The sequence below is a fragment of the Mesoplodon densirostris genome, chromosome 17 (genome assembly GCF_025265405.1).
Source record: "Mesoplodon densirostris isolate mMesDen1 chromosome 17, mMesDen1 primary haplotype, whole genome shotgun sequence".
Taxonomy (NCBI): domain Eukaryota; kingdom Metazoa; phylum Chordata; class Mammalia; order Artiodactyla; family Ziphiidae; genus Mesoplodon; species Mesoplodon densirostris.
Window position 1 is genome coordinate 6,610,727 of NC_082677.1, and position 144,179 is coordinate 6,754,905.

At 41.3% G+C, this 144,179-nt stretch overlaps 1 protein-coding gene across 1 annotated transcript; it reads right to left on the minus strand.

Moving 5' to 3' along the window:
* Positions 1-8,377: 8,377 nt before the first annotated feature.
* On the minus strand, positions 8,378-78,530 carry UBL3 (ubiquitin like 3). Its single transcript, XM_060080206.1, has 5 exons — positions 77,448-78,530; positions 21,499-21,607; positions 16,374-16,460; positions 11,984-12,061; positions 8,378-11,280 (listed from the first exon to the last, which is right to left on the minus strand). The coding sequence occupies exons 1-5, from the start codon at positions 77,472-77,474 to the stop codon at positions 11,228-11,230; spliced, it is 354 nt and encodes a 117-aa protein (XP_059936189.1). The 5' UTR covers positions 77,475-78,530; the 3' UTR covers positions 8,378-11,227.
* Positions 78,531-144,179: the final 65,649 nt, after the last annotated feature.

Below are 144,179 nucleotides of genomic sequence, written 5' to 3' on the forward strand. Positions count from 1 at the left end.
TTGGTTGTAAGGGATAGAAACTTTCCGTGAGTGAGCCCAGGTGGAAAAGGCGTGGATGGAGGGTGTGGGGCTTGTGAGCAGAGGGACGGGAGGGCGCCTAGGCAACGAAAGGAGCAGGTGTCCCCCACAGAGGCCCGAAGCAAGCGGTCCCTTCCCATCCCACCCTCAGCTGGACAATTATGAGGATGGTGGGGATGCAGCTGGAAGAAGAGGTTCTCCTGTTTGGAAAAGGTGTCTGGGCTGAGGGCTTGAGTGTGCTTAATGGGCAGAATGCTTGTCTTCTTGCCCCATGGTGCGGGGCCCCGTTCTGGACCCCCCTGCTTGGCAAAAAGGGAAAGCTTTCAGCAGAGCTGTCTACAAGAGCTGTATCCAGTTCCTCACCAATGGAGCTTCCAGCCACCCATCTCTGCCCTGGAACTGTGCATGGCTAGATTACCCACAGCCTCCATACTGCCAACTCCAGTGGACTTTCTGGTCCTCCTGTTGCTCTACCGGACACTATTCCCTGGGCATCTCTGATACGCCCTGTCCTTGCCGTCTTCTCCTGCACTGGCCTCTCTTGCATGCTCTTCTGCCAGCTTCTCCTCCTCCTCTTGTCCCCTAGTTGTGGGAGTTGCTCAAGACTTGGCCCTGGGCCCTCTTCTAGTCTCTGTGTTCTCCCGTTAAGCAGGTCCATCAATAACATTCCCGCTTAGGGGTGCCCCGGGCACCTCCGTCTTAACAAAACAGAGCCCTAGAAGGGCCTCCCTCAGTCCACGTCTGATCCTCTCCCACTCTTAGTAAGAGGCGCCATCACCGCTGCCCCATCCCTATCGCCCCCTGGTTACTGGGCTCCATCCTCAATTCCTTGCATTTCCACTTTCTGCTGTAGAACCCAATAACACGTTCATTTGGCTGAACTTCAAATATATCTGCCATAAGCTTGTCTCTCTTGGTCTCCACCACACTCATCTGGGTCAACGCCACCATCATATCTCACGTGGCTGACCAAGCAGCCTCCTAACCGGTCTCATCCAACCAGTTTTCCATAGAGTGTTCTTTGAAAGGCCGATTATGTCACCTCCCTACTTAAAATCCTTCAATGACGTCCCATTGCCCTAAAGATAAAGGCCAATATCTTCTCCATGTCACTGCTTGGAATTCACCGCTTCCAAACCAGAACGCACGGCCACTGTGCCATTTGTACCAGCAAAACGGATGCTTTGTGCCTGGCTCCTCTTCCCACATAACCCCAGCTGTGAATCAGAATCTCCCTGGGTTGCCTCCGAGAGGAGGAACTGAAGTGAAAACTGGACCTCTAGCTGCAAGAGAGTCAGAAAAATGGATCTTAGCTCTCACTTGTGGAGCTAATGCAAAAGGGTTTGGAATGAGTGTTGAACAAACCAGTCCCTGGGATTTGCTGCAGGTGGAGAGCCCGGAGCCTCAGGAAGGAGACCTGTGCCAGGGAGCTTGGATTTTTGTGGTCAGAAGTGAGGAGTCACTGATAAGTTCTCGGCCCCAGGAGCATCATGAAAAAAGTGACTTTGAAAAGATTTATCTAAAAACATTATTCCAACTAGATTTGTCACCCGGAAGTCTTAGGTAAAAAAGAAGATGTAGGAGACGGTTGCTGTGATCTGCTAATAATCTCAGAGATAATGAAGGCCTGGAGCAGGGACAGCAGGAGCAGAGAGGAAGAAAATAATAACTAACAGTAAATTGAGACTGTTCAGTGACTGATGAGACAGGTAACAAAATGAACCACAAACCCCGTGAGCAGAGACTGTCTCACTTGTCCTCGAACTCTTAGTGCCTCCCCCAGTGCGTGGCTTACAGTAGATGCCCAATGAATGAACCTCAGGTGAGCAAGAAAGACAAGTCAAGATGGTAAATGATCATCAAAAGGCAGGTGATTAAATAACTATTTAAAACAATGAGACTACAGATTTTGCTATTTTTCCCTCTTTGTGACCAGCAACTAGAAAGGCACTTTACAGAGAGTGGGCGGGGGGAGAGACGGAGGGGTGCAGGAATGGGAGGAAGTGAAAAATGGAGCTGATTCTCTGGCAGAAGTGACGGTCTAGGACGGTGCCTGAGTTGGGAGAATAATCCGACCCTGAGGGTCACCCCAGGTGGGAATGAACAGCACCCTCAGCCGGGCGGGGGGACACCAGCTCCAGACACTCAGTGACACAGCAGCAGAGAGAGCAGGGGAAGCTTCTCCAGCAGAGCCTGCACACCCCGCAGCTGAGTTTTCTTTCTTTTCCTTCCATCCCCTCCCCCCACCACCCATTTCCACAAACTCCAGAACATCATACTTAGAGAACTAAAGTATACATTTCTTAAAAAGCAAAGGACTGGACCCAGCTGAGAATCAAAGTGCTGACATTAGAAGAAAGATGGAGGTCATCTCAGTGACTGCACACGGAAAAGACACCAATGTTAAAGCAGAGAAGATAACAGATCCGGCCCGTGAATGGTGAGAATCCAATAGAAGCACAATCGGTGTCCCTGAAGCAGAGGATTGACAAGAGGACCAGAAGGTGTCCTGAGAGACACATAATGAAAAATGTCCCAGGCAGAACTGGTTCTGCAGGTTAAAAGCACACTCCACATTCTTGGAGATTTTGACACTGGAAGCTCTTTGCCAAGGCATAGCCTGGAGAAGCTGTTGAACTTGAGGCTTAAACAAAGAGATCTCCAGGCATCCAGAAAAACACAGATCAACTACAGGAGAGACAAATTAGACTGGCCTCAGAATTGTTCACAACAGTCAGAGCCTGAGAACACTGGAGTAACGTCTACCAAGTTCTGAAAGAACAAGCAGCCTAAGATCATTCCACCCCATCAAGGTGTCATTCAAACGTAAAGGTAACAGACAGACATCTTTTTTTTTTTTTTCTTGCGGTACGCGGGCCTCTCACTGCTGTGGCCTCTCCCGTTGCGGAGCACAGGCTCCGGACGCGCAGGCTCAGAGGCCGTGGCTCACGGGCCCAGCCGCTCCGCGGCATGTGGGATCCTCCCGGACCGGGGCACGAACCCGCGTCCCCTGCATCGGCAGGCGGACTCTCAACCACTGCGCCACCAGGGAAGCCCCAGACATCTTTTAGGCAGTGCTGTGAATCTTCTTAAAAAGATACTTTACAATAACAACTTACCCACTGATAGATGACTCATGATTTAAAAATCATCAGGACTAGGGAAGCTTTGATGAAAGACTGGTAAGTGAATATGGAATCCATTTAAATGTAGAGTTAAAACTGAATAATTATGCCACATAATTAGAGAGCAGTGTATGTGTTAGAAATATGGGAAGTATTAAAATAATCGTATAACTTACAAAATTCAGAGGGGGTCAGATGGAAGAAGTAATACCTCTTTCATCTTTTTCAGAGAAAGGAATCAATTAGTTTTGTCCAAAACTGAAACATAAAGTACTAAAGATAAAGAGTAACCCCTTCTTTTTTCTTCATAATCACTCTTTCTTTAATCCTAGAGGGATATTTAGGAAACAACCCTCTGGTGGTGAAGAAACTTTTATGTGACGGTGATTCTTTGAGTTTCATTTCCATGTCTTTTGTTGAATGCAACTAAAATTCAAAACAGCTTCTGTTATATGACCCCAAGTTTATAAAGCAGTTTTGCTTACGAACCGTCTCTGCTGTCAATATGAACAGAATATTCAGATCATGTTCTTACTTGTGTGTGATGGGCTTGGGGTAAAACTAAAGTGGAAACACTTTTCACCTCTTCATGTTTAAGACTCTGAATTCTTTATAATAAGCATTTTTTTAAATAGAGAAACAGTGTATTTTATTATATAATTTATTACAGTAGAAAGGCTGGAGGGAAATCGCCAAGTCCCTTCTGGGGTGTGTGAACGTGCATGACACTCAGTGGTGCAGCCCCACCTGCAGGAAAAGTCCAGATTTCGGAGTTACGGGCAGGGCTTCTGAGCTTCCTCGCGTCGTGGCCCCGGCTCGCTTTTCAAGCCTCAACTTCCTCATTCCCTCCCTGTCAAAGTCAAGTCCTCCGTGCTCCAGCCACACCGAGCTCCTCACAATTTCCTGGCCAGTTTGCCCGCTTTCATTTCTGGGCCTTTGCATTTCTGTTTGCTCTGCTTGCATCACCTTCTGCCCATCGTCTCTGAAGCTCTGCTAGGCTCCTTTTCCTGGGTAAGGCCTACTCATGTTTTTGAAAAAAAAAATTATTTTCTTTTTTACTGTGGTAAAATATATATAACATAGAATTTACCATTTTAACCATTCTGAAGCGTACAGGTCGGGGCATTAAGTACATTCATGATGTTGTGCAGCCATCCCCACCATCCACTCCAGAACTCTCCTCATCTTCCCAAACTGAAACTCTGTCCCCGTCTCCCCATCCTTGCCTTCCCCCAGCCTCTGGTCACTTCTCTTCTACTTTCCATCTCTATGAATTTGCCTATTCAAGGTACTTCGTATAAGTGGAATCACACAATATTTGTCCTCTTGTGGCCTCCTATTTCACTTAGAACAGTGTCTTCAAGGCTCATCCGTGTTGTAGCGTGTGTCAGAATTTCCATCCTTTTTAAAGTTGAGTAATATTCCATTGTCTGACGATACCACGTTTTGCTTTTCAATTCATCTGTTTGGGTGGTTGCCACCTTTTGGGTACTCTGAATACTGCTGCTATGAACACTGATGTGCAAATCCTTCTCATTTTTATGGATTCCACTTGGACATTATTTCTCCCCAAAGCCAGTTTTGATTCCCCTGTTTGGGGCTGGGTATCTGTCCGTTGTGTTCTCATGACATCTTGTGCGTACACATCAGGTTTGTTAGGTTGTATCACAGTTGCTGGCTTCTAAGTTCTGCTTGTCTTCTTCCTCCGCTAGACTTAATGGGCTTCTTGAGAGCAGGTGACTCAGCATCCCTAGTGGTTCACCTAGTGCTGAGAACACAGGTCGCCCTCAGCACTCTGTGGAAAGGGATTTATTGGCCAGGGCTGCACCATATTCTGGTAACACAGCTGGACTGCTGATATCAGAGAACGTAAGACATTATTATATTTGTTATGATGATCTGTGATCAGTGACCCTTGATGTTACTACTCTGACTCCCTGAAGGCTTGGATGATGGATAGCACTTTTAAGCAATAAAGTTTTTTAATTAAGGTATATACATTTTTTTAGACATAATTTTCTTGCACACTTAACAGACTATACTGTAGTGTAATCATAACTCTTATATGCACTGGGAAACCCCGAAATTCGTGTGGCTCACTTTACCATGATATTCACTTTATTGTGTTGGTCTGGAACCAAACCCACAGTATCTTTGAGGTCTGCCTGCAGTTGATTCTAGGTGATGGGATTAGTTTCTTTTTCCTCAACTTTCCTATAATTACGAGATGTTCTACAACGAGCAGAAGAAAAAGCAGAAGAAAAAACAACAAAGAATATTTTCAAGCATAGTGTCTGCCTGGGAAAATGGAAACGTCTATGTTCAAACAAGAAACTGTGCTTCTCTGGGCCTGTTCTATCACCTGTAAAACGGACCTCTGCCAAGACCATAGCACAGTGCTTGTCACCAAGTAAGCCTCAATAAATGACAGCTTTTGAAAACGTAAGGCTTCCAGCATTGCAGCGGGAGAGGGACCCTTGTGGGGGCGGCGGGTGGAGAGTTAGAGATCAGAGCAAGAAAATGAAAGGAACTTCCAGAAAAGAGGTTGAGGCGGTCTGGAAGGTTTCCGCTGGACCCTGAGCTCCAGAGGGCGCAGTGAAAGGGTTTCTTGGAGTCATTGGGGTGGGGGAGGGGCACACGGGGGTGGGTAGGAAATGGGAACAGAAAAATGGACATCCCAGGGCCACGTGGGTATCGCGGCTGGGACTCTGGGCGTCTGGCCTCGTGGCCTGGGAGCGGGTGGCGGTGGTGAGCATGAGTAAAGGCACGCAGGGAGGAGTGGGTCTAGGGCGATGCGGCGGGAGGGGTGCGGGGGCTGTACTACTCGGCGTGCGCAAGGTCTAGAATCCGGCCCAGCATGTCATCTGCCATCCGGCTCTGGTGACTTGAACCCAAAGCGCCCGGGACCCTTATTCCCCATCTCCATCCTCTCGCCCGGTTTCCATTTCTACTTTAACTCGACTTACTGCAGTCTTTCCACTGTATTGTGTTCTCGGTATTTAAGTGGTTCTGGTTTTGGTCATCGGCAAGAATTAAGGAGACCGTTCCGAGTCACGAGTGTTCCGATTTAGTTCAGCTGATGTGAGCAACCCAGGCGTCAATAGGAAAAAGTAAAAAAATAAGGAAAACTCCCCCGGTGGTTCCGGCATGCAGCCAGGGCTGGCTTCCAGCAGTGTATCCCTGCCATGTTCTTTTTGTGTTGAGCACAGCAATTGTGTACTTTCTATTTCCGTTCAACCCCCGTTCATTTCAGACCTTTCTAACACCATTCTCAGAGGTGTCTGACACTTACTAGATTTCTCTTTGATTTACAGAGCCAAACACCCAGTTCTGCTCGTGCTGTTTCAATTATGACGGGAGAGCTGACTTGTGGCCACAGTGATCTCTTCAATGTCTTTTTTCCTTCCTCATCAGGATAATTTGTGACTACATAGTGATGTACTTGTGAGAGATCTGCACTCAAAATCTTCCTATTTTTTCCCTCCTTTTCGTGAGCTTCTTCTTCATGATGTCTAAACACACACGGGTGCTGGGCCCTCCATTTCCGACGTAAGGCCCTCTGACAGCTCTGATGGGCGGTCAGATGAGTTCTTGGACCAGTCAGTGCTAAAAATGTTTATTTTAAGATAATTTCTACAACCCTACAAGATAGGTATTATCCTTACTCTATATATGAAAAAACGGAAGCCCAAAGATTAAGTAACTGGACATCGAAGCCAGACCTGATTCCAAAGCCCTGCTGTTCTCGGGCATGGTATCCTGCAGTCTGAGGACTGACTGGCAGTATCAGTCAAAATGGAGATGTGTTCATCAAATTTTTTAAAACGCTTAAGAAACACTGGTGGAAGGTCGCATGCTAATTAGTGGAACTCAGTTAAGCAAAGCCCCCGGAGAGAAAACCTCGTGATGTGGAAGGGGACCGTGAGAGGGGCCAGGCTCCAGAACGCCAGAAAAGCCATCTTATCCAGCAGACAACTGAGAACAGAATAAATCCCCCTCTTTTATTATCACATGGACCGTATGGACAGTCTAAAAAGCAGCACCGATTAAAACCTTGAGGTTCTAGTTCTGCTTGTGGTCAGGCACTATTCCCCTCTAGATCCTGTTCCCTCCTTATTTAAAAGGAGCAAAGTGTCTTCTACTACAACGTAGACTCCCCTTACACCAAAATAAGGCTTGAGAAATGTCTGTAGAAAATAAAAATCAGATACTGAACAATGTCTGAATGTGTCATAACTACACTCTAGAATCAGTTAAGAGTCTCTGCCTCAGACTCTTTTGTTTTTAAAACAAATCACTTCCAGAGCCACGTTAAGAAATATGTTAGTTTACCCAATCCCCCACCACCACCACCACGCGGCATGCAGTGGAAGTGCAGTCTTAACCACTGGATCACCAGGGAAGTCCCCCAATTCCTTTTTTTATTGGTTGAATCAGAGGAGAGCTTGACATCCCCTTTCCCCCAAGTATTGATTTACCATGCCTACTGTGTACTGCTTGAAAGTTGGCGTTTTGAAAAAGAGGCAGAATAAAAAAATATCGAAGGACATTTGATGTCACTGTCAAGAGCCACAAAATAACTTAATAAATGAAATATGTTTTCATATTCTAGTGCTGGCTTAAACTTTACCGAGACTTGGACGTTTATTTACTTTTGTCCACGAACTGTTTCAGAAGCCAGTCCCCACCCCCATCCCCTGGTCTGTGAAAAGGCTTCACACATGCTGTATTCTTCCGAAGAAAGCGCACCAAGCGCTCGGAGGGGCTCCGCTGAGGGCAGCCGCAGCCAACCACCCGCTGCCCACGTCCGAGAAGCCCACTCTGCTAGGCCAGGGAAACCGTGCCTAGGAGACGGCCAGCAGCCTGCAGTTTTGTTTCAACCACAAGTATAGGTTACACACCCTTCTTCAAGCCCTCCTCCCACCCCCAGTCACTCTGTTTGGCTAACCAGTGGCTATATTACAGAATAATAATGGGAAAAAAATAAAAGAGATGCCTGCAACAGTTACCAGTAACGATGGTGTGAAGGCGCACAAAATTTTGGTTGATCACTTCTCTTTGATTTCAGTAATAGAGAAGAAAAAACGGCTGACATAATGCTGATTTTACTGAAGAATGTAATAAAGTAAATGGAAGGAAAAAAGAGAAAAACAGTAGCAACAAAGAATATTTCTACACCAAAATTATGAAGTCATTTAAAAGAAGGGAAATATTCTACAACAGATGAAGAAAGTTTTAATTTCTTTTCACATTAAACATTGTTCACCACAGTCAGCTAACAGAAATTATTGTAACATTGGTCAAGATGACATAAAACTAAGGATAGATGTTTGTCATGAGAAAACCTCATGTAATGTGCATGATGATGTTAAATACTACATTTTTCATGATAAGATACAACTTATCTTGAAGAGGAACCAAATAAGTCAGATCAAGGAGACATGCTGAGGTTTTAATAAAGAAGAAAAGCTTTGCCTTGTCCAGAATACTTCAAGTCTAGGACAATTTAGGTAAAAGACATGAGTTAAATACCAAGTGCTGGGCAGGGTCACAGGCCCGTAGTTCTGGTTTTATTTACAGGACTGGACCTCTGCGGCTCTCGCCTTTCAGCAAGCAAGCTGTTTGTGGCAGAGGGACCTTCAATGGGATATGATCGATCGATTTTAACCGGCAGGCAGTCCAAGGAACTATTTTCAAAGGGATGGTTGAGTATTTTCACGTATACACTATTAAGGCATCTAAATTTTTGGTGTTTCCTGTATATAATTTTACTGCAATTTTCAAATTCTTCTTTTCATTTTGCACAACAATGATACTAGGTATTGAGAGACATAATTCTCTACTGATGAACCAGTCCATCCATTTTGCAAACTCTAAATTGAGGTCTTGTGAAGGGAAATTTATAATGTGGGAACACACAGAAAAATATACTGAAAACCAACAGAGAATATGGTTAACCATCATAAAATTTCAATCACAATTAAATGGAGTCTTTAACTTTGGAGAAACAGAAGAATAATTAGAATTAAAATAGGTATTAAAAATAATTACCAGTAGTTTGTATTAGGAAGGAATACAGCCATAAATGGCTTAATTGCCCAATTAAGTAACTACCAGATTCTTCTTTAGTCCACACTAACAGAATTCACATGTGAGCTAGTCAACAAAGCATATAAATATTCAACATCTCTTGAACAGAACATCTTAGTGATAACAGGGACTACATAATTCTACCCGTTGTCGTGACTGTGCACAAATTAACCAGGTTAAATACCAGAGATACATTGGGATTCGTCCCAAACCTAACAGTAGAATATTAAACAAATTCTTAAAAGATTCAGAAATAAAAACAACAATTTTAACATGGATGAGACAGTGCTTAGACAATTATCAACCTAATCAAGACCTTTAAAGTTACCACCAAAATGCACTACAATATTTTTTTTATTTAGTTTACAGAAAGAATCTCTAAGTACAGGTTGCAGAAGGAAAATGTTTAGTGCTATTTACATTCATTTTAAAACTCTGCTCTATACAAATTTAATTCTGATCAGTATGAACAATATTTTCTTAGATCTACTGCATATAAAGCCTTTTCGTCAAAGCATTAACAATGAATAAAATAACCTGATTACCTTTAAACAAAGCTGACCGTTTGAAACCATTTACACTTACCATTTGTAAGGGCCGTGGACACTCACTTCAGTACAGAACATGACGTCAGCCTGCAACTGCATTTTTATAAAGGCTAAAGTTATTTATATGGAACATTGTTCTATAGACTACACGCCAATCTATATTTAAGTTCTATAGTTAGGTATTTTATAAGTTTTTTATTAAATATATTCTACACATATTTGTAATTTCATCCAGGAAGAATTTCTTCCCAGTGAAAAAATATAAAATCTTTTATATTTTTTACAGGTTTAGATGAAACTAGCTCATGCTTTAGTGCTGTGCAAATTGTTTTTAGCATATCAATTTTTAAATTATTGGTACAAAACAAAAAACTGGCATCCCTAATCAAGTGTGCCTTGAAAATCAGCTTTTTGACTTTAATACAATTGCAAGCACTAATACCCAATGCAAACTACATAAAGAAACAAAATTAGTCCTATGGAGAATTTCTTAATTTTAAGAATTCATCTGAGGTCTCTAATGAGTAACTGTGACACTGGACACAGAGGTGAGCAATAATTATGGAAAAATTCAATTTGCTGCTATTCAAATACACAAAAGTGATGAATGAGTGAGGTTTTCTAATATTTCTGCGCAATCACGGAGGCCTGCGAGTGACTGGAATTTACCCCCGCGTTAAGGCCGGGACGCGAGCTCTCACCCGTCTTGTGCTATGTGAACAAGCCCTCAGTCACTGTCTGACTAGAGTACACACGTTAAAGGAGAAACAACGAGGTTCATCAGCGCTCTGCTGAGTGACTTCAACAAGATGCACGCTTTGTTGTTTCACGTGTCGCAGTGAGAACAGTCACACTCAGCGTAGGATTCTGTGCCGCTGCGGCCGCCATGGCTGACTTGGCTAGAATTCACCCAACAGTTTAGTTTCTTTTCCATGTTTTACTCTCAAGTTGGCCCAGTAATTAACTTCATTAATTGCTGAGTGTCTTCCAGTGTGGGTTGGTATATATGAGTATATTTCTAGGTACCATAAACCATGTTATAAATTCTGCTGATGAAGAAAACAACTGTCTTTTTGAGTGCATACTGTATTCGGAACACTTGATTTTGTTAGTTCTGGTGATGAAAATTTTTGTGGCAGCAAAATCGTTTCTGCTATGAAAGATAACTTGTTAGCTTTTCCCCTGGAGATTGACTTGCATTCAAAAATCAATACATTTTAAAACTGCTCAACATAAACAAAAATACTAGAAATCAAAAATCATAGTGAAAAATGTTCTTGGTTCTTTTTACTTTCGTGAGAAAAGATGACGGTGTCCATGTGATAGTTCAGGTCCACGTATTTACAGGCAGACTCATCCTAAAGGTTCTGAAGCGACGTTGGGTCTCCTCCGGCCCAGCAGCATGAAAGACAAAGACTGCATCACACCACACCTGGCAGACGGCGTTTACAGGATCACACAGCAGTTACTCTCTCCGGTCTTTTCGCGATTCCTCTGACCTAGGGAAAGTGAAGAGAAGCCTTGTTCATAAAAATGCATGCGGAAAGGGGCATAATAAGAAACAGCAAGCATAATAAGAAACAGGATTTTTCTGTTTAATGTTGTTTGCATTATTTTAAATTAAAAACCTATAGTAAATACCCTTTTAATTTTAGCCTGCTTCCAAACTCTCTGGTTATTTGCTTACTAACAAGCTCCATTCATAAACTATGAATAGAGTTTCTGGTGACTAGTTAGGTCTTAGCAATCATCCACAAAGTCACCTTCCCTCTCCACTGAGACCCAGCTCCAGGACGGATGGTAGCACCTCATCCTTCCCGGAAGCAGAAGGCTTCCACAGGGCAAGCAGTGTCTAGGCCAAATGGCTGGGCGTGGGGGTTCGGGTGATACCTGTCTTCACCCCCAAAACAGAGGCCCCCAGAGGTTTTTAACATAAAGGCCCACTTACCTACCCAGACACCCTAGAGACGCCACAGTCCTGCCCCTCCCCCTCCTCTCCCCCAAACCAAGATACACACACACACTCACACACGTAAACACAGAGGAAAATCAAGGGACACATTGATTTGGTTTGACTGCTAAGAACTAGTCACCATAAACTATGAAAACTTCTTTCCCTCAGAATTTCCAAGAAAGACTGAGCCATTTTTGAATGCCTGTCTCTGTGGCTCAAGTGAGAAACTTCTCTAGTGCGTGGCTTACCTTGAGAGTTTGGCTCTGGCAATGTCTCTCTGGCCACCAAATGCATCACTGTTGTTTTGCCAAAAGGAAGTTTTAATGCTATGTGAAAAGTAGAAGACAACTTGTTACATATACACCAACCTGTGGAAATCACTAACCAAAATTGAAACCATTTAAAAAATTGATTGCTTTTTGTATGACTTCCTCAACAGATGGCACTTCTTACCAGGCAGAGCATCTTTTACAAAATGAAATTAGGTTAATATTATCAGAAACAATTTTTATAATTCAGAAATTATTTAGCTATGGCTATCAGCTTGACACATATATACACATTGTTTAAGGAAGGGAACAAGAGAAAATGCATAACTGGTTAATACTGGATAATCTTTAAAGGAGAGAAGGAATTTCAAAAAGTTTTTAAAGAATACTTTTTCTAAATTAGGGGGAAGTTTAGATTAAGAGACATTTGTTTCTAAACCTAATTATGTTTAGTCACATAATAAAATTCCTGCACCAAACAGGCCACTATAGTGTAGAAACAGAAGAAATGACAAACATAATTTTAAACATAATATAATAATTTTATTATTTTTAACCTTATATGCTTCAATTAGAAAATAATTTTCTTAAAAAGGTTACTTTAAAAGAATCACTGTCTTGGCATTATTAGTAATCACTGTTTTCTAATCAAGTCTTTAAAAGGTTTTTCTCATTTATAAGTAATCATTTTTATTATGAAATATTTCAGACACAGACTAATATAACGCACCCATGTATCCACGAACCACTTACGCAAAAGTTTCATGGCAAATCCCTTTGTCATTCTGTGTATATAATTAGAAGCAGCCGCTAGATCTAACATCTGGAGTTGTTTCCATAGCTGTGATGTTTTCGTTCTGACATTTCAAACTAGTCTCTTCACTACAAACCTAAGGCAGGCTTAGATCATTACTTAGCAAGCACTGTCCTCCTGCTACTTGTTCTTTAAACCTGCTCTACAGGATGCTGGTTAAAAAGAGCCCTAATTATCTTCAATATTCCTAATATTTCATGTAATCAAGGTGAGTTTCCATCTTATTTAAAGCTAGCCAGCCACTACTTGGTCTGTTCTCTTAATTTCCAAAGTTAAAATGAAGCATCATGGCCCCAAAATACACACTAGGCTGAAAAAAAAGGAGGGCCTTTACTGGATAATCTCCTAGGCCTGACTTAACACTGAAATGCAAACAGGACTTTATATTATGAAACATTGCACTAAATGTATTGGGAAAGCCTGACTGAATTAAAATGCCCACGTACCAAGCTGTGTCCCACTCTCACTCCACCGCCTTGACTCCAGTAAGCCAGACCTGGGTTACAGCTGCCCCCCGCTACTTACTGACTGTAAGCTGAGTTCTGAGAGTTCTGTTGTCCCCTCCCTACGCCTCAGCTTCCTCCACCTAAACTGGAGATAGTAACTCTATCACCTGCCCCCTACCACTGCATTGATTAAAACAAACAATCCAAGGCAAGGGCTTACCTCAGGGCTTGGCCCAAAAAAGCATTCCATAAATATTACCATGATCATCATCTTTTTGAGCAGCCAGGAAAATAGATCTCAGAGAACAGGTAAGTGAACCGAGATGGAAATCTGGAGAAATGTTGGGCAGGCCTAGAAAGCTGCTGAGGGGCTTACTGTTTGAAGCCACAAATTTGATTGACGGGGACTTAGTTTTCTTCTCCATCTGAATTTTAACTAGAAATTGTAGATATTGATACTAAGAGAAGGTAAAGGAAGAGGGATACAAGATCCAAGATGCTTTCTCTCCTTCACTGTGGTGCTTCTGCTTTCTACTGTGACACTGCACAGTGTCCAGAAAAGAGGTTCTCACCCTTTACATAAAAGTTACCAGGGACTTCAAATCGGTAGTAGATTGGGAGACGGGGAGGGGGGAGAGTGGGCATGCAGAAATCTGCATTTAAAAATAAGTATCCGATGCCCACAGGGCTATACATACAGAGCAAGTCTCAAGCCGTGCAAAGCAAGCCTAAGCCTTCTCCACGCTAGCCATTCAACTGTATGACCCTGTGTGCCGTCTCCTCCTTATCCGCATTCAACAATAGAGGGAGACAGGGGCTTCCCTGGTGGCGCAGTGGTTGAGAGTCCGCCTGCCGATGCAGGGGACGCGGGTTCGTGCCCCGGTCCGGGAAGATCCCACGTGCCGCGGAGCGGCTGGGCCCGTGAGCCATGGCCGCTGAGCCTGTGCGGCCGGAGCCTGTGCTGCGCAACGGGAGAGGCCGCAGCAGTGAGAATCCCGCGTACCGCAAAAAAAAAAAACACACACACACAAAAATACAGGGAGACAAAGAAAAACAGCGACCAAAAAGCCACAAATAGTTCAATGTTATTACCCAGATTTACTGATCAACTTAAAAGGTCTAGGTTATATTCCTATGCTCTTTGTCTAAATCACTAAGACCAGAGACGGTTTGTTCTTGAAAAGATTGACAGCAACATAGAATGACAGTAATAACTAAGTCAATCTGTTAATCGGTCAAAAACAAATTCCAAAAAAAGTCAAAAGTTTGATTTTAACACAAATTCTATTATCTTTAATATGAAGTTGGAACTTTGGGGCCACAACAGAGGGGTAATTAAAGAATTATGTTGATAAGAAATTGCTCATGTAGATCAATACTCAAAGGGAAATGGAGTCTCAAGACTCATTCGTGGAGTCAATAGATTAATTCAATCAACATTGACCCATCAACACTACAAAAGCTTATGTGAGGCACAGACTCAAAAAAAGACTAAAATATGGTCCCGTCCTTAATGAATGTAAAATATAGCCATGGACAACACATTAAGAATAGGTCCATGTAACTACACAAAGAGCTATAAAGAAATAATAACAATAACTACAAACCAAAAAAGCTATATTTTATTTTATTTTATTTTATTTATTTATTTATTTTATTTTTTGCTGTTCGCGGGCCTCTCACTGCTGTGGCCTCTCCCGTTGCGGAGCACAGGCTCCGGACACACAGGCTCCGCGGCCATGGCTCGTGGGCCCAGCCGCTCCGCGGCATGTGGGATCCTCCGGGATCGGGGCACAAACCCGTGTCCCCTGCATCGGCAGGCGGACTCTCAACCACTGCGCCACCAGGGAAGCCCAAAAAAGCTATATTTTAAACGGCAGATACCTCTCAGTAGATAGCAGCACTTTTTAGACCAGTGTTATCACTGCCTTCAAAACGTGGCTGTGTGTAAAATTACATACTGAAACACTCCATCTACTTGGTATTGTCATAATAATCATTTGCATTCATCTACTCCAAGTCACACAGTATTTTAACAGTAAATTTTATGTGTTTCTACTATGTAATACCAGAGCACCTTGAAGGAAGAGATTCTTTTTCAACCCTGTATCTTTAATTGTTTAGCAGTGTTGGCACATAAGAAATAAATACATGCTGAATAAATGAATGAATGAACGAAAATGTTCTACCTTTAAGGAAGAACAGATTAAACATTTCGAGTATTAGGTTTAGAGGAAAAAAGTCATGACTATATGTAAACAAAGATATATGATAGTAGATCACTTCCTTTGCCTACAAATGTCTAATTCTCATAATACATTTGAAATACCTGTACTTAAATAAAAACAAATCCTGCTGATGGTAGACAATGTCCCACCCAGAAGGGGGCACTATTGAGCTACATTTCCCCATTCACATATAAAGAGCAGTAACAGCTAACAATTAAAGTGTTGACTATGTGCCAAGCACTGTTCTATGTGCTTTGAATATATAAACGAATTCAACCCTCCCCACCTATGAGGTAGGCACTATGGTTATCCTAATTTACTGATGAGGAGACTAGGACAGAAAGCAGTGAAGTAACTTGCTCAAGGTTACAGAGCCAGTAAGTAGTGGAGCTAAGATACAACTTAGACAATCTGGCTCTAAAATCTGCTCTTTCAGTCACTACACTACAGTTTCTCTAATGTTACTCACTTACCTTTATTCCTGCATGATTAGCAATTACATCAGTTAAACATACCTTCAGTATTCTATTTGAAAATCCATTACCATAAACTTTTCCCAGTTTGTGTGTCTTGCTTTAACTTAAAAATATTACATCTAAATTATATTATCCAGAAGTACACTTAAATTACATTTATAAAATATCGGTATGGACTCCCATCTATAATGGCTTAGAGTTTATGCCTCAAGGCAGTAAACACTTAATCATAGTGCTAAAATTAAATGGAATGCAAAATGTAAAGAAGTAGACATATCAAAAATTAGGCAAAATTCACAGTTTGAAATTATATATTTTTCGTAAAATCAGACATTAGCATTTAAACAAACGAATAACGCTGCCAATGAGACAGGCATTAAATCCCATTACAAAGGTAACTCTTACCTCCTAATGTGACATTTCCATGTAGAAATCGTCCTTGATAAATAAGGCGTAGAATATTTGGACTGCTGACCTGCTCTTCTTCCCAGTCTGAAAAAAACCAGGGAATTGTTAGGTGCACTTCAACATAAAATTAAGGTATTAGTGCATTGTTCTAAAATTCGGCTCCAAATCAGATAGAATACATCAGAGAAGACGCTTGGAGCTTCCTAATAATTGGAACAGTTGCTACCCACGCAATCCCTGTTCTTGTTATTCTCGTTAAATAGCAAGAGCTGCTTAAGGCTAGTTTTTGCTTCTTAAAGAACACTAAAATGTGCCAAAATATGGTCCTGAAGTTTAAAAACTAAAACAAATGAGTTGGGGAAAATCTAATCCTAGTTTTAAAAATGTCAGCTGAAAATTTTAATAACCAGTAATTAACAGAAAATATTATAATATGACCAATATTTGTACCTTTTAAAATATACATTTGAGGCTGGAAACAATAGGTTTAACAAAGATTTTTAAAAGAATTAATATATTGATATAGAGCATAACAAAAAATCATACCTCAATAACTGGAAAACAAACATTTAAAAAAGAACAAAAAAACTGTTTACTTTTGGGTAATGTTGATAACTTTATTGTTTTTTTGAAGCCAATGGATAAACATTACAGAAGACACAACTTTAGTTAACTTTACCCAAAATTCTCAGTATAAACTTGAAAAATAACAGATATTAGAAGGTGCTATATAAGTATGAAAGCTAGGATAATGTACAAAGAAAATCAAAAGAGAAACTGGTGGGTAGAATGAATAACAGAATATTTCATTTTAGTGTATAACTTACATTATAGTAAAATACGGAATATGATTCTGTTAAAATAATGGTTTGAGAACACTAGTATCATGACAAGGTATGGGGTTAGTAATTTTCACTAGCTTGTAGATAAAGAATTGGAAGCTCTGATTTTGAAAGGTTTGAGAATTTCATCATCATCATCTTCCTCAAGAATTCTAGTATCATGTGTTTGTTTCCTACAGAAGCTCCTGCTTTCAGGAGATGATAACTGTCAACACACAAACTAGTTTAAAATAGCCTGAAGAGCAAGGGACAAAAGAGAAAGGAGGTAAGTAGCGCGCTCTTCTTCTTGCCTTTTTTTGAGTGTTCAAAATGATGAATACGAATTTGATAAAACCAGTGCCTGTCAGTGACTCAGCACAACAGGAATGGGTAAGGAGAACTGAAACTCATTCATTCTCCTCCAGGCCCCCATCCCATCCCTCCCCCTGGGGTGTCTCTGTTGCCTTCTGACCCCAGGGCTCCCAGGTCCCTCTTCTCCAGAAGAAAGAATACGTTATCAGTTGCTAACACTTTCATATGGATTACTTTGAATTCATCACACCCAAAATTACTGTTTAATAGAATATTTCTTTTTTCTTTCCTTTAGTGTTCTTCATTTTATTCTGTCATGATAATTTCTAACTAATCTAATTTTACATGGGTCAAATTGTATTTTGTGTTAAATGTCCTCAATGTCAAAATGCCAGGGTTAAAATATTCTCCTATAATTTTTCTTTTTAAAATTATTTTCATTCAGTTTATTCAAACTAAAAAAAAAACATTTACCCATCTCTCCCTTCCCCACACCGTGTGCAACCACCAATCTGCTCTCTGTTATCTATGAGCTTGGCTTTTTTTTTTTTTTTTTAAGATTCTACATATAAGAGATATCATCCGGTATTCATCTTTCTCTCTCTGACTTATCTCACTTTGCATAATTGCCCTCCAGGTCCATCCATGTTGTTGCAAATGGCAAGATTTCACTCTTTTTAATGGCTGAGTAATATTCCATTGTGTATGTGTGTGTCTCTCACAATTTCACTATCCATTCATCCACTGATGGAAACTCAGGTTGTTTCCATATCTTGGTTATTGTAAATAAAGCTGCAATGGGCATAGGGGTGCATATATCATTTCAAATTAAGTGTTTTCATTTTCTTCAGATAAATACTCAGAAGCAGAAATGCTAGACCATATAGAGTTCTATTTTTCATTTTTTGAGGAATCGCCATACTGTTTTCCAAAGTGGCCGCACCAATTTACATTCCCACCACTGTGGCTGGGAATGTAAACTGGCCTCCTTTTCTCCACATCGTGACCAATGCTTGTTATTCCTTGTCTTTTTGATAACAGTCATTCTAACAGGTGTGAGGTAACATGACGTTATGGTTTTGATTTGCATTTCCCGGATGATTAATGATGTTGAGCATCTTTCCTTGTGCCTGTTGCCCATCTGTGTGTCTTCTTTGGAAAAATGTCTATTCAGGTCTCCTACCCATTTTAAAACTGGATTGTTTGTTTTTTTGCTGTTGAGTTGTAGGAGTTCCTTGTATATTTCAGATATTAGACCCTTATAAGATACATGAATATTTCTGGTCAAGATATAAACACAAATGACAGTAATTGTCTAATTTACACGGAAAAAAAATTCTAAAAATGTTTATAAAGTATTTTTTTGAGATGCAGAAACGTGACGCCACATATTTCTTTATCCTACAGAGAGTGTCATGATTCTCATGTGCTTCTGTGGTTTAATATGCTATCTTCCTTTCTTTCTCAGAGGATCTGAAATTTAAAGAGACCTGTAGAAGAACAGTGCTTACAGGAGGAATTTCAGCTACTAGCAACATATATTTAGTGGGTTATTTTTTGGAACTCTGACCCAATAACACTATGTGCCTGACTATTCCATCTATTAACAAAATTCCACTAAGCTGCACAAGAATATACCAAAGGAAACCAATTCCTTCCAAAAATATATTGCACAAAGTATTTCCTTCTACTGATTTAATATTCACTACACTTTTATTATTAGCACCAATAAATATTTACATTTGCTGACCTTTAGTGCATTATGTGATACAAAGCAGACCTAGATTTTTTAATGTTTTATATAAAATAAAAATTATTTATTTGTATTCCTTGCAGTGTCTAAAATTGCTGAGTAGAACTGGCAAACTGAGGAAAAGATTGGGTTCAAAAACTTTTTCTATGAAAATAAGTAACATAGAATTGATACAGTCAATTTCCAACACTGGTAGATGGTTTGGGAAACTATGCTACAGACCTGCACTTGAATCTCACCTTTGTTTACCATTAATCAGGATACTTTAAGGAATTGAAACTAATTTTAATGTCTAAATCAAACAATCACGAAGGTGAAAGTATTTCCTTTACCTCAAGTTATGGCGTAACCCTTGCAGCCAGGGTTGTAGTGCCCTTTTCTACAACACGCCCACAGATGTCAAAAGCCTATCTTCACCCTCCACCCCACAAAAGTCACAAAAGGCATCTTCACACTTAGTACAACATCACCACCACACAGGTATTTAAAAACGCTTTCCATACTCTTACTTATCCACCCTGCCTGGCTATGAAGAAAATCCAGTATTCTAAGAGCCCAAGTTTAACTTACTTCACCTCTTCTGAAATTCCTTCTTATCTATGACCTCTAGCTTCAGTTTCTTCCTGATTTAGGAGCTAGTGTTGACTTGTTCCTTGGTTATCAGTGAGAAGAAAGATCCAGTCATTTGAAAGTGTTTGTCTAAAGCAGTATTTCTTAAACTCAGGTCTATGAATCCACAAAGACAGGCTCTTAGGGTCTCAAAGTCCTCTTCAATAAGTTCTAGATTCTGTTTTCATTTTAATGATAATCTGCAAGAGATTATCTAGATAATTCAAATAATTACCTTACAACCAAGTATAGCCTTGGGATTTTAGTGCCCATGTATGCATTTAAGTTTATGATTGTACTGGTGCCAAGCAGTACTTCTTTGTCAAGAGGTTAACAAGAAAAGAACAGAGGTTGACTTAATACATAAACGATGCATTCTTGTTAAGTGAAGGCTGAATGACAATTTGGTACACTGTGTGAATGAAGGTTTTGTGGTGAATCTGCAGATAACTGGGTTCTCATACAGCAAGTAGTAGCAGAGGCATGCCACACTCAACAGTACCATATTCATGGTGCAAGCAGTGAGTTAGTTTTAGCAAAAATATATCATGTGGCACATTGAAGTTGTTAATTTGAACATTACTGGTTTTAGAGTTATATTTGCATTTTCTTTGTAGATCTGTTTTAGATTTATGGTTGTATACAAGTTAATGAGGATAAAGAGTTAATTGAGTTATATGTCTCTATCCTTAAAAATAAACATTATAACAAAAATAATTTAAGTCAGCACTAGGGAATCTACAAGAATTTTCTTCCTGTAAAGAGTTCCATATATATTTTTTAGGTTGAGAAACACTGATCTAATTGATTCATTTTGTATACACTGTGTTCTTTGTTAAAACAAGTCTTGTGATTTAAAAGTCCAAGCTGCTTTGGTAGTAAAATTAAGTGAAATCAGCTGAAACAGTCATATCACTATGGTACATGCCATTAAAAGGTCAAGATGACTTGGGTTAAGTTCAAAGGAAGAACATAAGCTAAAGACTCACTTGAGAATGGCAAGACAGTCTTATGACATAGAAAAGAACCAGAGACAGGAATGCCACATACATACACACCCCGCCCCCGCACCCAAATTTTGTTTGTCATGGATACTGGCTTGAAAATGCAATGTATAAATGGATTTTATACCTTCTTGACCTTGTAGTAGTTCAGAGAACATAGGATGTGACATGAATTAGAAATTAACTTTGTGTCAAGCTCAATTTTAAATAGGCTATGTATAGAACAGACCAAAGAGAATGTATTATAATTTGTTAAAGATAGTGTTTCTTTCCTTTTATTTGTGTTTTGGTATAAATAGAGTTACTGATATGAAAGTGTGTATGTGTGTGTGTTAGCTACCTTGTGTATTCTTTTAAAAAATAATTTTCTTTTATCAATACATTAAAACAGCTCTAAAGCCAACCAGGGACTTGATGCACTGGCTCCGTTATCGTTCTGCAGTGAAGGAGCTGAAAAGCAAAACCCAGGAAGGATGCAGCAACCCCCTTAACTTTAAGCCTTATACCCTCAATCATTTGTTTGTTCTCTTTTATTTACTTACAACTTTTTCAAAATGTTTGTGAAACAAGGTAGGGCATGAAGAATTAACATTATTCATTCCCAAGAGAAAAATACCACTCACCCATTGGCCAATTGTCATACACATGCTTTGCAATGTCAGAAGCGGAATCATTAGGAGAAAACAGGAACTCTTTTGTTTTCCCGCTTACCAAGATGAGGCGCAAGTTTATCTGAAAGAAGACAGTGATTCTTTTAATATAAACCTTGAAATTTTTAAAATAAAATAATGACTCATAGTCTTTTCATTTCAATAACATTCTCAGTTATTACTAATGCCATTTTCTGGTTTTTATTTACTTAAATTATAAAAAGATTCTTTTTAAAGAATGGGAATTTGAGGGCCTCCCTGGTGGCGCAGTGGTTAAGAGTCCGCCTGCCGATGCAGGGGATACGGGTTCGTGCCCCGGTCTGGGAGGATCCCATATGCCGCGGAGCGGCTGGGCCCGTGAGCCGTGGCCGCTGGGCCTGCGCATCCGGAGCCTGTGCTCCGCAACGGGGGAGGCCACAACAGTGAGAGGCCCGCATACCGCAAAAAGAAAAAAAAAAAAAAAAAAAAAAGAATGGGAATTTGAGACATGATTTTATTTCCATTATATAATATATATGTGTGTGTGTGGGGGGTAATTTACCATAATAAACGACCAAAGGAAAACCAAAATTCATTATACTTTTAAACTTAACTACTCCAGCAATGCTCAGAATTGGACTTTTACAGGTTATCACTATAACTATAAAATACACATTTTCCATTGAAAAGCTAATAGAAGTGGTTACCCTGCAGATCACATCACCAAACAGGAAAAATAGTTACTTGCTAATCTGCTTCTTAGGAAAAAGAGACAAGAATTATATACAACTTTTTATCCTATAAAAAATTTTCAAACCTAAACAAATTAACCAGAAACTATAATTTTAAAGAACTTTATTAGAGCTAATAGAGGCTTCAATAATTGTAATTACTTTAATCCCAATTACATGATCGTTCATTTCTGTGGGGAGGGGAGGAGGCGCCATGTGTGACACAGAACACAGATTCACCCTCACCGGAAAACCTAAAATGGACGAGAGAACTACTAATTTTGAGATCCACTGGGTTTACAATTCCAAGTCAATCTATATTTGCTTATACCAATCTTAATATATTTTCCAAAATGTTCACTTTTTCATTTTTGTCTTTATCCACAATTAATGATATTATTTAAAACCACGATATTCATTCATTTCCCCTGTAAGTTACAGAAATACAAGGGCGGTTTTCTATACCTCCAGGCCTCTGTTAAGAGAGCAAATAACACCTTCCTAAAACTTCCACTCCTGAGCTCAGCACTGGGATTAGCCTAGCTTCCTTATATAGAGAGAACAGAGAATGTCATTGTACCAGTTTGAATTGTGCCAGGTCCTAGGTTACCCAAGCTCTCCTCCTCAGTTACTAACATTTTTTTTTTCTTAGAAAAAAAACCCCAGAAAATCTTTAAGATGACAAAGCCTACAGTGAAAACACTGGTGCCTACTGCAGCAACACCAAGATACCAGGTCACTGATTGACTATCTGCCACAACAGTGGCCACGGCCACTCCCAGTGCCTCACCACTTTGAAAATGTACTGAAAGTTACAAAATATCTCCTCTAGAAAAATGCTATACACAAACAATTCTGCATTCCATGGAATGCAGCTGGATTCCATAGTAGATGGAGTAGAACTGGGTTCCATATTAGAAACTGTATGTACACTATATCTCAATTTTTAAAGTATTTTAAAAGATAAAAAGAAATCTACATTTCAGGTGAAAAGCCCTTTCGATATGTCCAATATGAATTTTTGCTGCGTTTCCTAATTAAAATGAAAGTAGACCAAAGAACTTAATACAGGAAGAGATCTGATGAAATCACACTGCTCTAAAGAAGTAATTTGATTCAGAAACTCTGAGTTCCATTAGAACAGAATTCAAGTAATAATTTGCAAGAATGATTATATTGTAAGAAAGCACCACCTTATTTATCTCCTATAACAAGTAAGTAAGGAGTGATTCCCAAAGCAAGAAACCTAACATCTACACAATACAATGTGAATTTTAGTTCTCACACATATATCACTGTTCAAGGCTGTCTCTTTACGTGTGAATATTGGTAAATATATATTTGCTCTGAACTTATATGGAACCTTTTAATAGCTTCAAACTACTGTGTAAACAGCCCTTCAGTTATTAATGCCCAAGAAATTATGCCCTTTATAATGGTTCAGCCACATGTGTCTGCTTAAACAGAAAGAAATATAATTAAATTCAGGCTTCCTGAGAGTTATGTAAGTGATATGAACCTATTTCCTGGAATCAACTTTTTAAGTTTAACGTTCATTTCTATTGAGCTCCTCTTCAAATTATATTTAAAAGTAGCAAAGAAAAGAGGGAAGGAGGACTGAATCCTTATCTTCTGTAAAGTTTACACTAATGCATACTGTAGATTTTCCCTAATATCCATCAATATGGAAATGGAAAAGTAAATGATAGCACATCCTTACTATGGAAATTTCCCACAGTCATTAAATGACATAAGATATAGATCTATATGATTTGACATGGAAAGACATCCACAATATATTAAACAAAAATGAAATAATCCACATACCTCCACCCCATAAATACATAACACTAAGTGCATTCATGCTGCAAAGTTCTTGGCATTTCCTATTTTAAAACTGATATAATCACTGTCACTAATAAACTGATATTTCACTTTCATATTTAAAAGTCAACGGTCTAACAGATTTATGTTTATCTAGATGTTCAGAATGTTGAAAACTTTTGGCCTGTAGATGTGTTTGACACAGGTTAAAAAATATTTTTTTAAATGTTTACAGGTGGGCATGAACTTTTCAGTTTGACACATACCCTACTAATCTCAATATACTCACACTGGTCTGCTTCATACACTTATACCTGGCTGGCCCCAGAAAACATTTAAGTTTATAATTCATGGTAAAGTTTGAAAGGGACTTTGGGCTACAAAATGAGAACAGAAAGCAGAGTAAGATTTTAAAACTTAGAGGGGAACTAATCACCCCTTTGGGTGGGGAAAGGGGAGAACATGACAACTGCAAGAATAAGTCTAAAAGTACATCAATCTAAGAATTTATCAAATCTTACCGTTAAACTATCTATAACTGACAGTAGCAGTTAAAGACTGCATTTGGAAAGAAGCTTAAGTCCAAAATTAAAACTAACAGCAATAAACCCACAAAATTAAGTGGCTGAGTAAAGTAACACATTGCCTGAAACACTTCCACTGCCTGGAACAGTGCCTGGCACATAATAGGTGTTCAACCAGTATTTGCTGACTCACAAATATTTCAGTTTCTTCAGTTTGAAGACTCAAGTAGAGATGCAGACTAGATAGGTCAGCACCAAGATCAAAATCCAGGCTTCCACATTCTGGGCATTTTATTAAATGACAAGTGTAGTAAGTAGAATGAGACTGGATAGTAATTTTGTGGTAGTGACATGGACATGTGGATATTTCAATGTGTAGAACCCTCAATGTTTAATTTGTCAGGGTCTGGATCTTTAGTGTCAGCAATATGCCACAATTTATATAAATGCTATTATTTAGTAAGGCGCTCTGAAAAGTGAAGTTAATCTTGAGCTACCATATTAACATGTATATTATGCCTAGTTTTCAAATGAAGATAAAGACTGGGTTTATTGATGCGTTAGATTAACAGATGAGTCTGGACTTGTTCCTATGCTTATATCTATGTGACAGCCTTGTCCCTAGACTAGAAGCATGAATCTATCTGCCTCAGTATGCAGTCAAGTATATCTTAGGACTGTAACACCAAGGGAGGAAAACACTGAATTCCCATCATTTCCTTCAGAAGAAATCCTGAAAGCAATCACCCAGACAAACATCCAGCCACACAGGTTGGTCAGTAGTTAATTGTTCTTATATTATAGTTAGAATCTCTCAGGCTTATTCAGATAAATAATGTCAATTATAGCTCCCCTCAGTAAATGTATAGCAATTCCTACAAATTTCTTTGTAGGAATTTTCTTTTAGAAGATTATGTATTAATTATTTAAATACTTATTAATGAAAGACCTTTTACTTCTTTGAAGCCAAATCAATCTATAAAATACCTTAAAAGAACCTCTGCTTAGGAGGTAGTGGGATTCTCAACACATCAACAACGGGTTACAAACAACACTCTTATTTACAGCTTAAAATGTGATATACTGATATACATACTTCTCTAAAAACAAAACTGTTGATTAGGACTCTGAATGACTTGGTATGAGATGGAGTTCCCATTATGTAATGAAGTTCCCAAGGGATGGCACTTAGGTCATCCAAATGAATTATATATTTTATAATGACTTTTGAGGCAAAACAAATCAAAACAAGACTATTAGTGTGGTAGAACTACCATGATCATTTCCCGTAAGACCAATGGAAACAACAGAAGCTCTGCCATGCATGTAATTTCAAGTTAAAAAAAAAAAAAGTTTTCGGTCAAATGGACTGCCATTCCTATTTGTTAGATTATATCAATTTGGAGAAATCTCATCTAGAGCTTAATTCACTCAACAATTTGTTTTCAACTGGTCAGGATGGAAACATTTAGAGGAAGGAAAGAGCGGGGGATGGAAGATGGGACTGACTGGAAGATAAACGGGCAACAGGAGGTGGACCACGCCCTTTAAAAGAAGTATGAAAATATGACTGCTTTCTACAAAAAGATCCACATGTTGATCAAAAAGGGACTCCTGACTTCCCTGAGAGTCTCTGAGGAGTAAACAGAGTCCTGGGGCGCTCTCCTCCACTTCCTAGGGAACCACCTTTGCCTTGGCAGGGCTCATTCCTGCCTTTTTTGCTAAAGGATGAATAAGGGGCCAGTGGGAAAGATGTTAGACTTTCTTTGAAAATCACTTTTTAAAAGCTCTCAATTTATCTCGAGGGGTTTATACCCAGTAAAAAAAAAAAGTCAATCCAAAAGGCTACCTACTGTATGATTCCACTGATCCAGTGTTCTTGAAATGACTAAGGTAGAGATGGAGAAGAGACGAGTGGTGGCCAGGTTTTAGGAAGAAGGGAAGGCAGTGGCTGTGTTTATAAAGGAAGCACAGGGATCCCGGGGGTGGAACTGCAATGTGTGCTGCTGTGTAAGTGGCACATGAATCCGCACATATGATACAACTGCACAGAACTAAGTACACACAGACACAAATGAGTGCATGCAAAACTGGGGAATCCGAATAAAGTCTGTGGATTTTATTAGCGTCAATTTCCTGTTGGGCTACTGTACTAGTTATAAGATACTACCATTAGGGAAAAGTAGGTGAAGGGTGTATGCGATTTTTCTGTACTATTTCTTACAGTTGCATGTGACTCCATAATTACCTTGAAATAAAAAGATGTAAAAACATGCGCTCAACTTGCTAAAAATTTACATGGTATTATGTTTGTCTTTACTTATTTTTCTTATTTTCATTTGACGATGAAAAGTACTTTTTAAAACACAATCTTGTATTAAAATAGCTACTTGATCTCGAGGAAAAAATATAAACCGACCATTGACTTAAGACAAGGTATGACGTTGAAAATAGATAAGCATTTCTTTTCTAGAGTTATGGATTTATAAATGGCATATTTTGAATTTTTGTTAACTGTATGTTAAAGAAAAATGGAATGGAGGAGGAATGTGTTCATGTTTCTACACAGGACTGATTTAAAACAAATTATTCAAGTAACTACAGTGCTTAAATATGATAATTATATATTTCACAAACTTCCTTTTAGTTGTTTATTCAAACATTTTCTGAAATAGACACTATGTTTGGTGCCTGGATTACAAAACATTTAATATGAAATCCCTGGAGGATTTCATACCCTTGAAGCTATGAGACATACAAACATAATTATGGAGGACAGGCGTGGCTACAAAATGCTCAACAAATATTTGCTGAATGAACATAAAAGAGAACAGAAAGGAGACCCTGTGAGTTGGAGATTCCAGGGTAGGGTAAAGAAGTAAAAATGCTACCAGCTTGCCACTTTTTGTGTGGCTTACTACACAGGCACCTAGTTAGCACTAGTCTAGCCGGGCTCTCACGCAGGTGTTCCTACCCACATTTCAGAGCTGTGGGAGTGAGTGTAGAGACCTTAGCAAGTGGGAAGCTGAGAGCTGAACCCAGTGCACTAACAACACAGAACCTGCTGTCTGCCATTCTGCTCAAGCAAACCAAGCGGTCCTGGCGAATTCCTCACCATGGTCTCCATGATTATTCTCTGTCATCTAGAACACACTTGCCCCCATTATGCCCCAATGACAGGTACCTTCTTTCAGTTCCTCAAAACTGCCAAGTTCTTCCCTGCCTCAAGGCCTTTACCCAGGTTGTTCCTTCCAGTCAGAACGCTCGGTGCCCCATGCTCCCCACCCCGATCCACACACGCTCTGGGCTTATATGTTTGAGAGGGGATGGTCCTGAGCCTAATCATCCTGGATGAAACGATAAAATTAAATTTTTGAAAAAAGAGCAGGAGAAGAATTTCAAAATAGAACTGAAGAAGCCAAGACAGCATTCCTACTTTTTACTGGAATGAAGGAGCAGTCAGTCCTATTTGTGAAGAAGTTAATATAAGGCATTCATGAAAACAGATTCTAACTTCTAAGAAAATACACCTGAATTCTTGTCTCGGAATTCACTTGTATTATGTAGTCATAAACTCAGGTACACTGAAACTTGCTAAATGGATTAAAACTATGGGATCTTTTTCTGTCTTCTTTTTAACACTTAAAATGATGTAGAGTCTAATATACATGAAATATTAAATCTTTAGAGGTAAAAACTCAGTGGCATTCCTTATTTTTAATTGTAGAAACACTTACCTGCCCTGAAAAATAGGTAAAGGGGAGGTCAGAGAGTTCTCTAGCTTAAGTTCCCAAGTAAAACTTTTACAACATCTCATGTTACGTGGAATGTTAATTTCCAGAACATTTGACTCATTTAAAAACGTAGAAGAACTACATCCCAAAGCAACACTTAATGCTTTTTGAATTACATGAACCCATCAACTATTTATATTCATTATTTTTTGACCACTGAACATGAATAAGAATCTGCTGGACAATAAAAATGAATTTATAATAATAGTGAATTAGCCTACTTGCTTTCTATATAGACTTTTTTTCATCAGGGAAGAGACAAAGAAAATGTTGAGTTCTTATAAGTACAATTTAAAATCAAACAATGTAGCTTAAAATTTATACAGCATTTAGTGCCTGGCACATAGTAAGTGCCTAATTAACTCTTACCACAAGTCACCTATTACCATCGTCATCATAACCATCATCAGTTTAGTAAGTCATTTAATACTAACCACATGGTGCTCTTTCTTTAGATACTTTATAATGTACATTTACTTTAAAAAAAGTTTGGGAAACTTGGATAAAATTAAAATTCCATGAGAAAACTGGATAATATATTTTCTTGAAAATTATTCTTAATATTATAATTTTCCCTTCAAGTTCTAAATCCTATAAACTTAGAAAACATGTTAGTAATGAAATTATGATTTTGCATCACTTTAAAACCTGACTATAGGATATCCCTTTAAAACTTGCCCCTAAATAGGATGCAAACTAGCTGCTTTAACAAGATTTCAATATGAAATAGTAGCAGTCTGATTTCTTATACATACTATCAACTAAATAGCAACTTCGAATGAAAGTAAAGCACTCTCTTTGGGACACTGGGTTTGTATACAGGGACACCCTTGTTTTGAGGATTTTTAGGTCTTATAACTCACTTTAATAAGAACAACAGTTCAGTACAATTGTTTCTGTCAACCAGGCACTCAATACAAACTAGCTGCTTTAACAAGATTTCAATATGAAATAGTAGCAGTCTGATTTCCTATACATACTATCAACTAAATAGCAACTTTGAATGAAAGTAAAGCACTCTCTTTGGGACACTGGGTTTGTATACAGGGAAACCCTTGTTTTGAGGATTTTTAGGTCTTATAACTCACTTTAATAAGAACAACAGTTCAGTACAATTGTTTCTGTCCACCAGGCACTCAATATATTAAATTACAGACAGGAGAAAGGGAAATGGCAAAAGCAAAGCAATAACGGACACTGCGGAAGGGAGAGAACTTTTTCTATATTCATAATATATGTTTTCATGTATTTCAGGAAGGTGACAATTTGTTTCTCTGCCCATCTCTCCTAAGTGGAAATACAATGGTGTTAAGTTTTTTGGCTAACAGCCTAAAATCATGAGAGAAGAAACTAATATTTATTGAATACCAGCTAAGTACTAGAACTTTTCCTTACATACATTGTATTTTGGCACCTACTATATAGCACTTTCTCTTCTCTCTAATCACCTGGCTACTCCGATAAATCCAGGTATGACACAGGATGAATCTTTCAGACATCTATGCTTCTTACACTTGTCTTGGCTTTGCCATTATTTGAGGTGCATGCCAGGTTACATTTGAGGTTCCTGTGGGTGTCAATTCCCAGATCCTCTTCCTCCTACTTCTTCTAAGCTATTATCAAATTCTCAGTACTATAAGTTCCATGCCTTTTACAGTATTCCTCAATCATTCAACTTTTAAGATTGGAGGGAGTCTCAGGATTCATCCAGCTCATAGACAGGGAACAGACAAGGCAAAAGAGGCCCTGAAAGACTAGCTAGTTAGTGGCAAAGCAGAACAGGAACCCAAGCCTCTCTCTCCTAGGTCAGGGTTTGCTCCAGCGTAACTTCAATGCCTCCCTAAACCACCCTCCCAGTCTCCTCTAGAGCTTTCAAAATATTGGACTTATGTCTTATTCAGATAGGCACTCCAGAAGGGCTTGCTTTTCTCTTAGGAGTCATGCAACCTTTGAGGCAAAAATACTCCTTATCTGCTACATACTAGCTGAAAACGAATCCTGCATTTCTCTGAATGATGGAACTTCTACAGAATATAATAAGTAAATGTCAAGAGGAAAAGAGTTTTCATTTACCGTAAAATAAGTTTGGAAGTGCCAGGTTAAAAAATTCAAACAAGGTATCTGCCAGGAGCTTGGGGAAGGAGGAATGTGGAGTTGCTGTTTAATGAGTAAAGAGTTTCAGTTTTTCAAGATGAAACGAGTTCTGGAGTTGGATGGTGGTGATGGTTGCAGAACACTATGAACGCCTTTAATACCACTGAACTGTACATTTAAAAATGGTTAAGATGGTAAATATTATATGTATTTTACTACAATCTAAACACACACTAAATATTTATAAAACAAAATTCAAAGTTTCTTCACTGAAAAACTTCTCAGAATCTTTCATGTGCCAAAATGAATTTGTGAATTTCCAAGGGGAACAGGGGTCTACATCAGAGTATTCAAGACTGTTCTACTTTCAGCTGATATTCCCAGAGACTGAACACACAAATGTCTGTTAAACAAGCAACTAGGCGAGATGCTGTAGAAGATACAAAGATGATCAGTAGCTCCCCAGTACTCTGCGTTGGCTCTCAAGCATTCACCCACCTCCACAGACAGTGGGGCTAACACAAGAAGGTCACTGAAATTCAAGTTTGTTTCCTTGAATGTCACACAGGAGTAGTTTATGTGACCACTCCAGCCTACACCACTCATTACGGATTTTCAAATTTGTCGGGCATGGTGTGTTGATGCAGAACCTGATTTGCATGTAACAGAAAATCAGCCATCAGTTCTATGGCATATTTTATCACAAAAAAATGCTGAAACAGTTTTAATTAAAATTATCTACACCTGCTGTTAGAGGATGTCAAAATGACTTTCCTCTTTACAGCATAACTGTGAATTAAATATTTGCATCACTGTCAAATGACAGTATATATCCAAAATGATCTTTAATATTAGAGTAAAATTCACATAAAATGGACCCCTTAAAAACACAAAATTGGTAAGTCGTATCTTTCCCATATACTTTTTTATTTAAATTTATTTATTTATTTATTTATTTTTGGCTGTATTGGGTCTTCGTTGCTGCACGCGGGCTTTCTCTAGTTGCAGCGAGCGGGGGCTACTCTTCGTTGTGGTGCGTGGGCTTCTCACTGCGGTGGCTTCTCTTGTCACACAGAACGGGCTCTAGGTGCACGGGGTTCAATAATTGTGGCTCGTGGGCTCAGCAGTTGTGGCTCGCGGGCTCTAGAGCGCAGGTTCAGTAGTTGTGGCGCACAGGCTTAGTTGCGCCGTGGTATGTGGAATCTTCCCGGACCAGGGCTCCAACCCGTGTCCCTGCATCAGCAGGTAGATTCTTAACCACTGCGCCACCAGGGAAGTCCCTCCCATATAGTTTTAAAAAAACATGAGGAAAATGGTTTAGACTTGATGGTCTGTCTGTGGCTAGAAAAGAAAATAATTTTAATGTGTGCCTTTGCCCTAAGAAAGAAAAACTTAATAGTTCTCTGAGGGATTGTCCCAGATGACTGTTAAAGTCCCTACCAGCTCTAATATAGGATTAACATTAAACAAAAAGGGCATGTTATTTAGAAATATAACCATTTTATTATGCATAATAAAAATGCATAGGATATATAAACATTCACTAATGACCAAGTTATTCCTATCCGTCACACTTCATATTTGAATTAACAGAGATGTAATGATGTAAACCCACTGCCTTCATTTCCTCGTCACATCACTAACTCTTATCTTTAACTCCCTATAAACCAGTGCCTATTGAAGTCACACTAGTGAACTGTACTCGTGAAGGTCACCGAGGGCCATCTAATAAAAAACATCAAGTATAGATAGCTTCCTCTCATTTCTCATGTTCCTTAGTCTTTCTGAAACATTTGGCACAGTTTAACTCCTTCCTTCTTGAAAATCTTTCCTTGTTAGGCTTCTATAATTCCCAAAATGTGTTTTCTGGAACACTAGCATCCATTAAGTATTCTGGGGGAGAAAAGGGTTCAGTGATCGGATAAATCTGCAAAACATTACTTCATATATTCCCCTCTTGGAGATTTGCCATGTATGCTAACATATTAAAAACCCAGAGAATTCTTGCAATGAACAAATTCATTTAACTTTCACACAGTTGTAGTTTTTAACCACAGAACCAATTTTCTTTCCCATATTACCTGTTACCATCCCACAGATCTAGTGTTCAGTAAAACATACTTTGGAGAATATTTTCCTGCTCCTTTGAGCCTCTTTTTAGTTGTTCTCTTTCCTCTTGTACTTACTCCGAATATGGGCTTTCCAAGGTTCCCTCATCAATCTTTTCTTTCCAACACCCTATCCAGGAGACATCCTCATCCACACCCGAGGCCTCAGCTGCCCCTATTTGGGACACCCCCATTCTCCATGGAGGACCACTTTCACTTCTCCAGCTGCCGGCGACCATTTCTAATTAGAGAGCCTGCTGTTCCCTCAAAATCATATGTTTAAATTTGAACGTACCCCTTCCTAAACAACAGGTATCCCTCCCAACTTGTTTATTTCTGCTCAGCTCTCCCGGCCTCCCAGTCACTCAGGCTTGAAAGCTCAGAGTCATCATTTACTCTGCCCTGTTTTCTCCTCTCGCCTCTCTGTTACTAAATGCTTTCAGGTTCCCTCTGCTGCCTTTCTCAACCCCAACCCCCCCTGCACATTTCCAAACACTTCTGACCATTAAAATCGTCCGCGTGCTACAGGTAGCCAACATTTACTTATCACGTGAATGTGCTGCACAGTACTCTGCGTGGACGTATGCAGTTCACGGCCGTACAACCCTGTGAGACAGCTACTACTGTCGCCGTCGTATAGATGGTAAATGGGGACACGGAGGTGAAGTAACTTCTCAAGGTCACATAGTCACGGGCGAAACTTCTCAGTCCAATCCAACCACAGCTGTCCCTCAGTATCCACCGGATTGGGGTTCCAGGACCGTGGCGGATACCCATCTCCCTTACACAAAATGGTACAGTGCAGTAAGTAGGCTTAGGGTCTGTGTACCCACGGATGCAGAACCCACAGATATGGAGGGCTGACGGTAATACTATTTCCCTATGCAAATTTCTACTCCAGCCAAATTGATATATTCATTATAAATCCTATGCTGGCAAGAATCACAAGGATGACTTCCTGATTCCTCTCTTTCAGTTCTAGTGCCTCCTTTGAAGCCTATGTGACAACTCCAGCCTACACTGCTCATTCCTACCTCAGAGTTTCTACCCAATCATGGGTGTATACTGGGGTGACCCTATGTGTCCACGTTTGCCTGGAACAGTTGTGATCATTGTTGTATAATTGTTTTCTCACTATTATGATGCACAGTGCCCCCTTTACTCTCAGAATATCTCAATCTAGACAATAAATAATAAGGTCATCCTACATATATCATATCATTTATTGTAGGAAGATACAGTTTATGTCATGTGTCTTAACTCTCCAATTATATCATGGTCCTTGAGGGTGGAAAAATCAATCTTAAAACTTCATAGTTCTCTTCTTTCATAAGTTGCTAACTTAACATACACAAGCACAGTTGCTTATGTCTGTGCGACAAAACAGTTTTGGAGATGAGCCTTTGGCTGTGTTTTGTTTCCCAATTAAATCCTACTTTTAGCTCTAGAGACGAAAATTGCATTTTAAATTAATTCATATAGTTAACCTCAGTCACTGTGCCTGAAAAATACTAGGTATTTAATATACTGGAAGATGAAAGAATAATGTACCAGAATATGCCAGACTATAGCCAACATTCCTAAAATATTTCAATAATGTAATGTAACAGGATACTTTAAGTATAACCAGGACGTGGATCTACCAACAACTACCAAGAAAAATATGTATTCTCATGTTTTTACTATTATACACAGATAGGTGATGACAGACTCACTGTTTTCCACACACAACTATCATGGACTACATGCCCTGAAACAGCCCATAGTGATAATAAAAAACAGTTGCCCTGAAGAGGGAAAAAAGAAAAAGACATTTTAAAAAATCATCCTATTCTTTACAGTATGTTTGTAGTCAACTCATTATTCAAAAGCGATAGCAAACTCTCCTGTTTAAGAAGAATACATTCTGTCTGGCTATGAAGACGACGATTGTTCCAGGCTGCCTGTGCTTCACAGGCCTATTCAGCTCACACAGACAATTTGCATCAACCTGTGCCTAGTGACACTGTCACTCAGTGGTGCCCCAGATAGCCACAACCTCATGTGCTCTTAACATTGAGGTTCTCATTTATAAATTAATGTCTCTGGAATACTCATGAATTCTTACTTGAATATAATTGTTTTATTCATTATTATTTATTAAATTTTAAAACCATAATAAATTATTTTACTTAGGCTTAGTGTGACAAAATTATTTAGCAGCAGAACTCTACAAAACAAGCAGGAAATGAAAAAGGCAGACATGTAAATGCATCAACATCAGCATATAATATTAAGTACAATTATCAGGAAAATAGAGCACAAAATTCTGCATCTATGCCGGGTATACCATCTAAGCTAAGAATGTTATTAATTAACATAATCACTAAGTGTTCATCATTGGGGGTGAATGCATCATGCTATTCATTTAAATAAACACAAGAACTGTATGTTCATAAAAGTTGTTACTGAATATAAATATAAATCCAGCAGCATCAAAACATTTAGCATTACAATACAGAAAGCAAATGCAATGGCAGCAGATGGTTTCAAAGAGGGGAAATAAAGAAGAAAACTACACAGTAGTAAAGTACAAATTAAAACTAAAAGGAAAAATTTTACAAAGAAATAGTTAAGGAAAAGGGCAGATGAACTCCTGGGAAAAAGTAAATGACTAACAGAGAGCAAAAGAAGGAATATTTATAAAGAGGAAAGACTGTTATGAGCAGATTAGACAACTGCCTAGAGACATGGACATGAAAAGAGTAGAATGCATCTTTGCCAGAGAAACAATTCAAGAACTAAAGAACCCCTGGCACTGAGCTAGAAAATATCACTTATGCTTTCTGCAAATTTAGAAACTCAGGTTCAGAGTTAAAGAAAAATTGTCTAAGGTTACAAAAAAAAACAGAAGATAGTTAGAAATCCAGATAAATTGGTGCAGGTCAGTTAAGTATGACTATCTTCTGACTTGGACTATATGTTATACACTGAGCAATGCTCTATTTTTTAAATCAATAAAATAGCCTACGCTCATGTCTATTAAACAAAATCCACAAGAATAAGTGAGGAATTTCAGAAGTCTCTAACATATATCAACAATAGCTCAGAGTAACGAACACCATAAAATAGATACAAAAGTCTGGGAAAGATATTTAATGAGTCTCTCGATCTGTCATTGTAAGAACTTAATAAGTGTTCCTATCACTTTGATTTCTTACATTAGAGCTTATTTTCAGAATATTCCTGACGTTAATGTTTGAACAATTACCAACCTCTAACATACTGTCCTTACTCTATCTGCCGTTTTAGAAAGTACTAATAGGGCATAAAAATTGTTGTCTTAGGGAATAGAAAAAAATTATTTTTCCAGTTTTCTTCAAAAGTAATTCCACAATGCTATGCATTCGATTATGTTTTCTTGCAGCAGTTGTGGGGAAGAACTAAATGCATCAGGACTACAAATAACAAAGGCAGAATTCTACCCAAAGTTACTGTTATGATTATTACCTACTGGAGCCAAAATAGTCTTTTCTTGGCACTCCTAAATTATCAGACTGCAAACATTCATTTCACATTCAAGTATTCAGGCTATTCACTCATGAATGGAATTAGTGGTTTTGATCACATATACATAAATTTTTATGTGCATAGGACCTAATGCCTTCGAGGAACAACTCTACTGGTAGTGACTTTAACCTAGCAAATACTAAGTAATCTGGATCCTAACCAACTCTAATTTATAAGCTTTGATGTCCCAAGGCTTCATGTGTAAATCCACTGTTTGAAACCTGGATTACATTTCTATAGAAGAAAGGCTATTTACGGCAGTTAGTTTCCCAGCGAATTCCTAAGTCTATTTAATCTATTGTAATAATATGACTAAAATACACCTAATATGCAGTGAAAAGCAGTATCATTATTAGTAATCGCAAACACCCATAACTCTTACTGTGTGCCAGGTCATCCATCCTTTAGGTGTTTTTCATATATTGACTCATTTGATCCTCACAACAACCCTATGGGAAAGTTACTATACTATGCCCGTGTTTACAGAGGAGGAGACTAAGCAGAGACTAAATAACCTACCCAAACCTGGCTAAGAAGTACCAGAGCTGGGTTTCAATCCAACCCTGGTTCCAGGGCCTGCACTTTTAGCCACTAGGCTAAATTGCCTCTAATTATTAACAAGTTTTAGTTCAGCCTGCAGAGCATCCAAAGTTTTAAAAGTACATCATGGTTTTTTACTTCAAATGACTCATCTGATACTTTAAAAGATTCTTCTGAGGTTGGTTTCATTACTTCACTCAGTCACTATTATTTAATGAATTATTCACATATGTGCACGTAGAATTTACTTCAGGATCAGTATATATGGTCAGAGCCCCTGGCCCCTGGCTGAAGCACCTGGACTACTCCATTTGTCTCCAAAATGTATGCTTCCTAAATAAACAAATGAGTTGTTCTGCTTTTTAAAAATAAAAAAACAAATAAATAATCTCTATCAGGAAGTTAAATGGAATAACAATTACCATGACTTCTGCTAATCACTCCAGAAATATACTGAATTAACTTTGATTCCTGTTCTTTTTTTTTTTTTTTTTTTTGCGGTACGCGGGCCTCTCACCGTTGTGGCCTCTCCCGTTGCAGAGCACAGGCTCCGGACGCACAGGCTCAGCGGCCATGGCTCACGGGCCCAGCCGCTCCGTGGCACGTGGGATCTTCCCGGACCGGGGCACGAACCCACGTCCCCTGCATCGGCAGGCAGACTCTCAACCACTGCGCCACCAGGGAAGCCCATGATTCCTGTTCTTAATGTTGTCTTCTATGTTGTATTTACTGGGGGCTTGATAGCGTCACCTGTTCATTTTCTGTCAACTTCCCCCTCCACTGCTCTTGGCAACACCAATCTTGGAGCACCATCTCCTCACCCCAAGACACAAAGATTCAAAGGAACTACTAACAGAGGTTCAAATCCAAAAGATTCACTGGTGTGCATACAGGACTAGTTTTGGACTAGCTGTTCTGTGAAGACAAGAAGGCAGGGGTGAAGGGCTGGAGGATGGAGAGAGAGCTCAGCGATGACTCAAACTAGAGAGAAAGAAATGAAGAGACAGGGTCTCCAAGTTAGTTCTAGCTTCTACAATTAGCTTTAATTTTTATTCAATTTACAAATCTGTCAAAATATTATCACTTGACTTTTGATTAACTTCTTAAATTTTAAACTGCAATTATAAATTCAATAGATTTTTTTCCTTTTTACATATTTCAACTACCTGATGGCAAATCTTCCCAATTACTTAATAATTCCTATAAAACTAAACTTATAAAAACATGAACCTTAGGGCCTCCCTGGTGGCGCAAGTGGTTGAGAGTCCGCCTGCCGATGCAGGGGATGCGGGTTCGTGCCCCGGTCTGGGAGGATCCCATGTGCCGCGGAGCGGCTGGGCCCGTGAGCCATGGCCGCTGAGCCTGCGCGTCCGGAGCCTTCGCGTCCGGAGCCTGTGCTCCGCAACGGGGGAGGCCACAACAGTGAGAGGCCCGCATACCGCAAAAAAAAAAAAAAAAAAACATGAACCTTAAATTCTTGTCAATGTCACAGTAATGTAAATAAACTTATAAGTGTTTATCCTAGAAATCACAAGCAAAAAAAAACCCAACTCAATTACATATTTTACATTGGAAGTACATTGACCTCAGCATCATTTAGTCAGCCATCAGAGAAATCAAAATCAAAACCACAATAAGATATCATTTCAAACCCACTAGGATGGTTATAACCAAAACAATAGACAATAAGTGTTGGCAAAGGTGTGGTGAAACTGAAATCCTCAAGTATTGCTGAGGGGAATGTAAAATGGTACAGCCGCTCTGGAAAACAGTTTGGCAGGTCCTCAAAACGTTAAACACAGAGCTGTCCTATGATCCAGCAATTCCAGTCCTAGGTATGGTTGATTCTCATTATACGGAGTAGTTCTGTTCTACACAGTTTCATGAACACGAAGAGGATACTGAGCCACTACTATTAGGGTTAGGTTGTGAGCCTCTGGTAACAATTTCATCAACCAATGAATACATAACCTGATGTTATATGTGTTTCTATTTAAAGATACCTGAAAAAGATGTTTACACAACTCTGTGAACATTCCAAAAAATCCACTGAACTGTACACTTTTTAAAGGGGTGAATATTATGGTATGTGAATTATTTCTCAATTTTTAAGAATTGGAATTACATTGAACCTGAATCTAATTGAGTCTCTAGACTTCAATACCAGTTTACAGGAAAACTGAGGAATAGAGGAAGAAATAAAATAACACTATGAAAAAGCAAAACTTAAACCAAATCCAAAATGCAGTACATTGTACAAGACATATGTCCAGCTCTTCCAACAAGTCGATGGCATAGGAAGAGAGAGAGAAAGGGGGTTAAAGAGGGAGGGAACTAAGAGAATAAAAGATACTCAAATGACATAGTCATATGCAATGTGCAAACCCTTTTAGATCTCGATTTGAACAAACCAACTCTTAAGTAAAATAAGGGAGATCTCAATATGGACTGCAGAGTAAATGTTATTAAGGAATTACTGTGATAATGAAGTCACGATTATATAGATTCTTATCTGTTAGAGATTCATACCTAAGAATTTATGGAAAAGTGACCAGAAACCTGGGATTTGTTTTAAAATACTCTATTAAAAACAACTTGTTGGGCGAGGAGGGTGGTGAATAGGTATAATAAGAATGGTATACATGTTTTTAATTGTTGAAGCATGGTAATAGGTACATAGGAGTCCTTTAGACTATATTTTCCACTTCTATGAACGTTTGAAACTTTCTATGATGAAAAGTTTTTTTTAATTATAAGGCAGTCCTCATTATTCAAATAAGTCTAATTCTCTTAACTATGAAAACTGCATAAACTGCCAAATATGGAGAGATTGCTTATTTGTGTATTCTTTTTAAACTTAATTCAATATCTTCCAGGAAGTAAAAGACATTTGTCTAATAAAACAATTATACCATCACAAACAATTTTGGGATAACTTTCCTATGAAACTTTTAGGGCTACCATCTCAGCTGTTAAGATTTCTTCAAGGTCAGACAGGCCCAGGGACAGACTCTTGCCTGCAACCACAACTGCCAGCTGAACCTGCATGATAGCTGTTGCATCAATGACGCCAGAACTTAGAGAAGGAGACGGGTCCCTCAGCAGCCTGCCTCCGAGCTAAAGGATGTCTTACAACCTAAAGGATGTCTCCGAACGAGACACTGACCGTTACCTGCCAGAAAGTTGTCCAACATATACATACAAATCATCTGTCTTTGCAGTCAACAATTATAATAAAAAATGAAAAAAACTTTCAAAATAATCAACGATCCGTTCAATATGAATGGTGCCTCTACCTTGGGTGGGACAACTCAGACCCTTAGATTCAAGTTTACTATTAATGTATATATGCTTAATTTTTCTGTTTACTCAAAGAAATCTATAACTCTACTTGGGTGGCTACAATACTGATTAGATGTGGCATTTATCTGAATTTTAAGATATGTGAATGTCTTCCCATGTAAATATATAAGAACCCTGAACTTGGTTTGTATGTATTCCATATATTTTCTACCTTTTGGAGCCACAGTTCTTTTAGGTGATAAACTAATAAGGATATAATCTTGGATCTTTTTCATGACTTGGTCTGAATTCTGATCACAACTGGTAAGGCCATTCTACTGAAAGGTATTATTTGCAGATTCTTTCAGCTTTTTAATTAGGTACTGTTCTAAATTCAGCTGCTATTCCCCAAGGGTTTCCTGTTCTAGGTTTAAGGAAATGACAGGAAAATTTTAGGAAAAAACTTGAGGGCAGGGAGTCCCTGCCACGTAAAGAGAACATGTCAGTGTCTCTTTTCTTTAACAACTGACATTTCAATTACAGTGTCATGGAATAAGCAGTTCATGTACTTACACATTAATCATTTACATATTTATTAGTAGAAATACCTTACGAAAACACAACCTAATCAAATAGGCTCTAAAGGAAAAAAAATCTTAATGTATTTTTCTTATTCCCCATATTCTGTGTTCTGTGCATCTGTGTTCTGTTGGTTTGTGTTTGTTTTTGTCTCCCCATCAAAACTGTACATTTCTTCAGGTCACAAAAGAGGAAAGGAAAGAGGAAAAGTATATGCTAGATGCTTTGTTATTTTGTGAATGAGATGTCATACAGTCAACACAAGCTTAGTTGGTGAGTAAAATATCTTTGAGGAGTACAAACAGAATCTTAGAATTAAAGGAGGGTAATGTCTCCACAGGACGTTTTCATCAACATATGGTTCTCTGGTGAATACCCCTCATCTTCTTTAAGGTCTCCTAACACATTTACATTAGGCCAGGATAGTGCTAGAGACTATTACTCTCCTAATTCCCCCCTGACATTCCCCAATATGTTTTCAAATCTGTTATTTAATTCACATTACATACATTACCTACATGCATTTGGGAGGCACTTTAATGACTGTTACTTTACCTCTAAAGTAAAGCACCTTTGGCTACTGCAAAGACAGACATTTAAAATAAGTATGAACATTTACTCTAAATTCTAAGACCTTAAAGTGCTCTCATATTTATATATAAGGAATAATGTGCTTCAATCAAATAAAATGGCTATCCTTGATTTGTCCTTTTCCTAACCTTGCTCAATTATGTCCTGCCTTATATATGAGGTCTGCCATACATTTAGGCCTATTAATCCTTTGAGTATCAATTAAACATGTAACTCCTATCTCCTCAATTAGACTATAAACTCCTCAAGGACAGGAAACACAAGAACTTCCATTCCTTTGCGTCTGTACTTCCTTCTACTTCCTCTCACCACTGGCCAGTTTTTTACAGAGTGGGTATTTGTGGCAGCATTATTAAATAGCCTTAATGAAGGCACGGTACAAGTACTGAACCAGCTAATCATTCTCCCTAACGTGCGTCAATAAAATCATTAGGGGGCCATTCGAGAGGAAGAGAAAAATACCATGATGACCAGGGTGCTGTCCCCAACAAGCCATAGCAACCACTGAAGAGGTAACCCTAAAATGAAGCAGCTACATTCCACCTGCTTACTAACAATCTTTATTCCAAAGACTCAAGGTCCTCTGAATGCCTGCAATCACTCTACAAATGTTTCAGTCTTTAAGCCATTTTATTTTGATAATTTAAATCTGAGTAAGGTAGCCTGAAGCATGTACAATTAGAAAATACGTGGAAAACAAACCACTTCTAAGTGGTCTTACTATGCTGCAGTACAGCTATTATACAACGTATATGTGAATTACTTCTCAGATGAGGGAATTCAGCAAAGAATTAAAAAACCTGTAAGACTCATCAAACTACCATTCTAGTAATTTTTGACATGCTTGATATTATTGGTGGTGGTGATAACAATAGGATTTACTGACTACTTACCGTGTGTCAGAAAGTGTGCTAACTATAATTATATAAAGCAGATATTATCTTTATCTTCCAGATGAGCGAACTGAGGCTTAACTGAGGTTAAATATCTTGCCAAAGTTAAGTGGAAGGTTTTTCCAGTTTACTGTACAGCCTGGGTTTGTTATCAGACCTAGCACTTAATAGCTGTGACATCCCAGACATAATACTTGACTGTTCTGGGAGCTAGGTTTCTTAGTTGTAACATCACTACTATCAACATCTGTTTCATACTGCAGAGTCTGCAAAATGTTTTGATATATATTAAGTTACTGGATATTCACACCACCCTCATTTTCTCATTCTGCAGATGACTTGCCCAAGGTCACATGCCTGGTGGCTAGATCAGGGCTTACATACAGAGAATACCCTAACTACTCACAATCTATTCTGAAGCTCAAATGAGACAGTATGTGAATGTATTTTGTAAACTCTACATCTTTCTGTAAAAATGTAAACTAGCATATTATTATCCATGTTCCCTGATTAGGGAGGTACTGATTGTATTCAATGATCTCGAAAGTTATATCTAGATGTAAAACTGCAAGTTGGAAGAGTTTTTTTCTTTTGCTATTATAAGTTAATTTAAAAAAATAGATTCCCACCATCTAAAGACTATTAACATTTTTTTTTACACAGTATGATCACGCTCAATAGAATATAAATTTTTCCTTTTCCTCAAGATAATGTTAAGAATCTCTCCATGGTATTCATCATGCATTCAGCCAAAAAAAAAAAAAAATAGCACCTATCATGGACACACTGGGTATGTAAACAAGCAAACAAACAAAAGATAACCTGTAAGAAAGTGCTATAAAGGAAACAAGGCTCTAGAATAGGGAGCTTTAGGAAGGTTTCATTGAAGGGCTCTCTGAGGAGGTGATACTTACACTGAGACCTAAAATAGGAGCCAGAAACACAAAGAATAGGCAGTAGGACACTCCAGGCAGTGGGAACAGCATTTATGAAGACTTCAAGGGAGAAAAGGAAAAACCTTGCCCATTTCAGGAAAGAGAACACAAATACTAAGGGCAGGCTGGCAGCCGAGGAAGACTGGCACAAATGTGGTTGAAGGGCACACGGGCCAGATCCCACACAAGCCGGGAGGAGTCTGAGTAGTGCTCAGAACGTCGTACTGTAAAACCATTTAAAAGTTTTAAACTGGGAGGCACATGATCCAAATTCCACTGAAGATCACCTTGACTGCTGTATGGATAAAGTAGCTAATGAGATAAGAAGAGAGCCCAGCCTGAGCCCTGAAGAAGGCTAACATTCAGAAAGCAGACGGAGAGCTGGCAAAGGAAACTGAGAGGGAGGGGCTGATAAGGGAGCAAGACAGCCCTGTGTGTGGGGTCGTGGAAACCAAAAGAAAGTGTTTAAAGGAAGACCAGAGGCTATACTATTTTAAGTTCTGCTGAGAGGTCAAGTAAGATGAAGACAGAGAAGCATCGTCTGGATTTGTAACCGAGATCACTAACGACCTGGAACAGTTTCCGTGGCGTGCAGTCTATTCTGTGCACAACCTTTGTAAATATTTAATGACTTCTTAATATCCCACTGAGTGAAAATACAGCCATTTTTCCTATAAAAGGGAGTTTTCTACATAGGAATTAGATATTTTAAATTCAATTAAAGAACATGATTTACCTTATTTGGACCAATATTGTTTATAGTACAAACTATGATGAAGAACTAGCCCTCTATGCAGGAAAAAGCAGCTGCACACAGGACACAGAGGGGCGCAAAGCTACTCTGTCTGAAAGGCTGGCTACCATGCTGGTGGTGTGTTTCTTTGCTCACCGTTAACAGTTATGAATTTCCAGCCTCTACAATAAAGGCCTGAAAGAGATACTCAAATCTCCAGCACCCATGTATGCATGGGCCCTTGACAACTTCAGGTTAATGGGGTACAGGTTAAAGTACCTGGGGAGGAAGGGCTCTTTCTCAAATAAAGTGCTGCTCAGGAAAAGCCTTTTGTCCTCCCCGCTTTTCACCACCTGGAACACAATGGGACGTTTGGAATTATAGTAATCTTTCGACTACGGGAAGGAAATCCACAGGCCAAGGAGGGTAGAGCGGAGGGACAGGAGGAGGCTGGTTCCTTGAGGGCAGGCTCAGGCCACTGTATTAGCCCTAAAAAGCCACCTTCCAGATTTCTTGCTGGAGGAAGCATGCAAACCCCTCACTTGTTTTAAGCCATAACAGCTAAACACAATGCTAGCAGATACAGGATATGTTCATTTCATTCCTTCCTCAGTAAGAGTATTTTTAAAAGAAGCAATGTTTAATACACGAAGACATCAGAGCTACAGCAAATTCCACTGCAACAAGGGGTGGCATGTGATCGAGCTGTGAACAGTGAGGTACAAGGAAGACTGGTGGGGGCTCCTAGGAAAGGTAGCCCTTTGCTGACAAGAAGAAAAATGGTAGCCGGGCTGCCCCTGCCACGCCCTCCACGCCACCTCTGGCCCTCTGCCCTTCTGGCCTGTTGAACTGGCTGTGATATCTGGAGCCACGTGCGATCCTGAAGCCACAGGACAGCAAGCACAAGGATGAAAAGCCCATCTCCAATAACGGAAAAACCCTGGCTGCTTGACGGCACCACCAACTGCTAAACCAGACTGCCTTTCTCCGGATTTAAGAGAGTTAAAGTGTCTTTATTGATAAAGTCATTTATTATTTACTATTTTTTTAAGTTTTTTTTCTTTTTTTCCCCCAGCAAAAAGCATTCCTACTTTCTCTCAAATATCCAAGTGTAGCATTTCCTCCTTTACTCTGGCTTTGCATCTCCTTTCCAAGTTTCTTCTCCAACATAGGGTGAAATTGTACTAATGTGCCTGTCCTTGCAATGTTCTCCCTTCTAAATCTTGTCACTCCTTAAAGGGCCTATAACCTAATTCCTGTGCTCCTCAAGAACTGTTCCAAAGGAGCCACAGGGATCATGTCCCGATGCCCACAATGCTCTCCAGTCATTTACTGACAGGCACTCACCATTCTCCACCCCCTTTACTTTATTCCCCATGTAAACCCTCCCGTTCAAATCAGCACAGCAATTAGCCAATACAGAATTCAATCTAAGAATTTTCAGGCTGGGAATGCAGAATACCTGCACTGTGGCTCTTTTGCTTCTCTTAACTGAAAGCCTAGTTGTAAACTCATGTTTACATTACTGTAAGTATATGCAACGTATTTTCTCTTCTGCATCAGTTATTCTTAAGTATAAATCTGAATGTATCTGGGAAACTTTTCCAAAATACATACACCAAGAACCATCCCAAACCTACTGACGCATTTCCAAGGGCACATGCTGAAGGTCCCAGGTGACACTGATGTGTACCCCTGGGTAAGATTTTTCTGCTGTAGGTATTCTACAGCTGCACTGTTCAATAAGGTAGCTGCTGGCCATATGTGCCTATTGAAGACTTGAAATTAATTTAAATTTAAAATCTGATGTGAGATTCAGTTATAGGAAAACTTTATGTCTGGAATGTGGGTGTGTGGATTTACTTTTGAAATGTAGATTTTATGAAATCTAAATACAGACGGTATTTCCGATGAAAATTTAACATCTGAATTGAAATGTGCTATAAGTAGATTTCAAAGACTTGGTACAAAAAAATGTAAAATACTATTAATAATTTTACACTAGTTACATGTTAAGATGATAATATTTTGGATATACTAAGTGAAAATATATTTAAATAATTTATTTCCCCCATTTCTTTTACTATTTTAATATGGCCACTAGAAAACTTTAAACTATCTGTATTGCTGCATTCTATTTCTGTTGGACAGTACTGTTCTTTAAAGAATCATTTTTACCCAATTGTGACTAAGAGTTATGCTATTTAAAACTCTCTATTACATTTACTTGGAGAGAGCTACTCACTGTGCTACCCAATGTCTCCTTTAGAAAGGCCTGTGTAAGTCTGAAATTTCTCTCAGACTTCAGTGTCAGGAAAAAATTCCTTTTCCTAAGCAACTGGTATAGTTTTATTTTAGGAACAATGCAAATCTTATTACAAATGAGGCACCTCTTCTTGCTCTGCCCATAGGAAGCTCAGAGCCAAATAAAAGCCAAAACTTTATTAACTGTATAGACGCTTCAGGGACACTTCTCTACCTAGTGCCCAGATTTTATTTTCCTTTTTGAAAGTCACAAATTTTTTTTTTTGGCAGTGAGGTAGGAAATAACCTTCAATAAGCATCAAAGCCTAGATAAACACTGAAAACAAAACTTAAATTAAATATAAAAAATTGTATTCAATTCCTTAAACTGTTATTTCTCATTTTCTAATTTACTCTGCATAATTCATTCTCTTCAATGAAAATAAAGCAACCTTTAAACAACACACCACAATACAGCTGATCCTAGAACAACATGGGAGGATAGGGGTCTGGACCCTCTGAGCAGCTGAAAATCCGAGTGTAACTTATAGTCGGCCCTCCATACATACAGTACCTCCGTATCCATGGTTCTGTACCCATAGATTCAACCAACTGCAGATTGTGCAGTACTGTGGTTTTTACTATTTTTTTAAAATCCATGTGCAAGTGGACCCGTGCAGTCCAAACCCATGTTGTTCAAGGCACTCTCATATACTTTGGAGAAGGAGAAAGAGAGTCACTTTTGAAATAAGATGAAAATTGTTAGAGGACAAATATGTCATTAGTGAATATTGGTGACACCGTTCTGCTTTATCTAATGAAATAATGTTTAGAGTCACAAAAGAAGGAATCCAAATCAGGCTCCTTGAATTCATTCATGGGAATTCACTCCTATTAAGCCTAACCAAAGAGGAAACAGCAGTTTCAGGTCTAACTTAGAAGGTTTAAAAAAAAAAAAATTATGTAATGTTATTTGACTAAAGATTTTGTGAAATTCTCTCATTTATTTACAGCCAATATGATAAGTATAGATTTTTTAATTACCTTATATATCGTAAGCGCAACAAGATCTTCCGGCAGTTACCTATTTTACTCATAAGTCCTTAACTAAAACTGAACATACCAACTAGCTTACAGATGTTATCAAGAAGAACAAATCTATATTCCACCAAACAGAAAACTTAATCTAGAAATGAAACTCATGGTAACAATCTGAAAGTCTGCTAAAAGCTTCTATTCTTCACATGAATAGATCATTTCATATAGAGATATACCAACTATGTAATGAGAAACAGTAATAAAGATTTTAATTCTGACTTTCCAAGCCAAATTTTCCACATGGGTAAAGGGGAGAAAAACTAATACTTTTTCAACAATCCATCAAAGAGTAACTGAACACCTACTGTTTTTCAAGCACCGTAACAGGCCCAAGATACAAGGCTGAATAAGATGCACAGGTCTCATGCTCTCACTGGGGAAACCAGAGTGTGATTAAGCAGGGCCGAGGTGGGCTGCTGTCTAGGAATTCAGGTCTATAAGGGACACTAAAGCACCACTGGACTATACTGTCCAGTACGGCTAAAGTCAGCTCAAGCTCCAAAACTGAACAGTATAGAGATTTTTATGAGGAATAATAAATGTTATTATCTAAAATTTAAATGCCCTTTAAGAAGCTCTCTGCTTTAGAAAATTCATGAATTAAAACTACCAAAACTTGGGAAATGTTTTGTCTAATTCTTTTTTCGAAAATTGACCTTGCTGTAGCCAGCAGAAATAAAGTCGTAAGGTATTTGTTTCTATGTGGAAATGTTATGAAAATAAAATTAGTTTATCCTTATTCCATTCAATACATGTTGAGCAAACATTTTTAAAATATTATTATTAGTTCCTAACCCACATGAACTGACCCAACCCCAGGCAAAACAAAGTAGCAAGTGAAATGTCAATCCAGTGTAACTCAGCACTACAAAAGAAATCCTGTGTCATTCACAGGCACAGAGCCAACAAGCACCAACATAGACTTAAAAGGCCTAGAACAGCATCCCAGAGAAAGGGGTTCCTACACCGAGATCTCAAATAGGAGTTAGTCAAGTGGAAAGTAGATGGGGGAAATACCTCTTATAATACATTGCCTTCAAACCTCTGAGATCCTCTAGTCTGGAGGCTATAGAATTGTAAATACACATACTTTGAGAATTACCAATGAATCTGCCATGGAAAAAGGAATCAAAGAGATTAATATTAAAATTACTTTACCAAGTTAGAAGTTTCCTGAATAAATTTGGGAGGGCCAGAAGTCAAGGAATATATTTAACCCACTGCAAAGCTAAAAACATCCTTGTTTTATTCTCAGTCTTCTGAACACTATTTAATCCCCAAATATGTACTATCTTCTCAATTCAGAACCACAAAACAAAAATTCAGGCAACATTACTGGCATTTTGTGGAAATTCTCAGGAAGCTGTGCTTCCTGTACTGCATAGAGATCTAACTCTAAGTTACTAGATGAGTTCCACACCTGGGCAAACAATTGGTTTTATCAGTCACAGGTTGGTTACATGGATTCCAGTCCAAACAGGAAAAGCACGCAGTGGAAGATGTCTGGAAAACTCTCTTAATGCAATAAAGGAAACCCGTACAGTCCTTTCTTAACTTTACCTTCTGGGACCAACTAATCTATACATTTCTAATGGAGATAAGCTTTCAATAGTTATCAAACAACCAGTCCCTGCACGGAGCCATTATAAATTTCATTTATCACACAATGATGCCTTTAGGACCTATTAGGTAGGTGCTCAGGGATATTTTCCCCTAAACTTTCAGAATGCTTGCTAGGAATTCTCTTTTTAGGACTTCTTTTTTCAGTCAACAGACTCTGAATCAGAAGAAATAATCTATTAAATAAGACAATATGAATGAAAGCATTTTGTTAACTCTATGAAAAGCACTCTATAAATATACTGCAATTTTATCAGTATTATTTAATTATGTTAATGTTACTATTATTATGTTACTTTGCATAGAGTCCCTTCTTCTCCTCAGTTAAAGCACTGAAGGCATTGAACTGACTAGATTATGAAATATAATCACAGAATTTAGGGAATTTACTTTTAGAACCAACTAATAGTAAAGAGTTTTTTGTAATAGAAGCTGCCTGTTGTGGCTACCCAGAGAGCTTCTCTCTTGCTATGGGCTAAGATAATCAGTTTTAAACTGTGTCTAAAATAAGAGCAACTATGCCATCAATGTTGACCTCTGGAAATCTTGTAACCAAAATCAATTTGGTTATAAGAACTGATTATAAAAATTGCTGTTTAGAGGCCTTCATTGTTATCTTCTTGGTCTTGGCTAAACTCTACACAGCAGAGATTGCTATATAGCTACTAGGTAAATTAGGGGTTATCTATCCTACGTTGTATTATATCTTGATTCAAGACATGGAACACGAATTACCTTGGCTGCATGTAACAATCCTCAAGCGCAAGACAAAACTGTGGCAATGCTGCTATGCTGTGTCCTCTTTATCCCTGGACATTTTGTGCTGAGGACTGTTCAATTCCAAGCTACAGTGCTAAATGCTAAACCACTTCGATTTTTAAAATCACACGTAGAAGGTGAATACATGAATTTAATTTCTTGTCTGCTTTATTTTATTCATTCTGGAATAAAGGAACGGAAGCATTTTCTAGTTTAGACTTTGAATGTCAACACGGGGAAAGGCTACTACTACATAGCTCAGTAAGCTATAATGTTTAAAATAAAAATATAAATTTCAATAAATAAATTTCAGTTCCTCTGTTTACTTTGCCTCCTGTTTGACAGATCTGCAGAAGCAGCAGAAACCTTGAATTTTTAAAAACATGATTTCAGTTGTCCAGGCTTGCTCTTGTGATTTAATCACTGCCTTAGTCCCCTCCCCACTCTTGGGGGTTGGGGGTGTGTGATGAGGAGGATAGTTGCAGTGATTGTAATGAGAGAATGGGTCAGGGGAGGAACAGGGAAAGGGCCATAAACAAAAGAGCTTAAATGTGTTAGAAAAAAACAGGGTTTCTAGAGGCTTGTGATGTTTTGAATGTCAACCTGTAATCCAACTCTAAAAGCAGAAAGTAATCATAGGAGAAAAAACAATCGCCAGCCAAAAGAAGGTCATCAAGTTTGTTGAAAGGGATATTCAAGTGCAAATTCACAGGTACACATGTACTTGGACGGATAAACTTGCACATGTGGCCAGTCCCTACTCGGATCCAGAACTGGGTCAGGGTTTTGAGAGATGGGAGAGCAGAGAGCTGGGTGAATGGCAACCAGACATAAAGAAACGCCTTCTCTGTAAGCCAAGGATTCCAAATGAAACTTGATCCAGAGAATTTTTTTAAACTTTTGCTTTTATTCAGTTCAAGGCTTATAGAAAAATAACCTCTAGCTTGAACTGTTTGCAAATGTTTATTTTTAGCTCTCCATTCGCCCTTAACTGCATAAAGGAGTGAAGAAAAGGAAGCAGCAAAATAAAGCTAAAAAATAAGAAAATAGCCATACTTTACCTCTAGTTCAGATACACTCACAAGCTTTCTAATTCATGATCAAGAAGTCTAAATTTGGACTAAGGAAAAAAGACAGTATCACACACATCTTCTTCAGTCAGGAAGAGAAACTTAATAGTATCTGCAAAGCCTTCAAACCACAGGAATGCAGAGACACTTAACATCAATTATTTAAATGACTACTAACCTATTGCAGAGCAAAGGAAAACGAGAACAAACTGTTTAGGTCACTGACCAGACATATAAACACTATTTTCTTCCTTTTCCTTCCGATAAAAAAGGAAGATAGCAACCTAATGATTTCCCAGATTAAAGCCAATCAATCACCTGAAAGATATCGCTCTGTCCAAGAACTATTTTTAAATCTTTAGGCAATTTTTTTAGCTTTCAAAAATGTTTCTTACTTATTGAAAAAATTCTTACTTCACATAATATGTATGTCACAAGCGCGCTTGTGCTCAACATTAGTGGCCAATGTTTTTTATATGCTGACGGCAAAGTCAGAATACATTTTACTTCTTTTAGAGGTAAGAGAGAAAAACTGAGAACTCTAAGAATATTGCCTAAAGTAGGATTAGAAAAGAACTTTGCTATACTATGCCTTCAACATTTCTCAATGTTCGTAAGACAAAAATCACTTTAATGCTAAACAGATTTTGAAATGTTAAATTTTTCAGCACCTTCAGTTCAAAATTACTAAAAGGTAGCATAAAAACTTGTCTTTATATGCTTTTATATCTGTATGATTGACATTAGGTAATTACTGCTAACTGAAGCTGTGATGATTACTGTGGTTGTTTTAAAAGTCATTATCATATATTTCATACATAAATATCACATGTAACATGATAATTGGGATTTGTTTCAAAATCATTCAAGAAAAGCAAGTAAACGTGACTGACTATGAGCTGATAATTGTTGAAGCTGGAATATGGATACATGGGGGTTTCATTATACTCATCTCTCCACTTCTGTAAATATCTGAAATTTTTCATAAAACTTAAAATAAGTGTTTACAAAATCCCACCTAAGGGACTCTTAATGTTGTCATCTAAAGGAGTTGAGTCAAACTGTAAAGCTGGTCATTTAGCTTTGGGACAGAAAATGAGAAATATTCATAGTGTAATACGGAAGAGAAAGGCCAAGTAAGGTGTTTTGTTGCAGTATGCATCCATACCAGAAGTCCGGGAATAAAGAAACATGATGATAGAGTTAATTTAAAAGAAATACAGCCACCAGTGAATAAAAGATTCCACCAAGTCCATGAACTAAGGTGGGTGTTATAATGGTACTTTTACAAATCCGGAAGAAATTAACCTACCTATTAACAGAATTAGAAGACTTAATACAATAAAACAGTTATATATTTTCTGTAATCCATCCTGGATAATTACTGTTTATTTACAATAACGAATTAAACTGCTAGGACACTGCAAATTATACAGATTTATTTTTTATGAGCAGTTTTCCAAAATAAAATAAAATGTACTCCTCTTTCCACCAGAAAGGACATCATTTAAAAAAAAAAAAAAAAAAAGGAAAGTTAGAAGAAAATCATATTAAGTAATTTAGAGAGGAACAATTTAGAAAGAATTCAAGGACCCCCCACCCCCACCAAAGAATTAATGAGCAACATTCATTAATGTTAAAGGCTGATTAAAAGGCCTCCATCACAAGGAATAACTCAAGGGTAATAATCCCTTTTCCCCACTCCCTACCCCCCAAGTTTTTCTATAGACAACTGCAAGGATAAAATGTCAACCACTTCAGAAATGTGAAAGATTCTACAAATAAGCTTAATAGAATGATTCACGGTATTTGGATAAGCCTAACAATGTCTCCTAAACTTATAGTATTCCCCTTACATGGTATTTTCTTTGTTTTCTGGAAAGAAGCTTCTCTAATGAAGACAGTGGTACGTTAGTGACCCTGCAAAAAAAGATGTACCAGATGTACCAGATGATAAGCAGGATCTCACTGAGAGGTCCTTAGACTTTTTATAGTAACATAGAATGAATTCTGGATTTAGACTACTCCCAGAATCCTTGCAGTCTTAGAGTTTATTTTACATTCATGGTTCCTATATTTGAAATAGTATTAGACATTTAAAAATATTAAATTCAAGGTTGTTTTTTTTCCCTTGAGTTATCTTCCCCTCCTTTGTTCTTTCAATCTAAAGAATCAGATATGGACACTGTTCAAATCAACATGCTAGGCTACAACCATGATATAAACAAGAAACTCAACTGTATAATAAAGATATTAAAGGAGACCCTTTACCTGATTTGCTATTATTTGTTAAATAAATGCTCCCTTTTTGCTCTACAATCTTACTACATGTATACATAAAAGAAACTGGCTCATTTCTAATGTACATAGTAGTACTGAATAATACAGTACACCTTCCCAGAATTCCAGAGATGTTATACTCACATAACAGGCTCTGGAAACAGAATACCTGGATTTGAATCCTGGTTCCATCAGTCACCAACAAATTGCTTAATTTCTCCATGTTTCAGTTTCCATATTTGTAAAATGGGGATAATAATAATTCCTAGCTCATAGCATTGTGGGGAAGTTTTATTGAATGAATGTGTGTGAAACACTTGGAATACTGCCCACCTGGGCACTCAATACTAACTAAGCTAAACTGTATTTACATATTGAAAACAACAGAAACTAGACAAGAAGGCTTATTGACTTAGGTTCCAAAAGGACCTTGTTATAAAAGACTGAAATCTGAGCAATGTTTCAGTATATCTGATACTACTTGTGGTTTTTTTTTTTAAACCTGTTGTTTGTAGTACCTGATTTATTACACTAAATTCATCAGAGGAAAGTGAAATACCTCCCTTGTGACATAACAAAGCTGTAACACATATCAGGACTGAAACTGTGTTTATTATTTATAACTGTACTAAGTCATCTCATAGTAGTCATGGTTCTTGGTAACTAATCAAATTGCTCAGGAAGCTATTCTGCCAAAGTTTCTTGGTAGGTCTAACTTTAAAACCTTTAAAATGAAGTAAGAGATGGTGCTACTACTGCTTACAGATATTAAATTTCACCTGGGGCTTGAAGACTCAGTCCTTTCCAAAAGAACACGCTAAGTTCTTTGGTTGAATTCTCTACCATTTTCTATTGTATATCCTTTATTCATTGAACATGTATTCCACGGATAGCAAAGTTTAGTATTCCAATAAAACTCTTTCAGAAAAATTAATATTTCTCTAATACAAGGCCATAATATAAACTTTGACTTTCTTTAAACCTTTCAGTTTATAGTATTGTGTACTGACTTTGTAAAGAAACACATATTCTGAATTTTCTGATTGCACGAAAAATCCCCAAAATAGAATCATCAACAGTGGCCCTCAAGGAATTCAGATGAAATTAAGAGTGTTTTATAAATAGTTGCCAGGTGATTGCAACTGGTCTTCTAAAGTCCTTTGTTAAATTACTTAAATTAGAAGATCTAGAAATCTAATCTCATTCAGGACTGTTGAGAAATAGTGTTGATGTTCTTAATTTTTATATAATTAACAATAACATCACTGTAATATGCTGCATTGGTTGAATATATCTGGCAGACAAAGTAGCTTATGAACTGGCAGAGACCGAACTCAGTAAGTCAATGACCTTTACACAAATGTGATTTCTAAAGAGTAAACAGAACGTATAAATTTTGTAAATCATACACTCAGAGACTTGTTTTTATTTTATTTACTTTTGACAGGTGGACTGGAGAGTAAATAAACTATAAATAGAATGTAAAGTATACTATTCTTTTAAAAAATCTCACGTACCATAAACATGTATATAGACGTTATCTTTATATCATATATGTATTTCCAAACCTAGAAACAGGATAAAGCAAAGTACTAATTGGAGAAGGGAAAAACTTAAAAAAAAAAAAGGTTGAGTCCTTTTGTAAGATCAGAAAGCCTTTAAGCATTCTTGCAAAACTCAAATATAAATAAACTCAAACTCCTCCTTCTTTGATTCTACTGAGATAAAGTACTCTGATTTAGGTGAGTTTTTTTTTTTGCTTTGACTTTAGGGGAGCTACCAAATAAAATCAGCAAAATATTTCTAGTCACTGGCACTCCATATTAGACTCCACAGAATCCCCAGAAAGAAGACTGCATTTTAAAAAGCAAAAATGGGGACTTCCCTGGTAGCACAGTGGTTAAGAATCCGCCTGCCAATGCAGGGGACACGGGTTTGAGCCCTGGTCGGGGAAGATCCCACATGCTGCGGAGCAACTAAACCCATGCGCCACAACTACTGAGCCTGCGCTCTAGAGCCCGCGCGGCACAACTACTGAAGCCTGCGCACCTAGAGCCTGTGCTCCGCAACAAGAGAGGCCACAGCAGTGAGAAGCCCACACACCGCAACAAAGAGTAGACCCCGCTCGCCGCAACTAGAGAAAGCCCAGCGTGCAGCAACGAAGACCCAACGCAGCCAAAAATAAATAAACAAATTTAAAAAAATAAAAATAAAAAGCAAAAATGTACACCCCTATGTTCGTTTACAATAGCCAAGACGTGGAAACAACCTAAATGTCCATCGACAGATGAATGGATAAAGATGTGGTGTAATGTATGTGTGTATGTATGTACACACACACACACACACACACACACACACACACACTACTCAGCCATAGAAAAGAATGAAATGATACCATCTGCAGCAACATGGATGAACCTAGAGATTATCATACTACGTGAAGTAAGTCAGAAAGAGAAAGACAAATACCATATGGTATCCCTTATATGTGGAATCTAAAATACGACGCAAATGAACTTATCTATGAAACAGAAACAGACTCACAGACATAGAGAACAGACCTGTGGTTGCCGGTGTGGGGGTGAGGAGGGGACTGGGGGAGGGATGGAGTGGGAGGTTGGGATCAGCAGATGCAAACTATTATATAGAGAATGGATAAACAACAAGGTCCTACTGTATAGCGCAGGGAACTATATTCAATATCCTGTGATAAACCATCATGGAAAAGAATATGAAAAAGAATACATATATTTTGTACAACTGAATCACTGTGTTGTACACCAGAAACCAACACAGCATGGTAAATCAACTATACTTCAATAAAATAATTTTTTAAAATATAACTATAAAGCAAAAGTGGTACCCATTAAAATATAAAGCTATTTTATTCTTTGGAAAAACCAAAGACTTAAAGGAAACTTAAGAGTAAACGTAACCTTATGAGTGAATGTGTAAGACTACACATAGCTAAATTTGATCTTTAAGACCTCCCCAAATCAGAACATTTCAAAGTGAATCATCAACTGTATACATACACACATTTACATATACCACACACAGAAAAAGTCTAGAGGGTAGAGAGCAAAAACATTAACAGCATTTATATTAAGTAAAAGAATTTTATAAACGGTATTGTTTTCTTTAAAATGTTTTACAAGTTTTTCAATAATCCGATTGCTTTCTAATCAGTTACAGAATTAGAATAAAACAATAACAAACAAAACAATGAAGTTTACATTTTTAAAACTAAATACATAAAATAAATAGATTATGGCCAAGAAAGGGCAAATAAGACAAGCTAGATAAACACCTGCTTTTAGAAAACACTGGTCAAGTACATGGAGACATCACAGAAAGGATAAATGTCATTCATCTTACTGCTGAAGATAAGTTATATTTCATTGATTGCTAAGTGGAAATCACACTAACCTACTTGATAATGCACAATTATGATTACCTTTCTAAGTAGTTTATCTTAAAAAAAAGTTACACCTTAGCTAAAATTAATACCATATGACCACATAGGTACCGACTATGTTTTCAAACAGATAAGAGTAGAAGTGGGTATTACTGTTCCTGCCTTTGTACTACCTGATGTACCTATTCTAGGACATCTCCCCTTCTGTACTTTTGATTATCTTTGGTGTTATGTCTCAGGTAACTATAACTTACTAAGTTATTCAAGTCACCTGGGAAACAAGAAAGGGTTTTACAGTTTCAGGGTAGACTGCCCTCCCTTTTGTCCAACTGAGATGGCCACTTGAACTAGTCCAGGAAGACTGCAGCTATACAGCTAGTGGTTCTACTTGAGAAATGAGATTTCAGATATGACTCGTGTGTTGGCATAATTTGAAAATAAAAATACAATAATAAGCTTACATCTGCACTCTGCACTATAAACAACCTAAGAGTGAATCCATCTCTACTTCAGAATAATGATATTTATGGAAAATGTTTTCCCAGTTTCTTATTTTTCTTGGCTGCCTGTCCTAAGTCCCAAAGGAATAAGGCAGACAGCACTCTGGGAAATGAATGAGCTGTTTGCTTGCTTCCTATGCCAGCTGGGAGTCTGACAGTACCTCTGAGAGGCGAGATGTCTCAATTTTTTAGTAAACCTCTCTTTCTCTGGGTATGAAGAATTAAACAAGAAACATCAAAGCATGAACTGAATGGTTGCTACTGAACCAACAACCCTACTACTAGGTAATAAAGAATATCCCTGTGCAGGATTAAAGAGGATCAATTTCAGAGCAAAAAGCAAGTATTATTAATGCTTGTCCAGATTATATATAATAGCAAAGCGAAATACTTTGAAAAACAGAAAGGGTTGAGAAAAGGTAGATATGGACACAAAAACTGAGAAACAGTAATGACTTCAAAAAAAAAGTGGACATGTTGAATTCTTCTATGTCTAGCACTTCAATATGGAAGAAAACTCTGTGAATTATAACAAAAGCACTGTTTTGTCCACATTAAAATATTTGACAATGAGTTAAGATCCACACAACCTTCACCAAATTACACAAAATGGACTTTAGTTGGCCCTCACCCAATCCTCCTGCGATTTCTGCTGTTGTCCACCCCTACTCCTCCTTGGGTTTTCTCCTTGCATAGCTTTCATGAGCGTCAAACTTTTTTAAAAGTTTATTTTCCCAATAACTCTGTTCCTTTTCCCATTTTAAAAATTCTCCTACCTCTAAATAGAGGCATTGTATGTTTGGGCTGTTCCCCATCTCTTAGTGAATTCACGTAACCTCATATCAGTATTTTTCTTCAATTTAATGCACACTAATTTCTATTTTTAGCCCTCTCTTCTTTTGTGATGGCTATTCCAGTAAGAATGTGGAGTAGCCCTCACGAAAGAAGGCTCACATCCTTAAGTAAGAGGGCTATTCCTCTTACTTAAGGAGAGGTCAAAGATGACTCCCAGGTACCTATACTATTTGCTCTTTCTAAAAGAATTCCATTAGCTTGATTGTATGTCTTTCTATGTCATGTAGACTAAAACCCAGAAAGTTAAAAGAAAGGCTGATGACAGTATACACAATGACAGTAGCAAAAAATGAATGCTGAAACTGAGAGAACAAAAATCACAAAAAGTAAAAGCAAAAGCTTAGCAATTTGGGACCATTTGAAATACAAGCCAAAGAAAAAACTGTCAGAGATCTCTTTAGTCCAGTGAGAGAAATAATTATGTAAACTATATAACTGCACTGTCCAATACAGTAACCATTAGCCACATGGAACTACATTTAAATTAACTAAATAAAATTTAAAATTCCATTCCTCAGTCACACACCACTTTGCAAGTGCTCAACAGCCACATGTAGCTAATGGCTACCTTACTGGACAGCACAGATAAAGAATACTTCGATCACTGCAGAAAGGTCTATTGGACAAAGCTGCAGTGCTCATTCAACATTCACTGAGTATTCCCTGTACAACAGGCACAGTGCTAGGAACAGAAGTATAGAAAGGTGAGTAAGATAAGGCCTCTCTCTGCCCTCAAGGAGCACATAGTCTGCCTAGTGGATGAAACAAATAAAAACTATTTACAAGTGCTAGAAGAGAGGTAATAACATTTACGAGAGAGTAACTGATTAAGAGGCTCAGCTCTGGGGCTTCCCTGGTGGCGCAGTGGTTGAGAGTCCGCCTGCCGATGCAGGGGACACGGGTTCGTGCCCCGGTCCGGGAAGATCCCATATGCCGCGGAGCGGCTGGGCCCGTGAGCCATGGCCGCTGGGCCTGTGCGTCCGGAGCCTGTGCTCCGCAACGGGAGAGGCCCGCGTACCGCAAAAAAAAAAAAAAAAAAAAAAAGAGGCTCAGCTCTGAACTCCAGACCAATTAGCTGGAATTCCAATCCTTTTATCTAGGTTCTCTGTGGACGGGGCCTTATTCACCTGATGTTACGATGGTACAGCAAATAATGCTGAGACTCATCACTACCTAGCAATCCTGGGCTCATCGGAACCAAGATGCTGAAACCTAAACAGGATTTACGTTAGCTTTGTCCTCCTGGACTTGGTGCTTCACACGGCTGGCAACTCTTGAAGGAAAAAACCGTCCTGCTACTCTGGCTTTTTTTCACTTGGTCCCTCCCAGGAAACAGCTTTGCCTCAACTGTCCCTTTGGTTTGGAGCTCCTAGCATGTGCTATACTTATAATGATGAAGTCCCTGACCAAGTAATTAAGGCGTTACCAAGGAATTAACACTGCAATCGAGAACAAGCCTTCAGTGGAAATGAAGCAAGAAGGGAGGGGAGAGGTGCTCCTGAGCAGAAAGGGCAGGCTAAGCAAGGATGAGAGAGAGAAGCATAAATGTTAACTGAAAGATCTGTGGGCAAGCAGAGGATTGATTCATTACAACCCAAACACAGGGCGCACACAGGGGCGACAGCAGGAGATGAGGCTGGATCGAAACCCAACTGCTAAGAGCCTTAATGCCACCACCCAAGGAGCCTGGCCTGCAAGTGATAACCAAGCGTTATTAAGTAGAACAGTTAAATGATGAGATCTGTGTTTTCAAAAGACAAACCTGGGAAAAGGGTGAAAGGCGGATAAATAGCAGTAGATAAAGAGGAACGATATCTGGATGAAGACCTGGTTGAAGGTAGTGGAGATAAAGAATAGGAAATTCATCCGAGAGACATTAGAGAAAACTGGTTAGCTCTGACTACTGACAGGATGGATCTGGTACACTGGCATCCGATAAATGTTTGTTGCACAAGTTAGTGAGAAAGATACTGATCACTCAGATGACAGAGAAGGGCAGAAAACAAAAACCATGAGAAACACAAAAATTTAAGGGAAGGACTGGCAGTGAGAGAAACCGAAAAGGAACAAAGAAATCAAAGGAGGCCATATTCCTTCTGCCTGGAATGTGATTCCCCAAGATACCTGGATGGCTGTAGCTCCTTCAGACCCTCGTGCAGATGTCGACATCTTAGTGAGCTCTCCCCTGATGGCATGATTGAAAACTGAACAGCACAGGAGTTCTCTCTCAGCACTCTCCAACCCCCTCTCCTGCTTTATTTTTCTCTGGAGAAAAATACCAACATCTATTATACTATATATTTTACTTATTTATTGTGTTTAATGTCTGTCTCCCTACTACTTAAATGTAAGCTCCACTAGGGGAGGAAATTTGTCTGCTTCATTCACCACTGTACACCAGAGCCTAAAACAGTGCCTGGCATATAGCACCTGCTCAACAAATACTTGCTGATTGACTGAATGATGCGAAGAAATAAAAATAGCAGGATTACTACACGTATACTGATAAGTATGGAAGTAAACTGATATCTAACTTGGAAATTATATTGATTATATTGAGTGCTAAAAGTAAAAATCTATATAACAGTCCTTTAAGTACAAAAGGCTCAAACATGTTCTCTTCAAATATGTGTTTCATATATACTATATTCAAATATATGCAATTAATTGTAACACAGGCTTTCTGTTTCCTCACAAAGTAATGAGAGAGATTTTATAGCTTGAAAAATCACTCACAATACTTGACAGCCACACTGCAAATCCACCACTTCAAGTATTTAAATCCTATTAATACCTTTTCAACTTCCAGTACAAATTTCTAATTTCCTTTCTGAAATTTTGGCTATTTTGGAACATTAAGCAAATGCAAGAAGCTAAAGTTGAAATACCAAAATGTCAGTATAAGCACAGTCATTAGCTTTAAGATATAATGAAAAGGATATGACATTAAAAAGATAAAGAATGGTCAAAAGTTAGAAATGCAAAAATATCCAAGAATACAAAAAGGCCCACCTAGCTGGCTGGCTTCGGGAAAAAGACCAAATATCATTAAGTCTCACTTTCCTCATCAATAAAATGCAGCTAATACTAGCACCTACCTACCTGATAAGCTTGTTCTGAGAGTTTTTGTTGGATTAAATCTGTTTCAAGTAATTAACTTGGCACAGTGTCTATAATGTAATTTACTCCTTTAACTCACAAATATTTATGAAGAATACAGAAGGCATCATACTTACTGGCTACAGTGGCCAATGAAAGAGATATACCTATCCTCATAGAATCTAGGACAACTAAAATAAATCTAAAGACAAACAAATGAATTACCAAGTGTGACAAGTGCCAGAGAGGAAGCCTATGGGGTCCTGAGTCAGAAACCAAGGGAGTGAGAGAATTCAACCTTAGATGTGGGCAGGAAAAGTATCTCTGAGGACAGGCAAGCTAAGAAGTCATTACCCAGACACGTAGGGCACAAAAGTACACCGATAAGGATTTCAGGCAAAGGGACTGATACATGCAAAGACGCAGCCCAAGTGTGGGAAAGAGCTTGTGGCCTCTGAGGAACTGAGAGGACGCAGTGTAACTGAAGCACAGGAAGCCAAAGGAGGTAAGATCATAGAGACAGGCAAGAGCCAGATGCTGCAGGACTCTGAAGGGCCACTGTAAGAATCTGGGACTTTATTCTTCAGTGGAAAGCTGCTGAAGTTTTCTGGTTTTTTTTCAGAGGGAAAGATGATCCAATTTACATCTCATAAAAATCACTAGAGCTATTTTTGGAAAGTGTATTACAGGGGAATGTGCAAGAGGTAGAATAATTAGTTCCAAGACTAATGCCATAGTCCAGAAGACAGCGATGGCACCTGCAATATGGTGGTAGCAAGGAGATGAAGAGGACTTGATGGATTCCAGATACAGGGTGAAATGGACTGAATCTGGGGGATGAGGGAAAGGGAGGAATCAAAGATGACTCCTAGATGTCTGACTTAAGCAAATGCTTGGCTGATGGTGCCATGGTAAGTAACACAGTTAAGAACTTAAGTAATTTTAGCTATTCATAGCTACTATTAGGATGGAAAAGAGAGAGGGAAAAACACGGTGACCCTATAGCCAAAATAGAGGGAGGGAGGGGACACTAAAGCACAAACAGAAAGGACAATTAGGTCAAGCTGTGAGGGAAGAGCAATATCAGACCAAATTTCCCACTGAAAACAACTATGAAAGTGACATAAAATACCAAACAAACAAACTGAGCTATCTAAAGGCACAGAGAGAACAACCAAGAGAGCCGGGACGTCAGGAGCCTTGAGAAGGGAGACACATACAAGGTCCCTGTTTTCCCCTTGAGGAATTTGCCAATTACCACTAACGGGGTATACAGGCCAAGCAGAAAGCAGCATTTCGGAGCTTATATCAGTCCCACTGGGCTGGGAAGACAAAAATCGGAATTCTGTACTACACCAAGGCAGCCAGGAATTGAGGATCCCAGATAAAAAGGAACCGCAAAGAATGAGCCCAGCATTCTGCTCAGTTTTTACCCTCCAGGAATGTGCTGAACATGGAAATGCAGGAAAACTCCTCAAAAAGATGTTGCAAAGAGGCTAAAAGCTAAGCAGAACTTTCATCAGCCTCACAATACTTAAAATTCAGGGCTTGCCAAGGAAGAGGCATCTTGGTAAATACTTCAAACTTTTAAATGAGACCTCAAAAGAGCTATGTGCTAAAAGGCTATTTGAATTTCCTGATTATCCTGAATTCAGGCTTATGTCTTCAATCATTGATGAATCAAAGTGATCAATGTTGTCCTAACTGCCTGCCAGAGAATATTAATAACATTTCTCTGGGACTTCCCTGGCGGTCCAGTGGTTAAGACTCCACCCTTCCACTTCAGGGGGCACAAGTTCGATCCCTGGACGGGGAACTAAGATCCTGCGTGCCACACAGTGCAGCCAAAAAAATAAATTTAAAAATTTTTAAAGAAATAATATTTTTCTTTCTGAAGAAAGATAACATCATTCAGATCCTCCATAATTTTTCATCACAACGTTAATAAAACATTACCAGGCATACTGGAAAAAAGGATCAAATGATCAAAAGGCAGACAACAGAAAAAAGCTCATGGGTGATGCAGGTATTAGAGTTATCAGACAGAAACATTACAACAATGTTTATATACTCAAGAAAATAGGTAAAACACTGTGAGAACTTGAATCTGTATAAGGTTTTGGACTGAAAATACAAAACCTGAAATTAAGAACTCAATAACTGGGTATAACTGGATATTGGACAGAGAAGATATGATAGGTAAACTTGAAGATAGTTCAGCAAAAATATCCAGATACACAGAGCGGGGAAAAAGAGTATGAAAACTGTGAAATGACCTAACATACATGAATTCATACTCCAAGAAAGAAAGGAAAGAATTAGGGCTTCCCTGGTGGCGCAGTGGTTGAGAATCCACCTGCCAATGCAGGGGACACGGGTTCGATCCCTGCTCCGGGAAGATCCCACATGGCTCAGAGGAACTAAGCCCATGCGCCACAACTACTAAGCCTGTGCTCTAGAGCCCACGAGCCACAACTACTGAGCCCACGTGTCAGTTGGTAGTGATACAGTCAACTTGAACATTATTAATAAACTTGACTTACATGATATTAATCACACCACACTTAATTTTCTAAAACTGACCAGAAAGCAAGTGTCAACAAATTACCAACAACTGAAATCAGAGAAAGAATGATCCTAGACCACAGCAGTATTAAACTAGATATCAACAATAAGAATATAGCTAGAAAATCCCCAAATGCTTAGACATTATGCAATATACTTCTAAATAGCCCATGGATCAAAGAAACCACAATGGAAAATTTAAAACAATTCTAATTGAGTAATAAAAATATGATATATCAGACTTGTGAGATCCAGTTAAAGTTGAATTTATAGGGAAATTTCATAGACTTAAACACATACATTAAAAAAAGAAGACTGATCACTACTAATTTGAGTATCCATCTCAAGAAACTTTAAAAAGAACAGCAAATTAAATTTTTTAAGAAATAGAAGGAAAGAAATAAAGTAAAAGCAGAACCTAATAGAAAATAAAGAACTTTTTAAATCTGAAAATTGGCTCTTTGAAAATCAATGGTGATCAAGAAGAAGCACAAATTACCAACAATCAGATTTTAAAAGCACATATCAGGGGCTTCCCTGGTGGCGCAGTGGTTGAGAGTCCGCCTGCCGATGCAGGGGACACGGGTTCGTGCCCCGGTCTGGGAAGATCCCACATGCCGCGGAGCGGCTGGGCCCGTGCGCCATGGCCGCTGAGCCTGCGCGTCCGGAGCCTGTGCTCCGCAATGGGAGAGGCCACAACAGTGAGAGGCCCGCGTACCGCAAAAAAAATAGCACATATCATTACAGATACTACAAACATTAAAAAGATAATGAAAGTATATTGTAAAAAAAAATGCAAGCTACATTGGAAAATTTAGATAAAATAGACAAATGCCTTAAAAGCAAAACTTGTCAAAATTGACAAAGAAGTAATAGAATACGTGAATAGTCCTACATGAATTGAAGAAACAGAATCAATAATTCCCAGAAGAAAACTCCAAATGGCTTCACCAGTGAATTCTTCCAAACATTTATGGATGCAATAAAATCAATTTTCACAAACTCAGAGAATAAAAAACATTTCCCAGGTCACTCTATGAAGTCAGCATAACCTTGATACCTAAAAGTGTCAAAGACTTTACAAGAAATTAAAAATTACTCATCAATCCTTTTCATGAACAAAAATGCAATGTAAATGAAATATATTCTAGCATATTAAGATAATGCATAGTGAAAAAGTTAGGTTTATCTAGATATTCAAGGATGCTTTAAAATTAGTAAATGTGTATCCCTCCCCCATCCCCCCAATTTTAAACACATATCTAAACACACAGCAACTACATTCAAGAATTTTATGCTAAGAAAATAATCAGACAAGGCACAGAGATATACTCTAAGATATGTATTATGACACTGTTTGTAATAGCTTTTAAATGCTATATGAATATGGAATAGCTAAACAATTTATGTACATTTATCAGAATCAGTTCAAAATTATAATATGGTTCTATAACTTATTTGTATGGATAACTGTTAATGATATATGACTAAATGAAAAAAGCAGGATACAAAAGCAGGAGTATTTCTAAGGCAAAACCACTAATTTTATATGAAAGTGAAGAAAATTAAACATATGAGAGAACATTTTGTCTAGACATAATGAATTGCCATCTTAATTTATGTTCATAAACAAAAGATATAATGCCTAACTTAAGACAATTTTCTTCAGCAGAAAGAACATTTTCTTCTCAAAATCTAGTCAAAGAAAATTGCCCAAGTATATATTTTATTTAGACCATAAAAAATGCTACTAGATTGGAATCTATCAACAGAGATCTGCATCATACATAAGCAGTTATACTAGTATGAAGACAAAAACAAAATACCCTGAAAACACTAAATCAATCTATGTGGTGTGTGTGTGTGTGTGTGTGTGTGTGTATATATATATATATATATAAAGCAATAATAGTCTGCATTCAAAGTGATAAGTTTATAGGAAAAAGTTCTATTGTATAATATAAATACAAGAGGACTCAAAGTTCCAACAAGTTTAAAGAAAACTCCCTTTAATTTTAGCAACTAATAAGAAAATCCACCTGCATTAAAATCATTCCAACCCAGAGGTTACATAGTATTTTGCAAAGATACCTAGAACAAGGTTTTGGGAGGGAATCTTAGGTATTTTGCTTAGGAAGGAGTGCCAAAGGGATTTAGCACTGTCTGCTCAGGTATAGTAGGGGGAAAGGGCTTAGTGTGTTTATCACTATTGCCATGAGACCCAAATTCCTACCCTAGCTCTGCATTTTCCTAGCTACTCCTGATTCCAAAGAAGTTCCTTACCCTCTCTGAACCTAGGTTGTGAGAAAGTAAAAACAGCTCTGCTGACAATCGCACTGTGATGCCTCTAAAAGACAGAGACAGACAAAGCCAACAGAAGACCAACAGGTAATAAACTCTCCCAGGGCCACTCTACAGCTCCAAAATGACTAACACTGCCCAGCCCCCTTCCTTTCTCCTGACTCCTAAACAAAGACAGCTGAAAGGTCTGATTACCAACCACTTCCACTTTGTGTACGCAGCATTCAATCCAGAGCTAGGCTCCACTTCCCCTGCTCTCTCATCAGAATCATTAGGTACAGAACAAACGCCAGCAAGAACCTCTCCCGATACCCTCTTAGGAGACTGCGTGGCTGCTCAGGCGCAAGTTCCTGCTCCCTGCAGCAAGTCAATAAACCTGACTCATTCCACTACAGATGTATTCCTGGTGGTCTTCGCCTGGTGGGCAATAGCTGCTTCTTTTTCTATATACCAACCTATTTATCCAGGTTCACTGAGAGGATTAAACTAAATGTTATCCTGTAAAATGCCAAGCATCTGCCTGGGAAACTGCTAGTACACAACAAATGTTAGCATCTCTCCCCTATGAGCTCAAAATAAAGCTATACATGTAATTTTATTTTTTTAATCATCTACCTAGTTCATCCCTGCAAGAATCTGCATCTCTGCAAAACACAGCTAATAGCCAAAAAAGATAAGCCCTGAAGTAAACAGAACTCTAAGCAACCAAAACAGACATGATCAAGTCCATGAAATAAAGATTATGCACTTTACCGTAAGAACTCCTAAAAATCTCACTTGGACACCATTTGCTCATTTTTAACACACTTTATTCTAATAAACTTTGAAAATCTGGTTTCCACACCCACAGCAAATTAGAATCAGCAACTGTAAAAAGTTAGAGAGGAATAGGTACTTACCACAGAAAAATGTAATTGTTTAACAAGGCAGGAGACCGGAAAACTATAAATATCAAACAGAACTTAAAATACTTAGAAATCTTAAGTCATCTTACACACAACTTCTAAAATTTTTTGACTGAACATCCCAACTATAAAATACTTCAGCATATACTGCCAATATATATATTCATTTATAAACCATATATTTTATGTCTATTATAAAACATATACTAAAACAGAATTAAAATATTGTTTTAATTATTAACTATTTTAAACTTTATCTGTTTTAATATTGCAATCACTAAAAATACTATTACTGTTACCATACTAAGTAAGAGCACTGTTACTGAATATGCCTCTTTATTTTTTAAAATCTTGCTTTCCCCTTTTGTAAAGTTCAATGTACTCTGAAACTTGGTTTTAAAAGAAGTCAAGTTGTAACTGAAAAACCTAGCTCACAAATGCATACATCCAATTAGAAGACTATGTCACTTACTGGTTCACAAAATCATCACTTTTCTACTGTATCACTAAATATGCACAAGTTTTTGTTAAAAGTCAGTTACTTGATGTCAATGTTATCACAATTTTATTTTACCTGATGTCAGTCAGATATTTTTGCAAACTAAGGAAAATGTGTTGCTTTTTACGTTTCTAATAAATGGGTCTAAAGCCCACTGAAATTCTCTATGAGGAAGATTTTTCAACAGACTGGAAAAATCTAAACAAATTTTCAAATGTTCTCTCCATAACAGTTCTTCTGAAAAACAGGTATTTTTTTCACTTACTGGTTAAAATGTCAATTTTGCCTTAAAGAGACAACTAATTGTTTTCTAAAAATTATCTGCTGAGCTTCCCTGGTGGCGCAGAGGTTGAGAGTCCGCCTGCCGATGCAGGGTACACGGGTTCGTGCCCGGGTCTGGGAAGATCCCACATGCCGCGGAGCGGCTGGGCCCGTGAGCCATGGCCGCTGAGCCTGCGCGTCCGGAGCCTGTGCTCCGCAACGCGAGAGGCCACAACAGTGAGAGGCCCGCGTACCGCAAAAATAAATAAATAAATAAATAAATAATAAAAATGTGTCATTCAGCTTTGAGTTCTACAATTCTTTTAAGTACTTTGACAGTGAACCTCTGCCCCCCACTTCCATACAAAGTATCATAGATTCCTTTAAAAAGTATTTTCAAAAGTAACTATATAATATACTATGACAGAAAAGCTGTAGAAACTTTGAGAAACTCATGGTGCTGCTTTTGTTCTCTACGTTACAAAATTCCCACACCTTCCCCCAGCAAACCATGCTCATGAGAACGTGGACCTAGAAAAGCCTGGAGGCTTTTTCAGATCCAATCCATACATTAATACAAAATCTCAATTCTTCCCTCTTTTTGGAGCACAAAATAACGACCAGAAGTTCTAATATTTTTATTCTCACATCACAACTGACTTGCCTCATCTCACTTTGTAAATTACTAGTAGTGAAGGGGCATTAGGCTTCACAATCTATATTAGATGCTGAGGGTAGGACAGCTATAGTTTATAGAATAATGATACTACATTACACAGTGAAGGAGTCAATGAACTTCATTGAAGTGAATCAATATTATTCAAATGATGGCTCTAAGTCACGGAAAGTAAATTATGTGTAGCATATTACACATAAAGCAAATAGGACAGTAATCCAAAATAAATTGTGATATTCCCCAAAACAACCTTTATGTATTCAAAAAATTTACTGATTCAGAAAAATTTATTACCCAGGGTTTCCAGTTACCATGAATTCTAGTCACTTTCAGTTTTTCCCCCCTCAGAATGAGAGGAATTCTTAAAGAGCATATTTAAGAAGTATATACTTCAGTCTCCTAAATCATATTTACTGTTCCATGTTATGAAAACCAGTAGAGCCATCAGTACTTTATCGATAATTTAAAATAACTTCAAGCCTTACACTAAAAATATATTTTTTCATATTCCAAGTAGTAATAGAAGCAGACATCACAGACTTCATATTTAACACCATTATTATAAACAGTAGTAGTATGGGACAATATTTACCTTTCCCATAAGTAACAGAGAGAGTAATGCTTTAGGAGTCAAGAAAACTCTCAACAGTTTTAAATGTCTATTCTGTTTTAGAAATTACAGGAGATATAATAAAGGTAAGACACATATTCATGTAAATTTGACATCACGTAAGAATCTGAAATACACTGACAGAAAATGGTTCACAGGAAGGAAAGATCACAGTGGACTCGAATGAACTAAAAACCATTTTCACAGGAGAGGGACATGAGCTGGAGTAGGATTCAGAGCTAGAAAGGAAAAGGCATTCAAAGCAGAGGGAAATAATGTGTCATTTGTTTTCTCAATAAAAATGCCTAATTCAGAACACCAAATTTAAGACACATTCAAGTAAAACAATTTAGAGAAACACTCCATAAGAGATATGTTAATTAATAAGCCATTCATCAAGTCACCTACATATGTGTGTGTGTGTGTGTGTGTGTGTGTGTGTGTGTGTGTGTATAAGTATATACACATAAACGGTACTATCTACCCTTTAGCTTCATAAAACCTCCCAACTTATACTGGGCATAAGAAGTTCCAGCAAGAGAAAGAAAAATTAAGAAGAGCTGTAAGTAAAGAGAAAATCTGTGCATTACATCTTTTTTGGGGGGGGGATTTTTTTTTAACATCTTTATTGGAATATAATTGCTTCACAATGGTGTGTCAGTTTCTGCTTTACAACAAAGTAAATCAGCTATACACATACACATATCCCCATATCTCCTCCCTCTTGTGTCTCCCTCCCACCTTCCCTATCCCACCCTCTAGGTGGTCACAAAGCACCGAGCTGATCTCCCTTTGCTATGTGGCTGCTTCCCACTAGCTATCTATTTTACGTTTGGTAGTGTATATATGTCCATTCCATTCTCTCACTTTGTCCCAGCTTACCCTTTCCCCTCCCTGTGTCCTCAAGTCCAAGTCCCTTCTCTACATCTGCATCTTTATTCCTGTCCTGCTCCTAGGCTCTTCAGAACCATTTTTTTTTTTTATTTTTAAGATTCCATGGGCTTCCCTGGTGGCACAGTGGTTGAGAGTCCGCCTGCCGATGCAGGGGACACAGGTTCATGCCCCGGTCTGGGAAGATCCCACATGCCGCGGAGCGGCTGGGCCCGTGAGCCATGGCCGCTGAGCCTGCGCGTCCGGAGCCTGTGCTCCGCAAAGGGAGAGGTCACAACGGTGAGAGGCCTGTGTACCGCAAAAAAAAAAAGATTCCATATATATGTGTTAGCATACAGTATTTGTTTTTCTCTTTCTGACTGACTTCACTCTGTATGAGTTTCTAGGTCCATCCACCTGACTACAAATAACTCAATTTTGTTTCTTTTTATGGCTGAGTAATATTCCATTGTATGTATGTGCCACATCTTCTCTACCCATTCATCTGTCGATGGACACGTAGGTTGGTTCCATGTCCTGGCTATTGTAAATAGAGCTGCAGTGAACATTGTGATACATGACTCTTTTTGAATTATGGTTTTCTCAGGGTATATGCCCAGTAGTGGGATGGCTGGGTCATATGGTAGTTCTATTTTTAGCTTTTTAAGGAACCTCCATACTGTTCTCCATAGTGGCTGTATCAATTTACATTCCCACCAACAGTGCAAGAGGGTTCCCTTTTTTCCACACTCTCTCCATCATTTATTCTTTGTAGATTTTTTGATGATGTCCATTCTAACTGATGTGAGGTGATACCTCATTGTAGTTTTGATTTGCATTTCTCAGTGATTAGTGATGTTGAGCATCCTTTCATGTGTTTGTTGGCAATCTGTATATCTTCTTTGGAGAAATGTCTATTTAGGTCTTCCGCCCATTTTAGGATCGGGTTGTTTTTTTGATATTGAGTTGCATGAGCTGCTTGTAAATTTTGGAGATTAATCCTTTGTCAGTTGCTTCATTTGCAAACATCTTCTCCCAATCTGAGGGTTGTCTTTTCATCTTGTTTATGTTTTCCTTTGCTGTGCAAAAGCTTTTAAGTTTCATTAGATCTCATTTGTTTATTTTTCTTTTTCTTTCCATTTCTCTAGGAGGTGGGTCAAAAAGGATCTTGCTGTGATTTATGTCATAGAGTGTTCTGCCTATGTTTTCCTCTAAAAGTTTTATAGTGTCTGGCCTTACGTTAATCCATCTGGAGTTTATTTTTGTGTACGGTGTTAGGGAGTGTTCTAATTTCATTCTTTTACACGTAGCTGTCCAGTTTTCCCAGCACCACTTATCGAAGAGGCTGTCTTTTCTCCATTGTATATTCTTGCCTCCTTTATCAAAAATAAGGTGACCATATGTGCGTGGGTTTATCTCTGGGCTTTCTATCCTGTTCCATTGATCTAGATTTCTGTTTTTGCGCCAGTACCATACTGTCTTGATTACTGTAGCTTTGTAGTATAGTCTGAAGTCAGGGAGCCTGATTCCTCCAGCTCCGTTCTCAAGATTGCTTTGACTATTCTGGGTCTTTTGTGTTTCCATACAAATTGTGAAATTTTTTGTTCTAGTTCTGTGAAAAATGCCATTGGTAGTTTGATAGGGATTGCACTGAATCTGTAGATTGCTTTGGGTAGTATAGTCATTTTCACAGTGTTCATTCTTCCAATCCAAGAACATGGTATATCTCTCCATCTGTTTGTATCATCTTTAATTTTTTTCATCAGTGTCTTACAGTTTTCTGCATACAGGTCTTTTGTCTCCTTAGGTAGGTTTATTCCTAGGTATTTTATTCTTTTTGTTGCAATGGTAAATGGGAGTGTTTCCTTAATTTCTCTTTCAGATTTTTAATCATTAGTGTATAGGAATGCAAGAGATTTCTGTGCATTAATTTTGTATCCTGCTATTTTACCAAATTCATTGATTAGCTCTAGGAGTTTTCTGGTAGCATCTTTAGGATTCTCTATGTATAGCATCATGTCATCTGCAAACAGTGATAGCTTTACTTCTTCTTTTCCGATTTGGATTCCTTTTCTTTTTCTTCTCTGATTGCTGTGGCTAAAACTTCCAAAACTGTGTTGAATAACAGTGGTGAGAGTGGACACCTTGTGTTATTCCCGATCTTAGAGGAAATGGTTTCAGTTTTTCATCATTAAGAATGACGTTGGTTGTGGGTTTGTCATACATGGCCTTTATTATGTTGAGGTAAGTTCCCTCTATGCCTACTTTCTGGAGGGTTTTTATCATACATGGGTGTTGAATTTTGTCAAAAGCTTTTTCTTCATCTATTGAGATGATAATATGGTTTTTCTCCTTCAATTTGTTAATATGGTTTATCACATTGATTGATTTGCATATACTGAAGAATCCTTGCATTCCAGGGATAAACCACACTTGATCATGGTGTATGATCCTTTTAATGTGCTGTTGGATTCTGTTTGCTAGTATTTTGTTGAGAACTTTTTGCATCTATGTTCATCAGGGATATTGGCCTGTAGTTTTCTTTCTTTGTGACATCTTTGTCTGGTTTTGGTATCAGGGTGATGGTAACCTCGTAGAATGAGTTTGGGAGTGTTCCTCCTTCTGCTATAGTTTGGAAGAGTTTGAGAAGGATAGGTGTTAGCTCTTCTCTAAATGTTTGATAGAATTCTTCTCCGAAGCCATCTGGTCCTGGGCTTTTGTTTGCTGGAAGATTTTTAATCAGACTCAATTTCAGTGCTTGGAATTGGTCTGTTTATATTTTCTGTTTCTTCCTGGTTCAGTCTCAGAAGGTTGTGCTTTTCTAAGAATTTGTCCATTTCTTCCAGGTTGTCCATTTTATTGGCATAGAGTTGCTTGTAATAATCTCTCAGGATCCTTTATGTTTCTGCAGTGTCAGTTGTTCCTTCTCCTTTTCCATTTCTAATTCTGTTGAGTCTTCTCCCTTTTTTTCTTGATGAGTCTGGCTAATGGTTTATCAATTTTGTTTATCTTCTCAAAGAACCAGCTTTTAGTTTTATTGATCTTTGCTACTGTTTCCTTCATTTCTTTTTCATTTATGATTTCTTTATGATTTCTTTATGATTTCTTTCCTTCTGCTAACTTAGGGGTTTTTTTGTTCTTCTGTCTCTAATTGCTTTAGGTGTAAGGTTAGGTTGTTTATTTGAGATGTTTCTTGTTTCTTGAGGTAGGATTGTATTGCTATAAACTTCCCTCTTAGAACTGCTTTTGCTGCATCCCATAGGTTTTGGGTCGTCGTGTCTCCATTGTCATTTGTTTCTAGGTATTTTTTGTTATCCTCTTTGATTTCTTCAGTGATCACTTCGTTATTAAGTAGTGTATTGTTTAGCCTCCATGTGTTTGTATTTTTTACAGATCTTTTCCTGTAATTGATATCTAGTCTCATAGCATTGTGGTTGGAAAAGATACTTGATACGATTTCAATTTTCTTAAATTTACCAAGGCTTGATTTGTGACCCAAGATATGATCCTGGAGAATGTTCCATGAGCACTTGAGAAGAAAGTGTATTCTGTTGTCTTTGGATGGAATGTCCTATAAATATCAATTAAGTCCATCTTGTTTAATGTATCACTTAAAGCTTGTGTTTCCTTATTTATTTTCATTTTGGATGATCTGTCCATTGGTGAAAGTGGGGTGTTAACGCCCCCTACTATGACTGTGTTACTGTCGATTTCCCATTTTATGGCTGTTAGCATTTGCCTTATGTATTGAGGTGCTCCTATGTTGGGTGCATAAATATTTAGAATTGTCATATCTTCTTCTTGGATTGATCCCTTGATCATTATGTAGTGTCCTTCTTTGTCTCTTGTAATAGTTTTTATTCTGAAGTCTCTTTTGTCTGATATGAGAACTGCTAGTCCAGCTTTCTTTTGATTTCCATTTGCATGGAATATCTTTTTCCATCCCCTCACTTTCAGTCTGTAGGTGTCCCTAGGTCTGAAATGGGTCTCTTATAGACAGCATATATACGGGTCTTGCTTCTGTATCCATTCAGCCAGTCTATGTCTTTTGGTTGGAGCATTTAATCCATTTAAATTTAAGGTAGTTATCAATATGTACGTTCCTATTACCATTTTCTTAACTGTTTTGGGTTTGTTATTGTAGGTCTTTCCCTTCTCTTGTGTTTCCTGCCTAGAGAAGTTCCTTTAGCATTTGTTGTAAAGCTGGTTTGGTGGTGCTGAATTCTCCTAGCTTTTGCTTTTCTGTAAAGATTTTAATTTCTCCATCGAATCTGAATGAGATCCTTGCTGGGTAGAGTAATCTTGATTGTAGGTTTTTCCCTTTCATCACTTTAAATATGTCCTGCCACTCCCTTCTGGCTTGCACAGTTTCTGTTGAAAGATCAGCTGTTAACCTTATGGGGATTCCCTTGTATGTTATTTGTTGTTTTTGCCTTGCTTGGGCATTAGATCTTAATATACACTTTCTTCAAAGTTAAAATTTTTCTATTCTCTAGACCTTTATCGAGCATGACATTTTCCCCTGGCATATTCTATATCTGTCATTTTAACTTGGAAAAGTGATAAAACTTCAGTTCGAGAAGAAATTCATTTTAATAATTTCCTGTCCACTAGAGGGCTCCAATATTTCTTCCACAAATGTTACAGATATAACATTACAATAAAAATATTCATTAAACACTGAAAAAACTCAAATTATCATTAGCTCACTTAACCCCAGACTAAAAATGGTTACATCTGCTAGAATTTTACATTAATAATTTTAAAAGATACAGGGTTCTTCTGTATTTTATCATCTAAAACATTTCGAATAACCAAAATTGCTTTGCCATTATTCTCACAGTAATTGTCAATGTCTCTCTTAGGTAGGGTTTTCAATTTTACAGGTATCATAAAGTATAATTTCAGTCCAAAGCTCTAAATAGTAGTTCAAATGTCTTATATAATAGTTCTATAAATATAATACTTTATTTCTTGATAACTTTCCAAATCCAGAAAATTACCAGCTTATCTACACAGCCTTAGGTTTTATTACTAACAAAAGAGTAAACATTTTCTTCCAGAAAAACCTAAGTCATTAACATAATTCATGCTACAATTATAAACAATGAATATTGCCCATCATGAACTATGATTTGCGCTGAGGCGAAAAAAATGAATCATTTAAACACAATGTATTATAATGATATTCTGTTCAGATATTTTCAGATTTTTCTCACAAATAAGTTATTACACTGGAATGTTAGTAAATCTCTTAGTTCAAACTCAATCACTCTCAGCGAAGGAAAAGCCAACATTTTAAGTAAACACATTTATATAATTTATAGGACATCTTTACAGAATGTTCATTGGAAAAGTATCAACTGCAAATTATTTTTTGTAAAGAATATAGCAAATCCATTCACTGGGGGTACCACTCCCACCCATCCCCAAAAGATTGACTTGCTAAATTTGGATTATAAAAAAAAGAGACTACTTATGGTAAACAAAAAAATTTACTGAATGTTTAAAAATAAATTTTAAATGTTAGTTATATTTACGAAATAAAAAAGTGATGCTAAAAAATCGATTTTAAAGTGAGTCACAATAATTGCCGTAAGAAGACTTTACCAAAAACATCAAATGATTTAGCAATTATTATAGCTCAATTATGAACAATCTCCAATGAAAACATGGCAGGGGTTATAACTTCACTGCCCCACCTCGTCTCCTAAACAGGATTTTCCTATACAACTGACAAGCACCGTTAACACGTGAAACAGCGTAACATTTGTTTCTAAATAGCACATACGAACTGTCGCCACTGAGAAACTTGACATTTTTACTGCATCTAGCAAAAATGTATGTATTCGTACTTGCAAGGGTGTGTATCCTGATCACTTTAGAGTTGTACTTCAAGGGAAATGTCAGAGTGTGGAAAGAGGTGGGAGTGGACCGGCTGACGCTCTCCAAGAGTGGTAAAAGTCTTCTCACTTTAAGTCACAGATGTAAATGCAGATTTGTCAATTACTGATAATAAAAAGTTGAACAAATATGAAGCATTTAATCGACAACTTTCAACCAGTATTTATCATGTCATATTTCAAAAAGTTGAGGATTCTAGGTACGTATCAAATAAAGGCACTTCTTAAGCAAAAATGCAATGTAAGTACTAGCAAATGAAGGTTTAAAAGGTTTTAACGCTGGAAAAAACCCTCAAGACCTCCAACAAGTTGGACAGCTAGAAAATGACACATAAAAAATATTCAGAACCATCTAATCTGAGCTGTACCTTAGATACACTCTGAAATAGCATCACCAGGGCATTATATGTTTATTACATAATACTGCTTTGCCCTTGCATATCACCTTTAATAAAGGGATCTCAAAGCACCAAAGAATCATCAAGGCCTTAAAATACAGTCTGAAAGAGAAATCGTTGTATTTTATAACTGCAGCTATTAATAAAGCTTTGCACTACTTCCCGGTCCCCTGATCCGAACACTAGCTTCCAAACCTTCTCTCTGACTTGGAAACAGTATTCCCCAAATCATCTCAATTTGTGACTGATGCTACCCACATTCCAGCTTTTCTTCATCACTGGGCCTAAATAAAGTTGTGGCACTGTTTTAATGACACAAATCTATTTCACGACAACTTCTGTGACAGATAAATAGTACGTAGGGTGATCATATCTAACAGTGCGCATGATGATATAAGATGGAGGCTTTAGAGAGAGAGCCAATCTTTGCTGGAGGTGAGGAGCCCACAGAGCAATTATCCAACAGAGGAAAAAGCATTTTCCAGCTCTGTCCAGAGACCTCTCCAGGCAACTTCGAGAGTAGGGTGGAGGAAATCAAGTCCAGCTATCCTTAAGCAGGCCGGAGACTATTCTCCGGTGTGCACACCAGGAGGGAAGGGAAAACTAAAAGGACAATGCTCGAGTTTCAAGAATCAGGAAGGAGAGTGTAAGGTTGCTATGTGGCCACCCAAGAGACAGAACCCTGTGGTTCCTTTGCATTTAAATAGTGCACTAAAAGGGAAAGCAAACGCTAGCAAAATGTCTTTAAACCAAGGTCAAATTATGCCAGTTAGAGCCACTTAATTTTTATTTTACAGCCTGTAAATGAGGTTCACTCTTATTGAAACATCTGTCATTTAAAAATTTAATCATCAGGGAAGTTCAATTTTGTTTTTTCGCTGAAATATACGAACACTCAAATGTTAACTTCATGTAAGTGAGCATAACTATGTTAACTTCAATTCTTTCATAAACAAGATTATTCACCTTCCTGTTAATTGCATTACGTTTGTCCCTAGGACAGCAAAGTGTAATTTCACACTCACTCAAACCCACCTCCCAGCACTGTAAACCTACACAGTTCCTGTTAGTCAACAGTCTCATATCCTTAACCTTTATGCAGAGTACTTTTTGTTTCAGGTTCTTAACATTCCAGGATGAAGGCTCAATCAATAATGTGTTTTATGAGCTTTTAAAAGTCCAGTGATGTAATACGACTAAATATTTGGTACTAAAAGTCCTGGAATATTCATTAAAAGTACCAAAATACAGCCAGCCTAGATTTGTGAAAATTCCAAAACGTCTTAATATTTCTGTTGCCATACTTGCTCACCCATACGTTTCAAAAAGCTCACAGCAAATTCTGGTCAAGTTTCTCTCCAAGAGATAACACGTCCCTGTTTTTGGAAATATCAAGCGGTACCTACTGCATTAATGATCAGTGCCACCGAGCAAGATCCCCGTTTTCCTGTCCACCTCTGTATCTAGCAGGGACACCCGTCCTGAGCTCTGCCCACTGCCACTGACGTTTTCAGAAGCTTTAAAGACGCAAGTGTTCAGAGGCTTCTAGCAAAGAAGAGATTTTCTCCACTTCAGGCTACCTTGCTACATGCTCCCAACTTCTCCATTGTCTTTAATCATTTAGAAAACACAAATGAGGAAAATCCGCATTAAAAGCAGTACTTTCTCAAGAGGGACACCAGACCCTCCAACTTCTCCAGATCTCCCAGCACCGTGGCTTTTCAACAGTCCCCCCCGCAAACCTACACCCCACGCCTGTATCCTTTCTGATGAGATAAGATTGGAAACCACAATTAAATCAAAGGGTGTCGTAACTCTTATCCTTCACTTACCATATCCGCCGGGACATTACTGGACATCTTGCCGTTTGATATATATACCCAGATGTTCACGCCGGAAAAAAAAAAATCAAAAAGAGACAACAAACAAAAAAGAGAAATCTTCGAGCTACAGGAATCAACCTTCACGATCAATCTTGACTGGTTCGAGATGTGCTTCCCCCTAAAATAAGTTCTTTCGGAGCCAAAGTGCCGGCCGGGCCGAGGTTCCGAGCGAAGAGGAACAATCCCCGGGAGCGGTGTGGCCAGAGCAGGAGGGAACTCCTGGGGTGGCAGCCCCGTCGCCGTCGTCAGCAGCAGCAGCCCCAGGACCGGCCGCGCCAGGTGGACCGAGCCGAGTGACACACGGACATGGAGCGGGGTGGGAGGGGGTTAAATCGTCTTCCTCCTTTCCCAGCCCGGCAGTGATTCACACTTGCTCCCAGGTCGAGTCCTCATTAAGCAGGAGGAGAATGCCCCGGCGCCGCGGTACACAGATAACTATGTGGCCACACATGGACGCGTCCCCCGGCGGACGGCGCGGGGAAACGGCTCAACTCGGGCGGCCGGCGTTGCCAGCCGGGCCGCGGAAACCCGCGCTCAAGGGCATTTAACTCGTTGGCAGCCGAAGCGCAAGCCCGGGCCGGAGAGCAGGGGCGGCGAGCGGGGAAAGCGGGGCGCTCGGCCCGGCAGGAGACCCCACGGCCCGTCGGGGCTCAGGCCGCGGGCGCCTCCGGGCAGCCGCGGGGTTCAGGACACATAGTCTCCGGCTTCCCGGCGCTCCTCTCTCGCCTCCGCCTCCCCCGGCTCCGCCTTCCCCTCCCCTCCCCGGCCTCGCGAGCTCCCCGCGACGCCGACTTTGGCTGGGCCCCGGAAGAGCCCGGGTCCTTCCTCTCCTCAGCCCGGGAACCGCTTCCTCTCAGAGCTCTGTCTCTCCTCCTCCTCCTCCTCCTCCACTTTTCAGTACCCGACGCCGCAGCCGCCTCCTGTCATCGCCCCTCAAGCCAACATGGCGGCGGCGGCGGCGGCGCGCGAGTCGGGGACATGGGAAGAGCACGGCACCCCCTCGCAGCCGCCGCCCCCGCCTTCCTTCTCTCCCTCCCCCTCCGCGAACACCAAAGGCGTCACTACGGAGACCACCCTCGAGCATCACGGGAAGTGTAGTCTACGCCGGGGGGGGCGCTGCGGAGGGAGCGGGCCGCCTAGCGCGTCCTCGCCCGACTCCGAAGCCACGCCCCTCCTAGCAACAGTTGCTAGGAGAGGAAAGCTCGCTTTAGCCAAGCTGCTGCTGGGGAGTTAGGAGATACCTGCTACCAGAAGTGCTGTGATCGTGGGAATTATTGGGCGAAAATTATTCTGCACAGAGAAATTCCCTCGTGCACAATATACACGCAGAGTTAAAACATGGTTTACCTCCAAGCAGAACCATTCATTTTAAGGATAGCACGCTCTCCACATCCTGCAATCTCAAAGCATTTTGTATAGTGATTTCGTCTAGGTCTCTCCTCAACAATACATTTGGAAGATCAGAAGCATTGATTTCCAATAAGGTCATAAAAGTTCAACAAGAGTAAGGATATCGTTAAGCAGGGAGAATGTTGGAACATGTGTTTCTTGAAGACTCAGGCTCATAAAGCTACAATCTAGTTAATTGAAATTACCAAAAACTGCATTAGATGCAATAGTGTATGAACCAAAAACTGTATTAGATACGATAGTGTATGATGCTAAATCTCTATCAGGAAATAGCTACTACAAACTACATGAGGATTCGCCAGTTTACCAGGCTAGCCCTGAAATTCTATTTAACTCAAGATGTAATTGAGGGCTTCCCTGGTGGCGCAGTGGTTGAGAGTCCGCCTGCCGATTCAGGGGACACGGGTTCATGCCCCGGTCCGGGAAGATCCCACATGCCGCGGAGCGGCTGGGCCCGTGAGCCATGGCCGTTAAGCCTGCTCGTCCGGAGCCTGTGTTCCACAACGGGAGAGGCCACAACAGTGAGAGGCCCGCGTACCGCAAAAAAAAAAAAAAAAAAAAAAATGTAATTGAAAATTTATACACCTGCAGTGATTAGCAAACAGCAGAAAATAATACCATTAGTGAGAGACTTAGATGAAGAATACATCTACCCCAGATTTAGGAACAAAATGCAGAGACCACGAATGTCTATCTGACTCCCTATACATACCTCTCTTAGGGTATTTTAGGAAGGGCCGTCTCAGTGAGACATCTGTATAAAAATGCCAACAGAGTAAGAGTCTGACAGCCACCTCTCCAACCTACAGTTATGTGACCTCATCTGTGAAACAGTCTTGCCTACCTTCCAGGGGTAAAGTAGGGGCACTTGTGAGGATAAATTCAGGCAGGGAAAATAAACCACTTTGTAAATAACAATGTATCATTTGATGTGAAACGTTACTACTTATTCATTCAGCAAACAAACATACCAGGCACTCTGCTAGGCACCAGGAGTTCAAAAATGAATAATCCAGGCAGTGTCCCCCATTGTCTAGGAACCTGTGTCATTCCCCACAGCAATCTCTCCAGTCAGGTGTGTATCATCATGATGGAAACTCACAGGACATTTAGAGTACCTGCCTCTTGAGTAGCCCGGCTGGAGAAATTCCAAGCCCTCCTGGAGGCCTACATCATCCTGGGGTGAGTTAGAGTGGTAACCAGGGAGGAGGAGGGTAGATTGAATTCCCAGAGAGACCAAAGGACAGAAGAAAAAAGAGGCCTGAATCTTGCCCTGATTAGGCTTCAGGACTTGGTATAGATATTTCTGAGTCCATAGCTACATGATTTTCCTTGGCCTCATTCTCCATGTTTAGCAACCACAGAGGCCTCTCCAGCAGCCCTCCAGGAAATAAGGGTGGCTGAAGATGTTTCAGTGATTTCAGAAGGAATATTGAAGGCTCTTGCTCGCAAAGTTAGTCCTCCACCCTACTCCAAACCCCAACTTTCATCCAACTACTGCCCTGGCCAAGGCTCTGCAAGAAGCAGAAGGTGGCAGGATGTATAGAAGCCTCAACTCACTTCCTCTGCTGTTTCCCAGCAATCATGCGACAACAGGAGACATAATGACCACCACTGCCAGCCCAAGACCTTGGCATTTCTGATACATGGTGTTGCTGTTTGACGCTGGTTACCCCAGCCACCTCCACAAAAGGCAGCATCTTTCAAAAGTAAAGTCCCTGCCCCTGGCTGTATTTCCAATCTCTCTTCTAAGAGAGGCTGCAACATTATTCTCCATAAGACTCATTATAGCTCTTTCCTAACAGAGTTAAGGCACAAGGGAGCATGACTGGACACAGTGGCAGACTTTTCCACTCTCCTCTCTTTACTCTGTACTTCCCGACTCACGTGGGTGAGAAGAGAGACTGGAAAAAGAGCCCAGGAAAGGATAACATCTTCATAATACCTTCAATCTACTCTCAGCATCAATTTGAAGGAAGCAAGTGACACGGCATTTTTGTATTACAAAAAGTAACTCTACGGGAAATCAAAAGACCTGGCTCTGGTGATGAATTTGCTGTGTGACCTTTGACAAGACACTTTGCTTCTCTGAGCCTCAATTTGTTCACCTGAGGAGGTGGGACTAAAATCTCTAAGGCCCCTTCTAAGAGTCTATGAAGTCAAGTCCTGGAAGAATAACACATGACACCCATGATCTGTTAAAAATATCTCCCCCAAGTGACTGCTCATGGGTATGAGGGGTTTTTTGGGGGGTGGAAGGCAGGGTGTGATGGAAATGTTCTAAAATTAGATTACGGTGATGGCTGCATAACTCTGTAAATATACTAAAAACTATTGAATTGTACACGTTAAATGGGAGAATTTATATTTTTTAAAATTATAAATACACATAATTTACCATCTTAACCTTTTTGGGGTGCACAATTCAGTGGCATTAAGTACATTTACTCTGTTGTACTACCATCACCACCATCCATCTGCAGATCTCTTTCATCTTGTGAAACTGAAACTCCAAACCCAATAGATGACTTCCCATTCCCCCTCCCCCCAGCCCCCGGCAACCACCATAATACTTTCTGTCTCTATTAATTTAACAACTCTAGGTACCTAATATAATTAGAATCATACAGTACTTGTCCTTTTGTAATTGGTTTATTTCACTTAATGTCTTCAAGGCTCATCCGTGTTGTAGCACATGTCAGAATTTCCTCCCTCTTTAAGAGGAAATAAATACTCCACTGTATGTATGTACGTATTACATTTTGCCTATCCATTTCATCCATCGATGGACACTTGGATTGCTTCTACCTTTTGGCTATTTTGAGGTGGATGATTTTTATGATATGCAAATTGTATGTCAGTGAAGCTGTTAAAAACATAATCTCCCCTATCTGCCATGTGAGGGGTCTGAAATGATTCCCATCTTAGTATCATTCCTTAAGGGTCTTCACAAAAAACTCTGGAATTTAAACTAGAGAGAAGCATTATTTTCTATAAGACCAGTAACCTTTAATCAGACATTACTTTGCTTGATTATCTCATCATGCCATCCATTGTCATTTATTAAAGATCTGGGGGTAGGAAAATGCCACAAGAGGCAGAGAAAGGTTTGCAACAGTGCCCGGGGGGTGGAGGCAAGGGTTGTGGATGTACCATACTCTGTGGGCAAAGTGGAAGTAAGCACTTTTTTTTTTTTTTTTGCGGTACGCGGGCCTCTCACTGTTGTGGCCTCTCCCGTTGCGGAGCACAGGCTCCGGATGCGCAGGCCCAGCGGCCATGGCTCACGGGCCCAGCCGCTCCGCGGCATATGGGATCTTCCCGGACCGGGGCACGAACCCGTGTCCCCTGCATCGGCAGGCAGACTCTCAACCACTGCGCCACCAGGGAAGCCCTGGAAGTAAGAACTTTGAGGACCGCCTTTGCCCCCTCTGTCCGGTTTTACCCAAGACTGGCCTGGTCCTCCTTGGTCCCAGTGTAAGAGTCACATCAAGGTTTTTCTTTGTAAAATTATACTACATTTCTTTCTCATGAGAAAATCTAATGAAGCCCCCTAAAACCAATGTGAAGACTCCTATCATAGAAGGGTTCTCAAGAAATGTTCATTTCCTACCACAAAAAAGGTCCGAGGTCTTTTCCCTGAAACTAGACATAATTTGCTAGTTACTGGTTTAGTGATGGACTCTCCCCCTTTAGTCTTCACGCTTGCTGCAGCAAAATAAACGGACTATGTATGTTTGTAGATTTGAGAATCGTGCTCTGAAGGCATTTGGGATATGAAGAAAAGAATTATATTGTGTAAGGCAAGGGAACAACCCGGACACATTGGCTGGCCTATTTTCACACCTGAGGAGCACCCCTACACACGCGTTGCAAATATGTCCAGCCTTTTAACCCTACACTCCCCTAACCAGACATTCTCCACCCAGTTCCCATAAAAACCACTAGGAACCATTTAAAAAGACAGATGCCCCAGCCCTTCCCCAAAACAACTGAATCACACTCTCCTGGACTGGACCTGACACCGGTATTTTTCAAAGCTCCCCTAAGTATTTTGATTGTGCAGCCACAACTGAGAAACACTGTGTATGTCAGATTCCTTCAAGTTCAGCTTCCTTCCTTTGCCCCAGTCTTGTCTTAATAGTAAGAGTGATAGCCTGTAGGTACTGTGATTTGTAAAGGTGGCCACAGTCACAGAGATGCAAGGAATAATCATAAGCCCACTGTTCTCCCCTCTGCCGCCCCACTGTGTTCATTTACTCACCCAGACCTTGACCTCTCCTCTGATACAAATCAAGTCTCTTTATCTCAAGACATTTCTCTCTGCTTAGAGTCCAGTAAGGGATAGAGATGGGCAAGGGGGGAAATTGCAAATGCCATGCGATGGGTTGGTAAATGCCACCATGGGAACAAGCACTGGGCAGTTTGAAAGCACAGAGGAAATGAGGCGAATTCAGCCTGGAGGTATCTGGAGTTGAACCAGGTGAAGGCCAGGTGAGCAGCCGGGGTGTTCAGGAAGAGCGCGCACACACACGCACACACACACACACACACACACACGGGTTGAGCCGCAGACCAGAAGCCAAGGAGTCAAGGAGGGGAGGTGGCTGAAGCCCAGATTGCTGCTTGGGAATGGGGGAGGGGTGAGGCAAGAAAAGGGCAGGAGAGAGAAAGTGGAGGCCAGTCACCAAGCACTTTGCAACTGAGGCTAAGCAGTTTGGATTTACTCTGACAGCAAATGGAAGTCATTGAAAGGTTGTAGGTGAGGGAATGCCATGATGAGATTTGTTTTTATAGGAGGATGGAAAAGGGCTTCTGAACTCCAACAGTACCTTTTATCTGTATGTTTTGGGTTAGTTGTCATGGACCCACGTAATCTAAAAACTCTTAGGTGGTCCTGAAGGTGGTCAAAGCCCAACTCTTCTTTTTTTTTTTTCAGATCAGAAAGGCCAGTTTTATAGGAGACCAGGACTGACTCCTAATGCAGTGCTTGTTACTCTCTCTTCTGCTAACAAAGTTCCACAAAAACAAGGAGTCATTCTACTACATAATACATAGTCAACCCAGTATGTATTTTTCTCTTTTATTTTTAAAATAAAGAGCAATGCCAATATTATAGAAAGTTTGGAAATTAGAAAAACTATTTTTGTTTTTTGTATATTTCCTTCCAGGTTGTTTTATGTACATAATTCCACATATTTGTGATATGCATAAAATTTTCTTTTCAATATTAAATGAAAATTCATTTTTTAAACATTAAAATTTTTTAACATTACAAATGGTTACCTAATCTTCCTACTCCTCATTTGTAACGGTTGCATACTATTCCACGGTGTCCATGTACTATAATTTATACAATCATTTTCTGTTTGGAGGAGATAAAGGTTGCTTGCAATTGTATGCTCTTTGTGCAAATAAGTCTTTCTGCATTTTGAATTACTTGTCTAGGGGAGAGTCCAGAAACTCTTATCATGGAGTCAAGTCTATAAGCCTCCCCATGGCCCTTGAACTGTGCATTCAAGTTATTCTCCAAAGGGTTTGCCTGCTTAGAATGCTGTCTGTGAATATGAATACCAACTTTACCATCATCACCACCCAGCCCTTATGTGTATCTATAGCTGTACTACCTGTTGATAATATACACGTATACCTTGCATACAGCAGCAGTGCACGGTGGTGACTGGGCGGTCAGAGCTCCACCCCACTACCCCATCAGCCCTCCTCTCCACCAATTAAAGACACAATCCAAGTAAAAACAGGTATTTTCTATGTAAGCACAGCTTCAGCAGCACACCCACACCCACATCCATACACACACACACACACACACACACAACCCCAACCAGATAGGAGACCCCTCACGTTTCGAAATTTTGGGTCTGTCCCTGACTATGTATGCTATTTATTAGGTTAAAAAAAATCCTGTTCCTTGTGGTTTTTCATTTTGCATTGAGATGATTTCTATCTGGTTGAGCCTTTTTCTGTGTGTAAGAAATAAACATTTTTGAATGTTCATTTCTTACACACAGAGAGCAAGCAGAAACAGGACAGCAAGCACAGTACGGTCTGGGGCCAGTGTGGATAAAGCCCCAGAATCTTGCCTGTGCATAGCTGGGGCGACCCCTCATGTGGGGAGGATGCATCTTCCCTCCAGCTGGGCATGGGTGACATGACCGTGGAGTTTTAAGGGTCATTGTAGTATAGCTATCAATCAGATAACATAAAGAAATTATTTTCTTATTTACAAATAATTTATTGACATAAGACAGCTCCTGGGCCACCACATCATGAGTGAAGGAGGTAACACCCAGTTTTGCTACATGTTGGCAGCTTTGTTATTTCTCCCCTGGGCTGCAGCCACCTTTCTACCTGTTTGGATCGTGGGTCTTCAACTATCTGTAACCTCCTTAAGGGCCTGAGCTGGGTTTTATTCATCTTTGTAGCCTCAACGCTTAACATAGTGAATGAATAACACCCAACACCCTTGTCAGTAAGTGTACGGAAGAGATGAAACTTTATGTTCTCTTCCCAGTTCCATGATTTTTTAAAGTTGGGGATTACTTTTTGATGTTCTATTCAGACCTAGAGGTGTGCCTCATTAACGCAGAAATGATATTCAGGCTCAGCTCAATTGCTTTCCCATGACTAAGAGAATATGCCAACGGAAAGACAATTTTTGTGTGAAGGCTGGAATTTGCTTTTGAAAAAACGAGAGTTAAGTTTTTTAATGGTCACATAGTTCTAGCAAGTTTTTGCAAACATACAGCCACGGGAGTTGGGCAGTCTGAGTTCATAGGCCACTAGTAAAGTAATACCCGTGTTTGACCTCTTGCTGATGTCCCACAATGCCTTTCTTCCTGACTTGACCCCATGTTTGCCCACACTATTGAATATCTAAAGCTGGAAGGAACCTTAGTGATGGCATCGTCTTCAACTCTTTTAACAAGTGAGGAAATAGAAACTTTTTGAGAAGCACGCACATTTTCTCTGTATTTTTCAAATGTACATGAGAATGAGTTTCCTCTAAGATGTTCCAAGAAACAAAAAGGCAGAATAGTTCCTAGTGGCATTATGTAATTGTTGAATTATTATATAACTTTGTGTTAAGTCATGACAAATATACCAAATGAATATAAAATGTATCATCAAATTGGTATCCTAAAATACAATCATTATTCTTGGTTTCCACTGTCACAGAAATCAGCCCACCATCACAGGATTATTCAATGAAGAAACAAAATTTTAATGCCAAAAGTAATAAAACTCTATTCAATTAAAAAAAAATTAAAAATCCTGTATTAGCATTATACTCTCATCAGTGTAGGCAAAAGAACTGTCCTTAACACTAATCTTGTGCGGTGTGGCATGAACTGGAAATTCTGTTTCTTTTGTACCCCAATAACCTCTACCATAGTCATTGGGCTTTTGTTTGTTCATTTTTATTTTTTTATGGAAGTTGATTTACAGTGCTGTATTAGTTTCAGATAGTCATTGCTTTTGACACTAGTTTCTTTTTTTTTTTTTTTTTTTTTGCGGTACGTGGGCCTCTCACTGCTGGGGCCTCTCCCGTTGCGGAGCACAGGCTCCGGATGCACAGGCTCAGCAGCCATGGCTCACGGGCCCAGCCGCTCCGCGGCACGTGGGATCCTCCCTGACCGGGGCACGAACCCGTGTCCCCTGCATCGGCAGGCGACTCTCAACCACTGCGCCACCAGGGAAGCCCAGATAGTCATTGTTTTTGAGACTAGTTTTTTGATTGATTGATCCATAATTATTCCACGCTGTTCAAATTGTGTTTTTTTCTTTTCACCGAGGCAGATAGTGACCCTGTCCATCATTAATGCATTGCACATTATATTACTATCTAAGAGAGCAGAATGAAGAATCAAAGAAAGATTTCTCCAAAGCCTTGTGTACGCTCTTGAAGGCTTCCAGGGTATCACACTGACAGGGAGGTTGCCAGTCGGAATGGCTGGGCCAAAGAATGGCCTCTGTCATGACTGATGTGGTCCTTGAGTCAGGCCTTGTTGGGCAACTGCCCTTGTGGCTGAATTTCACGACCGTGTTTCTTACACTGAATAACCATCAGTCTCATCCTCCATGCCCATCAGGGACTTCACAGAGGGGCCGGGACCTAACCGTCTCACAAGGGGCAGCAGTGGAGAAAGAATTGCCATGTTTAACTGCACATCTCATCCAGCAGGCCAGGAACCTTCAAGCCACGTCACCAGCTCATCTTTCGGGGTGATTCCTATGTCATTAATTTATCACACAACCTTTGACTTAATACCACAGATAGAAGAGAAAACCTAAAATGAACTTAAATCAACAGATTATAGTGAAAGAGAGAGGTGAAAATAACATATTGGTTGTGAGTGTGGGCCCTGGGTTTAAATCCTGGCTCTGCCATTTACCAGATGTGTAAACGTGGGTGAGTTACTTGATTTTCTCATCTAAAAAAAATTATGAAAGTAAAAAAGTGCATACAAAATATATAAATCTAAAAGAGAACTCTTTCTAGCACATAATAAGCTCTCAATACTAATCTACGATTATAATGATCATAATGAAATGGGATACAGTGATAGAGGCTTCAAGAGTTAGTGCTACAGGTTTGTCTCACTCTACTGTTTTCTGCTATGCTAGGATTTTCACATGTGATAGTAACTCGACTAAACCAACTTCTCTTAGGGCGAGTGTTCTCAGCTATTGGTTCAGGCTCAGCTCAGATCTAGCAACACTGTCGGCCTCTTGTTATAGAGACCAATGGAACCACATTTATGAAAAGGTCGGCCTCATGGCTAGCAGAATAAAGCAAGTTGAACATGGAATTTGAACCCTAACCTGTGACCTCATGGCCTCTTACTTCACAGACAAAAGGAGTCAGGTAAGAAATCTCACAAATTTGTATCCAGCCCTTAACCTGTAAGCATCCATACGCTTCCCTCATCAGCTTTGGGGGAAGCCCTAAGCCTCTCCTTCTAAGAATCAGCTCTCTACCCACCCAGGAGCCACTCCTTCTCTCCCCAGAACCCTGTTCCAACAAACGACCCTTCTCTTGTCTTCCATCTTCCGTCTCTCCCTCTCCCAAGGTTCTTCTGCCCAGGGTGAGCATATAACATGTTGTCCCAAATCGGAAAAGTTTAAAGAAAAGGGGGCATTGTTGATACTTACACAGGGAAGCTGGAACTACCCCAGACAAACTTCTCCTTACCATGGAAATATGCTCAAATCTCTCCTATCTTTAAAAAGAAAAAAAACTGGCTCTCCCATTTCTCAGAACTCTTTCTAATTCCTCCTGTGTCTTGTTCCTCCCTTAATATCAGCTTCTTTAAAGTATTGAGCATGTCCCATACACTCCATTTAACCCTCACTCAGGGCTGCTGCCAGGAAAACCAGTCAAGTGAAGGGCCACGGGGCAGATGGTTCTAGACATTTCTCACTTAAGGGACGTATCATGCATACACATCTAAAATCCTAACCTTCCCTGTATGCCATCAGAGCACATGGTAGCTGCTCAGTAAGTGCTGTGAGTGGGATAGTTAAGCTGAAGATACTAGGAAAGTTCAGCAGCCGGGCTCTGCATCTCTTAGGACTCTCCTACTATCCTCCTGTTAAGAAGACATTGCTTTACAAGATTGGTCAGATTGTCATGGGGAAGCAAGGAAAACAGAGTCAGCAGGGAATGACTGTGTTTCTGATTTGTAAACAAAGCTGCCACTGGCTCCTGGGTATGGCCAGTTCTGACAGTTTCAAAGTTCTATGGGGATTTAGAGAGGAATTTTCTGTTTTGACCTTGTGGTTAGCTTTTTCATGAAATATTCCTCTGTACGTTTCCTACTATTATTTTCACCTTCATCACTTTTCCATCCCTGATCTTATACCCATGTGACATTGAAGTAGGAACATAAGTCTTCGGTGAGATCAGGATCCCAGGAAGAGAGAGTAACATGGTAATTTTGTTAATTTGTTAAAGCCCCGGAAGCACATTTCCCAATTCTACTTAGTGAATTTGTGTCTTACCATCTTTAAGCAGAACTGAAATCACAAGCATTTGGATTTAGCTTGAAAAGGAAAACACACGTGAGTTCTAAACCAGCTTCAAAACTGAGGGAAAAAAAAAGGTTATTTCCTACTTATAGAAAATCTAACATGAGAGATATCCCTAAAACACGTTATTTTGTAAATTCTTCAAAACACTGCAGCAGTTTGCACAAAAGTGTGCTTGGTGATGCTTACAATGCACACAATGGTAGCCTAAGGATTTGAGAAGTAAAGCCCAGCCATTTCCATTATCACTGAAAAATCTCCATAGTTCATTACATTTTAGCAAAGTCATCTTTTCCCCAAATCCTAGAAGCTCCAAGCACACTTCACCCCCAAATATTTCTATGTGCTACAGAGAATACATGAAGAACATAAACAGAAGAGAAGGGGGAGAGACAGAAGCAGTACACCCAGGCATGACATTTGCAAAACAGTTAGCAGAACACTAGGCAACAAGCACAGATGCCATGCGTGCCCCCAGGCAAGAGGCGGAGGATAGTAACGACTCCCTTTGCCAGCTCTGCTTCTTCCCTGAGGAGCCCAGGGCAAGGTCCTTGACCCCCTCCATCTCCTCCTAGCTTTCAACACTTGCATTTGTAGATTATGCCTAGGCTGTTTAGTTAACTTGCCCAAGGGGAATTACACCAATTACAAAGTCATGGATGGGAATGATTTTGTGAAGCTCTTTCCCTTGCAATTTTTCATACTGCACGGGGTTTTAATCAGGTAACAGAATGGGCAAAGAACATGGAATGTTCCTCCACAAACCTTCCAGACTCTATCCTGTGTCCGCCTGTTTTCAGGATACAGAAAGTGAGGACAAGAGACTTCACACCAATCAGAATGGCATCATTAAAAAGTCTACAAGTAACAAACGCTGGAGAGGATGTGGAGAAAAGGGAACCCTCCTACACTGTTGGTGGGAATGTAAATTGATACAACTACTGTGGAGAACAGTATGGAGGTTCCTTAAAAACAAAAAATAGAGCTACCATATGATCCTGCAATCCCACTCCTGGGCATATATCTGGAGACAACTCTAATTCAAAAAGATACATGCATCCCTATGTTCAAAGCAGCACTATTTACAACAGCCAAGACATGAAGCAACCTAAATGTCCATCAATAGATGAATGGAGAAAGAAGATGTGGTACATATATACACAATGGAATATTACTCAGCCATAAAAAGAATGAAATAATGCCATTTGCAGCAACATGGATGGACCTAGAGATGATCATATTAAGTAAAGCAAATCAGACAGAGAAAGACAAGTATCATATGATATCACTTATATGTGGAATCTAAAAAAAAATGATATAAAAGAACTTATTTACAAAACAGAATAGACTAACAGATGTAGAAAACAAACTTATGGTTACCAGAGGGGATAGTGGGGTGGGTAGATAAATTAGGGGTTTGGGATTAACATATACACACTGTTATGTATAAAATAGATAAACAACCAGGACTTACTGTAGAGCACAGGGAACTATATTCAATGTCTTGTAATAAGCTATAATGAAAAAGAATCTGAAAAAGAATATGTATATGTATGTATAACTGAATCACTTTGCTGTGTACCTGAAGCTAACACAACATTGTAAATTAACTACACTTCAATTTAAAAAATGGTTTAAAAGAGAGAGAGAGAAGGAAAAGACAAGAGGAGAATATAAAGAAAAGGAGTGGGCAGCAGAAGGCGGACTGAGTGGTACCAGCTCTCCTAGGCAACCTTAACGTGTCAGGCACCATTGGAGGCTTTACATCCTGTATTTCATGTAAGCTTTACAACAACCCTGTGAGGTCACATCGTTTTGCCCAATTTTACAGATGAAGAAGAGACTCAGGAGATAGATAACTTTCTCAAGGTCCCTGGGATTCAGACTCAGACCCGTTTAATTCTGAGAAGGATTAAGGAGAAGGGCAGGGGACAATTAGAAAAAGTACCGTGTGACAGCTGGTGTTAACTCATGTGGCAGGGTTGAGTTAAAACCTTAGAAGGACATAAGCTTCACTCTCTTTAGCTCATGCATATACACTTTTCTTCCATAAAGAGCAAATACAGATAAGTAGCTTTAGGGACCCAGAAATAAGTTATTGGGGTCATAAAATGCTGGCTTTTGAGTTTAGTTTCTTCTAAGGATATAATTTATCCATTAAATCCACTCCTGGGGTTCTCTTATTCCTGGAAGGGTGTTCTTACTTTCTGTACAAATATGATTCCAGGTAGCTCTGCATCATGACATAGTCAAAGAAATCAAATAAAACTTTGCCATTTATTTAGAATCAAATCACACGACTAGCATTTATTAGTATAAAACGGTGGCAAGCTTAAATGCACCTCCTGACACTATAAAATGCTTGGAGGCCTGAACAGATCTTATGCCATTTTGCTATTCTTTTCTTGCAAGCTCCATCCCTTTAGGACATAAGCAAGTGGCCCAAAGCTCATTTTTTAAAGTGTTCTAAAGAAGCACTTGTCAAATTTCAAATTCAGATTTCCTTGCAGGCTGCACATGGAACAAATGAAAGATGACTCCGTTGAAACTTGAGTGTGCTTTCCCCTTCACCTAGTGGTTCTTTGGGGCTTATCGTGTACGGTCGTTAAATTAAAAAACCAGTTTCCTCTGAATAAGGTTATTCCTTTGGAATATGCTAAATAACAGTTATAAAAATATTTGGGGGAGGGTTTTGTTGGCATTGGAGGTGGCTTTTTTTTCCCCCAAAAGTTAAACTCCAATTATATTTCAGCATACGTGCATTCTTTACATGGGCATGTGCTGTTTTGTTCTAGTTTCTGTGGTAAATCAAATGTGCGAAGTCTCAAGTTTATGAATAAATCATATTAACAATAATTCTTATGAGGCTAAGTATAAAATTAAAAGCCTTGATTAAAAGCCATCAGTACCTCCATTGTCGGGGGGGCACTGTGGTTCTCAGAACAGCTGCCTGGTGGTCCCTGTGCTTTACTGGGTTGGGGTGCCTTCAAGCTGGCGACCTTATTCACCCTTTATTTATAGCACTATGGGTGTGTTTATTTCCATTCTTGTAAAAACTTTCTGTTGATGGCAAGATACACAAAGCTTTCAGATCAAGGACAGGGACCTACCATTTTTGGAACCAATCATTTTTAATGGAATGATTCATTATGGATTCTTTAGCTAAAGTGGATGGTCTTTTTTCAGCCTTTGTTTTCAGCACAACTAACCTAACTGCCTGTGGGTCTGGAATTCACTTTATCCACGCTGACAAGTAAATGAATATATGGTCCTGGGTGGAGGGTAGACATTTCTAGGTTTTGATCAGCCCATGTATTCTAGTCTAATTCTAGAATCAGAGGAAAACTTAGAGAGGCACATACTGTAAGGGGTAATCCACTAGGTCTCCAGCTTGAGTTCCTTCACGTCAGGGATCTGAAAAGATGGTGATGGGGGAGAGAGGAGGGAAGAATCCTTGAAATAATTTCAACTCTTTAAAATGGTTAATAGACATTGTATATTTGTAACTGAAAATGCTGCTCAGGAGACTCAGATGTCACATTTCTTGGATTTTTGGCTGGAACATGATGGCATTGATTATCCCATGGAAAAATCTATTAATAAAAACTTAATAAATGCAGTTTAGGAGATGAAAATCTTTCAGAAAAATGGGGTGCGTTGGGGAAAGATAACAAAATATTATGCAAAACCACTGACTGTTCATTGCTTTAAAATAAACCCTTAGCACCTCCTATGGCAGTGAACAGCAGAGCTACAGAGTGAACAAAAGACAAATCTCCGCTCTTGTGATGATGAAAATTTCGTATGGAGAGGCAGAAAATAAACAGGTAAGCAAGAAAGCAAGTAAGTAATTGATATGGGCTGAATTGTGTTCCTCTCAAAATCCACATGTTGAAGCCCTAACCCCCGGTACTTCAGAATATGACTGTTTTTGGAGAGAGAGCTTTAAAGAGGTACTTAAGTTAAAAATGAAGCTTTGGGCTTCCCTGGTGGCACAGTGGTTGAGAGTCCACTTGCCGATGCAGGGGACACGGGTTTGTGCCCCGGTCCGGGAGGATCCCACCTGCCGCGGAGCGGCTGGGCCTGTGAGCCATGGCCGCTGAGCCTGCGCGTCCGGAGCCTGTGCTCCGCAACGGGAGAGGCCACAGCAGTGAGAGGCCCACGTACCTCAAAAAAAAAAAAAAAAACAACAACACTATAATCATGAGAGCCATTCAACAGATACATACACTGTACCATGTACTGTTCAAGATGAACCCTGCCTGAATTAGCTTTCTGACCCATTCTCACATGAAACTAGATTATCACTACAATGGTACTTTGGAATATCTATTTGTATCAATACATAAAATCAATGCCTAATCAGTATCAATACCTAAAAGGCTTCTTTTGCTCTAATCTTTGCAAAAATAACAAAAAGATTAATAAAGAATGACTGAGTTCAGAAAAGGCATATAAATGAATTTGTCTTTTAAAACTTGTCAAAAATCACAAATACAAATGTAATACATCTTCATTAGAAAAATGTGAAAGTACATAAAGATGGAAAAATAAACTCCATCCACAATCCTAACCCTAAATCTTCTCCTACCCCACACCATTTGTCTTGTTTTCTACATTTCTTGTAAATATCTGGACTCAACCTATATATAAAAATTTCGAATCTTGCTCTTTTTTTCCACTACCATAAACACTTTGCAAGCGTCACAACTCTTTGTAAATATCATACTGAATGACTGCATATCATCCCATCATAAGGTCATGTAACAACATATATATTTATATATATATATATATTTACATTTATTATTTTTACCTGAGCTGGAACAGGTCCTTGAATATGACTTTTATATCCTCTCTTTTGCTAAACCCAGCATCTTGGGAAGATCCTAGGGAACAATTGTCCAAGGTCCAGTTATAATTAAGAACAAAAATTAAAAGTCCTTAAATTGTATCATTAACTCTTAGTCAAAGTTGAATGTATTTTAAATGTGCATTGACTTTCTTTCTTTTTGATATTTATAGCTCAATCTAGCATCCTTTAGACCCAGGTCTTTGGGCTCTTGGCAATTGGTAGAGATTTATATTTCAACTATGTACACAGTAGAACAAATATACTCATATAAATGGTGATCGATGTTTCCATCTCCAAAAGTCCTTAATGCCAGCTATATCTTTTTTCAGTTGAACTGTATTAAACTTTATTTAGCTTTTCTTTTTTTTTAAAGAGATTTCACAATATCCTTGAGTTGCCCTGGAATATTACATAACTAGGGTCTTGGAATCAGGATGAAAGTTATGTTAATATCACGTCTTACGTGACAGGAACATTCTTCTGGTGTTTTGATGGAGCAATAGATTTGAGGAACCAAAAGGAAAAAAAAATGCCATTGTTTGCCTGGCTGATTTTAAAGTCTCATTTTCATGGAATGAAATTCATTTAAAAGTCATTATAAGGCAGTTTTTAGTTATTACATTCTAGTGATGGAGGAGTTTGTAATGTATTCATAGAAATAATTAAATGCTCATAATAGTGCTCTTGTTCACCATTTCTGAAGACAGCATTCTTTTAAACTATAAAAGCTCAGAACCCTCCTATTATCTTTGATTGATCCCCTGAAATGCCCTCTCGTTCCGTTTCAAGTAGTAAAACACATTGAGGATTTGGAGAACCCGAAAGGGAAGTTCATAGCGGTTGACTGAGCTGAACAGTCAGAATTAGAGGTTTTCTTTCTAAAATACATTACCTCGAACAACATTCAATTAAAAATCTTGAGAAAAATATAGGTAGATGGAGAGGCGGAGCCTTTAGGTGGGATAGATTTCTTTTTTTCCCCTAATTCCTATGTTGCTTGGGATAAAGTTCCAGAAAGAAACCCTTAAAGGCGTGAAGGGTCTAGGCCACCAGCCCAGCAGTCTTTATCCCAGGGGACATGACTTTAAATTTATCCTGTCTTGGTTGCAGGAAGGAAAATTCTTTCTCTGCAAAACCTACTCCCACTTCCACCATCAGATTTCCTCCGATTTGTAGAAACTGTATCAGCATTTTGTGAAGGTGAAAGAGCTCTGAAATAAAGGGCTACGTTTGCTTTGAAGGTCTGGCGGGGACAAAGCAAGATTCTTTTTCTCCCTGGAGGATTGGATGGCACAATAAAAGACAAGAATGTGAGTGAGGGGCACAAAGGAGACATATAAAGGGCACCGTCCAGCCCTTCTTGATAGGGCTAGTTTTCTATTCTCCTGGTTAGAAAAACATGCTTCGCCAACTAGGTTTGTCCTTTTCCATCTCTGCGGTTTTGTTTTACATCAATTTACAGATTCCCTTGCTCTGCCCTCATATCTCTTTGTGCTGGATTCACCCACTCTTGTGACTACCACTCTGTGAACAGAATCAGTTGTAAATTTATTCCTACTTTTTCAGCTCTGTGGAATATCAGGGGTTTCTTTGTTTGCTTGTTTGTTTTTGTAGGATGTAATCTCCCAAATAGCCTGGTAAATTTTAAAAGAAAATCAAAGGTATTCAAACTTCAGCCATGCAAGGATCTTGACCACCCCTTTCTGTGGCACAGTGGCTCCCAGGCCACATCTGTACCTTGCGTTCCCTTCCATTTACAGCAAATTACCCTTTACACACTAATCATCAACACTGCCAAAACCAGAGCATGATTGGAGCAATGGACTCTTTTATTCTTTACATTAAAATTAAGCCAAAAGACCAATGCTCAGAGCAGCAAATAAAGAAATGTCTACCTGTTTTAAGAAAGTCTGAAGGATTGCATTCCAGATCTGCAAACCCCATGCATTTGGAAGTGATTATTTGCTTTGTAAAAGAATCTTTGACTTTACAAAGGAACCACTAGACGATTTGCTTGAAAGCTCTATTGCGCTGAAAATCATTTGGTTTACTTACCTTTAATTTACACCAAGGGCTCTTCTCTTGGGTAAAGGCAGCGATATCCTGCAAATGGCCAAGGAGGCCAACCACTTACTAGAGAAAGTCTGACAGGTAATACCTGTTAAAACCGCTGACTGGGTTGGTGGGAGTTTTTTTAAGAATGAATGACAGGCAGACATCCATACATTGCACTAAACTTTGGAGAAGTCCCCACTTTGGAGAAGCAGAATGGGCTTGTCTGTCAGTGGAGACCTGTTTCACTTGGTGAGGTAATTGTAAATTGCTGACCTTAGATCTTGGCTGAGATAATCAGGTTACTAAAGTATACAAAGGAGAATTAGCTCTAATACAGAAACTTGAGACAAGAGTTTAAGGGAGGGTCCGGAATAATTAAAAAACCGAATATTTTCAAAGAGTTCCCATGGTGCATTTTAAACTCATCTAAATGGAAAAACACGAGGTGAGTTAAAGAAAAATGTGGAATGCTCAGATCATAGCTTAATTGTACAGTTTTGTTAAAAACAATAGATTAACAGTTACCACACACCATGGCCAGCCAGTGTGCTGGGCATTTTCTCTCTATTTCATTGAACACAAAGTCATAAATTGATGAACCCAACAATTTAAACCATGTTTAAAGGCAACGTTTCTTTAGATCTGGAATTAGAAGCAAAATCTTACTCACTTCAGACTGGGTTTTTCCTCCTAAGGGCAAGAATTTTACATTTGCAAAGGGACAAATTATGTTGAGTTCATGGGTAATTAAATATTGACTTTAGTGCATCTAAATTATTGCTCATTTTACAAAAAGATTAGAATTAGGCATTATATATGCGTGATATGGCTTAGAAGGAAGATTAAATCCTAGTTTCTTTTTCATTTATTTCCTCAAATAGCTTTTTAGTGGAAGGGTTTCTCTTTCCTTCCTCTCCTTGCATCCCAAAGGATTTTGCTGAAGAAGGAAATCCCAGGCTCTCTTGTGGGCAGCAACAGAAGAGAGCTAAGGGTCATTCCTGCCCAGTGATGGGACTGGCTTTCCCACTGTAGAGAAGAAAGGGCACCCATCCGAGTCCTTTTCCTCCTAACCAGGGCCGAATGCCTCAAAACTGAAATTTCACAAAAGATGTTAACGGGATTAAGTTCTGGCCAAACAATTGCCTTTGGCAGTTCTGAAAACTCTCTCTGAAGTTGGCATGACTCACGCTGCCTTCACTGGACCTTTCCGGTCCTCATACCTCTCTACCCACCTAGGTCCTTACTCACCCCGGCTCTATTTTTAGGGATCTACGTTGTTATTTCAAGGACTGATTTATAGCATGACATCATTGTTAGTTACCTTCACTTGATGTTGTTCTCTAATTGTTGCGCTCATCTGTCTTGTCTCCCCCGACAAGACAGTCATGTCACCAGGTGACTCACACTCCCCTACGGCGCCCAGGAAATCACGAGTCAGACCACAGGTGTGCTCTGGCTCTCAACTCTGTGTCAGGGGCTTGGATCTCTGACTTGGTGAGCTTAGGCGGTAAGGGCCTGAAACAATAACAATTGTGTAGTAAGGGACGATTTTTTAATATTCACATACTTACTTATTCAGTATTAGACCTTTCCTGATGGTTTCTTCCTTGATAGGCAAAAATTACATTTCTTTCTCCTCTTTCATCTTCTCAATATACTTGAGAAGGTCATAATTCTACCAATATGTCATAATTCTACAAATATCATATACTGCAGGGCCAAGACTCATACACCATAACTGCAGTTTCTCTGGAGCACAGCGTTGTATTGTTGAAGTTTCAAACAGCCTCATCTCTTCCCTTGTATAACGTGTCAGCCTCTATTTTCCCATCTGATCGTTTACATTTTTGAATTTCTGCCTTTTCCGGGTTACCTCCCTCTCAGAACTCTCTGCCCTGCTCCAACCTGATGTCCTGCCTCTGCAGCCTGCTTTATAGTTATTATTCAGGCTTCCCTTCCACCCTACCCTCACTGGATCCTCACTGGATTCTCCCAAATCCCTTCTAATTTTAGTCCCTAGTTTTGCCTGAGTCCATCCTCCAAAATCTGGGCACATTGCTTGTATGAAATAATGGCTTTATTTTACACTTGAGTTGGAATTGCTAGTTTTGCCGGGTGGGGGACATTTCTTCACGTGAAAATAAGGTGTTTTGATAGTTGGGGGTTTTTTTTGGTAGTATTTTTTTTTTAACTCGTTTCCTGCCAGGGGTCCATTGTTGCAGCAGTGGGATGAAAGAGAGAGGGAGAAGGAAGAGGGTGGCAAGATAAGGGCGCTGAAAGGAAAGATAAAAGGTCACCGTGAGGTTACTTGCTCCCTGCTTTCCAAGGCGGGCCTTGCATTTCAAGGCACTGCTGTCTTCAAGGAAATTGGTTTTCAATTACACGTCTGTCATAAGCTGTTGCTTCGGGGTCCAGGACACAGGCTCAGATTACTGTATTTGTACTGGAAGCGATGCCAACGGAGGCTCAGAAAAGTGATGTTTATTCAGGCGGTATTCGGGGACTCAGGTGGCCTCCTGTACTTCCTCATTGTCTATTTCCCTGGCTGTTAGCCGGCTCTGAGTTATAAGAAGTTAAAGAGAAGCTATATATGAGCTACCGAAATAACAACTTATTACTGTTTCACAAATAATTATTAAAATTGGCTTTGATGGTTTCAAGAAGTAAAAAATATAACATTGTGTCGATCTGTGGTAGCCCCATAATTTCCAAATGGAAGGATGTTGAGGGGTCACAGTTTTGTTGGAAGGACCAGAGCTAAGGTTATCTAAAAGCAGTGTTTCCATGTAGCACGCACTGTTTTTACTTAGATTATCTGCTTATTTAGGGTAGCAGAGGAATAGCTGATGGAGATTTTAGGGAGAGTCTAAGACTTTCCAACACATATTGTTATGTTGGACGTGGGGGTCTTTTTCAAACATTGTTTCCAATGTCCGTGGTAGGAAAATCAAAAGAATACCATGTCTGAAATGTTAAAAGTTTTCAAACTGAAAACTTCCACATTGCCTCTCACCCAGGCTCCATGTATCTTATTTTGAACACCACTGGCATAGTTTTACACAAGTAATCAATATGAGGAGAAAGTTGAGATAAGTATCTGGGAATCCTAATTGAATCTGATGTGCTATGCATGTAAACTTGGAGCTGCCTGACAGTTTGCAGAACTATATTTCTTGTATCAGATGTCAAGAAGCCTGCCTGCCTGAAAATACCTACCATAATTACCTGCTAGGGTACGCCTGTTAGTCATTCCTTGAGTCTAGTCACCCAAGACCTTCCTAGAATGTTATATTAGAATAAAAACACTCATTACGTCCCATGAATAATTTAGTATAAATTTAATTATTGCATTACCTAGTCGGTCACCTGCCAGATCCCAAGGGAATGGGATATAGGATTGGTAAATCCGGATAAATGAAGAGTGACTAGAAAAATTGCAAAGCATGGGTGCTTCAGTGGAGGACATCAGTGCAGAGGCAGACAGAGGGCATCAGAGGACAGTGGGTTCTGGGAGAAGATTCATAAAAAAGGGCCCAGAAGATGAAAAATCAATTCACCTAGTCACTATTTTAACTATGGCTAGTTCTGTATTTGTGGCATATAGTTAGGATTAAATTTGGTTGTAAGTAGTATGTTACAGTGACTTAAGCAAGAAAGATTGTTTTTCTCTTATGTTCTGTAAGCCCAGAGACAGTTACTTCTGAGCTAGATTGTACTTCGTAGTTTCAGGAGAACCCAAACTCTTTTTGTTTGGTTGGTTGTTTTTGCATGTATAGTTTCCATTTTCCACATCCATCATCTCATGGCTCAAGATTGCTGCTGGAGCTCCAGCCATTGCCTGTACATTCTCATCAACAGAAAGATCGAAGGAGAAAAGAGGGGTATGACCCCTCTCTTCCATTTTCACTTATGTCTCTTGGGCCGGAACTTAGACATATGCTCTTACATTTAACTGCAGGAGAAGTTAAAAAGCGTGGTCTTTATTTTGTACCGTGAGTGATGTATTCTATTACTGTGGGAAAATGGGAGAGAATCCTGAGTCCCTGCCACAGGTTTACAGCTCCCATTTATGCAGGTTCCACTGCTGCGTTGCAGTCACACCTCAGCATGTCTACCAATTTTGTAGGCCGTGCTGGCCAGAAGTCTGATGTGTGTCAGTGAAGCAGGAGACTGGAGAGGCTGTCAGTGAGCATCAGGGTGCTGAGGGAGCCATACACTCAGGGACATGGCCACCAGTCACTGGGCCTGCGGATGTGGCACTCTGTCAGGGAGGAAAGAGCCAGGTCACCAGCAAAAGGGGGCCTGAAGAAAAAACAGAAAAAAGAAACAACACCACAGCTGCCCTTGTGAAATTCAGCTCGGCTTTTTCACAAGCACATGGAGCATATCAGGAACTCTCAGAAACACTGGGAGACAGAGAGGCGGACCTTGCTTTGGACCAGCATCCAACATTAACTATCAGGGCAAAAGGAAGTGAAGCACTGGCTACAGTTAAAGCCTTCAATAATTCACAACTGAAAGAAAAGTTCTTTCTGTGAGCTTAGGTTATGATTTGGGCAGAACTTAGAGAAACTCGTTTCTTCACATGTCTCTTTTTCTGCTTGGGAAACCTGATGGTGGTTTAATTAACCCCAACTGAATATCGGCAGCAGGTAAGGTCTGATCTGGTCCTTTCTTTAACTCTGTCAGATACTAACATCAAAGCCTCCATGGACTTTGTTATTGTATTACATTCTGCTCTGTTTCTTCCTTTTATGCATTAAAAACTAAAGACAGAGTTATTTCAAAGTTATGGTCTAAAAATTAGGGTTTTCATGGTAATATTAATTTATTTCCCCATTTTCCATGTCCTGTTCTAAGATTTTGCAATTATCAGGATAATTGGAAGTTTAAAATACCACAGTCAATATGACCGGTTTAATGTTTTGTTTTATTTTTTATAAAAACTTAGATGTTCTAATTTTATAACTTTCAGTGTTTTATGGCTTTTTTATTGCCTCTGCAAAGGTTCTGTCTTAATATATATGAAAGTTTTTAATAGCTGCATCTGCTGACATCTATTTTACTCCTATTTTACAGAAACAAGTAAGCATGCAAAAGATGAGATTAGAACCTTGCAATATACACAAGTGAAAGAACATTGGTGACGTGAATAACACCATTCAAGCTTAATGGCCTTTGTTTCCCTCACCAGAGGGCATGGATTATTATATTTGCATCTGAAGGTTGTGTACTTAGAATAGCTCACTGCCTTGGGCACAGAGTGTGGCAGGTGGCAGACATTGCTAGATGTTTACCCTACCATTCCTTCTAGACTTGCTTTTTTGGATAGAAGCCTGATGGGAAGATGAAATTTCTCATCCTCTTTTGTATGGAGGTGCAGCCATGGGACTAAATTCTGCCCAATGAGGTTAAGAGGGAGGCTCCTAAAAGGATGAAGGATGCTCTTCTTTGATTTCCCTTCTTTCTGTCACTTGCAATGTAGATTTTTAGATCATGAAATGATGGAGTAAGGTTGATGAAACAAGAGGACAGAAGGAGCCTGGATTCCAGAAGAGCCGTCATATTCGTCCTGGAGGCAAACTCTGGTTTTTTACCTAAAAGAGAAAGTTCGATCTGGTGTAAACACTACTATTTAGGATTTCCTCAATTAGGCACCTAAGATGAATTCTAGTGGATGGACTGGGATTCTGAAACATGGGATGGAGGATACAGATCAGGGATAGCAAAGGCAAGAATCTTGTATTCTACTAGTTGTGGGTCCAAGTTGGGACTCACAGTCACCTGTCAAGCTTCTAGACCAAGGAATATTCGTCAACTTTTCTATCCTTTGCAGAGACTGGACAATGCTTGAGCAGGTACACAAAATAGCTGTTGAATAATGAATCAATAACCCAACGAGTGAAGAAAAGGAAGTCTTGTTGGGGGTGGGGAATGTGGAAGGGATGATTTTTGCTCATTAGGCCAAAAATACATGAGAAAACTTGCTTTGTGTACTTAAAAAATTAATTTTAAATTCATGATGGATGAATATGCTTCAGAGTGATTCAGATGCTAAAGTAGTCTTAAAACTATTCTTAAAATTGATTATCTATAATTAGCCCATCAGGTATGTGCTGAACATCTATGGGTCCAGCACTGTGCTGGATATATAACACTGTAGTTTGTATTTTAAAATGATTTCTCATTTGTGATATATGATATATGATGAGGCACTCCAGAGCCTCATTCTTGCTCTCTCTCACCTATAGGGTTATTTCGAGGCAGTGGTAAGTCAAGGGAGAGCACCAACAAATACTCTAATTACCCTACAGATCTGTCTTTTTCTCTCCTGCCCTCTGGTGTAGCCCATGCACCTTGTCCCAGTATGGAGACTAAAGAAGATACCTGTAAAGGCCAAAGGAATGAAGCTCTAATGGTGGAATGTCAGGAATCTTGCCAAATAAAGAAACTAATATAGTCTCGCTCTGTCCAAATGTGTTGTAATGAAGGTGGAATTCTACTGTTTCTAGACTCCTCTTTTCCATGCTGCTCTGAGTTCCTCAACCTAAATCTTCACTGATGATCCAGTTCCCTGTGTTTGTGACTTTTTAGAGATCCAGATAGTCAAAGTTGCACTATCGGTATTCTGGAGTCATCTGAAAGAACTGTGAACCACTCCTGGAATTATCTCCAGAGAATACTAACAGGATTATTCCAGATTCAGTGATTTCAGTTTCACATTACTTGGATTGGGGGAATTTGGGGAAGATGCCAAAGTCAGGTTGGTCACCCCTTAGGGTTGGGATATGAGTAGGAATGCCTCTAAATCAACCCTGTTCAGTAGAATTTTCTGCAGTAAAAGGAATGTGGCTATTGTGACTGAGGAATTGGGTGTTTATATTTTATTTAGTTTTAAATGATATAAATAGCTACATGTGGCTAGTGGCTACCACACTGGAGTGCATAGTTCTAGAATTTTCTATTCCTAGTTGTTATAAATGTGTCTAGAGAGCAAGGATTTAAAATCGTATCCAAAGGAGAAGGCTGAGGTCAGCCAAGGAAAATCCTGCCAAAATGGGTGGTCTAGCTCGAGAGGTGATCGCAAGGAATCAAAGCTGAGTGCAGAGGACCAACTGGGGCCAGAGACGGACAAGGCCAGGTGGAGACAATGAGGGCAGAGTGTCCAGTGGGACACACAGGCAGCTTCCCCTCAGCCCGCAGCTTGGGACCCTTTGCCTACAGCTGTATTTTTTCTTTATTTATTTACTTTTAAAATTTTTATTGGAGTATAGTTGATTTACGATGTTGTGTTAGTTGCAGATGTACAGCAAAGTGAATCAGTTATACAGGTACATATATCCACTCTTTTTTTTTTTTTTTTTTTTTTTAGATTCTTTTCCCATATAGGCCATTACAGAGTATTGAGTAGAGTTCCCTGTGTTATACAGCAGGCTCTAATTAGTTATCTCTTTTATATATAGCGTGTGTATATGTCAATCCTAATCTCCCAGTCTATCCCTCCGCCCCGTCCCCTGGTAACCATAAGTTTGTTTTCTACATCCCTGACTCTACTTCTGTTTTGTAAATAAGTTCATTTGAACCCTTTTTTTTTTTTTTTTAGATTCCGCCTAAGAACGCTTAACTTGCATTTGATTGCCTCAGGCTTCTTAGAAGGTCCAGGCCTGATGTCCAAGCAAAGTTTGGCCATAGAGAGAGATTTGAAGACCACATGTCAGAAGCCCGCAGATTATACTATGTTGCCATATTTAAATACTAAGCTAGATTTTTTTTGGGTAAAAAATTTTCTTTTGCTAATATGTTGCTTTGGGGTTCTCCATGGGGTCTTTTTTTCTCCTGATATGAGAAATCTTATTTTGCCACAAATCAACCAAATACCAAAAAAGAAAATTTCGGATGAAAGCAAAGGTATATCGATATTTTTCTGTTCAAAGTGTTTGTAATTCTATCTAAATACTTATAAGTTAACTTTCCCATCTTTAATTAAGAAAGTATGTGAAACTCTATTTGAAAAATTCATCAGAAAGCCCACCTGACTGTGACTGGCATTTTCAGTTGCCCTGGAAACAGGCTCAAGACTCTGTTGCATTGTTTCGACCTAATGGGACAGTACAACAGTCCAGTGTCTTTCAGATCCGCTGTTTCGTGTGTCTTTAAATTTATCACTATAGATACTGGGTACAATTAACAAAGACTTTGGAAGGAGGGACCCTGAGAGCATTGACAACACTGAATCATGCCTTTCTAGTTTTTCTCAATGTGAGGCTTTCTCTGGAATTGTAGAAAAAAGTCAGGAGGAAACGTAATCCCACGGGGAACTGGTCTTTGAAAATCCTTAAAGTGAAAGGACTCTTCTTAAAGAGTTCTTCTTTCTCAGCCAAGGCTCAGAAGGGCTAGACTACTGGGCTCAGGACGTTTGGGGAGAGAGAAGAACATCGACGCTCCTTCAGTCTTATACTTGTGAGATCAGAAGCGATCAGGCTCAGATTCGTGCTTGCTAGCCAAGCAGACAAGTAGCAGGAGAATGAATTCTGTGGTTAGGAAGTTGCGTAACTGGGGGTGGGGTGGAGGCAGGAGAGCCAATCCTGTGCATGGACACTGTGTGATTGGCAGAGAAGTCAACCTATCCAGGTGTGGTGGGGAAGAACAAATTTTCAGAAGTATTCACCATCCAGGAGAACTCTGAGTTTGCTAGTCCATTTTCCTGGGTCTCGTTATGTAGATTACTTCGGTGTTGGTAAAAGAAAGGATGGACTGATTTATACTGGAAGGGGCAGAGAACAGCTCTGTGCTAACCCTTACCCCACTCCTGATACACTGAATTAGAAGGTCTGCAAGTGAGGTGAGAGCATTGTGTTGAAAGAGCTTCCCAAATGATTGCTTTCTTCATGCTTGATAAAGGACCATTGTTCTAATCAACGCAACCATAGAATAGGTCAGATCTGAAGAAAAAGGTACATTTAGGAGTAGGCATGGCAGTAGTGTATATGGGAGGAGGTCATGGATTATGGTATCAGAGATAAATAAATGGATTTGGCAGTTGGATAATAAGCAGTAGCTGTAGTATAGAGCATCATTACTAACGGCGGGGTCTGCGGCTCAGCAGCATCAATGTCATCTGAGAACTTGTTAAAAAATGCAGAACCTTGGACCATATCCTAGACCTGTGGGATCAGAATCTGCATTTCAACGAGGTCCCTGGTGTCATGGGAAAGGTGGTCTAGGATCCTGGTGGTGGGAGCAGCAAAATACCCTGGGATGAAGAGGCAAGGCTTGGGAGCCAGACTGCCTAATTCACACGATCCTGACATCCCATGCAGGCTGAGCTCATGGGTAAGGTGGTCTAGGATCCTGGTGGTGGGAGCAGCAAAATACCCTGGGATGAAGAGGCAAGGCTTGGGAGCCAGACTGCCTAATTCACACGATCCTGACATCCCATGCAGGCTGAGCCCATGGGCAAGGTGCACAAGTTCTCTGTGCACCTCAGCTTCCCCATCTGTAAAATGGGTGCAGTAATATCCCCGCAACTCTGGGCTGTTACAAGGAAGAAATCATAAATCCAAGTAAAGCACTTATCTAGAAGGTAGTAGGTGTTCAGTAAATGCTAGATCCTGGTCATCTTTCCTTAGATGGGATGATGTTGGACCCTTCTTTTCACCTCTCTGGACCTCAGTTTCCACGTAGAGAACATGAGGGCGATAATAAGTAGTCACTGGGCTGTGGTGAGGGCTATCAGACACATACATGTTCTGTGGTCTGTAAACACGTCTCCAGATGTGAGGATGCTATCGTTAACCGCCTGTCAGAGGGAGAAGGGCAGGTACGAAGGCGAAGCTTTCAGCCAATCCCAGCAAGAAGGCAAGACCTCCCGAGGGGTAGGGGACCACCGAGGGTTTTCTGAAGCACATTGAGAACCAGACCACCCTCAGATATGTGATAAGGTAAAAGGTCATTGGGCTCAAGTCATCCTGTCCTCTGTCTTATTCTCTCCCCCTCCACCCATGGACCGGATCGGACCACCCATGAAGAAATGTTTGTGCAGTGGCTGGAGGGTAAATGACATCTTTGTGCAACCCTGGCTGGAGTGTGGCAAGGAACAGCAGGGGGGGGACCACCCCCAGTTCTGTCCTAGAGTCCCCCGGACTTCCCTCTTTCTTTCCTGTCCTAGACAATCCTTGGGCAAGCTGACAACTCAGACTTTGACACTTTGGGTCCTCTTTTTATTTTTTTTATACGTTTATTTATTTATTTATGGCTGTGTTGGGTCTTTGTTGTGGCGCGCGGGCTTTCTCTAGTTGAGGCGAGCCGGGGCTACTCTTCGTTGCCGGGTGCGGGCTTCTCATTGCGGTGGCTTCTCTTGCTGTGGAGCACAGGCTCTAGGCGCACGGGCTCAGTAGTTGTGGCTCGCGGGCTCTAGAGTGCAGGCTCAGTAGTTGTGGCGCACGGGCTTCATTGCTCCACAGCATGCGGGATCGTCCCGGACTGGGGCTCAAACCCGTGTCTCCTGAATTGGGAGGCAGATTCTTATCCACTGCGCCCCCAGGGAAGCCCTGGGTCCTCTTTTTAATCTTGACTTTCCTCTGAGGGTGCAGCCGAGCACATCTGGGATACATTTCATTATCTGCAGAACCGAGAGACATAAAATCTTTTACACTCACTCTCTGTAGCTGGCTTAGTGCCTAAGGGGCAGAAAAGCTGACCCTGGATTTATTGCTGCTGCTGGGAGACTTGGGAGGTTTCGGCAGCAACATCACATTTTTTTTCCATCACGGCTCAGCTGGATGGAAGTACTGTGAGTGAGGCTCAGTCCCAAGTGCCTCGGGACACTGTCAGGGCCAAGGAGTGAATGCAGCCACTACAGGGGCCCCTAGAGGCCTCCAAAAAGGTCTGTGTGCGAATATGTACCAGTTGGGAAGGAGAAGAACCCACGCCGAGTCATCGGGCGCTGACTGCTTGTTCCTTGTGCAATCCCCCGCCTTAGCACTTGCCTTCTGCTTGGAGGACCGAGTCCACAGCACCTCTTTCTGTGTCTTCCTGGTCCTCCAAGACAGCCTTTACAATTACAGTTGCAAAATCTAAAGCCCAAGTGAACACTTGAGGAATGTGAGCTGTGCCGAGCAAGTCTTTGCTTTTCCCTTTCATCATCCGTTGCCCCATCTAGAACCATCTGTGAAGGCTTTGACAGCAGAATGCCCCCCCCACCCACAAAGACAGCATAAAACTTGAGTTTAACCAGGGCAGAAATGCTGGTCCTGACCCTCTTCAGTCATCTGATCTCCTGAAGGAAACCCCCAGCCCGGCCCGGCCCTGCCTGAGCGATCCTATTGTGTCTTTCTAGTTGGGCGAAGGACCCTTTCTGTCTCAGGAACAATGTTAGTCACTGTTGAGAGGAAAGCACATTTGTGACGCTCCAAGATATTAAATAAGAATGCCCTGATTCTCCCGAGGCTCTCTGGGAAGACAGAGTTCTGAAGACTGACTCAACTATTTATGACTTAACATGGAAAGGACTGGATGGCTTGCCAGAGAGAAGCAGACACCTGCTGGTCTCAGCACTGGGCAACTTCAGACCCTCTTACTTGACAGAAGACAGATGGCCCGGTGTGAGGGTTGGTTGTGTAGCAGAGCATCCGTGTGTGTGTGTGTGAAGGTTGTCTCCCCATTACCCTCTGAGAGGGTCCCACGTCAGGAGGTGAGTTCTCAGAAGGAAGGAGGGCACCTGGGACATCATGCCCATTCACTGGTCCAGAGCAGCTGATTGGACCCCACTTCCCAGGGTGGTGCAGCTTCTGGGTCCTTCCGGGATATTGGGGTCCCTGACCCTGGCCAGTGTGGAGGGGAGGTCCTGTAGTCCTGCTCGGAATGGAGCAGGTGGTGAGGCCCCTTCCCCAGGGAGCATCGGGCTGCTCTGAGACAGTTTTGTCCTTCAAAACAAAAGGGTCCCTTGATGTAAAAAAAAATGCTGGTCCTAACTTCTTCATTTACTCTTGGTGGGTAACAAGCCTCCCATTCACTTTCCAGAGGGTCTCTTTCTCTGGGGCCTCAGAGAAGGCGCATTGTTAGGAGACTGGAGGATGGAAATGTGGGCCAGTGAGGGCCGTGCTGTGAGTTCTCAGGGTGCTTAAATACTTGGAAACAAGCCCCTCCCTCCCCTTTCAGAGAGAGGCTTATTCAGGTTGGAGATTCGGAAACTTTCTATTTTGTGATGTAGACTCTTTTGATCCATCAACCGTGGCATTAGTTTCTTCTCAAACCAGGTGAAAAAATGACTGTGATAAAAACAAGTCTGGATTTTCCTGGTTCATGATACATCCCGTCACTTGGATACATGCAATTAAGTCTTCGAACCCCCTAGACATAGTTCTCTAAAGAATAGGGGAATAGTTTGAAGACAGGTGATAAGTTCCTTGAAACAGAAAGGAATGTGTTCTTTGGATAAGAGCAAAACTTCAACTCGTCCTTTTTTTGCTGGAGGAAAAAAAGTCTCTGGTTTAAGGTCTCCTTAAATCACTTCGGCAGAAAACCAGTTACACTGGCACAAAAAAGAAACCAATTTTCAAAAGGAATGAAAGCACTAAGATTGAACTACACCCTCCCAGTCCTATTTTTTCAACTCTCATCTGTCTGTGGGCGACTCTAACACCTGTGTCTGGATGCCTCTCTCTGGACTCCAGATCTACCTTTCCAACGCCTGCTGGATTTGTCCACCAGTGGGTATCTTGCTGTCCCCCAAATTGAATGTGTCCCACTCTGTACTCCACCCTCCCCTTTGGAATGCCACCTCCTCTTGATTCCCTTGTTTCTGCTGATGGCATCAACTCTTGTAACCAAGCAGGACCCTATGGGAAAGAGAGCCCCTCATGTCCTCTGCCTGCCTCTTGTTTGTAGGAAAACGCTAGGCTCCCAGGCTTTTCCCAAATTCCAAAGAGTAAATTTAATCAGAGAAGTGAGAAAATGCAAAAAGAAAGGAAAACAGTAAAACAAGACAAAATAATAATACTTTAGACATTAAACAAAGTCAAAGACCTTTAGTTCCACCTCAAGGACTGTAGATAATATTCTGAGCCATGTCCTTTGAGCTCTTTTGCAGATACTAGAATCCCCACCATGTGGAAGAAGTTAACTGTGTGCTGCCCACAAGCATGTAGACCCCAGACTGGTTGGAACCAGAAGGTTGATGATGTTGACTCCCGATTACCTCACCACCAACCAATCAGAAGAATGTCCATGAGCTGATAACACACCCCACAACCCTCCTCCCTCACCCTGTCTTTAAAAACCTTTCCCTGAAAGCCTTCAGGGAGTTCAGGTCTTTTAAGCACTAGCTGCCTGGACTCCTTGCTTCGCACCTGCAATAAACGCTTCACTTTCCTTTACCACACCAGGTGTCAGTAGATGGGCTTTACTGTGTAATGTCAAGAGGACCCAAGTTTGGTTCAGTAACATTATCATTGTGAATGCTGTCAATTCTCTCTCTTTAGTGATTCAGAACCCCCCCATCCCCCGGTTCCCACCACTAACAAGCATGATAGTGAAAGACCTTATCACTGCTTCCTTTGACAATTGCAACAGGCTTCTCCCTTGTCCAGCCTTTTCCCATGCCAATCCTTGTCCACAAATCATGCAGAATTAATTTTCCTAAAGCACAGCTATAGTCATCTCCTTGCTGTGGTGGACATTTGTCAGTAGAAGCTGCCCAATGTCACTGAACATCCTCCCATATTTTGGGCTAATGTCTTCCTAGCATAGAAACTGTACATCCCAGACTCCCTTGCAACTAAAGCTCAGGTTTATGATTTCAGGAATCCATTCTTCTGTAAATGCATGTGGGAGGTTGGATCTTCAGGAGTGAAGGTGGGATGTGTTTTCATGACAATAGCTCCTGTTTCCTGGCTTCAGAGCCAAAATGTTTAGCTCACCTGAAGTTTCTATAAGCTACCTAATATTGTGTGGAAATTCTCTTTCAGCTTGGACTAGGCAGAGTGGATTCTGTTGTTGGCAACTAATAAGCAAAAAATTAAAAGTAAATATTGATGGCTCCTCGGTGCCTAATCAAATAAACATCTGCTCCCCAGCCTGGCATCCACATTTCTCTGCAATGTCTCAGAGCAATAGGACTTTCAAGGCCATCAGAGTTGTGTTTCTATTTTCCTACTTGTGCTGCCTTTGTTAAGTGCATTTCCTCAGATTTTATGATATTCCCCCTATAATCATAGTTTTCCTGCATTAGTTTCTACTTTGGTTTAACAACTGAAATAAAATAACCACCAGGAACAAGCTTTTTATGATGAGGGCATTCCAAAATTTAGTGTGTGGCTCTCTCCTCTTTGATTTTTAGACACTGAGATCAACAGCTCCCAAAGGCCCCAAATTATGCTAATATATGTCCTATATAAGTATAAAACCCATCAAGTCTTGCTTGGGAGAAAACTCTAAAACATTACAGGGGAACTTTATTAGCATCAAAAAAGCATTTTTGATGATGTCTTTCTACACACCTTTCATTTTCTTCTCATAGTTTCCTATCTTTGACTGTGTCTATACAACATCAAATGTAAGTGAAAAATTCAATCAAAGAAGTTTTTCATGTTATGCAGATAAAACATCTGGAAGATTTAATTTCTTCTTTTCCATCCTGTGGATGGTCTTGTAGAGATTTAGTCTATGTCATTTACCAAGATAGCTACTTCCTCATCTCAGTCCATCCTTCACCTTCACATGAATTTTTAAAAATCTTTAATTTTTGAGAAGCTCTTTTCCACTTTAGAAAGACAAAGGCTTCACCAGACCTTTGAGGATGCCCATAGAAAGGGATGCAATATTCATTGCTAACCTGCCTCTTCCCAGTCTTGCTTTGATAATGTTGGAGATAATGAATTGAAGAAAAGGATATTTGGATCAGAATAGGAAGGTCCTGACTTTGTTAAGCCCTGTGAATATGGAAGTAATTGTCAAAATCAGTCCTGGACCCTCTGCTGGACGTGGTACACGTGAAGCCTCCGTAGGCATCATTGTTCACTGACTGCTGGAAGGGCCTAATGCTGCCTGTCACTGTGGCCTTGGATCTGATACCATGTTGCTGACATTGACTCTGAGCTACATTGTTCTCATTAGTAGTGACCACCTTGGTTTCCCAACTGATGGGAGCTGCACTGCCCTGCTTCAGTGCTGATGGTCGACGCTCTATGTGAGATCTAGTCACAGTTTAATACCTTCCCTTTCCTTGGCAAAGAAAACATTTTTCTAAGATCTACAGTTACCATTGAAGCCAAGTTCATTTAGACTCATTGTCCTTCTTTTTCTCCCATTCTCACTCTCCAGGCATGCTACAAGCAACACTGTCAACTGGCAGTGTCAACCACGCCACTGAAAACCAAAGTGTAGCAAGGTAAGAATGATGAGAACCCAGAACCTTTACACGATCAGGTGACAGCCTTTTGGATTACATTCTTAAAAGACTTTAATGGGCTTCCCTGGTGGCGCAGTGGTTGAGAGTCCGCCTGCTGATGCAGGGGACGTGGGTTCGTGCCCCGGTTTGGGAGGATCCCACATGCTGCGGAGCGGCTGGGCCCGTGAGCCATGGCCGCTGAGCCTGCGCGTCCGGAGGCTGTGCTCCTGCAACGGGAGAGGCCACAACAGTAAGAGGCCCATGTACTGCAAAAAAAAAAAAAAAAAAAAAAAAAAGATTTTAACTATATCAGCCTAGTTTTAAGAATGGCAAACACCACGAAATTCTACTGTCAACATTTTGCATGATAAGTCTCTACTGATTGAATTTTAAAGAGTAAATGAAAAGCTTTGGGGGGGTTTGTTTTACCTAAATGAATTCAAGTTTTCTTTGTTCTGCATAGTTTAACTGCCATTACCATAAATAGGTCATTGGTTTTGACTTCATGAAACTACTGGAAGTTCCCATGATAAATCCCTGTGCTGGCATTTTATATCATTATATAATAATAATATAGTATATAGTATATATGTAAGAGCATTTATATATTTAAATATTTATAAAGAGATAAATTAAGTTATACTGAATTAAGATATTTAATTATGAATTAAATATATTTAAAGATATAAATATTTAAAGATATATATTTAAAGCTTCCCCTCTAGTGTGGTGAATGAAATATTTAATGCCAATTCTTATGGAACAATTACTTATTGGCTAAGAGGGAGTAATGTTTGCATTCACTCCCAGCTTTATGAATCATCTGTCTCATGATCGCCAGTTTGCTGGATGTGATGATTTAGGGCCTGTTGGAGTCTGTGAGATTTTACAAAAGAGGTGTTCACCGTCTTTCAACACATTTCAGGAAGGTCAGGCTTGACCATACCACCTAGATAACCATGTTGCTGGGGCAGATTTAATTTGTGTCCTGGTAAATTATCTACCCCATACGTTGAACAAAACTGGAAAATCTTGTCATCTGGTTGCCAGATGCTTTAGAGAAAATTGAGATGAAAACACTGAAGTTCAGTTAGTACTTTAATAATTTCAGTTTTATTATTTTACAAAGCTTTTCAGATAAGGATCAAGCATATATATATGCTTGATATCTATCTATCTATCTATATATATTCTGACTCCCTTTTCAAAAGTTTATTAAAATCCACTGTCTTTCAATTTAAGGGACTAGAATACTACTCAAGTTGCCATCTCTTGGAACCCCAAGACACTCAGCAGGAGTGAAGTGATCCTAAACATAACCCTTTAATATTACAGATTCTGTGGGGCTGATCCCAAAAGACTGAGGAATAACCTGGGGTGAACTTTATGTATCTAACCATTTGTATCCTTATCAAGAAGCTGAAATACATCAGAGATTTACTGTTTGGGCTGAGAGCCATGCTCAGGACGGGCCCACACTGATTACACTCTGGGAGTAATTATAAGCTGTCTTCACACTTGAACTGTTAGTGAGGTGAATGCACTTTCTCCTTCCTTTATGAGGCTATCATGAGCTTTGTAGTGCCTGGTAATTAAGGACCATGATGACATAGTGGAGGCCCCTCCACTGGACACCCCATGTGAAGCTGAGCAACATGGTGGAATGGGCTGGGAACTTACGGCTGGAGATCCTGGACTTGAATGCCAATCCTGCTACTTATGAGTGGTTTGACGTTGGATGGGTCTCTCAGTCTCTCTTCTTTATCATCTGCAAAAGGCGGATAATCGCATGTTCTTTCCAGGCTATTGGTTGAATGAAACAAGATAATACACGTGAGTACATCTGGCACCTGGTGGGTCTTAATAAGCATTAGTTGAACCCGAGTCTGGACTCAGAATCACCAAACACTGGACAATGTCACTGTTACCAGCCCTGGACCAACTTAGTGTGCCTGCGCCCTGGAAGAAGCAGGGACTCTCTTGGTTCCTTGTTTACTTTGGAAATTCCAGTGCACGATGGAAGGTTCGAGGCATCAAGGTTTAGGGAGACACGATTCGGTTCGGAAGTCTCTGGGAAACCTTGGAAGAGGAACTTGCTCCGCCTTCCTGGGTGCCCTTCAGGGTGGACGGGGAACTTCTCAGACCACTCTCCCAGAGACCCTTCCACATCGAACAGGACTCTCAGGCCTCTTTGTAGTGCACTAGAATCCTTTGGGATGTTTGGGGGCTAGAATGAGCTTCCAGGGGCCGAGAAATCGTCTTTGGTCTGAAGTTGCTGGAGTCACATGCTTTTGATCACCCTGAGCAACACAAGCTCATCTCTTGTTACCCAGACCTAATGGAGCTTGTCTTACTCTTTAAAGAATCACCACTTCCCTAGCTCAAAGGCCTCCTTGTGGTCTGAGGATGCAGGGCTGGAAGGAGAGAGTCCGGGGAGGAGACGGTCACTGCTTTGGCTGGAGGGTCGCTCACTTAATAGAGTGGAAGGAGCATGGACTTCACAACTGCACAGCATCAGTTCTTGTCTTAGCTGTGCAACTTGGCCAAGTTCTCCAGCATAAATAAGCCTCAACTTCCTCATCTGTATAGTGGGTAGAATGCCACTTATCCACAGGCTGTGAGTATTAAAGGAGATCATAAGTGTTAAAAAATCTACACACAGTAGGCATTCAATAAATCTCAGTTCTCTTCACTGACCCTCAACTAGCTCCCTCATTTTTTCATGTGGTCTCAGACCGTGTGCATGTGCCCAAACCCCTCTCCCATTCACGGCTCAGTCCCGTTTTCCTGGGGCTCCATTCCTACACGTCTCCCATTTCCCACCTAGTTTCTACATCCCAGCTTCTTTTCCCTTTGGTCCTTGAGATGCTCCCCTGCTAGTTGTTATGTCCTCCCCGGCACTTCCCATCCCAGTGTTTTCTTGGGCAACCCCTTTGTGGTATTTCTGCTCTGGCTTCCCCAGGTGGCCGTGTGCCTCTCGTAGCACTGGGGTATCCAGTCTCCTTGGTCCTCAGTAAGCAAGTGGGCAGTGCCAGGCAGAACACCAGCTATTAGGCCAGGGTGGTGCAGACCCACTGCCCCTCTGACTCGGTGGGGAGGAAGCATTTCCTGCCACTAGCCCGGGTGTGTCTGCGGGTGTGTGGGTGAGGGCACTCGCTGTCTGCACGTGAGTGGCCTTCTCCTGGCAACAGGGAGAGGAGAAGGGGAAATAAAATGCTGGCTCATGACTACAGAGCACCTTTCTTATTGCTGCATTTACCTCCTTGATTCTCACCATGGCATCCAGGGACCATGCAAACAGATAAAGGCGGGGGGAGCAGAACAGAGGGACCAGGTACAATAAAGAGGGAAAGGCGTGTGGGTAATGGGTGAATTGATTTGATTTCATATACATTTATATCAGCTCTTCTACCCAAACCTAGAAAGATGTCAAAACGTGGGAACAACGAGAGCCTGGGAGAAAACTGAAAGAAATCCAGGCTGGAATAAGAACACACCCTTTAATACTCCTGCTCTTCCTTTCCGTGAGGGGATCCTGTGCTAGAGAGGGCTGCCAGGTACATCTGTGTCAGCACTGTTCTTCAAACTGTAGGTCCCGACCCAGCAGAGGATCAAGAGATCAACTTAGGCTGAGAGCCAGCATTCTTTAAAACTTTTTGATTGAAGTATAATGTATACAACCACATACATAAATCTTCAATGTATAGCTCAGAAATTTAAAATTTTATGTATATATGCATAAAACCAATACCCAAATCAAGATATAGAACATGTCCTGCAACCCGGGAGCTTCCCTCCTGTGACACCCAAGTAAATACTCACCCACTTCCCTAGAGACAACCACTGTTTTGACTTCTATGACCACAGGTTAGTCTTGGCTATTCTTAGTCATCATATAAGTAGAATCATACAATTATACTCTTTTATCTGTCTTCTTTCACCCGAATGTTATGTTCATAGGGCAGTAGTTCATTTTTTTATAGCCATGCGGTAGTTTATTGTATGAATACACTGCACTTTAAGGCATTAATTCTACAGTTGAACATTTGGTTTATTTCCAGTTTTGTGCTGTGACTTTACAAGTCCTTTGGTGGACATCTTCACTCATTTTTCCTTGGGTATATTCATAGGACTGGAATTGCTGGGTCTGAGGGTTGAGGCATGTTTATTTTTAGACAATACTACCAAACAGTTTTCTAAAGCTGAACTATCCAGTGTGTTAGCCGTTGGATGTAGGCTATCCTTATGGCTATTTAAATTTAACTTCAAACAAAATTTTAAATTCAGTCCTACAGTTACACCAGCACGGTTCAAGTGCTCAATAGCCCCTTGTGGCTCGTGGTCATTGTTGGGACAGTGTAGACAGAGCCCATTTCCATCCTCAGAGAACTTTCTCTGATGTTCCAAACTGACTTCCAGCATTTCTCAAAACACGAAATCAGGTAGAACACATGAGAGTGCATTCTATCAAGTAAGGGTAACTATTGTTTCATGAGTCTTTTGTTTCAGCAATATTTTTGTGGATGTGTGTACTCGGTTGTGGTGTGAAGTGTATTTCTCACCATGGGTCATAGTAAAGGCTCTGTCAAGAGGCAGGTTTTTGTGACCTTTGGCTAGAAACATGGAGGGAAGATGAAGAGGAAAGGAGAGGTTGTGAGGGAGGGGGATACATAAGGACTTTTGTGGACCAAGTGGGATTTTTGTCAACCTAATGCTTCTTGGTTATGTCATACAAGACTGCATAGGGTACAGATTAATTTCTGGAAGTATATATACTTCCTGTAAGTTTATTCTTCCGAATGAGTAGTAGAGACAGACGCTGTTTAGTGATGGATGGTCTCAGCTTTCCATACTTCCCAGCCTGAGGCATCTACTCGCTCCATGAGACTTGACTGGCCCTGCCTGGCGCTGGCTCACAGGGTTACTTCAGTGACCCACTGGGTACATGCAGGACGTAATGAACCACCGCTGCTGCCCAGAAGAGAGCTGCTTCTGTCAAGTCAATGCCAATGAGAATGAAATGTCAGGTTAGCTTTGCAGGCCTTCAAGCTCTGATGTGTGCCATTTGGTCACCTCGTCTTCTGGTGGTACAGTACATTGCAGATGTCCTTTGAAAGCTCATTAAATATAAGCAGTGCCCCAAATTATGGTGATTGTACAAGATGTTCTCAATATGACATTATTTCTTTAATCAGGGAACAGCGACTCCTGCATAGTTTTAACAGTGGAAAGTGTTCAGTCACCAGAAACAGATAGAAAATCAAGCAATGATTTCAGACTTCTGAGCAAAGTCACAGAAAACTCTTGTTAGTTCCAGTACCCTCGTACAGGTAGCATCACTTTCTAGTCTGGTCCCCAAGAGCCCATCTCAGGCGATGACCCCACGTGGGTCTAGGAGGTGCCCGTGGTCTTCAGAAAGCCTTCGACCCCGGGCCACCCTTGGTCCCAATGTCCCTGGAATGATGATTTGATTCCAGAGGCAGGTTGTTCCACGTATGTCAAAGCTGCCTGGAGATGCCAGATTACACTGAGGACAGAGCATCACGCCATCTGAGCACATGTTGTGAAATCAGCCTCACTGAACGGACTGTGAGAATTAGGTATAAAGATCTTTCCCCGTCCACTGGCATCTTCCTTCTCTTCAAGGATGTCAAGAGCTAAGCCTTTTTCTGATAGACGTGTTCTTGAAAACTCATGTACGTTAAATTTGGATACACTGAATCCTAGTTCCCCTGGTCTTTTGCTCCAGCGTCAGTTTTATAAATGCTCACACCTGACTGCTCTTCAGTGAAGAATGACTCCAGCAGTTATGCTTCTCCGCCTGCCTCCGCCCTCTGCCACACAGAGGAGGGTAAACAGCCCCTTGCAAGTACTGGATGTGTATGGGCTGGTGGTGGGAGGCCACTATTTAAAAGCGTCTTATCATTAATTTTTTTTTTTTTTTTTTTTTTTTTGCGGTACGCGGGCCTCTCACTGCTGTGGCCTCTCCCGTTGCGGAGCACAGGCTCCAGACGTGCAGGCTCAGCGGCCATGGCTCACGGGCCCAGCCGCTCCGCGGCATATGGGATCCTCCCGGACCGGGGCACGAACCCGTGTCCCCTGCATCGGCAGGCGGACTCTCAACCACTTGCGCCACCAGGGAGGCCCTCATTAATTATTTTATGAGCTTGGGTGTTCAAAGTCAAGTTTCCTTAAACTGAGGCATGCTTGTATCATGAATTCCAGTCTGATCAACTGTGTGTCCCACTGTCGCCACCTCACATAGAACTGGTGGACCCCACTGCGTTTTATTGAGCCCATCATCCTAATACTTAATTTTCTATGGCAATTGTTGACTCAACATATGATCTAAATTCAAGGCCTGAGCCTACAGCTTAAGACTCCTGACATCCAGGATACATCAGAGGTAGGAAGTATGTGGCAGCAGATTCTTTGCTGCCTCTCTCGAGGCCAGCCCAGGTATCCCCCGCGCATCACAGCCCTCCTCGCTCCTGGGCTCCCATGTGGCTTCAGAATCTTTCTCAACACAGTAGTTCAGGCATCCACTAATCAATATTCAGAATTAGTGAGATGAAACTTACTTACCTGCTCTGGATTCTATCATGTATGGGTGAATTCTCCTTCAATGAATCTAAGGCTGAAAAGAAATCTCATTGGTTTAGACTGCTTTGTCTGAGCCCTGGCCAGAGCACATTTATAGAAGATAGAATCGTGTGTTCTTTAGTCAAATGGATTGTCACAGTTTTATCCCTTCACTGTTGGTGTATCAGAGAGGCACCAGAGCATGAGAGAGTCAGAGGGACCTGAATTCAAATCCCGGTCCTGCAGCTTACTTGCTGCATCACCCTGAACAAATGACTTAACCTCTCTGAGCTTCAGTTTCCACAGCTGCAAAATGGGATGATAAAATCTACCGCAGAGAGTTGTTGCGACGTTCTATCAGGACGTATTAGTATAATGCTTAGCATATTGCAAGCACTCAATACATGGTAGTAATTATATTATTTTCAACTGCTGTGACTAGTTGTAGGTCTTAGGTTCTCCTGTGTTGGAATTTAAATAAAGACATGCATTAGTCATAGGAAACATAACCTCGGTCCTCCAGTTGGGACCTACAAGGAGGGTGCCCACAGTAAAGGCAACGAAAGCAACCTCAGCTGGATTGTTTCTGCACTTTCTCTCCAAAACATGGCTATTCGGATGGGATCCAAAATTAAACCCTTAGGAGACAATAAAGTAAGCAGACAGCTGTTGCTGCAGAGCTGCATTAACCTCTCAGCCACACCCCTTGAATCGGCCTCTCCAGAGAAGCAGAAAACATGTGAGACACCGCAGATTCTGCAGCAGAACAAGAATATGACCTGGGAAATCCTGGAGGTGGCTCATATCACGGGCAGACCTCTTCCCACACAGCTGTGCCCAGGCCTGTTAAATTTGATAGGAGGGCTGGCTCATAGAATTACTATTTTCTCTGCTAAGTATAACACTGTGAGGAAAAGAGAAGGGAACTCAATAAAAGAAACAAGTTGATGTCCTTGTTAGGTAGGAAGTGTTGGTTCTAAGTGAGCCGTGTGGCTCTAGCTACCTGTCAGATGGCATCTACCACAGCCATGCAGAATACCTTTTGGCAAGCTTACGCTGGGCCATAAGGACCGGAGTATAGCCGTGTCACGAGAGCACAAGCCATTCTGATCAGAGAACATCAGCAGGAAAGAGTAGAGATATTTTTACTTGGGTCCTTTCAATTGAGTTCGTCCTAGAAGCCAATGGAAACAATTCTTCGAATCACCACCATATTGGACTGAGAACACATATTGTCTGACATCCTAAGAGAGTACTATGACTGAATCTCACGGAGATAAACACTGCAGCTACCGCAGAATCGGGTGTTTAGTGCAAGGAAATAGCTTCTGGAAAGCCCTGTCCACATGGTAAGGGGCTGCCTCACACTCTGTGCTTCCCTAGAACGATGAGCTCCTTGCACACACTGTTCTCACCTCTTTTACTTGAAACGCTTGTCAGTAATCCTCCCCACTCTCCTGTAACGCACTCATACACGAGCTCAGTGGTTCTCAAACTACAGCAGCCCTGGGAATCGCGTAGAGGGCTTGTTCAAACATAAATTGCTGGGCCCCGCCTCTGGAGACTGTAATTCAGTACTTTTGGGGTTCTTCTGAGAATTTGCATTTCTAACAAGTGCTCAGGTGATGCTGATGTTGCTGGTTCCTGGCCCACATTCTAAGAACCACTGCTTTAAGGACGCGTGCACAGAGCTGGGGTTAATGGTTGGTTGTGTGAATGAATGAGTGGGTGATGAATGAATGAATGGATGGATGGATGATGGATGAAAGTCCTCCTTAGCTACCTCTTTTTTTTTGCGGTACGCGGGGCTCTCACTGTTGTGGCCTCTCCCGTTGCGGAGCACAGGCTCCGGACGCGCAGGCTCAGAGGGCATGGCTCACGGGCCCAGCCGCTCCGTGGCATGTGGGATCTTCCCAGACCCGGGCACGAACCCGTGTACCCTGCATCGGCAGGCGGACTCCCAACCACTGCGCCACCAGGGAAGCCCCTACTTAGCTACCTCTTTAATATACTCAGAATTAATATTTTTGTCCTATAGGGATATCCTCGGCAAAGTGTACTTCCTACGGTAAAGGAAGCCTATTTTTTTTTTTTTTCTATTTGAAGACAGTCTTTTTCATCCTACCAGGCCAAATATCCTGCGATAAGTAGTTTAGTCTCTCTTGCTAATTCCAGGGCACATGGAGTTCTCAACTGTGAAGGTGCCAGAAGTTCTCTGGATTCAAAGTGTGTCTCTACAGATGGACAGATTGGGGAGCCAGACTCTTCACTGCTTTCTCTGCTCTAAAAATTCTCAGCGTTTCATTTGAACACATCAAAGCGAGCTGGGATGAAAGACAAAACGAGCTTGACACTACAAAAATGGTGCCTGCTTGGGCGCCATGACACGTGAGCATGGCAAGGGCTGGTCTTGGGCCATTAACCAGCTGGGGCTTCACCTGGAGAGCCTGCTGCTGCTGGCCTGCCTTTTGGCCTTGGTGTGAGCATTTTTCACCCAAATTGGGCCACTCCTCATCCTTGGTAACAGGGTAACAGCAGGTTCTGTCAACCGTGGTTGTTTCCCAGCTGTCTGTAGGCATGTTCCATGGCACCAGATTTGCTGTTTGATCATTTTAACAATTAATTATATTACATGTTGCCATTGTAATAGACTGACATATTTCTATAGAAGAGTAGAAAAAAGGGATAAATCACTTCCTACCACTGTAAAAATAACCCTGTTGACATTGACATTTTGTATATTTCTTTTCAGTTCAGTTTCTAGGCTCAGGATTATTTGTTTTTAATATATATGTGATGAGCCTGTATCTGTATCTTCTGCCAAACACACTTTCTGCAGAAAAGGAAGCCTTTTTGTTTTTAAAGACTTTGCTTTTTATTCTGCCTCACCAACTGACCTGCAGTGGGTAGTTTAGTCTCTCTTGTTAATTCAGGGCGCATAAAGTTCTCAACTGTGAAGGTGCCAGAAGTTCTCTCTTTCTAGCTTTAAAAAATGATTTTATAAAGTAGATTTGCAATTTTTCCACTTTAAAAATCTGATTTTAAAAATGTGATTACTTAGAATCTTAAGCTGATTTTGTATTCTTTTTCCATTTAAGGGGAATGTGATATATACTTCCCAGTGATAATATAAACTCCTATCGAATTACTTTAAAAGTCCCCTTTTGACCCTCCTTACTTAGATCAGTTGTAGCCAGAAAACAAAACTAAACTAAAAACCAAAACCAAAACAATGGTAGGACAGAAAGTGTGAAAAGCAGCACTGAATTCTATTCAGTGTACAACACCAAGGCTCTTCCAATGAGCCAAGGAAAAATGGCATCATGACTGTGAAAAACAGACTGATTGGTTAAAAATTAATCCTGAAGCCTGATCATTAAGTCTAAAATAAAATCAACTTTGAGGCTCAAGTTATCAAGTTTAGTGAGTCTTCATTTATGCAAATGCCTAGATGCCTACTTCCTTTTGGGTAGCAGAAACCAAGATGGCAGGATGTGTTCTCTTGTTCAGGTAGAGACGTGTGATTTCCAGTAGATCGGAGTTCAAGTCTTAATTTTCACATGCAGGGGATGGTTCCTCTTCCTCAAATTGCCTTCAGGTAGCATGGCACTGCTAGAGGGCAATTTCGTTTTCCGTCAAGGGCTGGTAAGCAGACATTTCTGATAGCACAGGGTACCAGCTAGGGGTTGGCTGGCGCTCTTAAAGGAGAGAGTAACACTGCACCAGAGCTGTTAAATATGATGATAAAAATGTAAACAAGTGTCCTCTTTTTATGGAAAAATACGAATTATTTAATTCACTTCTGAAAATTAAAAAAAAAAACCCAAAGATTTTAAAAAATGAAAGACAACTTACTGGATGAATATCCACATGCACATAACATGTAGGCTTAATCTTTTTAGAACAGGGAAAGAATATGCATCCCCAAGACACTTACGAAGACAACAGTCCTATCAAAATAAAATTGCCATCACTGAGACCAAAAAAATGTTCCTTTGGCACGTAAAGGGTCTAATAAAGTTTGTTCCAGTTATGTTGGCCTAGCATGGGCTGACCACTGTAGTAGTTTGCTAGGGCTCCATAACATGGTACCACAGACGGGGCAGCTTAAATAACAGAAATCTATTCTCTCACAGTCTTGGAGGCCAGAAGTCTGACAGTCTGGTTACTACTCCCAAACACATTTCATTCACATTCCAACTTCCCTCGGCAGTGGCACCACCCAAATCAAATCCTGTGTTGAATATGAGGGGCAATTCCTACAGCGGTCCAAGTGGAACGGGTTTGCATTGATCCTACAGTTTGACTTTGCTTTAGACCGATAGCTGAAGGGCTTGAGAGGCTCGTATTCACTGAATCTACTTTATCTCTGATTTCTTAATTTTTTTGAATATTTTGTGATACTTCACCGATGTATTCTTGGTATGTAGAATGAAGAGTATATCTCTGTCTGACTCATCTCTCTAACGAGATACATGTTATCTGTCTGACGTGAGTGTGCCTTGGAGGTGATGGTGGATGCTTCCTTACTAGCTTCTGAGATTTATCTGGAGAACAATAGTTGTTATCCTTTAAAAATGACCCTCTGAGAAAAGAAGGCTTTCTGTAGGCTGAGACTGAATCACCTGCATTTCTAACTAATCCTCGAAGGTAGCTTCTTCTTCTTTTTTTTAATAAATTTATTTATTTATTTATTTATTTCTGGCTGTGTTGCGTCTTTGTTGCTGCGCTCGGGCTTTCTCTGGTTACAGTGAGCAGGGGCTACTCTGCATTGTGGTGCGCGGGCTTCTCATTGTGGTGGCTTCTCTTGTTGCAGAGCACGGGCTCTAGTCACGCAGGCTTCAGTAGTTGCAGCACGTGGGCTCAGTAGTTGTGGCTCCTGGGCTCTAGAGTGCAGGCTCAGTGGTTGTGGCACACGGGCTTAGTTGCTCCGCGGCATGTGGGATCTTCCCCGACCAGGGCTCGAACCCGTGTCCCCTGCATTGGGAGGCGGTTTCTTAACCACTGCACCACCAGGGATGTCCAAAGATAGCTTCTTACACCCTCACATCTGACTGTGGGCAAGGACAGCCCTAGAATCTTCCATCTCTTGCTCCCAGAGCTGTGGTCAGAGGCCATGGGAAGATCACATCCAGTATTATGACAAAATGTGTATGGACATAAGTGTAAAAAGTGGGGCGAAATGTCCTTGAGCTAATGTAATAAACACTCTGAACTGCCAGAGTGAAGCGAAACCAAACCAAACAAAAATAGCTTCAGGTGAGAAAGATAAATTCTCAAACTCTGCATATGTCTAAAAGCTGCAAGCAGTTCAATACACACCATCAGGAGAGAATTTCCCTGGGGAAATAATATCTTATTGGTACAACCTCTGAGCAAGTCAGAATTGCTAAATGTGAAAGAACCTGCCACCTTGTCCAAATGCTTTCCTGCTACCAGGATGCGTGCAATTGAATTATGCAGAGAGACTATCAATCATGTATTTGTTCGGCCTTTCATGATCAAGTCTGAGTTTGGGGTAAATCAAAGTGAAATCATGACCCCCAGGGTTTCGTGATGGAGGTGATTGAGTGACCCAGTCGTTGGGGGTTTTCTGAGTCTCAGTGTGAGACGGAGTCTCCCGTTTTACATTCAGAGTCACAAATGCTCCCACAGAGCCATGCTGGGACCATACAGACATTTAAACGGTTGGCCTGGTGCTCAAAAGTTAAGCGGCTGAAAGCACAAAGCAAAGACTTAGCAGCAGGAAGCTGAGTGAAAGTGTTCGCTTGGCCGGGCATTGAGAAATGCGTCCCGATGGGGAGAGATGCAGAGATTTTGGACAGGAAGCCCTGCCCCTCCCCACAGTGTCACTCAAGGTGGCGGGTCCCCCACCTCCACCCAGGCCACCTCCCACCTGTCACCTTATGGCTGGCTTCTTGCATCCAGCGTGGAGGAGAGGCGCCCAGGCGGGTGATTGTCGGCTCCAGCCTGGCATTCTGATGGAAGGCAGAGGCAGACGGCTTTTGAATGGTCACTGCCATAGATTTCCATTCGCCTGTCCTCATAGCCGCTTCTTTCTGCGTTTCACAGATCTGCTCTGGGTGAACCCTTGGAACACCCTGGCCAGGGGCATTTCAGGGTTAACAGCCTCATGAGGAATCAGGGGAGAAGTCAAGCTCTGTGTCGGGCCAGTGCAGGACTGACCAGGGAGACCTGAGCTCTCTTATCAATGGGGCCATCACACCGTTCCAGCTTCAGGAGCCGACGGTAGATGTGGGGCTCGCCATAGGCCAAGGTGTGAGAGCACTTTATTCCTAACGCCCTTGTTTCCCTTTGGCTCTCCTCCCCCGTCTTAGTGAGCCCCGGTGAGTACGACTGTCACCCTTGGGCTACCCGCTGGTTCTCTCCAAACAGCAGCATAAACCCCTGCCGTGTTCCACATTCCAGACTTCTCCCGATTTCCTGTCCCTATTCAAACGCACACTGCCTCTACCATCCGACGGTGCTGTTCTGCATTGCCACCGCCCTATAACATGGGTGTGCTTCATCAGGCCTCTTCATTCTCTGGAGGTGGGCAGGGGGACCAAAAAGAATGATGCCTTCTATATGCTTTGTGAGATCTTTATATACTTTTGACCATCCTGGAAGGCAGGGGATGTTAGCCCTATATTCCGGAAAAAGCTCAGAGAGATCAAGAAATTTGCTGAAAATCTCCCAGCCAGTCCAGAGGGGAACCAGGATTCCAGCTCAGCTGGCTCAGAAGAAGCCTGTGTTCTTTCCCCACTGGCGCTGGTGGGGGCATGGCTGGCAGTCCCCCGTGTCACACTTCGGGGGGCCTGCTGATATGGTGCAATGGCTCCAGGCCTCTGGAGAGGTAGCAAAGCCCCCAGGCCTGCGCCTTCCCCTGTTTCCTTCAGCTCCAGTTACTGCTGGTAGCCGCCTTCTTTCCACCTAGGGAGCCTTCAAATATCACAATTGCGGGATTTGTGAGGCTGGCACATGCTTCTGGGATCAATAAATTCAGTCTAATGGGTTTTAATGCATTGCCGTGAAACACACCTACCAACAGCGTGGTTCTGGGAAGACGGAGTCCATGGCCTCATCACCGGAAGAAGATTGGGTTCCATCCTATCACCTCGGCGCACATGTGAGCAGGGCCTCCGACCTGCACAGCTGGGGCCGGAGCACCCGCATGACTTTGGGGGGCAATGTTCTTCCTTATTTCTGTGGACTAACCAACGCTGAGAGTTAAAAGGGAAAGTGAAAACACATCTGTCTGGTTGATGATGCCAGGGATCCAAGTTTTAAAGGAAATGTCACTTCAAATGTGAAAAGCCTGAAAATTATTCTTACTCTTCTGATCCATGATAGGGATTTAAAAACATTTTTTTTTTTACTTTCACCGAAAAACTAATTAGCAAAGTTAGTTTTAAAGCCAATGTTCAATTGCTGAAAGAGCAAGAAATAGATTTAGCATCCATGCCACATTCTCCAAACGTCACTTCCACCGTAAGTTTCTACCTTCTTTCCCGTTAATAATTTAACCAGAGTTGCTCGTAGCATAAGCAGTGGATTATTTCTTTCTGTCTCTGCCCAAGAATATGATCTAGAGGCAGTGACCATTCTAACCCGAGGGCTGAGAAGGAGGTGGCTAGCTTCGATAATCTAGACTGTTGATGATGAATTATGGAACCCATCTATTGAACAGATATTTATTTGGCGTCTACCACGTGGCCCTTACTCTGTTACGATTTCTCTTTCATCTCGGCTGTGCTGCAAAAGAACCTGAGGGCCTGGTGATGCACTTGGCCCTCGAGGAGCTCCCAGGGAGGGGCTCATGAAAGATGGAATAAAGCGTGGAAGGAAGGAGAGGTCGTGAGAATGTGGGACTCTTGCTCCTTCTGAGGCCACAGTTACAAGCTTGGGATGTGGGATGAGGACTTCCCCAGGCTCTTCTAGGAAAGATAAACAGAAAACCATAGTGAAAAAGAGTAACTCAGTTGGCTACTTGTGATGGCTCTTGCCTGGTGTCAGAGCAAGCAAAGGATATACTGACCATGTGTAGCTGAGGGGGAGGGGATGAATCGGAATCGGGGAACATGTAGGAGGGGGCAAAGTCAGCTGGTTTTGAAGACCCGGCTCTCTCCCAACATCCTGATCCCCATCCCGCCCTGGCCGTGCTAATGCTCACTACTTCCTGGACGAGTGCGGTTTGGAACCCTCTGGGCTGCTCCTAGGCTGGCCGACCTGGAGTCCCGGAGGTGCCTGCACCAGGAAGTGTCCCCGGGGAGGGACCAGACCGCCCAGTCTGGAGGCTCTGCGGACGGGCGTGGCCCTCCCAGGCTGGCTCAGGGGTGACAAGTGCTGACCGGGCCTCACCCCATTCTGCCCCGTCCGTCCTCTGGAAGGAACGGCCGGGCGAACTTTACCTCCCGAGGTTTCTGGTCATGACTGTCTTGCTACCAGCTGCTCCCACCTGGCACCTCCCACGTATTCCCAAGCCAAGGACACCACACTGGCATTGTTTCTAATAATGGGTATAACGTCATGCCTTCATTTGATCATTCCACCAACAGGCACAGGGCACCACTGTGGACCACACACCATGCTTAGTTCTGGGAAAGATGGCTAAGACAGGTCCCTGATATTAAGGGCTCAAATCTACAAGAAGGGACGGACATACACATTTTTAAAAATCACGGTAGACTGATACATGCTTGTTGATTTCATTTATATGACATTCTGGAAAAGGCCAAACTAGAGAGACCAAAAACAGAATAGTGATTGTCAGGGGCTGGCGGAGGGGTAGGAGTTGGGAGGTTGGGAGTGTCATGTGACTACGTTGGTGTTGGTTACAGTTAAATACTAACCGTACTTGTTAAAACTTGCAGAAATGTACACTAAAAGGTGTGAATCTTTCTGCATGTACTGTAACAATATTTTTAAAAAGAAAATAAATCACAATAGAACACTGTAAGTGCTGCAATAAATAGGGTGATGTGTGAAAGGTGCAAAGGAAGAAGACAGCAGCTCTTCCTGGGAGGTAGGGGACGTGGTCAGAGAAGCCTGGACAGAGAAAGGGGGCAATTGACTTGCGGTTTCTGAAGATGACATGAGTTTCCAGAGAGACGGGAGGAAGAGGGCATTCCAGGTAGGGGAGCAGCATATGTGCAGGTACAGAGGCTGGACCACAAGCACCCTGTGTCCTGTGAGCTGCTGGTCATTTGGTGCCCCCGACGCATGGGCGGGAGTCCAAGTACGCCATTCTAAATGTGATGCTGAGGATTCGGGACAAGGACTTTTGCCTTTCAACATTTAAAAAATTGTGCTAAAACATATCTAACATGGAATTTGCCATTTTCATCATTTTTAAGTGTGCAGTTCACTGACACTAATTACCTTCACAAGGGTGCGCCGCTATCACCACCATCTATTTTCAAAACCCTTTCATTACATTACCCCAAACAGACTATCTGTTCCCATTAAACAGTGACTCCACACTCCTTCCTCCCCCCAGGTCCTGGGAACCTCTAATCTACTTTCCGTCTCTAGGAATTTGCCTATTCTAGATATTCAATATGAGTGGAATCATATAATATCTGTCCTTTTGTGTCTGGCTTATTTCACTTAGCATATTTTTGTTTTGTCGTTCATGAAGTCTTTGGAAGACGGTCAGGTGGTGGGAGTCTCCACCACCTCTGAAAAAGAGGGACTCAGGACAGGGCTGGCATTCCTTTCTGTGCGGTCCTGCACATACTTTAGCTCCACTTGTCAGTTCAAGGTCAGACGTGGTCAATGACACCCCTGCACACCTACAGCTCCCCTGCACCTCCATGGGGCCCTGGTGTCTGTCGAGGGCTCCCTCTGCACTGATCTGCGGCATCCAGCCTTCTCACCCGCCACCAAAGCAAAAAGGAATTTTTTAAAAGGCTTAAGAAAATAAGTGACCAAGAATTGCAAATGAGGCAACCCAAGGAGAAGGGTTTGGAGTTAATTAGCCCTTGAACTGTCAAACCCAATTGCTTCCAGTGAGTTCTGACATTTCTAAGAATAATTAAGGGCTTGGCTGTCACATTTCACAGAGGCCCAATCACGACGCAAGCAAGTTCCACCTGCTTTCCCCGCACGATGTCCGATGTCCGGAGACACACAGAGGAGAATTAGATGCAGTCACCTTGCAGATCTATGGGCAGAAGTGTCATGTTTTTGGAGAACTTTTCATATTTTTTGCCCCGAAATTTAATGATCACCATTTAAGGGCTAGATATGAGTGGCAGAAGGGGTGGCACTTTAAAAATGTCTGAAATCACTGGTGATAATAATAGCTACCATTTACCGAGTACACTATTCCAGGTGCTACAGGAGCCTCAGAGGTAGAGACAGATATATTATCCTCAATTCATAGGTGAGGGACCTGAGGCCCAGAGAGGTTACACAAGTTTTTCAGGGTCACAGGGTCAAGATCAAACCCAGGCAGTCTAGCTCCAGAGCTGGCGTTCTCAACAATGGGACTCACATCTCCTGTCTCCAAGCCATCCTGAGTTACACTGTCAGGGGACCCACCAGCCTTGCTGGCATGCATAATTAGCCCTGTCAGAAAGTATTTATTAATCACAAACTGGCATGTGATTCTGGTTCCTTGCCCACTAAGCACTATTTTTCAGGCAAGACATAATTCATCTATAATCGAACTCATCTCATACTCAAGTGACTGCTTCATCGTTATCTCCCACCACTCTCATTCACTCATCCACTATTATTTTGCCTTTATGTTCAAGGCACTGTATCAAGTCATGTGAGAGAGACAGAGATTTGTTAGAAATAGGGTCTGTCCAGGAGGGCCTTACTGTGGGGAAATAACACATATATAATACTTATAATAAAAGGTAGTATAATACAAGATAAAATATAGCACAGGGTAATACGGTGCAAGGTAAAAAGTGCTCAATTCCACAAGGAAAAACCTGTAGTATTGCTATGGCTGTTTGGAGGAGAGAAATAACCTCTCGGATGTGTGTGTGTGTGTGTGTGTGTGTCCTAACTTAAAATGACGGGTGAACTTATAAGATGAGCAAATCTGGACACAGATAGACACAGAGAGAAGACAGCCGTCTACAAGCCAAGGAGGGGCCTCAGCGGAAACCAGCCCTGCTGACACCCTGACATTTGACTTCCAGGCTCTAGAACCGTGAGAAAATACATCTCTGCTGTTAAAGACACTCATTCTCTGGTACTTTATTATGGCAGCCGGAGCAGATGAATATAAACTGGAAAAAGAGGATCCGGACATGGGACTGATGGAAAGGAATGGGGGGGACATGTGGGGGGACACCTGGCCTTTATTCAGTGGTTGATGGGGACCCAAGGCAGGTTTCTGTGCAGACACACATGAACCGCAGTCATTTGCTTCATTCAGCAAACACTGACTGAGGACCCGCCCCATGCCAGGCGTCACCAATAGCAACCTGAAGGCTGCAGCTGTGAGAAGATGCTTTGGCACCTGGCTCTTCATAGGCCTGCACGGCTGGGTGGAGACAACTGGGAAATGGGTTAAATTGGGGAGCGTGTGGTGGAGGGAGACTAGTTAGAAGTCTTTTATCCTGGCCTGACTCAGTGCCTTTCAATCTTCTTTTGAAAGAGTCCAACTGACACCCTCCCGACACCCTCCCCCCACCCTCCCCGGGAGGTGTCCACTCCTCCCACCCCTGGCCTGTTCCCAGTCATAAGTAGCAGCGTCAGCACGTCTGCAGAGCTCCACCGGCCAAGAAAATGTGGTTAAACTCTACCGTCTGCATTATGAGAACATGACTTTTTACAATTTCTTTCAAATGTAAACATACAATTGTTACCTCTTCCAAACTCCACGTTCCGCCAGGAGATTCTGAAACAACCCTCCTTGTGGCTCCACGCAGTGTATCGCTGCATCCACCACCACAGAAAATGGCCTTTTGATGTCAAACAGCATCTCCAAGGGATGATTGGAAAAACAGAAATACAGAAGCAATCCAAAACAAAATAAATCTGCAGCATGTCTACAGCGACAAGTCTGTCCTCAGTGTGGTAGGCAGAAGGCTGGCCTCCCCAAGGATATCCGTGTCCTAATCCCTAGAACCTGTGACTCTATAACTTTGTATTGCAGATGTGATCAAGTTTACAGCCTTGAGATGGTGAGAGTAGCCTGCATTGTTCAGGTGGGCTTAATCTAATCACATGGGTTGGTTGTTTTTTGTTTTTTGTTTTTTGTTTTTTGTTTTTTTGTGGTACACGGGCCTCTCACTGTTGTGGCCTCTCCCGTTGCGGAGCACAGGCTCCGGACGTGCAGGCTCAGTGGCCATGGCTCACGGGCCCAGCCGCTCTGCGGCATGTGGGATCTTCCCGGACCAGGGCATGAACCTGTGTCCCCTGCATCGGCAGGCGGACTCTCAACCACTGCGCCACCAGGGAAGCCCCTCACATGGGTTTTTAAAAAAGAGAGACCCTTTCCCAGCTATGGCCAGAGGGAGAATGACCATGGAGGAATGGTCAGAGAGATGCAGTGTTGCTTGCCTTGAAGATGGAGGAGTGGGACCCCGAGCCAAGGAATGTGGGCAGCCTCTGGAAACTGAAAAGGTCAAGGAAATGGAGTCTTTCCTAGACTCTCCAAAACAGGAACATGGCAGGGCCAACAGCTTGATTTTTTGCCCATTGAGACTCATGTTGGAATTCTAACCTACAGAGTGGTAGGTGTAAATTTGTTTTGTTTTAAGCCACTGACCGTTGTGGTGATGTGTTATAACAGCAATAGGAAAGGAATGCATTCTGTTTGCTGGAACTCAAGCCAGACCTGCTTATTTAAACAGTGTGTCTTTTCGGGGTTGACCTTTTAGTGCCTTCCAATTCATGGATGCGCTTACCTAGTTGGTTTCATTTTTCCCACCAGATTTTTTTTTTTTTTTTTTTTTTTTGCTGTACGCGGGCCTCTCACTGCTGTGGCCTCTCCCGTTGCGGAGCACAGGCTCCGGACACACAGGCTCCGCGGCCATGGCTCGCGGGCCCAGCCGCTCCGCGGCATGTGGGATCTTCCGGGATCGGGGCACGAACCCGTGTCCCCTGCATCGGCAGGCGGACTCTCAACCACTGCGCCACCAGGGAAGCCCTCCCACCAGATTTTAAACTCCCTAAGGGCAGGGACTGAGTTATTCATCCTAGCATCTCTAGTGCCAGCACACTAGATGCCACATAGTAGATTTCAATAACTATGAATTAAGTGATTGTCTAAAAGCCCAAAGCAGCCTAGGGCTTCATAATGCCCTAATGGGACCTCCAAAGGGAGGCATCAGTGCTTCTTTTCAGACATAAAGGGGTCAAATCTGATGTCTCCATTGATGTATATGTATGTCATTATGGTGAAATGAATTCCTGTGAGCTGTAACCAAGACAACAAGAAATCCCATTCACGTGGAGACACTGGTGAGTCATTCAGACAAGCGTCAGTGAAGGCCTGGCTTCCCAAGACAATCTTTGTACAATGTCACTCCAGGCCCCTTTTCATGAAGAGCGTTTATCAACAGGGCCTGTTCTAAATGGCTCTCCCTCTGTGATTCATTTCACTGGTCCATCCAGCAAAGGCATGGAACTCAGAAACAAAGCTTTTGTTAGTTTGGATACACGCCTCATGAAATTATGTTTATTTTTGGAAAGAAATGACCATTCACAATTTTTCACTGTTGGGTAGAAAGCTCTGTAGTTGCTTTCTAGAAAAGCTGATGGTGGCCAGTTACAGTATAAATAACGCAGCCTCCTCCCCATCATATCGTCGGTAATTATTCTCAACTGTCATTAGCAGAACCTGGGAATCAGTGGGGAAGGGAGTCCAGAGAAAGCCCTGCTGGCCAGGACCTGGTCTGCTGCTGCTCTGTCCACAGTGAGGCCACCCGCCTTCCCTGCTGCACTCTGCACACGCCCTGCTGTCGTTCAAGCTCACAGCCTGGGCCGGCGCTGAGATGCTCCTGCTAGGGTGGCTTCTGGCCCTGCTGCAAGAAGCTGAAGGGCCTGGTGAGGGTACAGCGTCAGACCTCGACCCACCCAAGACTGGGAACTTTGAGTTGACCTGGAGATTTTACTTCTCTTCTTCTCCCCAAACTCACTGGAGACCAGAGTTTTCCCTCCTGCTTCCGGCCCCTCTTCTGAACCATTCTATACCCAACCCTGATGTCAGGTAATAGGTCCAACTATGGCTTCAACTGTCCCCAAAGTGGCCCTCTGAAAGTGTCCCTTTGAGGACCTTGTATTCCAGCCGATGACAACTCCCTTGGGCGATACTTCCTTCGCCGTCAGCTTCAGGGTTGAGAGGTTGCTCGTGCTTATGTTTGCAGCCCAGGTGTGCCTTCTCCGGGCCTTCCTTCCAGCTGCTTCTCAACTGCTCGGTGCAGGCAGTGACTCTGGCAGGTGAGGGTCCTAAGTTTGTCCTCAGGTTCTGAGAGGACAAATTCTTTCCTGGCCACATCAGTGCAGTCATCCAGCAGGGGTTTTGGTGACTCCCATGTGCCCGGGGCACGAGCACATGCAGGTTCATCAAGTCATAAGCAGTAAACAGGAAGTGGATGGTAGGATATTAGCGCTGGGCACTTGCCACGCAATTTATTTTCCTTGGCTCGTGTTTGCATGTTTCTATGACTACGGTTCTCTGATAGAAGCATATCAGAATCAAGCAATATTTAATGAGTGACTAATGCATTTTATCTGCTGTAACATAGGGTGGCCAGGAAAGAAAGTGGATGGGCTGACATTTGGAACAAGGGTATTTAGAAGGAACCATTACCTAAATCATTCCAAATCCTAAACTATTACCAACCATGGTTTTCCCATGCTATTGGGTCACTGGGAGAGCTGTATGGGGACCAGAGCAGGTGCTCTAAAGCAGGTTGTGAGCCTGGAAAAGCCTGCAGGTGAGGAGCCTCATGATCCCCCAGGTAAGGTGAGCCCTGCCACGCACAACCTTGCCACGGAGAGGTGAGCCAGGTGCCAAGGACAAAAGAACAAAAGCCCTCATTGAGTGCAGGTGTACAAAAGGGTCAGGACTTAGGGGGAAACCTGACATGAATACTCCACTAAAGAGGCAACATCTCGGGAGAAAACCAGGAAGTGACAGATGGGAGAAGATGGGAAGACGGAATCTCTTAACTTCGTCGAGATGGGGTAGGGGCTTGCCTGGTGGTGCAGTGGTTGAGAGTCCGCCTGCCGATGCAGAGGACACGGGTTCGTGCCCCGGTCCGGGAAGATCCCACATGCCACGGAGCGGCTGGGCCCGTGAGCCATGGCCGCTGAGCCTGCACGTCCGGAATGGGAGAGGCCACAACAGTGAGAGGCCCGCGTACCGCAAAAAAAAAAAAAAAAAAAAAAAGATGGGGTAAAGGTGAATGAGCCGTAGAACCCCCAAGGGGAGGAAAATAATAGAAATGCTCACCCGAAAAGAGCATGTTAAAGATCAGAAGTCAAAGATTTGAGAGGAAGCCAGGAGTTTGGGAAGGAGAAAAGCAGCTTGGAGTATATGTGGGATGTCTTGTGAAGCGAGAGTGTTATTGTGTGTGAGGTTTTTCACAAAGATAATCAGTCAAGGATAGCTTCCCGCTGTCGACCTGGATCAGCCACGTGACCAAGACCCCCTCTTCTCTCCAAAACTCCTCTTCCCTCCTCAGTTTGCCCCCGTGTAGGTTTCACACTATGGAGAAGTTGCCAATTAGACTTTTTTTTTTTTAAGGCAATTAAACTTTAATATCCATCTATCTCTATGGACCTTGCTGTCAACAGAAGGATCTTTAACTGAAGAGCATTTTCCCATGGGTCATATGTTAAAACCTGACAACTCTAACCTATGCAGTTCAAAAACAAAAAACAACAAAAAAAGCAAGATGTGGAAGCTGTTTTCTTTGATCATAGTGAAATAGATAGCTTAAAGGTGTCTTTCAAATGACCCAGGTCCAAATCAATAATCCAGTCCTAGACAGAGACATCACAATGGTATCTTGTTAAAGGGGGTACATGATGGTGAGCCAGAGGTCCACAAAGTCACAGGATAAACCTGGGACGTCATAACAGGAAGGGGTAGATAGATTATGGGAATGCAGGAGTTACATGAAATTTTAAGATAAAACACAAAACTGCAAAGATATGCAGGCTTTTCATTGGCCACGTGGGCCACACCCCAGAATCCTGAGTCCCAGTAGAGGTTCACCTTTAGAAAGTTTGGAAAGTTCTGCCCTCTGGAAACATAAGGAAGTCACACCTAGCCCAGCTTCCTGTGTCCTCATTTTCTTCACTTCTGCCTTGGTGGGAAAGTTTGATACCCTATGTCATCATAGCCATTGAGAAAACATACAATATTTAAATAAACACATGAGCAACAACCCAAAATATGCAGGAAATATACCAGACTCTCTTTCACATGAAACACCTATAACAACAATCACAGCTAACACAGAATAATTGACACATTGGGACACTGGTGTGGTCCCACCCAGCTAGGGGTGCAGCTCCTGACAGTAAGGTAGGTTTTGTGGAAGAGAACAGAGTAGCTCAATGCTGGTGAGATAAGACATTAGGGCTGTTTGCTAAATATCTTCCCAGGTGTCTTAGGCATTTTTTCCTTCTTCTTGGATCCACGGATGGCCCAGTGTCTTGGATCTGTTTCTTTCCCTGTAGATGACATTTCCAAGGCTCCCATAACACTGTGCCATCACATACCCTCTGCGGAAACCTGCGGAGGTGCCCTGTTTCCTCCTAGATCTTATTCAAGATACCACAGTTTAGGGCAACTTATCTTCTTAGCCTTCTACTGCTGCTTCTTTTTGAACCTTAATCAGACCGGACTCTGTCCCAGCTCTCAGCCGCTTTCTCAGATTTCTGGGCTCTGTGCTTTCTCCCTGAGTTCTCCTCTTGCTGCTACAAACCCCAGGCATCACTGGCCCTCAGCATCTGGGGCTCATTCTTCAAAGCTCAGTTTATCTCCTCTATGAAGCCTTTACGAGTCCTCTCTTTCCCATCGTTCCCTCATGCTTTGCAGCTCTGAGACAGCTGTCATCATTTGTGTATGTCTTTGCTCCTCTACTGGAAGGTAGCAACTTGAGGGTCATTGACTGTGTCTTACCCATCTTTGCATTTTCCATGCTACTTAGGTACCCGTGGCTTCCACATATTAGAGCTCAGTGTGTTGGCCTTGGACAAGTTGCTGCGTCTCCCTGAGCCTTGGTGCCCTTATCTGTAAAATGGGGCTAATAATAATGTGTCCTTCACAGGGATGAGTGTCAGAATGAAGTGAGCTCATTGGCACATAGTACGTGTTCCTTGCTACTACTATTAATAGTATATCAGTTGTACCTTATTCATTTCAGACTGAAATGGTCTCTTTTCAGTGCTTGTGGTCTCTCCCAACTTCCTCATTTCATGAAGAAAATAGTGCCTATGAGATTTCGGTGTTCTTAGCCCTGCCTGTGTACCAGCACCATCTGGGGAGTCTTTATAAAACACCAAAGGCTGGATTCTACCTTCCAGAAATTCTGCTTCAGTGGGTGGAGCCCAGCCACCAGTAATTTTTATTCCCTGAGTGTTTCTCACGTAGGGCCGGGATTGAGAAACCCTGAAAATCATTAGAGAGTTTACCATTTCTGTAACAGATCCTTTCAGTCCTATTTCTAGAGCAAAGAGCTGGAATCTTAAGGGAGCCAATCTCCAGACTACGCCACTATTAACACCCAGAGACGTACATTTCTCCTTGTTCTAGAAATCTTCCACAGTTCATTCTCTCTAAGCTCCCGTGATGACTCAGCGTTTTAATACTTCTTGGTGTCCCTCTCCATTCCCAAAACAGTCAAGTGCTGGTTCGAGATAACTTAGTGCCTAAAATGCTAGGTGATAAAAACACAAGGTAGTGACACATAGGAGGGGAGGAGGGACACACAAAATCCTTCCAACCCTCCAGCTCTCATTTTTCCTCTCTGGCTTGTTATGAGAGATGGGCTCAGTCCCAGCAGCCACGAGTGGGCAGGGCCTCGGAGAGGGCACGGGAGGCCACGGTCTGCCAGCCTGTGCCAGTGTGAGCAGAGGCTACACGGACAATTGGGCCTTTATAGCAATAAGCAGAGGGCAATTGCCGATAGAGAGCTGCAGATTTCTGTTTCTTGCACTCCAGCCTTTTAAAAGCCTTTGTGCATAATTATATGTATAAACCTTGTCGTTCTTACTGGGCATTGAATTTCAATGGGAATTAGGCCAAAATCAGGACTGGAGAAGTGTCCCCACTGTGGCCAACCTGGGAATGCTTAGTCAGTCCCGTCCTGCTGACTCAATTCTCTCTTTGAACTGCAGGACTTATGTAACTTTAGTATAAGAGTCCAGCCCAGTGGTTCTATTGCCAAGATGGAGAAAAAGAAAAAAAAGAAAAAGGCTGATTAAATTCGAGACGTGGCGGATAATGCCAAAAGGCAGAGGAAACGTGATCTCTGAGGAGAGAGAAAGAGAAATGTGTGTATGTTGGAGATAGGAGATACGGATATTGGGAAAATGGATTCCGAGGGTCAGATGACTTCTGTGAAGCAATCGCTCTGAGGAATTTATACTGTTTCCCTGACCCCTAGACCTGGATGGCCTAGTGATCCCTGTTGTTTTTCCAATAGACCCAGAATGTGACTTAAAATCTGCATGAAAGGCCCATGAAGTGTTCAGGTGATTCTGAGGACAGGCCCCATTCGCCCCAGAGCCTGAGTTCCAGCTGACATAGAGGACACAGCACACCCACTCCCAAGAGGACCCACACCCCAGATCAGACTCGGAGCTGATGCCACAACCCCAAAATGCCCTGGGCCTTAGTCCAGACATGTTAAGCTTAACAGTGCAGTTGGATGGGACCTTGGAGATAAGTTTTACTGGTCAGGAAACTAATGCCTGCAGGGGGGGAAGCAAGTTACCCAGATCACATATCGTGCTTGTGGCAGAGACGGAACCAGCCCCTGAATCTTCCAACAGCTCGGTGTCTGCGCGCTCTAGCTCTGAGCTGGAGAACACTGGCTTAGCTGCAGAATGGCACAAGGTGCTGGAGATGGAGACTCTTCCTGGGCTATAACCCCCTGGCCCTTCCATTGTGGGGGGACACTTTTGAAAATTCTGTCTGGGCACTAACTGCACAAACAAAACAGAAGAGCAAATAGAGACGGAGGATACCAGCCAGAGAGGACATTGTTAATGCATGAGGTCACTGGCTCCAAGTGCAAACCACCTATGGAAACAAGGTTCTTGTGTTGGCTGCAGCCAACGAGGCTTTCCGAGGCTTCGAGTGGCAGCAGAGAAGACATGTAGAATCTACAAAACATTCTGCAGCTTTGCTCAGCTCTTCAAACTCAAATATTTGTGTTCTATCAGGAAGTGGCTCAGAGCACAGGCACAAACCCGCTAAGTACATGATTCTGGCACCAGCTAAGTGCCCCAGCGTGATTCAGGATGTCCCCGGTCTTAGGCACGCCTCTAATCAACACCATTCAACAACAACAGCACCTGAGTCAGAACCAGTCTAAAGCCCTTCATGGGCTCTGAGCCCAACCCTCCCATCTACTTACTCCTTTTGCCCCTGGAGCCAAGAGTGGTCCAGCGCCCCCTGCTGGTGACCTATCTTGCTCCTCTTCTGCTGGGTTTAGAAGCCTGGGCTGCCTTAGCCCGTAGTGAGTCAAAGACTTTCTGTTCCCTATTTTACAAGACACCTCTCTCTGCTTAAAATGCCCAGTGCCTGGGGATGCCATGTCTTTTCTGCTTCTCTCTGCCTTCCTCTCAAAGGGAAAAAGAATTTCATTTGGGAGTAGTTGGGGCGTGGATTATGAAATCCTTCCCTCACATCCTGGGTGCCATGGGGATGCATGAATCCGTGGCTGGAGGTAGGTGATGCTGCCGTGAGCTCCACGTCCATGCCATCACCTCTGAGCACATTAGAGCCTTTAGCCAGTGTGCTCACCATGCAGCTGAGACTTGGACAGGTTTGCCAGCTGTCTCCTCAGATGGAATGCAAACAAACAGAGCGAGGAGAGCCTGGCCTGCTCCTGAGGCTCTTGGCTATTCCAGTGGGGGGTTGGGCGGGGGTGGGGGTGGGGTGGAGGCTGCCCTCCACCCAGCAGGGCTCCCTGACGCCTCTCTCAGGGAGGAAGAGCCTTGAAGCTGCTTTAGTTCCCCAGGCCACTCCTTCATGCCTGCAATTCCTGCTACAGGAGAGGGAAAAAGGCTTTCACTTCACAACTGAAAATAAGACTTAAATTCCCATACTCCTTTGACGAAAAAACAGTGACACTGGGCTTCCCTGGTGGCGCAGTGGTTGAGAGTACGCCTGCCGATGCAGGGGACGTGGGTTCGTACTCCGGTCCAGGAAGATCCCACATGCCGCGGAGCGGCTGGGCCCGTGAGCCATGGCCGTTGGGCCTGCGCGTCCGGAGCCTGTGCTCCACAACGGGAGAGGTCACAACAGTGAGAGGCCCGCGTACCCGTACCGCAAAAAAAAAAAAACAAAAAAAACAACCAGTGACACTCAAACCGATCTAAATTGGAAGTTGCTGATTTTAAATCCTTTACTCAGATTGATAAGAAAAAAGGATTATATAAGAGCTGGACATAAACTCTGGCTATTTCATAATTTTGCCCAGGGCTTAGCCTTCTTGCATTAAAAAATCTATTCACCACGCTGACAGGGGTAGATTTTCCCCTCTCCTCTCTGGATTGTCTGTTATCTGCCTTAGCTATGCCATGCGGTTTTCTCAACACCACCGCCAAGTTGTCTGTGAGCCCAATTTTCCAATGGGCACTGCTTAGTACTGACCAAATAGTGATGAACTTTAAGGCGTCCCCTAACCTGTGAGCCAGTGGAGATCTAGCGGTCAAGTCCAATGCCCTCCTTTTACAGACAAGGAAGTTAGGGCTGCTCCTGTAAGTGAGAGGTTGGCAGGGCTGAGACCACAGTCGGTTTTGCTCGGGGATTTAGTCCAGGTTTCACAACTCCTTCTCTGGTTCTCTCAGGGGCCACCAACAAAACTACACCTCCATATTCTGCTCTGTCTTGGGCTTCTGGATTCTGACTCAGGAATAGCCAAAAGGTTTCCTTTCAAGCTTTCTGTGTAATGGAAACCCTGCTTGACTAATTAGGATCCACCTCTCTGGGATTCCTGAGTCTCTGGCATTAATTAAACATAGAGAGCATTTTCCTTCCATAAAGTAGGAGAACTGAGCCATACAGATGCGTCACACATTGATATTCGGTAAAGGCGAAATTCTCTCACTGTCAGAGAATTAAAGAACCCGGAAGGGCAGGTTGAAATCTAGAACTAATTCCTGTCCTTGGGTCTGACTGTGGAGAGAGACCTTGGCACAAGGGTTTATTTATGCTCTAGGTCCCTGTACAGGGTGGGGTGGGGAGACGGGATGTGGGCTCTGTTTTAGAAAGTGTGCGTTGTATTGGCGGATGGTCTGGAGGAGGAGACTAGAGGAAAAGTGTACGTATGCACACACACACACGCATACACACACACCACACATGCATACACACACGCATACACGCACACATACACGCACACCTGTGTTTGCCATGGGCCTGGTGTTTGTTCCCACTGGCTGGCTCAGCAGAAAATGCGGCTGAATTGCAAGACTATGTTTTGAAGGTGGGCGCTGTAAAAAGCAAATACATTTTTCAGGTTCAGGAAAACACCAGCCAGGGAGAGCCAAGGGAGGAGAGGAGAAAAGATTTTTTTTTTTCTAGTAATAACTTTTAAAGTCAGAGCTCAAGTTCACCTGTTAACCTTGGTGATGTTGACTTACCCTGCTGGCTCTCAACACCCAATGACCGAGGTGAACCCAGCTCCAGCCCTGGAGGCACACCCTCAGCTGGCAGCTGTGATGTAACTCTTTGTTTTCAATACATGTTCTGAATACCCCAGGACTGACCAAGCAGGACTGGGTTGAGAGCAAAAATCTCCAACCTGACAGTCATTGTGATATCAGGAATGTTTAGAAAAGCCATAACTCAGGGCTGGTTCATAACTTCTTGGAATAATTGTGCTTGCTTCAGATGATATGTAATCAGCAGACAGCAGCTACGGATGTGGGAATAATTCAGGGGTAACCAGGGATCCTTAGATCTGGAAGAAGGAAGAAGCAAAGTCAAGGTTTTCTTCAACGGTTTCACAATTTCCTTGGATTTTAATGCAGCTTAAATTCCCAAAGTGTAACCAAGGACATTGCCATAGGAAATAAATTAATTCGATATTGGCCAATTTAAACAGAATGACAGAATGAATTCACAAGCTGCAGAACCACAGATGGAATTAGATTTGATTATTCTGACTTAAGAAAACACATTTTGAGAGAAAAATAATGTGGGTTTATTGTGAAATTAGAGTTGTATAAATCAGATAGGTATTGAAAGACTTAGGGAAAGATGGTACTTTTTAGAAACAGAGTTCTAGGATCCCCAGTCCATATTTTACAAGTACCAGGGTTGTTTCAATTTTGTCAGTGGGTTTAAAGAACTTATTTTTTAAATTCTTGAAACAACATTAAATCTTTTAAGCTTTTTTTTTTTTTTTTTTTTTTTTGGTAAGATGCCATGGCACCTTTGTAGAAAAGAGAGAAGGGGTGATTACAACATCAAACCAAATCATCGTTGTTGAATTGGATTTTTGAACTTCCAACTCAGAACAGGTCTGGATTTGCTTTATCACTTCCGCTGGCTCCAAACAGTAGGGCCTCCTCCATGGGGGAGGAGGTGGTCACAGAGATTAGAGATATTTGTTCCCTCAAGTCCCTTTAAGTTGGGCTACTCTTTAGAAAAGGTCTCATTTAGCGTCATCCCTGTAAAATAACCACCATTTCATTATTAGACTCATTTTCTTTTGGCCAGATGTCCCCCAAATGCTTTCAAATCACAAGTAGGTTGGTGAACGAGAATATGGAGAAGGAATCAGTGCCTAATATTTCTAAATTTTTATGGATTTTTCTCCTTCAAGAATTGAGAATATTGTCTACCTTCCCGGGAATTGAAGTTGTGTTGAGAATTAGCTCATAGTGAAAAATGGTGAATATTCCCATAAGCCCTGTGTCACAGGTGCGAAAGCCCAGACCTGACCAGGGGAACCCAAATAAGGAGCCCAGCAAAGGGTGGACCCTGAATGCACGGGGCAGGGCAGGACAGGGAAATGGGAATGAGGTGTTTGGGAAAACTGTCTAGATTTTATCCCTATATTTCTTCGTGTATTCAATTCAGTCTATTAAAAAGGAGTTCTGCAAATGAATTTTTTTCATAAAGAAGCTGATTAGAGATAACCAGTTTTTAAATTTTCAACGCTATTTTTTTTTAACCTGATATAACCAGAAAGCTTGTTCAATTGGGGATGCTGAGTTTGTCTGGGATGACAAGATTGGGAAACGTTAGATAAAGCACCACTCTGCACCCGCCAGAAGACTGATTTTTGTTCTATAATAATAGTGCTCACATTCCTAAGACAGATGCACTCAGTCCAGCTGGCCGAGAGGAAGTGGGGAAGAGGAGGGTGAAGCCCAGATGGAAGGGAGCTCCCCAGCGGCACATTAGCTTTGTCTTAGCCTGATTTCCCTAGAAAGCAGAGCCTGATGCAAAAGCATGTGTGCTACCACTCCACGGGGAAGTGCCATCCCAAGGAGAGAAGGGTCAATTATCAGTTGCGGAGGAGGGTGTATCTTGGTGTGGCCATCTTCGGGAAAAACAGAGCTTGCGTCTTTAGCCATGGAACCATCCTACGCCCACGTGGGACACTCCGTACCCAAAACCCGTTCTGGTTGGTGTTGCTTTCGGCCGTTTCCGCTGTCACTAAGCTGCAAGAACTCTTACCACATCCTTGGCATCTTTTGCAAAGGAGCATCAATTATCAGTGATAATAGAATGCAAAGAAAGCCATTGATTTGGAGCTTCTAATGTATGATGTGGTTTGATCTTTCTGAGAAGATAGATGCTACTTGTGCTCAAGAATCCCCTTCACCCCAAAGCCTTGTCTCTCTTACCTCAGGAAGTGCTGCGCCAGCCACTTCCCTGAATTGGAGCATCTGATTGGCTACTCCGTGTTATAAAATAGACGGAATCTGGACTCACCGCTTTATGCAAAGTTCTGCCCCACTTTCTCTGGGATCCCACTCTGCCCCCCGAGTCAGCCAAGGAGTGGGTTTGGGTGGAAACATCTCTCCCAACGTTGAGGGACCATGGTGACACAAAGGTGGCCACAGTGCAGATTGAATGTCTGGGTTTCTTTTGAGCTGGATGTGTGAGTTTTTAATTTTTATTTATTTATTTATTCATTTATTTATTTTTATTTTTTGACTGCGCCATGTGGCATGTGGGATCTTAGTTCCCGGACCAGGGATTGAACCCGCACCCCCTGTATTGGAAGCTCAGAGTCTTAACCAGTGGGCCTCCAGGAAAGTCTGGATGTGTGAGGTTTTTTTTTTTAATAACTTTTTTGGTTTTCTGATGGTTACATTTGCCTACATATTTAAGGTTTTGCTTATGAACTGATTTGCTTTATTTATTTATTTTTATCGATTTATTTGTTTATTTTGGCTGCGTTGGGTCTTCGTTGCTGCACGCAGGCTTTCTCTAGCTGCGGCAAGTGGGGGCTGCTCTTTGTTGAGGTGCGTGGGCTTCTCATTGCGGTGGCTTCTCTTGTTGCATAGCTCAGGCTCTAGGCGCACAGGCTTCAGTAGTTGTGGCATGCGGACTCAGTAGTTGTGGCGCAGAGGCTTAGCTGCTCCGTGGGATGTGGGATCTTCCCAGACCAAAGATCGAACCCGTGTCCCCTGCATTAACAGGCGGATTCTTAACCACTGTGCCACCAGGGAAGTCCCTGGATGTGTGAGTTTTAAAGCCAAGTTTCCAATGTTCCCAGGCATGGGGACGTGTGTGTGTGAGCAGAGGACTGTTCCTGTAGTGGGGAGAGAGGACAGCTCTGGGAGCTGCAGGCTCTGACAGCTCAGGAAGGGGTGCATCTGATGAGAACCTCAGGGGAGCAGCCCGGGTCCTTTTCGGCCTCCTGACTCGCTAGTAATACTTGGCCTGTTCCTTCCACCCCTAGGGAGCTGTGCTAGGGTATGTTTGCAGAATGTACGGGGTTCCTCTGATAAAAGATGTACCCTGAGTACAAAGTATTATTGTCACGTATTACACAATGTGGCTAAAAATAGGATGTGCCATTCGGCAGGAGGGCAGGATGTCTCTTCAGCGTTTGCCTGGGATGAACAAGTGGCCCAGTGGACGCAGCAGCCAAGAGCTGGTGTGCAGCTGAGTGGCCTGAGAATAGGTGAGGTGACAGAGGGAGAGGGGGGCCCTCAGCTGGGGCTCCTGGTGGGGCACCCCCGGGTGACAGGGTGACACGTGAGGCTTGAGCCTACCAGGGAGTCTTGCCATGAAGCACACCTGCCCACAATTGCCACCAGCCCGGCCTGGGATGGGGCAGGGATCAAATACTGCCGATTACAGGGCACCTGCGGAGCTCAGCAGCAAAGCGCAGGGTGGCACAGCAGGGCACTGAAGGCGTCCCAGTTGGGAGGTGCCACTCAAGGCCAGAGGGCCGGAGTCTCCTTTGGGTTTTTTCCACAGAGCCCCAGGACAGGTCGTGGGACTCTGCCATGCCCACCGGGCCCTGGCTGTTCCTCACCGTGTAGGAGCCAGAGCAGTGAGAGCAGAGCATCCCCATCCCAGGCCCTGTGGTCCCCAAACCACTGATACTGAGTGGGAGCTGGTGTAGCCCCGCCCCGCTGCTCCGGCCCCTCCCTCTTCCCGCCCGCAGCTGACTGCATAGGTGTCTGGAGGTGTCGGCTCTGAAGTGTTAAAAATAAAACCGGGCTTTCCACACTGGGGCTTCTCATTATTATGCTGACAAACGAGCCCCGCGGCAGTTTTCCAGAAATCGGCTAAGGAGCTCTCATTTGAGCGGTTCGGCTGGACCCGGCTGGGGTGGAGGAGACGTGGAGCCGATGACTCCTGGGACCGCCTGTTTGCGGAGCTGATCACGTTTCCACTCCGGAAACCTTTCCAGCCTCCCTGCCTAGGGAAGCCCCAGCGTGGGGGGGTGGTGACAAACGCACAGCAGAGCGGGGAGGACCTCCCGGCCGAGAGCTGGGCTTTGGGGTGGGCGGCGGGCGTGGAGAGAGGCTGGCAGGTGCCAGGGGAGAGCACCAGCCGGGTCAAGGTCCAGGTGTGGAGGGGAGGATTGGGACCTTCCTTCAGCAGCTTCTGACCCCTGTGAAGTGTCCCCACCGGAAAGGGGGAAGCTCTGATGGGTGTTAAGCTCAAGATGCCTTGCGTGCTGGCTTGACTTTCTCCAGCACTGTCCCG

Bases quoted from the DNA above. Each gene is read 5' to 3' on its own strand.
- UBL3 (XM_060080206.1), bottom strand. From the start codon at position 77,474: ATGTCCAGTAATGTCCCGGCGGATATG. The intron at 21,608-77,447 runs GTAAGTGAAGGA...GTCTTCTTTCAG, and splicing joins GTAATGTCCCGGCGGATATG to ATAAACTTGCGCCTCATCTT. The intron at 16,461-21,498 runs GTGAGTGGTATT...GGTTTTTTTCAG, and splicing joins GTATGACAATTGGCCAATGG to ACTGGGAAGAAGAGCAGGTC.